This window comes from Muntiacus reevesi, chromosome 1, assembly GCF_963930625.1.
Source record: "Muntiacus reevesi chromosome 1, mMunRee1.1, whole genome shotgun sequence".
Lineage (NCBI taxonomy): Eukaryota > Metazoa > Chordata > Mammalia > Artiodactyla > Cervidae > Muntiacus > Muntiacus reevesi.
Genome location: NC_089249.1, coordinates 215,886,856 through 216,026,629, shown reverse-complemented (window position 1 = coordinate 216,026,629; position 139,774 = coordinate 215,886,856). Strand labels below are relative to the sequence as shown.

The 139,774-nt window shown below is 52.0% G+C and overlaps 6 protein-coding genes across 13 annotated transcripts; 3 read left to right on the top strand and 3 right to left on the bottom strand.

The window, feature by feature from the left end:
• Positions 1-3,114: 3,114 nt before the first annotated feature.
• Positions 3,115-13,584, bottom strand: TSPAN17 (tetraspanin 17). The gene is made up of 9 exons (XM_065918245.1): positions 13,308-13,584; positions 10,034-10,084; positions 9,797-9,943; positions 8,664-8,834; positions 6,472-6,597; positions 5,853-5,900; positions 5,256-5,372; positions 5,106-5,167; positions 3,115-4,658 (listed from the first exon to the last, which is right to left on the bottom strand). Exons 1-9 carry the CDS (start codon positions 13,392-13,394, stop codon positions 4,622-4,624), a joined length of 846 nt encoding a protein of 281 aa, XP_065774317.1. The 5' UTR covers positions 13,395-13,584; the 3' UTR covers positions 3,115-4,621.
• A 1,805-nt stretch (positions 13,585-15,389) lies between these two features.
• EIF4E1B (eukaryotic translation initiation factor 4E family member 1B) lies at positions 15,390-18,306 on the bottom strand. The gene is made up of 6 exons (XM_065919206.1): positions 18,005-18,306; positions 17,592-17,687; positions 16,919-16,982; positions 16,145-16,258; positions 15,860-15,999; positions 15,390-15,504 (listed from the first exon to the last, which is right to left on the bottom strand). The coding sequence occupies exons 1-6, from the start codon at positions 18,304-18,306 to the stop codon at positions 15,390-15,392; spliced, it is 831 nt and encodes a 276-aa protein (XP_065775278.1).
• Positions 18,307-30,814: 12,508 nt separating this feature from the next.
• SNCB (synuclein beta) lies at positions 30,815-38,373 on the top strand. Of its 3 annotated transcripts, XM_065934637.1 has the most exons (5): positions 30,815-30,935; positions 33,734-33,775; positions 33,990-34,108; positions 37,920-38,009; positions 38,341-38,373. In XM_065934637.1, exons 1-5 carry the CDS (start codon positions 30,815-30,817, stop codon positions 38,371-38,373), a joined length of 405 nt encoding a protein of 134 aa, XP_065790709.1. The 3 variants fall into 3 exon arrangements, with proteins under 3 accessions (XP_065790709.1, XP_065790710.1, XP_065790715.1); XM_065934638.1 differs by lacking the exon at positions 33,734-33,775; XM_065934643.1 differs by lacking the exon at positions 37,920-38,009.
• Positions 38,374-50,075: 11,702 nt separating this feature from the next.
• Positions 50,076-60,302, top strand: GPRIN1 (G protein regulated inducer of neurite outgrowth 1). The gene is made up of 3 exons (XM_065919203.1): positions 50,076-50,254; positions 50,327-50,418; positions 57,409-60,302. The coding sequence occupies exons 1-3, from the start codon at positions 50,076-50,078 to the stop codon at positions 60,300-60,302; spliced, it is 3,165 nt and encodes a 1,054-aa protein (XP_065775275.1).
• Positions 60,303-61,201: 899 nt separating this feature from the next.
• On the bottom strand, positions 61,202-105,655 carry CDHR2 (cadherin related family member 2). The gene is made up of 32 exons (XM_065934623.1): positions 105,575-105,655; positions 92,988-93,054; positions 92,644-92,715; positions 87,287-87,426; positions 87,125-87,178; positions 85,721-85,810; positions 83,139-83,228; positions 82,613-82,738; positions 82,390-82,536; positions 82,232-82,307; positions 82,014-82,132; positions 81,638-81,871; positions 80,616-80,771; positions 80,371-80,532; positions 80,027-80,088; positions 79,519-79,762; positions 77,005-77,244; positions 75,228-75,297; positions 74,492-75,097; positions 73,280-73,351; positions 72,806-72,855; positions 71,124-71,275; positions 70,866-70,974; positions 70,687-70,775; positions 70,155-70,223; positions 69,976-70,053; positions 69,821-69,881; positions 69,606-69,730; positions 65,175-65,288; positions 65,014-65,094; positions 64,754-64,811; positions 61,202-61,505 (listed from the first exon to the last, which is right to left on the bottom strand). The coding sequence occupies exons 2-32, from the start codon at positions 93,037-93,039 to the stop codon at positions 61,389-61,391; spliced, it is 3,915 nt and encodes a 1,304-aa protein (XP_065790695.1). The 5' UTR covers positions 93,040-93,054; positions 105,575-105,655; the 3' UTR covers positions 61,202-61,388.
• A 7,999-nt stretch (positions 105,656-113,654) lies between these two features.
• RNF44 (ring finger protein 44) lies at positions 113,655-130,249 on the top strand. Of its 6 annotated transcripts, none has more exons than XM_065918241.1 (11): positions 113,655-113,886; positions 124,658-124,809; positions 125,017-125,206; positions 125,599-125,766; positions 126,177-126,353; positions 126,465-126,620; positions 126,703-126,827; positions 127,119-127,206; positions 127,295-127,416; positions 127,573-127,672; positions 127,858-130,249. In XM_065918241.1, exons 2-11 carry the CDS (start codon positions 124,703-124,705, stop codon positions 127,918-127,920), a joined length of 1,296 nt encoding a protein of 431 aa, XP_065774313.1. In that variant the 5' UTR covers positions 113,655-113,886; positions 124,658-124,702; the 3' UTR covers positions 127,921-130,249. The 6 variants fall into 6 exon arrangements, with proteins under 6 accessions (XP_065774313.1, XP_065774315.1, XP_065774314.1 ...); XM_065918243.1 differs by lacking the exon at positions 113,655-113,886 and adding an exon at positions 116,346-119,399; XM_065918242.1 differs by lacking the exon at positions 113,655-113,886 and adding an exon at positions 119,431-120,197.
• Positions 130,250-139,774: the final 9,525 nt, after the last annotated feature.

Below are 139,774 nucleotides of genomic sequence, written 5' to 3'. Positions count from 1 at the left end.
TTCTGTAATCAGACCTGACTTAGAGCCACCCTCTGCTGCTGCCCTCATCCTCCTGTTTATCGAATGGCAGCTACTCCAGCTGGAAACTCAGGAGAGAGGGCCTGGCCGCCAGAGCCTCAAGGTGCAAAGCGCCCCAGAGCAGGAAAAGCTTGACTATCCACTATCCACTATCCGTGGACAGTCAAGGAAAGGGAGGGAGAGGTAAAACATGACTTATTACTGCAGGGGACGTCCCTGCAGTCGAGAAAGGTAGCAGCTTTACATGCACAAAATGTGACTCTGTGTTCAAAACACATAATGGTGGGGGCAGGGGTGGGGGTGGAGGTAGCCCAGCAAGATGGGGACAGTATCCTGCCACTTACACACACTCACAACCATGCTGAACATTTTCTACAAATGCATAACATGAGGACAAAATTTTTAAAATGCAAGTGATCCAGAGAGAGATCTAGAGCTCACAGCTTCAGTGTCACTGGAAGAGGAGTGGGGGGAACAAATGGGGCACTAAGAAGACCTTAGTGTTATCCACATTTTAAGTAGTTGTTTGTCACTCAATCGTGTCCGACTCTTTGCGACCCCATGGACTGCAGCACGCCAGGCTTCCCTGTGCTTCACCATCTCCCGGAGTTTCCTCAAACTCATGTCAACCATCTCATTCTCTGTTGTCCCCTTCTCCTCCTGCCTTCAATCTTTCCCGGCATCAGTGTCTTCTCTAATGAGTTTTAAGTAGAATGGGTTCCTAATTTACCTGTTCTAATGAGTTTTAAGTAGAATGGGTTCCTAATTTACCTGTCCTATCAAAATGATTTAAAAGTAATATAAAAAGTCATTGCTCCAACTTCCTGTCTCATTGAGGCTCCCTCTGACCATCCCATTTATTGCCGAGTCCTGACCCACCCCACACTTTCAGCACCCCTTGCTCACTCATATTTCCAACAACACTCACATCCTCTCCTGGGTGAGGGACTCACCACCAGGCTCATGCTCCGTGGTCTTCTCTCTTCCCGGGTGGGGTCGCCCTTCCTGGGCAGGCTCTCCTTGGGGGCAGGGACACACCAGCCTGTGTGTGTGGCCAATCCAGTTCACTGCCTGTTTTTACATAACTCCAGAGCTGTATATAAAAGAATGGTTTTATGCTTTTTAATTGTTGAAAATCAAAAGAGGGATAGTATTTTGTGACATATGAAAATTATATGAAATTCAAATTTCAGTGTCCAAAAAATGTTATTTGAACATGGCCACGCTCATTTGTTTGTCTTGGCAAGAGCTGCTTTCTGCTCTAAAGGCAGAGTTGAGTGGTTGTATGACCTGAAAACCTAAAATATTTACCATTTGGCCCTTCGCAGACAAGCGCTGTTGATCCCAAGGTGCACCCACCACAGCGTCTGGCACACAGTAGGTGCTCAGTAAATCTGGCTGAATGAATAATGGAGGTGTATGTATTGGAGCATGTCACTTCGACGTCCTGGAGAAAGTGACCCTCTCTCCCAGACCTGCCTAGCGGACATCGCCGCCTGTGGAGACATAGGAAGGTGGGCTAAGGTCTCCCTGAGCGACCACTACACTGCGAGAGGCATCTGTGGAGAAGGAGGGTGGCAAAGTCCGGATTTGGCACCTACAGGGTGGGCTGCCGGGTGTCTGGAACGGGTCTTGGCTTTGCTTAGCCACGCGTTCCTCCCTCTGGTGACCCGCAGCAGACACGGCTGCCCGCGTGGGTTGCACTTTGGCGCCCTCTGGTGGCAGCCGGGAGTGTGTCCTTCCAAAGCAAGCGCCGGCCGCCCTCTGGAAGGCCTCTGTTCCCTGACTGTTCCCATCTGACCTCCTTGTCCAGATTCAAGGTCTCATTGGTCCGGGCTCGATCTGTCCCTTCCAGTACTCCCTCTTCCTCCACAGACGAGGTAGCCTGATGTCACAGGACGTCCTCCTGCTGAGTTGCTGGGTGAGCTGCTGGCAGCCTCTCCTCTGGTTAGTTAGACCAGGCAGGCCAAGGGCTCCTGAGTGACTCCTAGGTTGCCAGTCAACGCCCAACCCTGTCACCACATGTGTCCTGATAGACGGTGAGAGGGTGACCTGGGTCATGGCCCAGGGACCCATCTAGAGTGATGGAAAGTGGGGTGCTTATAAAGCTTCCTTGTGTTTTCTACACACCAAGAGATGTCCCATCTGGGTAAGGGCTCCTTAGTACAAGGAAAAGAACTGTTCCAAGTTCTACTTTGGGGACAGGAAATTTGTGTCTCGCCCGCCTGAAATGCCACGTGGAGTGATCCTCACGTGCTCTTTACCACATACATGTTACACCACTAGCAACTGTTCCATGTCCGTGCCAAGAGACCACGGGCTCCAGGAGGGTAAGGGCAAGATGCTCCAGTGCCCCCGGCCTCCAGCCTGAGTGGATGGATGTCCTGTAGCAGAACTGAGCTTTGGGGAACTCTGGGTCCCCAGCCAAGGTCACGCCCACCCCTTCTAGTCATTCCTATGCATCTCATTGGTCCTATTTCCAAATATATCCTGGTTCTACCACTTCCCCCTGACCTTCACCCACACTCACCTCTCCAGCACACCAAGCTCCCTTATGCCAAACCCACCAGCTTCAGGGCCCCTAGGGCAACTGTTCCCCTTGAGCTTCCCAGAGATGGTACCCTTCTACCACCTCATCAGAAGGTCCCTTCTCCCAGGCACTCTAGCTACTCCTGTCTGACCATCACTCTTATTTTCTTCACAGCTTGCATTACTAACAAAAATGCATACTTATTTGTGTCTCCCCCACAAGAATGCAGCCCAAGGGCTAGGACTTCGCCCTTCTTTCTCCTCTGCATCCCCAGCACCTGCATGGAAGCTCAACTCAAGCTTGGGGAATGATACCTTGCTGCCCCTACAAGTGCAGGCATCACTCGTGTGCATCAGAAAGGCAGGACAGGTCTAGTGCAGACCTCCAGTGAGAGGGCTCAGAGCTGGGTGCCTCCTCCAGCTGTGTGCTGGGCAACTTCCCCCACCCAGCCCGAGTTCCTTCATCAGGAAAAGAATCTCTACCTCACAAGGGGCGCTGTTGAGGTTTAAAGGGAAAATGAAAACTGAAAGCTTTTGAAATAAAAAAAAAAAGCAAGACACGCACAATACTGTGAGTTGCATTTATTGCGGTACACGGGCACCTGTCAGGGACCCTGGACACTGTCTAGCTGGCATCTGGGAGCCAGGATGCTGGGTGCACACCCGACACCCTGCCCTCCCAGCAGCAGCTCTCAGCATCCCTGGATGGCAGAGCAGCCAGGACTCCAGCGGATGACTGTCCCAGAGGGATCTGCAGTGTCACAGGGGCCAACACCTTTCATTGGGCTTGCAGCATTTAAATTTTTTTCATTAGTTAGCAACTTAAAAATAGGTCTATTTCACATAAAATCCTGAATTCCTGGCTTCTCTGGATTTCTGACATTAGACCTGCATTCCCACTTTATAGCAATTAGCCACAACTCAATGACAGTCACCAAGTTCAGGTGGGGATCTATGCTGTCAGTCCCCACCATACTCTGTTGTATGTCAAGGTACATCATCAACGCAATGGCCCAAATATTTCTCTGGTCACAAAGCAATGTCTCTCTGTGTGGTCTTCAGGGACAGTAGGAAAATCAGTTGCACTACAAAGGCCTCACAAGTCAAAGGCCTACTTCATTCATTTATATGACCTACGTGACCTTAAGAGCATCCGAGCTGGAGATCTATGAACTACCCCAAATCCCTTTGATCCACAAAGAGCACCCCCGGGATGGATGGGTGCAGCACTTACGCTTCACACACCCCTTCATGCAGCTAAGAGGCAGAGCTGAGAGCAACAGTCAGACTTCCCAAGTCTGAACTCTTCTCAAAGATCTCAAGTTCCCTGAATCGGAAGCACTGGTAAGCAGGGTGGACACACCAGCCACTTGGCTGTACCAGAGGTTGCCGTGGAAGTCGCCAGACCCAAGCAAAGCTGTGCTGGAGCGCCCTCTGGTGGTCATGAGGCAGCTCTGCAGGCCACCATTGGATTCCAAGTGAGACCCAGCATCAACCACCATGGGCCCCAAAGCAGGCTCCCCACCAATGCTATGGGTGCCAAGTTTTTGACTTCCAATTATTTCCTTCCCCAAACCTTCCTGATCTCCATTCCACACCTCAGCCATTCTCCTGGGCACCCATCTCAGTCTCCAGGGGGGTTGGACCCCACCCAAGTTCTGTGGCCTCCATTTTTCACATCCTTGTGCCTGGCTCCAGGCTTGGCCCATGGCAGCCTCGAGGTGTTTTCAGGGGAAAACCCTACACCAGAGGGGAGGTCAACCCCAGCCTACAGGGTGAGCAGCACCGGCCAGGTGGGTCTCTCAGAGAACAGGAAGCAGGCGGGGGATGATGACGTCCCAAGAGCCGCAGGGGCCGGATGGCCAATCTTCACGAGAAGCTTGGGATCTGGACTTTTACATGAAGTACACCACGTTTTAAAGGTTGGCTCAAATGTATATACTACCCAGACCAAGAAAATGCACTGGCGGAGTGGGTCTGGGCCAGGGCCCAAAGTGGAGAGCTCTGCCGAGGCCCTGCAGCTGACAGAACCTTCAGGACGCTGAGCGGAAGCCACTGGTTTTCAAGGATTTGTTTATTTGAGTAGTTTGTAGCCGTCATCATATTTGATCCTGAGAGGCAAGCAAGGGAGAGAAGATTCTTGGACCCATTTCAGAGTCTGAGACATTGAGGCTGAAGTGGTCTCCTGGATGGGTCACTAGTGAAGAGAACTCTGAGATATGTGAGGCTGAGTTGCAGGCAACAGCAGTCCCCAAGCCCACCCCACCTGGCCTGCCCCCTCCTAGCTGAGCCCTTCCTAGTCCCCTGGAGAGCCAACCACCCAACAGCAGCCCAGACAGTGGCTCCTTGCGCACCCACCCTCCGTACACACAGCTCCAGGACAGGCAGCTGGGCAGAGCCATGCGGCTCTCCCTGCGTGCACAGTGCAGCGGCCCACGAGCCCCATGTGGGCTTCAGCTCCAAACAGAAACACCTCCTGCAGCCTTGCCCATTATGGGCAGAGTGGAGGGTCCCTGGGCTGGCCAGGCAAGTGGCCATGGCCAGCGTGGCAGCCTCACCAGTTGGCCTTCACTGCTTTGATGTCGCTGATGAGGTTCTGGGCCAGGCAGATGCCAAAGATCTGGAAGACAGAGGGCAGGTGAGGGAGGGGCCGACAGGAGGGCAGACTGCCCGGGACAGAGTGAGGTTGTGCAGGGCCACGGTGGTACCTGGAGAAGGGCGATGCCCACGAAGACCCCTGCCACAACAATCAGGTTGTCCTGTAGCCACTTCTCAAACTGGCCCACGCAGCCTTTGGTGTGAATGAAGCCCTGCTGCTCCAGCTCCTGGGGACAAACAAGCACCAGGCTCGGCTCGGCCCACCCACAGCCACCAGGGGCCTCACCTCAGTCCAGTGTGCCAAGCTCAGCCTGGCCCAGGGCCTTATACCTTAGCGCCTGCCACTTGGAGCCCCACCGAAGGGCCTTCTCCTCCTTGAGGGTCTCAGCAGAGACAGCTTCTCCTCTAAGAGGTCCTCCCTGACTGCCCTGCCCCAACCCCATTATCTCCCTCCTTTTCGCTTCTTCCTAGTACTTAGCTGAAATTGTCACACTGCTGTTCATATTTCCTTATCCCTGGCTTCCTGTTTTCCTCCTCTATAGGAGTCCACTGCCTTGTTCCACAGTATCAAGACCTCTGTGCCTCCTGGGACTCGGCACTCCCTTCGCCCGCCCCCGGAATCCTTAAGGCCTTTTGGCACATATGAGGGCCCCCCTCCTTATCCTAGTTTCCCCAGTTGCCCCCAGCCCTGTCCCCACCCCTCTCACCAGTTTGAGCCGGACGTCGTAGCCACACTGAGTGTTGAGGACATCTTCCTGAGGAGAAACACGCCAGGGAGCGACTCGGTAGGGGCACCCATGAGGCCTCAGGGGAAGCGGATGGAACCGAGGATTCCTCCGCGGCCGCCGCTCCTTAAGGGAAGCTGGCTAGGACCCGAGCGCCTCTCCCCATCGCCAAGGCGCACGGCCGCAACGCCAGCTTGAACGGCTTCCTTTTAGGAGCCCTGCCTGCCCGTGTGTTGTAAGAATGGGAAGAAACCTGGCCCTCATTGTCCCTGTGCCCTGGGGCTGGAGGGATGTCACTGCAAGAAGCTTCTGCTCTTAAAGAAAACCATGAAAGTTTCAGAACTTTTCACCGCTGCCACCCCAGCATGGTGGGCCAAGAGAAGCAGCCCCCACCCAGCAGACCTCAACGCCACCCACCGACACAAACGCCCCACTCCCCAGCCCAGCAGGGCTACTACTATACATAAGACGGCTTCCCACATCGGTGGCCCCCAGAGCAGGGCTGAGGCGAGGCGGGTGGTGGACTCCTTCCAGACTGCGCCTGCGCGCTGAGGCCCCGCCCCTCCGCACGGGGCCCCGCCCCTCGCCAAGGCGCACTCACCGCTGGGTCCCTGACGCAGCAGGAGAAGGGCACTCCGCAGCGCTCCCGGCTGGGGTTCAGGTCAGTGCAGTTGAAGTAGATATTGAGGTTCCAGTCGTTGGGCCCTCGGGCTCCGCAGCAAGACCACTAGGGGGTGGGAGGGGAGCCCGGGTGAGCCAGGCCCGCCCCAGGAGCCCCATCCTGTTTGGGGACAGGCCCAGGCTGGCTGGCAGTGGCCTGGAGACAGCCAGTCAGGTGGGAACCTCCCCACCGACAGGTCGAGCCTGGGCCCAGGGCCATCGGAGCAGCTCGAGGCTCCTGACCAGGTTGATGGGGGCTGGGGGTAGTGGGAAGGGGCTCCTGAGCTTGTCCCCCTAGCCCAAGAGAGGCTGAGAAGAGGGAGTGGGCGAGGACGGTGGCCCAAGGACTGTGGCTTCCTCTAGGCCACCTTGAGGGTTGGGAGTTTCAATAAACCCTGCAGAGAGGCTGAAGGCCCCTATCTGTGCCTGGTCTTCCTACGCTTGTCTCACAATTTTTACAAAAGACCTTATTTTTTCTTCTCTCCAGGGACAGGAGAGCAGTCCTGCCACCCTCATGACCATCCCCCATCCCACTTCATAGATGCTGCTGTGGGCACCTGTATCCCCATGACCCCTACCCAGGACAATGGGCTGCTTCCTTAGGTGGGGCTGCAATGAAGCAAGCAGCTCACATCTAGTGGGGAGACAGGCAGCCTTAACTCACTGGCACAGCACAGGCTGCCAAACAGCTGGCCCTCGAGAGACCAGCTCAGTGGCAGACACAGGTAGGCCCTGTGGACTGAACAGGGAGGCACAGCCATGCAACTCTGCCTGCCTCCTCTCTGCTCAGCACCCCTGCTCCCGCTGGAGAGCACTGGCTCCTCTCATCACATCCCTGCTCCTTCTCCTCCCCCAAGGCCAGCCCCTAGAGGCCTTCTCCTTCGCCATACTTCCCCATTTCAGCCTCTGCCACAATTTATAATGCTACACACACGTTTGTTTCTTTTGCTTGTTTATCATCTGTCTCTTCCCCCAAATCACCATCTGCACAAAGACAGGTCCTAGCTCTTTTTCCGGAGAAGGCAATGGCAACCCACTCCAGTACTCTTGCCTGGATAATCCCATGGACGGAGGAGCCTGGTAGGCTGCAGTCCATGGGGTCTCAAAGAGTCGGACACAACTGAGTGACTTCACTTTCACTTTTCACTTTCATGCATTGGAGAAGGAAATGGCAACCCACTCCAGTGCTCTTGCCCAGAGAATCCCAGGGATGGCGGAGCCTGGTAGGCTGCCGTCTGTGAGGTCACACAGAGTCAGACACAACTAAAGCGACTTAGCAGCAGCAGCAGCTCTTTTTCACCCCTGAATCCCCAGCACCTAGCTCAGGACCCAGCACATAGTTGGTCCATCACAATTCTGCATTAAATGAACAAATAAATCACATCCTAACCACTTGGCTCTTCATTTACTTCTGCCCTGGGTTGACAGCTCCTCAAAACAGGCACCAGCTCTGGTTCACCTCTGGATCCCAGAGCAGTTCTTGGGGCGGATGGCATCAAAAGAGCATGGCTGTTTAAGTGGGTGCGACTATGAGTGTGTGTGACTAAGTGTGTAAGTGGGTGAGAACATGCAGGCGGAAGGTGTGTCAGAGTTCTTGAACTGTTCACTGACTGCTTCTTCTCAGGGGTTGGGTTTGCAAGCTTAAGGGCAGAGCTTCTGGGAGGTGGGGCGGGTCTCAAACCTGACTAAGAGGCCAAACAAATAATATAAATGAGAGAAGAGGGCCAACAGGTATACTAAAATAGGGTGACAAAGGGATGGTGGCAGAGAGCCTCTCTACCAGCAAAGGGGCAGTGGCAATGTAGCCCCGGCTGATACTGTTGGCCCAGCTTAGTAGAAGAAGAAATCAATATTTTCATGCCACAATTCCTCCTTTAAGTGTGTCCTAAGCCTGTCCTAGGAGCTGCCAGTTTGCAGCCTCTGGCCTCTGCTCCGTGTCCATGCAGGGTTAGGCACATGGAGATCACCAAGGGCTGGCTTCCTTTCAGACAGGGGGACACCTGGCTCTCTTCCTTGGGGCTTGCCTGGTCTGGTAGGCAAGAGAATGGTCCCAGCACACAGGGAACTTGCTCCTTCATTCATCTGCCTGGCAGCTGCCTCCTGTATGTAGCTGGAGCTGGATGCCGGACTTACGTATTCCTGAGCAAAGTCAATGAGGTTCTGGAGGTCAATGTCGTCCCGATAGGCCTTGACATTGTTGTTGATGAAGAGGTTGAGCTGGTCCCGAATCCAGTCCTTGAAGACGAAGGCCAGGATCCCTGTTGCCAGCTCCAGGAAGAAGATGAGGCCAAGGAACACGGAGAACTGGCGTGGGGGGCAGACCGACAGTGGGGGTCAGAGATACAGGGCCTGGGGTTGCCACTGAGTGGGGTTTCAACCTCCCTCATCCTGACTCAAGGCAGCCCAGAGTCTCCACCTTCTACCATATTAGTATTGATTTATGATGGAAAGATAGCACTGTTCTTACCTACTCTACTGTCTTTGAGAAGCCACCCGCCACACACAACTCCAGTTTCTCTGGTTCCGGAGGAGCCACTTCCATATAGACGACTAGGCTCGCATCAAGAGTCCACCAATCAAAGCACTACCTCCCCTGGGCCACAGGGATTGGTCCAGAGGTGGCCAATCAGGATTAAGGAGATGCAATTAAAGAACTTTGGCAGAAAGTTCTGGGAAAGGAGAGACTCACTCAGCCTCCAGCAGAGCTCCTGGGAGGGTGGCTTGAAGCCAGTACCCCACCGCCCCCTCACCCCACCCGATTCTTGGATATCTGGGTCTGGAGCCAACCCAGAGGCACAGAGCTGAGAAACAGAGAGGCTAGGCCAAGTGGCACTGTGGTGGCCCCTGGATCCAGTGGCCCTGGCAGCTTAGGGCCCAGGCCACTAGGTTTCGGTCACTTAAAACAGCTGCTGCTGCTGCTTAGTCGCTTCAGTCGTGTTCGACTCTGTGACCCTTAGGGACTGTAGCCTTCCAGGCTTCTCTGTCCATGGGATTCTCCAGGCAAGAATACTGGAGTGGGTTGCCATGCCCTCCTCCAGGGGATCTTCCCTACCCAGGGATTGAACCCGGGGCTTCTTTACTGCTGAACCACCAGGGAAGCCGCACTTGCAACAGAGGATCCTATAAATGTATTAATAATACAAATCTGGTGACCACTGTTAAAATTACACAATAATAAAACTACCATTATTAAGCATGAACTATATGAAAGAAGTGGGTCGGAGGAGGTTGGGGTCCCCAGTGAATCTAGGTGGGAGGGCACTCACAAACTTGAGCAGGAAGGTGTTCTCCCGGAGGGCCCCAATGCAGCCGGCAAAGCCCAGCACGGACATGACGCCTCCAACCACCACGAACAGCCACACCGGGTCAAGGCCTCCCAGATCTGTCAGTGCCGAGATGTTGGAGAGAACGCCCTGTGCAGGGGGAGCAGAGGCAGGTGGGGGGGACTGGCCCTCCCACCATCTCAGCCCATAGCAGCCCTGCACCATATCCCACTGCCTTACCTTCTCACTCCAGGCCCAGAGACCAATGGCCAGGAACAGGGCCCCCAGCACCTGCAAGGATAGCGGCAAAGAGCTGAGCCACGGCACCAGCATTCTTTCCCGTCCCCGGCAGAGCCCCCTCCCCACTGGTGTCAGGCTCTTCAGGAAGCCACGGGGAAGGGCTGTAAATGGGGTCCAGGGTCTTTTCCATCTTTCTAAGACTGCATCTCAGTGTTTCTTCCCACAGGGCACAGCTTGGAACACTGAACCCTCCCCAGCCCTAAGAAGGGATCCCTTCTTGGAACTTTAGAATTGGAGCAGAGGAGGGCCAAACAGTCCCACCAAGCAGCAGTGACTGGTTCCTGAGCCTCTTCCCTCACCTCAGGCCTATGGTAGGGTTCCCGGCTCCTGGCATCCTCTCCAATGTCCTCCCAAGTCTGGTCCTCCTGCTTCCCTGCAATTCTGTGACTGCCACCCTACTCCCATCCCACCCTTCCAACCTCCATCTGCCAGAGTACATCTTGGCGGCTCACAGTCAAAGACCCCTGAATGACCAGGAATCCCAGTGAAGAGCTAGATCAGCAGAGGGGCCCTAGGCTAGGCCTTCTAAACACCACCCACCATCCCACCTCATCTCTGTGCTAGGACGAGCCCTGGATATTCAGGGCAGCTGCCTGAACCCGAGCAGGACATCTAGTCTCAGAGGGAGAGCGCGCCTCCTGCCCAAGCCCGAGGCCATGACCCTACCTCTTCAGATCTCCATCTCCCACCTGCTTTCTCTACAGGCTCCCTCCCTGCCTCAGCTCATAGCCTCAGTCAACTCCACCCCTGGCCAGCCACCTTTAGCACCCACCCCTTTCTGACCCCAGGCTCCTCTCACTGCTGTACTCTTTTTGTAGAAATATTTTTCTTTCCCTCCCCCACACTAGATCTGGGATGTGAAACCAAACCTCACTTCTCCTGCCTCATCTCATCTGACCCGCCCATGGCCTTTAGACAGGTGAATGATTACTACTTTCTCTTTTTCGAACCTCCCCATGGTTAATGCAATGCCATTCCTCCTCCAGCCCCTTCTCAGCCTCCCTCCTACAAGGCTCTGCTTCACTGGTGCCATGCACAAGGCCACCCCCTCCTCCACCAGGTTCCAACCTCAACCTCCCACCTACCCTTCTTCTTCTCAAACTCATCTTTCACCTCATCATGACACTGGCAATCTCCCAATCTCCACCCAAACCTCTTGCTGGCTCTAGAGCCTTTAGTCCATCTGCCTGCTGCAAAAGCCTCCGCGTCCCAGGCTCCATTTCATGCACTGAAAACACATCAGTGAAAAGGGCACATGAGCTCTCAGCCTTCATGGAGTTTACACTCCAGTGGGGGAAACCCACAGTGAGCAAACAAGGTAGTTTCAGATACCAACAGAGCCTTTAAAGAAAATCAAAAAAGGGTGATGTGATGGGAAGTGATAGGGTGGTGGTGGGGGGGGAGCATGTTTCAGTTAGGGAGCATGGTGACATTTTAGCTGAGGCCTGAATGATGAAAAGGGGCATTGAAGAGAAAAGAATTCCAGGTAGTACTGAATTCCAGGTGGAAGTACTGAATTCCAGGCAGAAGAACTGAATTTCAGGCGGAAGTACTGACAAAGGCCCAGAGGTAAGATCATGGATGGTGGTGCAAGGGACAAACTGAAGACATCAAGCCAGACACCACAGGGTGCTCTGGGCCAGTCCTGTCAATTCAGCCTGATAACTTCCCCTGAAACCTTCCTCAGCTTGTCCACCTGCCATCACCCCTCCTTTGCCCTAGCCTGCCTCCCTGGTCTCCTTGCCCATGGCAGTCAGGCAGATCTGCCTCTAATACAGAAGCTAAAACAAATCCATCCCCACTGCCCTCAACGTGAAACTCAAACTCTGCCCCAGCCCTGGGGCCTTTCACACTTGGGAGTCCCATCCTGGGGAAGCCTGGAACAAGCCTGGGTCTCTCATGCCTCTCCCGCGCTGACATTTGGCGGCCCCCTCTGCTCAGCGCTCTGCCTCACCTCCACCTACTGCCCACTGAGCTGTCCCCTTGGCCTTGCACTTACTGGCTGTGTGACTCTGGGTTAAGTGACTTAACCTCTCTGTGCCTGTTCCTTTACCTATAAAATGCAGATTATAATTAAAGTAACTGTGAGAATACAGTAGGTTATAATCCATGTCATCTGCCTAACAGCCCTGAGAAGCAGGCTTCATCATCCCCCACTCCCTGTCAGGGAAGCTGAGGCCCAGAGAGAAGTGACTTGCCCACTGTCTCACAGCTAGGCCTGAGACAACCAGAGCCCCAGACTTTCCCACCAGACGAGCCCCCGGCACATGGCCCACACTCTCGAGGCTGTGGCACTGCAGGGGCCAAAGGACACCCACACTGCCTGAGCAGCTTGTGGGCAGAGGGCAGTGCCACTGATTCCTGCTAAACAAAACTGAGTGGGCCTGACATTCTGACCCAAGGCGTCAGGAGTAGAGACTGAAGAGTCAGCAAGTAGCCTTGGAGAGATGGGATGGGGGAGGGAGAAGGGAAAGATGACTTGGCAGCCCCAGGGGTACGGATTCCGCCCTGGGAGGGGCACCAGCAGTTCCCTTCTCCAGACAGGGACAGCCTGGCCCTGACACCTCGATTTGCTCAGCTGTGGAATGTTGAATTCTGTTCCCCAAGGCCAGCTCTCCCGGCCTTTCATTTGGGAATATCCCCCTGTCCTCGGCCGAGAACTAGGGCGACTAGCCCTCCTTGCCTGCAAGCCTCTTAGTTTGGGGATGGGAGTTTGACCTATTCCCGCCCCTCCCCCCGCCTCTTTGTAGGAGCTTAGGTCAAAGCGGTAGGCCCAGGTACTGGAGCGGTAAAAGGGTTGGAGAGGGAATCCAGCCCTTCGCGGAGGCTTTCCTCCCTACCGGCAAAACCAGAGGTGGGGCTCCGCGGACCCCTTACACCTCATGGTAAGCGAGGGAGAGGGGGCGACCCGCACCAGGCAGGGCCGCGGAGTCTTCACCCAAACACCTCCCATTTCTCCGCTGAGCCCTGAAAAGACCCCGGAAGACTACCCCTCCCCACCCTACCACCGCAGTGGCTGGGACCCGCCCCCTGCAATCCAGGCCTCTAATTCCCTCAGGTGCTCCAGAGGGTGGGCGTGGAGGTGGGAAGGGGAGGAAGAAGTTGGGGGACGGTTCCAAGGCCTTGTGGCAAAGAGTGTCTCCCCATAGTAGGGGACTGAGCCTTCTCCTTCCGCCACCCCCAGCACAGGGCCCAGAACCCACCCCGCGCTCACCCAGAAGACGATGTTGAAGCCAAACAGGAAGTATTTCCCGCAGCAGCCGACCTCGGGTTCCTGGAAGTGCTGGTGCTTGCCGGGCATGGTGAGTGGCCGCACGCCGGCCCGGCAACCGGGCCCGGAGGCTGGGCCCAGCCCTCCGCGGGCCGCCCTGGGCTAGAGCCGCCCGGGGCCTAGCCCGGCGGCTGCGGCTTCATGGCCGCGGCCACACAGAGAGCCCGTCGGGCCCCGCCCGCCCCGCAGGGACCGCCCCCGGCGCCCGAACAGCCCCGGCTCGGTCCACTCAGAGCCCCTCCTCTATGCCTGATTCCGCCCCGCCCTAGGCTCCGCCCCTAGCCCCCCTCAGTCCCCTTTGGAGCCCCGCCTCTGGGTCTGGCTCCGCCCCCCCGTTCCCCTCCGGGCCCCGCCCCCACACAGGCACACCACCCCAAGTCCAGGCCCCTCCCCACAGCCCGACTTAGCCCCCTCGGAGCCGCCTCTAGGCCTGACTCCGCCCTTTACACTGGCTGCTGCAGCGTCCTTCAAGCCCACCTCAGATGCTTGCTGAAAGCTCCGCAAGTCGCAGGCACGAAAGACCCCCAGTTCCCCCGACAGCACAAGGATCAGTACCAGCGCCACCCCAATCCCCGGCCTTGCGGTCAGTGCCCATCCCTGAAGAGTAGTAACGACCGCGTTGGTGAGCGAACAGAAAATAGTTATATGGATGGTGTTTTTTAGCACACGTGCAGGACGTTTTATTACAGGGGAGTCGAATCAGAAGTGATTCTCACTCGGAAATTCAGTTCTGTCTCTGCTGGTTCAAACTCAGACGGGATGACACCTGGGTCTTGTGAGGGCTGCGCCTGCTGCTCCCTGCCCCTTCAGTTTTTCCGGGGGGCATAGATCGCAGCCCCCAGTTCAAACCCCTTTGGTGGTTGAAGCACTGCCCCGCACCGTCTAACCCCTCTTCCCCATACCAGCGGCTACCTTGATCTGGCTCCTTGCTACCTAAGGGGTCTCACATGAACCCTCTCAAGGCAGGACTGGAGCAGACCAAAGTGTAGGGGGTGAATTTTAGAGTCCTCTTTAAAAATAATTCCAATTTTGGGCTTCCCTGCTGGTTCAGTGATAAAGAATCCTCCTGCCAATGCAGGAGACCCAGGTTCGAGCCCTGATCTGGGAAGATCCTACATACCACGGAGCAACTAAGTTCGTGCACCACAACTATTGAGCCTGTGCTCTAGAGCCCCAGAGCTGCAACCACTGAGGCTGGCGCGCCCTGGAGCCCATACTCCACAAGGAAGCCACCACAGTGAGAAGCCTGTGGCCTGCAACCGGAGAGTAGCCCCCGCTCTCTACAACTAGAGAAAAACCCACTCAGCAACAAGGATGCAGCACAGCCAAAATAAATAAATTACTTTAAAAAAAGATTTTTCAAAAATTCCAGTCTTGTTTAAAGTATTTATTTATAAGAGGAACAGAAAGGGGCTTAAGCTTCACCTTCCGGTTAATTCACTTCTGGCAGAGCCACAGTAAGGCCTGATCACCTCTCCTGGGCCAGGCCCTCATCAACCCCACCCCCTACTCTAGGGAACCACACACAGCTGGCTGAGAGAAGGTGTGGGATAAAGCATAGGCTCCAAGGCTAACAAATCTGATGAGAGGCAACCCATAAAAGTTTTAAAAGCAGAGTGATCACTCGGAGTCCCCACTCCTGTCCCTGAGCTCCAGCTCTGTCAGTGGCCTTGAACCCCCCCCTCCCCCAAATGGAAGAGACTGGCCTTCAGAACACCTAACTTCTTTCCCCAAGGTGGGGGGCATGGAGTTAGTCCTGAATCCTAGGATTCTCTCCTGTTCTCTTCCTGCTTGCCGTCCCACCTCCTCTACCAATGCCTCACCTCACCACACTACCCAACCCAACCCCCCAGAGTTAAAAAGCCCAGGGTTTTCTCCACCTTTCCACTGCCCTAGGTCCTCAAGTTGGCTACTCACCCCGAGGCCTGAGCCCCAGGATAGGGGAGAAACATGGCATCTGCCCTCAGCCCAGCCCAGCCCTCTTGAGAAATAAATACACACAGCAATGGGAGGCTCAGGGTCCTCTCACACCACAAATTTGTTCTTGGCTAAGGAGTTGCTCTTGGTGGCTGTGTCTGCGTGGGCCTGGTACCCAATGATGGTCTTTGTGGAGAGGCCCAGGCACTCTTTGTAGACACGCCTGGGAGGTAAGTGGGAGAGGAAAGGAGACAGGCAGTCAGCAGCGGGTCCTGCAGTTAACCTGGGACCATGGGTCCTATGCCCAGAGCCCCTACCCTGGTTCCAGCCACAGTAACTCCTGTTGTGTGCGTCTTACCCCTGTGGAAACCTGAAATGTGACTAATGCAAAAGAAAAGAGGTCTGCAAGAAACAGCTGGAAATCTAGACTCTACGCCCTTTGCACAAGTTGCAGAAGAAAGAAGGGAGAGACAGCATGGAGTATTCTGGAGGTCTCCCTTGCAGGCCAAGCCATTCCCCGTCCACCTTCTCTGCTAGAGGAGGCCCAGCTCCCACTCTGTGCCAGAGATACCCCTCACCCAATGTGCAGCACGCCCTCCTGGTTCTCTGCCTCCCGTGTCCACACAGCAATCTTGTCCCCCTTGGCGCGGATGTTGATGACGGCCCCACACACTTCCCGGCTGTGCTCCCCAAAGCTCTCCCCGATGAGACACAGCAGCTGGACCCGAAAAGGAGGAGGATGAGGCCTCCTGGTGGGCACAGAGGCTGCCCTCGCCATCCTTGAGACCACTGCCACCACACCAGCCCAGCTTCTTCCCTTGGGAACCCTGCCCACCCAGCCTCCCGCCCAGCCCCCCACTCACTGTCTCCAGCCACAGGTGGTCCAGCTCAGGGTGACGCTGCTGCCTGGTGAGGCTGACCAGCCAGCGGCCACCCCGCTTATTCCTGCTGTCTTCCCACATGGGCTTAATGCCATCCTGGGAGGCAGGTATGAGAATCAGCCACCTCCCTTTGTTCGAAGAGAAGTGAGTGCCTGGCCACCTCCCCAGGTCCTGCTCCAGCCCCTCCACAGACTAGATCTTCTGTCTTCACCCTTCAGTACAAGCAGGATCAGCCCTGCAGACCCTCCTGTGAGCTCCCATGGGCCCTAAGCCTCAATATAGGTCACCTCACGTAGCCCTGCATAGATGTGTGTCTCCTTTGCTGAGCCAAGATCATTGAGATGAGAGTTCAGATGGGGGTGATTAAAGGAAGCATCTGGGGCAACCCCAGTGTGGCCAGGGACAGACATCCCAGGCTTGCTGGGTACAAGTCACTTAGGGAAATCTGCAAACATGGACGTCAGGGCCCCACTGCCCAGCCCCTCCAAGGACAAGCCTGGACCTGACGAGTGTCCTCAGGCACTCCTGATGCGTTCCCAAGTTTAAAAGCCAGGCCAGAAAACTAGACCCCTTCGTTGCTCCCCCTTGCCCCCTCCCCTGTTCAAGATGGGGCTCAGGTCTGACACTCTGCCCCAGCTTTACTTGGCTCCAAGGAAGGCTGTCCTCAGTACCCCACTGTCAAACTTCCTGTGAGGGAGGAAGCTTGGAAGAAATCAGCCCCACTGTGTCCCAGGGAGTGGGGGAAGCCGAGCTTACCTTGAACAGGGCGTAGTCACAGCCGGAAGAGAGCTTACTGGCCAGCTGGATATTATTATATATCCTGGAGAGAGACCCCCACCCCAGGCTGAAAGTCCAAGCTTTTTAGGGCCTGGTTTCAACTGGCCTCAGATCCCTCAACTTCTTACCCCACTGCTTTCCACCCACCTTCCAGCCTCCAAGCCTTAGCTCATACTGATGCCCCCTGCCAAAAAATTCCGTCCGCATCTACCCAGACCCTCAAATCCCACCTTCTCATCCACCTCTAGGGTTTGTGAAGCACCTTGCAGATCCCCTCACGGGATCACCACAGACACTGAAACAGCTTGAAACTCACTCAGTGGCTGAGACAAGCTCAGAGGGGGAAGGAACTCACCCAGGGTCACAAGGCACAGAACAGCAGAGTCACGGTCCACTCCTCGCTTCTCCCACTTCCCAGGCTTTCTCCCTAAGTCCCAGCAAGGCTTGGGGGCAAACTCCCCAAGTCCCAGCCCAAACTCCCCGTCACTTCCCTAGAGCCCACCAAGCCCCAGCCCCCAGGAGATGCTGCAAGACCCCAGGAAGGGCTAGGAAAGCAGCGTAGGCAGCAGCTCCCTGGAGGCGTGGGGTCTGGGAAAGATCCCCAGCTAAGGTCCCCTGACCTCAGCCCCCTCCATGAGGGACAGACACTCACGCCCAGAAGTCCTCCACGGTGTTGAACTTGGTGACCCGATGCAGGTTGTTCTGCCAGGCTCGGCTGCGGTCGTTCTTGAAGAACCACAGAGCCCACCTGGGGGGTGGGGGAGGGGCAGGAGGAAGCAGAGTGCACCCACCTGCCCGCCCCGCCCCGCCCCACCTCCACAGCAGTAGGTCGGCCCGGAAGTCCTGCTCCTTCCCGAGCCAACGGGGAGGTAGGGTTTGTAGCACCGACCCCACGAGGTGATGGGGACAGTGATCCTGAGAGGCTGGGGGACCAGTGAGGGCCTTTAACCCGGAATCTCAGCTGGATTGAAGCTGAAAGGGCCAGCAGGGCCCAAGTCTTAGGGCAGCTCCGGCCTTGCCCAGATGAGGAAGTGAGGTCAAAGCCAAGGGTAGGGCCTGCCCTACCTGCTGAGCAGCGGGTGGAAGTCCAGCCTGCCCTCCTCTGGGGCCTTCCTCAGAGCCTCCTCTCCCAGGCACAGCCCCGCGGCTGCCGCCTCCTCTTTCTCCTCCTTTTGGATTCCATCCTCAGCCTCTTCAGCCTGACCAAGGAGAGGAGTCAAGCTGGGTGGTGAGCCCCGGCCCTCACTGCCCAAGGGGGCAAGGTGGGTGGACTTACAGGGCGGGCGGCAGCCATTCTGCAGCCTGGGCTCCACGGGTACCCAGCCATCCGAGGGGGTACGCCGGCCGCCCGGCCTTAAACCCACCATCGCTCCGCCCCGCTCACCCAGGGCAGGCGACTGGGAGGAGCCAGCGTGGGTGGGGGGTGGGGTTTTCCGAGGAGGCGGGGCCTATACTACTAGTTCCATCAGGAAGCATTTAGTGAGCACCTTCTGCATGCAGCCTGGGGTCTGGGAACGCAGCTGTGACCAGGCAGACCTAGCCTTGGCTCACATGACACTGGTCATTTGGGGGCAAAGACAGGATGGCCGGGATCAGTATTAGGGGTCTGCCCCTAGTGAAACCACATCCCACCAAGGGTAGACCCTGAATTTAAAGCGGACTGACCCAGACATAGCAGAAAGTAGAGGGGAGCAGGGCGGGGCCAGGTCAGAGACAATACACGCATGGTGGTGTCTGCCTTTGGGCTCTGCTGTCATTCACCCCCTCAATTTTTGCCACCAATGTCATTTGACACAGGCATGTATCTAGTCTCTGGAAGCCTCTGTGGGTTTTCTTTTCTATGTGATTATTTAGAAACAAGAAACTTGTGTATTAGAAATCCACATTTTGAAATTTTAGGTTTGGCAACACTGGGGCCTCCTTCTCCCAATCTGTTGCAGTCAACACTGCCTTTTGGAAGAGCAAACGAGGATCCGCTTGGCCCCTGTGTCCCACTGCACTCAGGCTTCTTCCCTCCTGTCCACCTGAGCATTCTCCACCTGCCCAGGGTGCACTTGTCCACAGCCGGAGTCACGTCCTCCCTGCCCCCACCTCAGCCAAGTACCTGAACCTCATTGAGTCTTAGCCTTCCTCTCTGTAAAATTGGAATATTAATGAAACATAGTTCAGAAGCTTGCTGTATTAAGTGATATAAAACAAGTCCACAGAACAAGGCCTGCTCAGCAGTCAATAGCAGTCAGCTGAGGGCCTCCCCAGGGTGGAGGAGAGACTGGGGACATAAGGGAGGGAAAGCTGGATATCCTTTCCCCACCTTCTGAACAGCAGTCTTTTCTGCAGGGGTTGAAACCTCCCCAAGTTTCTTAAGGTTTCTCACACTCCCCTTGGCCCAGCTCTGTAAGAGACTAGTGTCTTCCCCTCTGCCACACACAGGAGAGCCATGGGTGACAGTTAATATCTGTTCAACCCGCATCTCTAAGCTCCAGGTGGTGCTGCCAGGCCTGTGGGGGGCTGGGTGCTGGGAGGCAGTGAGGAGCAGAAGATGAGTGGCCCCTGTGCTCTGGTCTATCAGGGGAGCAGACACCAGGTCATCTCACAAAGACCTGTGTCACAGCAAATGCAAGCATCTGAAGGAAACGGATTCACAGGTGGGAGAAGACCAAGTCCATGACCTGAACTGGGGTCTCTAGAGCAGCACTTCTCAAGAGCATGGATCAGAATCACCTGCAAGTCTTGCTAAATACTGACCGCTGCACTCTGCCTCTGAGGTGGCGCTAATGGTAAAGAACCCACCTGCCAACGCAGGATATGTAAGAGATGTGAGTTCGATCCCTCAGTCAGGAAGATCTCCTGGAGGAGGGCATGGCAACTCACCCCAGTATTCTTGCGTGGAGAATCGCATGGACAGAGGAGCTTGATGGGCTACAGTCCATGGGGTCGCAGAGTCAGACAGGACTGAAGTGACTTAGCACAAACAAACGAATACCTAGCTTGGGCTCGAGAACTGGCATTTCTGACAATGAGATGAGCTGATCAGGAACCTCATTTTGAGAACTACCAACTCAGAGGCAGTTCACAGAAGAGGTGATGTTTGAGCGAGAGTTAATGAGCCCGGTGGAGAAGGGTATCTCTGGAAGCGGAAGCAGCATGTGCAGAGGCTCTAGGGCAAAGGGAACATGAGGTACTGGAGGAAGAGAATAAAGACCACTGCAGCTGATGCCTAAAGGGGAAAGGATGGTGAGTCTTGATGTTAAGAGAGAGGAGAGCCATTGGTGCTTCAGGGGTTGGGGAGGTAATCAGATGGACTTTCTAGCAAGTTCTCTGGCTGCTGTGTAGGAAACAGACCCTGCTCGATTAAGAGTGAATGGAAGGAGATCTATCTGGATGCAAACATGGTTGTCCAGGTGATAAATGGGGCAGCTGGGAAGATGAGAGAATATGATGGATTTCAGAGGTATTTAGAAGGAAGACTCAGTGGTGTTTGGTGGTGGATAGGCTCAGGAGGGCCTTCCCTGGTGGCTCAGACGGTAAAGAATCTGCCTGCAGTGCAGGAGATCCAGGTTTGATCCCTGGGTAGGGAAGATCCCCTGAAGGAGGGCATGGCAACCCACTCATTTTCTTGTCTGGAGAATCCCCATGGATAGGGGAGCCTGGCAGGCTACAGTCCATGTGTCACAAAGAGTCAGACACGACAGCAACTAACACACACAAACACACAGGCTCTGGAGGTGGGCATGGAGTCCCGGCTTCCTGTTGCTGTATAATAAACCACCCCAAACCCAGTGACTTAAAACTATAATAATCACTTATTTTGCTCACAGATCTGCAATTTGGGTAGCACTTGATAGGGATGGCCCATCTCTACTCCAAAGCCCTGTCGATTGGAGTGGCTCACAGCCTGGGACTGGAGCTGTCTGCTCACTCACAGCGGAGCAGTCTTTGCTGGCTCTCAGATGGAACCTCAGCTGGGGTGTCAACTGGGTTAGCTCTTTGTGGCCTCTCCACGTGACCACTTGGCTTCCTCATGGCACAATGGCTGGGTTCCCAGGATGAGTGTCCCAAGAGATGAGAGGCAGAAGCTGCCTGTTTCTTAAAGCACCAGCCTGAAACCTGGCACAGCTTCACCACCACTGTATTCTATTAGAGTCCCAGGGTCCATGTCCAAGGCACTGTTTTAGGCACTGAGGAACACAGATGTGAACAGAGTTTCTCTTTGCCTTGGAAGTTCCCAGGACTGAGCCCTTGGACCTCAGCTCTGCTCTCTCAACACTTTCCATTTCATGATCCCATTCAGTCATGAGCATTGGATGTCACATGTGCAGAACACCTGTGGCCTGGCATGAAATCCTGAAGAGCGCATCCAACTGCCTGCTCACAGCTCCACCTGGATATCTTACATGCACCTGTCTCACACATATTGCATTCAAAGCTGAATTCCTGGCTTTCCCCTGTCCCCCGACCTGCTTCTCCCTAATCTTCGCCATCCTTCCACCTGCTCAGCCCAAAATCCTGGACTGGTCCTGACTCTTCTCTTTCTAACTCATCAGCACTTTCCATATTCAGCTCTACCTGCAAAATGTCCAGGACACAGCCACTTCTCTCCATCTCCATTGCCACACCCTAGGCCAAATGGGCTGTCATCTTCCATGTACTATGGCAATGGTATGCATACTGGCTCCAGCTTCCACCGTGGCCCAAGAACAATCTACCGTCTACACAGTTCAGTTCAGTCACTCAGTTGTGTCCGACTCTGTGACACCATGGACTACAGCATGCCAGGCCTCCCTGTCCATCCCCGGAGTTTACTCAAACTCATGTCCATTGAGTCAGTGATGCCATCCAACCGTCTCATCCTCTGTCATCCCCTTCTCCTTCTGCCTTCAATCTTTCCCAGCATCAGGTTCTTTTCCAGTGAGTCAGTTCTTCACATCAGGTGGCCAAAGTATTGGAGTTTCAGTTTCAGCATCAGTCCTTCCAATGAATATTCAAGACTGATTTCCTTTAGAATTGACTGTTTGGATCTCTTTGCTGTCCAAGGGACTCTCAAGAGTCTTCTCCAACATTACAGTTCAAAAGGATCAATTCTTCGGCACTCAGCTTTCTTTATAGTCCAACTGTCACATCCAAACATGACTACTGGAAAAACCATAGCTTTAACTAGACGGACTTTTGTCAGCAATGTCTCTGCTTTTTAATATGCTGTCTAGGTTGGTCATAGCTTTTCTTCCAAGGAGTAAGCATCTTTTAATTTCATGGCTGCAGTCACCATCTGCAGTGATTTTGGAGCCCCCCAAAATAAAGTCTCTCACTGTTTCATTGTTTTCCCATCTATTTGCCATGAAGTGATGGGACCAGATGCCATGACCTTAGTTTTCTGAATGTTGAATTTTAAGTCAGCTTCTTCACTCTCCTCTTTTACTTTCATCAAGAGGCTCTTTAGTTCTTCTTTGCTTTCTGCCATAAGGGTAATGTCATCTGCATGTCTGGGGTTACTGATATTTCTCCCAGCTTCCCTGATAGTTCAGTTGGTAAAGAATCCACCTGCAATGCAGGAGACCCCAGTTCGAGTCCTGGGTTGGTAAGATCCACTGGAGAAGGGATAGGCTACCCACTCCAGTATTCTGGCCTGGAGATGTCCATGGGGTTGCAAAGAGTCACACATGACTGAGCGACTGTCTACACAGCGAACCTTAAAAAGGAAAGTGAGATAACATCACTCCTGTGCTCACAGTCCAAGGATCTGTAAGGCCTCACCAGCTCTCAGCACCCCCTCCTCGTGACTCTCCACCCCTACAGCCACACTGGCTGCCTTGCAGGTCTTCAAATATGCCAGACCCACACCTGTCCTAGGACTTTACACTGGCTGCTTTCTCAGTTCCTACCTCAAGCCAGTCCTTCCCTGCCCACTGCATTTAACTGGTCAAGCGCTCAGACCCCACTGCAGCACTCCCATGCTCTTTCTCTTCTTTGCTTTCTCTCCAAGCACTTCCATCTCCTGACACACCCTATATTTTACTTATTTATTTTACTCATCATCTGCCTTGTGGTGCTAGAACATAAGGTCCCCAAGGCCTCTTTTTCTCACGACTCTGTTCTGCAGTTCCTAGGACAGGGCCTGGCTCATGGTAAGTACTCAGAAGTCAGAGTGACAAGGGAGAACTAACATTAGACTGATTTTGACAAAAGTAACACAGTCTAAGGGATCTTATTTGGTCACTAGTTCATTTGTTAATTATCTGCCTTCTCTTTCTTGAACAGTAAGCTCTAGAAGAGCAAGAACTTCATGCATCTTGTTTTCTGCTGAGTCTCCAGTACCTAGAACAGTACCTCGCACACAGTAGACACTCAAGAAAGACCGACTGAAAAGACTAGATGCCAAGGACCAGTTACTTTCCCTCTCTGGGTATTAGTTCTTTCATCTGTAAAGTGGGACTGTAAATGCCTGCTTTAAAGGATTGACTTTAGGACTTAGTGATAAAATGGATAGAGTGCCCAGCACACAGGTGTTCAATCAGTATTACCCACCTCCCCTGTCTGATCTTAGGCCCACACCCTGCCTTCCTCCTCATCCTGAGGCCTGGACAGCAGGAATGTTGGTAAATGTCCAGTCACAGGGTAAGGCCCCACATGCAGAGTTATAAAGGCACATCTGGATTTTTATAGAACCCAAGCAGAAACTAGGATCCTGGGACTCTCTTCAGAGAACCCCTGCTGCTCCAGTTGGGATTTTTCTGCCATCCCCTTGCCCACACTCTCCCAGGCTTCCCTCTCATCAGAAGCTTCTTAGTACATTCTTAAGAAGGGGAGAGAAAAGAGGAATAGAGGGGCCTATTTTCCAGGAGAGAGAACAAAAACAAAGAAAGGGTCCTGAGAACTCACAGGTTTAGGGTCTGGCCAGAAAGAGACCCAGGGGTCTGGACTGTGCCATCCTATGCCCTAAAGGAGGGCCAACCACGTGAGGTGGGGTAGTGAGTCCAGTGTGCTGGAAAGTGGTGACCCGGTAACCATGCCACCTTCTTCTGGAGACAGCTCCTATGCAGATGGGGAAGGAAAGATATAGCAAATGTTAACAACTGGCGAACCTAGGTGAGGATATCTGGGTATTCAGTGTGCTAATATTGTGACTTTCCTAAAAGTTTTGTTCATTGTGTTATATTTGAGTACCCTGGTGTCTCAGACGGTAAAGCATCTGCCTGCAGTGCAGGAAACCTGGGTTCGATCCCTGGTTCGGGAAGATCCCCTGGAGAAGAAAATGGCAACCCATTCCAGTATTCTTGCCTGGGAAACCCCATGGACAGAGGAGCCTGGCAGGCTACAGTCCATGGGGTCACAAAGAGTTGGACACGACTGAGCAACTTCACATTATGTTTGGAACTTTTCTCTAGGCTTGAGGTTTTTAAAAATTAAAAAAATTGGAGGCAAAAACCCTTTGCAGGGCAGAGGAGCTAGTGGCTCACTCAATAACTATTCTTCCCTTCTCATACCTTGATTCAAGGAAGTCATAAGCCCAAGAGAGATCACCAAACTTTTCTAACGTCCCTGCAGTTAGGTGTAGCCAATGACAGGTAAGCAGGAATTGTTGGCTTCCAGGAAAATTCCTTAAGAAAAAGACAGAAAGCTGGCACTGTTCTTTTTACACTACTTCCCTTCCTTCTCCTTTCTGCATGGACATGATGGATGGAGCTGCAGCAGCCATCTTAGGCCATGAAGTGGCCTTGAAAGTGGAATCCAGGTACTAAGAATAATTGAATAGGAAGTTAGGATTCTGGGTCTCTGATGATTGTGAAGTCATCACACCAACTATGGACTGCCTACTACATGACTTCTTTGAGTGAAAGAATGAATAGCTGCTTTGCTAAGCTTCTGATGAGCAACCAAATGAACTTCCTACCTGATTCAGAATTTAACGCATTTTCTATTCCCTCTACACTCTGGACTTTTCCACCTGCTGGATCCCCTGCTGGGAAAGTTCACCACCACATTGTAAGGTCCTTCTCATTTTTCAAAACCCAGCTTGAAGGTCACTTTCTCCTGGAGGTTTTCCCTGGATGCTTCCTCTCTCCTGGACTCACGAAGCCTCCTGTGGTTGTTCAGTCACTTAGTCGTGTCTGACTCTTTGTGATCCCATGGACTGCAGCACACCAGGCTTCCCTGTCCTTCACTATCTCCTGGAGTTTGCTCAAACACATGTCCACTGAGTCGGTGATACCATCCAACATGTCATGCTCGGCCATCCCCTTCTCCTCCTGCCTTCAATCTTTCCCAGAATCAGGGTCTTTTCCAATGAGTCTTTTCCGGGTGCTGCTGTTAAACTCCTCTGCAGCCCACTTGCTGCTCATCTGAGGATTATTTATTACTGTTGTTTTGGCTTCTCTTTAACATCTGTCCACTTGTCCTCTAATCCCCTTGGTTTCCCTGCCACCACACCCTCCAGCTTCTCCTCCTCTCTGTGCTGCTTCTTCTCAGCCTTTCCCTGGGCTCCTCTGCCCCTGGCCACTCAGGAAGTTTGCAGTGACTCAGCATTCTGTTCCCACCCTCCATTCTTTTCACTCTCTCTGTTCCTCTGGGCAGTTGCATGCTCTCCATGACTCCAGCCACCACCTCTATACAAATAACTCCAAATCCAATGGTGTCCTGGGCTGGCTTGGATCAGCTTGTAAAAATAAAGTTTTAGGAATTTTGTGAGCCAGACATTAAAGTAATTATTAAAAATTAAATAAACTTATGGTTATATAAATATGTTTAAAACAAAGATAATAAGCACTTAAAACATAACTTCCTAGTTATTTTACTATTATCTGTGCTTTTCAGATTATTTTATATCTATTTTACCCGAACAGTGGAAATGCTGTATAAGGGAGTGCTACCGCATGTCTCTTCCCAACTCTCTGCTCAGAGACATCACAGTGACAGCTTGAAATAAACCACAGGGGTAGAATTTACACCACGGGTATGGACAAACTCTACAAGGTGCTTCTCTGCTTGGAAAGTCATGTATTAAAGACTTCCCAGTATACCATGGCCCAAATGAATACCTGAAGCCAGCATGGAGGAGCTTCCTAAGTTCCGGGCTCAGATAACTCTTGGCTGAGCACCTTGTCCAGCTCGTCTATCAGGCATGGCACATTCGGTGTGCCCTAAACAAGCTCACCCTCCAAAGCTGCCCCAGCCCCTCAATACCTATTTCCTTTTCTGCAGCAGCATCACTCACCCCATTGTCCAAGTCAGAAACCTGGGGATCTTCCTGGATTCATTTCACTTCCTCTTCCCAACATCCAATAAGTTACATCCAAAATGATGCTCAGGTCTCCCCTCCAGTCCTGTTCCAGGCTCACTGAGGCTTCCCTCCTCTAGGCTTTTATCATTCTTCCTGTGGATTCTGCCTCAGATCCCTCATTGCTCTTGCTGCTTCTAGCAGTGTCCCCCTCCAACCCACCTCCGTTTGGCCCCCATAAAATGCAGATCTCATTTAGGTTTCTCTTGGGCTTAAAATCCTTCAGTGACTTCCCAATTCTTACAATAGGAAGACGACACCCTTCGTATGGTCTTCTTTCTCTCTTCTTCCTCTCTCCTTCCTACTGCTTGGTCCTTCCTCATCTGACATTCAGGGAATCTTAGTCAAGAGTCATAAACATCACTTCTTGGCTTATTAACCAGATACGGAGTTTATTAGCCAGTGGGCAGCTCAGAAACTTTCCTGGAAGGCCAGAGTCCCCTTGGAGACCAGGCAGCCTGGAATGATGCCCAAATCACATCATCAAGCAGTCCCAGGAAGACTCCCCAGATGCTACAGCTGAGCACAGACAGTGCAGCCTGCCCTGTTGGTGCTAGGTGCTCCCAGAAGCAGTGTCACAGCTGCCCCTGGTCCCTGGCAAGAACAGTCAACACCGCTTGTCTTTAACTAAGCAGACTCTCCTCCTTTGCTGCTGCTTCCTGGCACTAGGTTCAGGTTCCAGGTCCGGAGCTGGGATGTGTGGGGCTGAGGTCACGTGTCCTGGAAGCAAGGAAAGCTGGGAAAGCATTGTAGCTCCTAGATGGGGAGGAGGGCTCTATCTCATAAGGTGGGGAATCCCACAGACATAGGAGGGAGACAATTTCAATGCTGAGAGGCCAGCAATAACAACAGCTGTCCCCCATGCTAGCTTTTAAAATTACACAAGTAAAACACTCTTCAAGGTAAAATAGTCAAACAGCACAAGAATGAAGGTGATGAAATGTACAAGCTTCTTTCCTTGAGTTCTCTCAGTCCCATTTGCCAGGGGCAACTACTGTTAACAGTGTTTTGGAAGTTCTTATCCAAATGTCTGTATTTATCCAGATGTCTGTACTTATATTTAAGATGTCTGTATATAACTGTGTGACTGCAAATGCTTTCTTTGTGTCAAAATTGACTAGCTCCATAAGAAAAGGGAACCCTCCTATACTGTTAATGGGACTGTAAAGTGATTAAGCCAATATATAAAACAATATGGAGGATTCACAAAAAAATAAAAATAGAGTTGCCATATGATCCTACAAACCCACTCCTAGGCATATATTGAGAGAAAACTATAATTCAAAATGATACATCCACCCTAATGTTCATAGCAGCATTATTTACAATAGTCAAGGCATGGAAACAATCTAAATGTCCAGTGACAGATGAATGGACAAAGATGTTGTGGTACATATATACAATGGAATATTACTCAGCCATAAAAAAACAATGAAATAATGTTGTTTGCAGAGATATAGATGGATCAGGAGATTATCATACTAAGTGAAGTAAGTAAAAAAGAGATAGACAAATACTATATGATATCACTTAAAATATAACACAAATGAACTTATCTATGAAAGTGAAAGTGAAAGTCACTCAGTCATGTCCGACTCTTTGCAACCCAATGGACGTTATAGTCCACTCCAGGCCAGAATACTGGAGTGGGTAGCCTTTCCCTTCTCCAAGGATCTTCCCAACCCAGGGATCAAACCCATATCTCTTACATCTCCTGCATTGGCAGGTGGATTCTTTACCAGCTGAGCCACAAGGGAAACCCAAGAATACTGGAGTGGGTAGCCTATCCCTTCTCCAGCGGATCTTCCCGACCCAGGAATCAAACTAGGGTCTCCTGCATTGCAGGTGGATTCTTTACCAACTGAGCTATTAGAGAAGTCAATAAATAAAGTCACAGTCACAGAGAACAGATTTGTGGTTTCCAAGGGGGCAGGGAGTGAGGGAGGGATGGATTGGGAGTTTGGGATTAGCAGATGCAAACTATTATATATATTAAATGGATAAACAATAATGTCCTACTGTATAGAACAGGGAATTATATTCAATATCCTGTGATAAACCATAATGGAAAAGAATATAAAAAAGAATATATATATGTATAAGTGATCACTTTGCTCTACAGTAGAAATTAACATATTGTAAATCAACTATATTTCAATAAAATAATTTTTTTAAAAATTAGTTAGCTCCACACGTTACAGTTTGGTACCTTGACTTCTCTCACCTCACACCATGTCTTATACTCCTATATCAATGCACATGGGTCTAAACCATCCTTTCTAATGACAGCATTGCACTGGGTGGATGAACCATAATTAACTAGCCAGTCCTCTACAGATAGACATTTAGATTATTTTCAGTTTTTTGCTACAATAAACTATGCTGCAGTGAAAATCCTTGCACACATGTCTTTGTATGCTCGTGAGAGTAGAGATCCAAAGGATGAATTCCTGGAAGGGGAACTAACTGTTGGCTCTAAAGGAGCATGCATTTATGTCTTTGGTAAACATTGCCAAATTGTCTTCCAAAAAGCATGTGCCAGTTTGCAGCTCTACCAGCAATCTGTGAACAATTTTTTCCAGGCCCTGCATAGTCTGGCTCCTGGCTGCCCTCTCACCTCATCATCTGACACTTACACACCTTACATTTCCAACCGCAGTGCCTTTGTGGATGCTATGTCCACAACCCAAATGTCCTTCCTCCCTTGTCTGCCAGATGAAATTTCACAAGGCCCAGCTCAGATGTCACCTCCTCTGTACAGCCTTACCTGACTCTGTTGAACTGTCAGAGACCCCTTCCTCTGGTATCCCACAGCTTTCTGGGCATAATTCTGTCATACACCAACTAAGGACCTATGTGTGACTGGCACTCTGGGGCCATTTTGACAATCCAGACCATAACCACAGAAAAAAGGATCGTGTGCACCTCCTTCTCCTTCCCTATTGTTTCTTCCGCTGCATTGTGTTTTATCTGTTCCCAAGCACAGTCCTGCCTTGGGCCTTTGCACATACAGTTCCCTCTCTATGGATCTTGCCCTCAAGCATCCTGGCCTTGGTGCTTCTCTGGGATCTCTGCTCCCATTCACCTCCTCACAGAGGCCTTCCCTGACCACCAGATCTCAAGCACCCCTACTCTGGTAACTCTTGTCCATCTCCATTTTAACATCTCCATGACTCTTATCACAAGCTGAAATAACCTTTGGTTTAAGCATTGATGTTTATTTTCTGTCCTGTGTCCCATCGCTGCACACGCACAAATTCACCACTGCAAACTCCCCAAGAAGGAGGGGGTCTAGCTTTCCTTTCGTGCGGTTCCCAGTCTCAAATCTGCCTGGTACCTAAGAGCTCAGTAAACGTTCGCTGAATGAACCATCCATATTTTACAGAAGAGGAAACTGACATTCAGAATGGAGAGCTGAGTATCCCAAGGTCCCACAGCTAATGAAGACCTCCAAACCCATCTGAACACTAAAACCAGCTGCAGTATTTCTCCCGTACTCTCAGCACGCCGCATTGTGTCTCCCACCAGACTAGGTTCCTGGGGGACAGGACTTAAGTCCGATGACGCTCCGGGGTCCCCAGCGGCGCGTTCCGGGCCCGCCCCGTGAGGCTAGCGGGCTCCACGGAGATGTCACCCTCCCCGCCTCCTGTCAGTCAGGCCGAGGGGGTGGCGCGGCCGCCAGGGGGGGCGCTGAGCTCAGAGCTGCCGCAGCGCCCCAGCCGGAGCAGGAGCGCGCGAGACAGCAGGGCGCTAGGAGCGAGCGGCGGCTGGCGAAGCACTCCAGGCCCGGGCTCTACTTCACCTCGGCTCAGGGCTCGCGCCTCGTCTGCTGCAGACCAGCCTGAACGCCTGGCCACGGCCCGATCCGCCGAGCCCACCCCGGCCCAGCCCAGCCGAGCCCGTGCGTCCGCCTGCCGCAGCCTCTGCCGCAGCCGCCACTCCATCCCCAACCCGGGCCCCGCACCTAGGTGAGGCGGCCGCGCTCCAGGCGCCCCGGGTAGAGGAAAAGGGTCTGGGAATGGAGTGGAGAGAGGACGGGGTGGGATGGGGAAGGGGCTGGAGAACGTAAACAGGACGCCGGGGGGTGCTGTCCGTGTGCGATCCGGGGTATGGATCTCTCTTACTTGGTGTCTGCAACTGCCTGGATGCCGTGTGGACGTGCGCCCGCGCCCGTGTGCCCCGTGGTGTGTCCGCGTGTCCGTGCGCGTCAGAATGTCTGAGGGTCCTGTGTGTGCACGTGAGCGTGTCCAAGGAGTATGTTTGTTTGCATGGCCGTGTGTCTGTCGCGTGTGTGCAGGCAGGCCCCCGGGCTTCGCGCCGTGCCCAGCACTCCGCTTCCGCGGGGCTGCAGGTTGCAGGGCCCCGGATAACCGAGGCGGGGGGCCCCTCCTGCGTCCACGGGTTTCAAGGACGCTAGGACTCGCCGCGGCCCTGTGGCCTGGCGCTGGGGAAGGGAGTAAGGTGGGAGGAGGTTCCGGGCCCGAAGGGCGCCTTCGGTCTCAGGGGGAGGGGATGGGACACCTGCGGTCTCTGCTCAAGGGCTGGGGTGAGGATGCGGGCGAGCCCGCCGATGCCCGTGTGTTCGTCCTCCCCAGGCCGCCAGGATGGACGTGTTCATGAAGGGCCTGTCCATGGCCAAGGAGGGCGTCGTGGCCGCCGCGGAGAAAACCAAGCAGGGGGTCACCGAGGCCGCGGAGAAGACCAAGGAGGGTGTCCTCTACGTCGGTGGGCGAGGGGCGGGGCTTCCGGGGCTGCGAGGTTTGGGTGTCCTCCGAGGGGACAGAGCCGAGGTCCTTAGAGCGAGGAAGTGGGGGGTCTGGGCCGGAAAATATGAGTCAGCAGATGGGGCCGGGTTAGCAGGGGTCACTGAGGACACAGCCAGCTGATGGAAACCTGGGTCAGTGATGACACCGACGGTAGGGGGGAATGGAGGAAGGGTTGATGAGGGTGGAGTTCAGCTGAAAGTCCAGAGAAGCAAGGAAGGAGTCAAAGGAGATAGCCGTCTTCAGCTGCTTCTTCCCATTATTAATAGTTACCTGGTGTTGAACCCTTACTGTCTGCCAAGTACAGTGTGAAATACATCTGCAACATCTATTACCTCATTTAATGCTCCCTGCCCATCCACAGACCAGGGAAACCCTGGCTTCCCAGAGCTTTAATTCTCTTGCTCAAGGTCACAGCTGACTAGACCTGAAGCTGAAGTTTGAGCCAAGTTTTATGGGTTCCAAAGTGCCCCCCTCCCCTTACCACTCTGCTTCCTGTATTGTTGGGGCTCCCTCCCAGCACTGCTCTCCACCTCTGAATCTCTCCTCCCACTGGTTCCACCATTGGCACCTCTCCTCGGGGTCTACCGTCCTTGCAACTGCCAGCTGTCATCAGGAGAAGGGCCAAGTGGTTAAAATATCTCACCCTAAGTGGGAAAAAAAAGAAGAGGGAGTCTTCAGGGTCATTTGCATAAAGGGAGGCAAGAAACTCTGCATTCAGTCTGCCGATTCAGGGCTTACTTTTGTGTGATAGAATTATCTTCTATGCAGGCTGCAGAGGGTTGGCTAACCTGCCCAGGGCTGTGGCAGATTTGGAATGGTGGTAATTTGAAAAATACTTATTGATCACCTACTCTGTGCTGGTAGGTGCCAGCTCTGCTGATGGTGAGGTCAAGTATTCTAGTGTCGGGCTTTGACATCCAGTGGCTGGGGCGGGGAGCCACTTTGGTAATCAAAGAGGGTAGCATTTGAGCTGAGCCCAGAGAATAAGGAGGGTTAGGGAGGGAGGTGCAGAAAAGACAGGTGCAAAGAGTCTTGGGATGAGGTGAAAGATACTGGGTTTGAGAGCAGAGGGCAGGAAGCAAGGGTAAGAAATGAGATCAGAAACAGCCAGTTCATGAGGGGCCCTTGCAGGCAAAGCATTAGTATGACTGCCATCGCAGACTGTGAGCCAAGGACCGACATGATCTGGCTTCAATATAGAGAAGTCCCCTAGCACTCTGGGGACAGAACAAATTACAGGGAGGCCCACTGAGAGGTAACATAGCCACGAGATGAGGGTGGTTAGAGCCAGGGCAGAGGTGATGGAGACTGGGAGAAGGCTTGAGCCCACACCTTCTGGACCCTAGCTCTGGCCTCCTCCTCCCTCAGCCCTTTCACTCCTGTGGACCCCTGACATCCCTGACACTGTCTCCCTGCTAACAGACTCAACAACCACCTCCTTTTCCCCCAGGTTGGCACCTCCTGCTCCTTCCCCTGAGCAAGAACTCCTGATGGTCCCCGGCTCCTACTCGTCAAAGCTTCAGCTCCCTGTAGCCTAGCATTTAAACTGCCTCGTGGTTCCATCCTAGTCTCCATCACTCTGAGCACACAGACCATGTCAACGTGCTCCATGCAGACCCTAAAATCACACATCTCTAGGCCTCGCCTACATGATTCCCTGGCCCTAGAACTCCCTCCTCAGTCCCGTTTCTGTGTATCCACTGCTCCCCATTTGTCAAGACCTGGGAAAAGCCCCCTCCCCCATCCTGTGCCCCCAGGAGGCCCAAGCTTCCTCTCCCCACTACTTTGAAGTCCAGGGCACAAACTTTCCTCTTCTCTGTCCCTCATCTGACAGTGAGCCATCAGCCTGGGCCTTGAATCAGAGAAGGTGCCAATAAGAGTTTGTACGAGGAATAAATGGAAGTGCTTGCACCACCCCCCTTCCCCATCCACCCGTCTCTGGATGTGGCTGGCCTTAGTCCTGAGAAGCCCATCCGCCTGCACCCTCCTCCTGCCAGCTTCAGCTGGCCCACACTCCTGTTTCTGGCTCTATTAGCTATTGTCTGGGTTGCGAGATCCTCAGGATTAGAGACATCCCACTCTCCCAAGGGTTCCCACCCCCACCTCAGGACAGGCTGTCTTGCCTTTCCTAGTTGCTACCCTCCTGGGAAGACCCAGCCAATGCCGTGGCTGTCAGTCATCATCTTCATGTCATCCTTAGACCTATCCTGCATCTAAGACACTCCCTACTTTGGCCAGAAGTAGAGATTTGCACCCTATTTGAAAGAGAGTCTTAAGAAATGGAGCAGGGGATGTGGGGATGTGGGGACGTGGGGATGTGAGTGTACTGGGGCAGGATGTGGGCAGTTGTGCACTAGGGGCACCTTTCCAAAAACAGAATCTTTTCGCCCCACCCCCAGGTCCACCCCCACCCCCACCTGCTCCCATCCAGGGCAGAGGATTAAATGAACCGGCAGGCAGAGTGCTTTCCCAGTGCTGGATCGCTGGATCGTGGGCAACATCCAGAGGAGGGTGGGTGGGCCAGGGCACGTGGGGTCAGGGGAGGGGATTGGCAGGGTGGGGACAGACAATGGGGAGAACTGGATGTCCAGATGACGCAGGCATGGAAGGGGGCACTTGTGGGATCTCGGGGCCCAAGAAGGCAGGGAAAGATCAGGATGCCCATGCTGCCTGGCTCCCTCTGCCCGCTCTCTAACCACTGTGCTTGCTGGCGGCTGTTCCCTCGGCCCTTAAGTGTGCTCCGTTTTGTCTCCACAGGAAGCAAAACCCGAGAGGGGGTGGTACAAGGAGTGGCCTCAGGTACTAGCCCAACCCTGCCCAGCCTTGTTCCCTCATCCTGGTCTGGGGTCTGGCTGACATCCAGAGAGTGGGGGGAGAGGGCGGTGGAAGAGGGTACCCCCAAAGCTTTCTGGGAGGTGTAGTACTCTGTGGGAAGTCAGGCCCTGGGACACTACGGAGGAGGAAGACATCTATGTCTGCTTGACCTTTGCCCCCAACCATCTCCCTGACGCAGTGGCTGAGAAAACCAAGGAGCAGGCATCACACCTGGGAGGAGCCGTGTTCTCTGGGGCCGGGAACATTGCAGCAGCCACAGGTCTGGTGAAGAAGGAGGAGTTCCCCGCTGATCTGAAGGTGAGCTATCCTTCCAACGTGCGCACACAACACACACACACACACACACACACACACCAGGTACACCCATAAATCTGCCACCAGACTCCCTGCTCCCCCAGCCAGCCTGGGGCACAAGCCACCTTGCCTAACATTCTGCAGGGCCCAGCTAGACACAGTTCGGCATGAGTCTGCATGTAACTGTGTGCGGGCATGGCGCTCCCCGTGACTGTGACCCAGATCTGGATTGGATACGTGTATCTGCTCATGAGTATGATCTGGGCTGCTTTTGGCCTCATCCACATATGTCACTGATTGTTCGCTCATGTCTTTTCAGTCAACAAGTATTCTGCCAGGGAGGGATTGTTCTAGGGGTTACCACAGTGAATAGGTTCCTACATTCAGGGAGCTGACTCTGTAGTGGGAGAAGATACAGTAAACAGCTAACCAGTACACAAGATGATTTCAGACAGGAATATGTGCTATGAAGAAAACAAGAGCAACGGGATAGAGAGTCAAGGCATGAGGGGGCTACTTTAGTTGGGAGGGCTTCTTTGAAAAGGTGACATTAGAACTGACACCCAAGTGATGAGGCACACCATGTGGGAAGTCTATTTCAGGCAGGAGGAACAGCACATGCAGAGGCCCTGAGGCAGGCATGGGCAGAAGTGGGCCATGGGGAGGGGTGAACTGTGTCTCACACATTTGTGCAGACATGTTACCCCAGGCAAGTGATGGCAGCAACCCATGTGTGCACGAAGTCAGATACCTTCCTTAGGACATGCTTCAGGGTAAGAGCTGTGAGCTCTGGAGCCCCACAGAGCTGGATCTGAATCTCAGCTCCATTGCTTCCTGACTGTCTGGCCCTGGGCAGGTCCCTTCAAGTCTCTGAGCCTGATTCTTTGCCTCTAAGACAGGAGATGAACACAAGAGGACTTTTGTGTAGATTAGAGATAATGTAGCTTAGAGGTGTTCAAAAACCTAAGTGTGCCTCAGATCACCAGGAGGCCAGGTTGAAATACAGACTGTTGGTCCTATTCCTAGAATTTCTGATTCAGTAGGTCTGAGGTAGGGCTATAATGTGCATTTCTAAAAGGTGTCTGGGTGATGTTGATGCTGCAGGTCCAGGGATCACACCTTGAGAACCACTGATGTAAAGAGCCTGGATGGCATATAGTGAATGCTCAGTAAGAGATGATGGCCCCACGGTCACATGATCAGCCTGTGTGTGCCCCCAGGGGCTTGTGTCATGGGTGTGCTAGGACGTTGCACTCTGTGGATCTATACACCATCTGCACAGACATGCCTCCTGTGCGGTGCCCCATGTTTTCCACGTACAAATGCCGAATCTGCCTCCATGGGGGCGGGGCCTCCTTCCATGTGATCTCGGCATGAGCGGATCCATCCACTGGGCTGGGGGAGGAGACCACACAGCACCCTCCACTCTAGACATTCTGCTCAGTTGGTTCTTCCCCTCAGCTCAGAAGTTCTGGTTCAAGTCCTGTCTCTGCATTTTACCAGCTGTGTGACTTCCCATTTCTTATCCTTGTTTCCAGTGATCACTCCCATTCATTGATCTCTTGTGTGGGCAGGTGCTGTTCTAAAGATTGTACATGGAGTCACTCAATGAATCTTCATAATGTCCCTATAAAAAAGGCATCACAATTAGCACATCTTAGAGGTAAAAGAACTGAGACTCAGAGAGGTGAAGTGACTTACTCAAGATCCCAAATGCTGCCTGCCCCCCTGAGAAGGTAGTTGGGAGGTGCTAAGCTCAGGTTCATGTCATTGTAGCCCCTTGATGCCAACGTGGGACCAGGCCCAGTACTGAGAGCTAGGGTGCAGAGAAGGCAGAGCTGTCAGCTTGAGGCTTGGTGAGGGGGCCTTTGCACACAACCGTTTTTCTCAGGCTTCCTTCCTCTTACCAGCACTTGTTGACATTTCAAACCTCTTCTCTCAAGAGAACTCAAGATCATAGACTTACAATCCAAAGCCAGGCCTTTGGGACCACTGGGCCCGTGGAGAACTCATGCAAGCTAAGCGTGTGAGTTTCTGTCTCTACCTCTCAGCCTGCCAACATATAGATAGTATCGTGGAAGCCTCCCCATATGCCTACAAAGCAAAGATACCATCCTACTTCCCATCCGAGGCAGCTGAGATCAGAGGTTAAACAACTTACCTGATGCCAAAAGGTAGTGAATAGCAAGGCTGGAGTGGTTTTTAAGTGAACTTCTTACTGAAGTACATTATGCAGAAAACATTCATGCAGAAAACACACGGATCCATGGAATTTTCATAAACTCAACTCTCCCCAGGTAACCAAGCACCCAGATCAAAACACAAAACACAAGACATAGCCCCTTAGAAGCCCCCTTTACACTCCCTCCGACCCCTACTCCCAGGGCTAAGACTAGGGTGAGGGAAGTGAAGTGCCTGGGGCACAAAATTTAAGGGGGCGCTTATTCCAGGGTCTCATTTACATCCCAGGCACCTGACTCTCCTCACCTTTGTCCTGTCCCCCTCCACAGTTAATTGCATTTATCACTCAGATTATCTGAGTGTCTTTCAGCTTCATGTAAACGTTATCCTAAAGCACATGTTCTTTTGTACCCGGGTTCTTTCACTCGTCAGTAAGAAGGGGAGTCAGCCACGCCCTGGTGTGCACTGGGTTTCCCCATCCTAGACGTGCAGTACCCTCTGTGTGATAGGACCACAGTGCCCACATCCATTCTCCTGCTGTTGGATATTTGTTTCCAAACAATGTGCAGAGCTGGGATTCTTCGCATTCTGTTTCTTTCCTGGGTTCTGGTCATAGCTAGGTGACTCTGGGCAAACTAACATTTCCCCACTTCCCGGGCTGTGGTGGACTCCCTGTAATTAGGGGAAGTGAGCTCAGCCAGGAGTGTAAACTCATGTGGTCACAGGGCCCACCTAGACAGGTAATGTGAAGGAGTTGAAGCTGCCTGGATGGAGCTGGAGTAACTAGAGCGCCGAGGTGCCAGCCCTCATAGGTCCCAAGATTCTTACCTCTGCCCAGTAGGGAGGGACAGTGGTTACATGTGCAAGTGGGGGACATGGTGGGGCCCCTTGCCTACAGAGCATGAACCTCAGGTTACTGTGTGTGCCCATGTGTGCAGTCAGCTCAGTCTCGTGTTTGTGCACACATATGTGCTCGCTCACAGGGGACTGGCCATGTGTCTGGCAGCCCCCTATTTGCATGTATGCTGGCCTGCACAGGTCTGGGCAGCAGATGCTGTGGGGAGGGGAGAGTCTTAGCTCACACATCCAAGCAACACCATGAGCTGTTGCTTCCAGCTTATCTTAAAATAGCAACAGCTGAAGAAACCAGGCCACACAGGGCCCTGGGGGAGGGATGGGTGGAAAGTGGCAGGGGAATGGCTCAGAGCCCCTGCTCAGCTCTGTCCCTGAGCCTCCATCTCCCTCCAGCCCAGAGGAGCCTCCAGGGTTATCTCGGGGTCCTCACAAGCAGCCCCCACCTACAGAGCTGGCACAAAGAGGGACAAATGGATGATTACGTGTGCTATCTCCCCATCCCACCCAGTCCCATCAAGGGAAGCACAGGAGGCTGTCAGCTGCTGGGAGAGGGGTATGTGTACCCACAACCCCTGGACACCCCCAGCTTCAAGCCTTGATTGGAGGGATTTCACTGCTCCGTCCCATTTCCAAGGCACTCCAAATAAACAATTAAAAATTCTGGTTGCACTGCCAACAAAGCCCAGCCTTCCCCAGATCAGCCAAAATCTTCTCAGGGTAGGAATCTGGGGGGCATGCCCAGCTGGCCTCACAGGCCCTGTCTCTTCTCTTCGTGCAGCCAGAGGAAGTGGCCCAGGAAGCTGCTGAGGAGCCGCTGATCGAGCCCCTGATGGAGCCTGAAGGGGAGAGTTATGAGGAACAGCCCCAGGTGAGGGGTGGGGCTTTGGGCACCCCCAGCTGGGGTGGGAGGTTCCTGGCGGGATAAGTTTGGGCCATTGAGTTTTCAAGTTCCCAGACCCCAGACCCCAGAGATGGCAGCAGGGAGGGAGGACAGATGGAGCCTGTCGCTGGGTCTCAGGCACTCCTGCCCAAGAACATCCCAGCCGTCCCCAAATTCTAGGTCTCTCCCCTGCCCAGAGGGAGGGGTGTTCAGCATTCCTCTTGGTGGGCGAAGGGTCTCGGGGCGCGGCCTGGCCACTTGGTCTCCAACCCCTTCCTCATTTGCTCTTCTCCACTCTACCCCCATCCCTCTGATGCAGGAGGAGTATCAGGAGTATGAGCCAGAGGCGTAAGGGCCCAGGACGGCCCCCCACCAGCAGCACAATCCCTTCCCGGTCCCCTGCCCCGCCCCCCAGAGCCAGGGCTGTCCTTCTACCCCTTCCCCTCAAAACACGAGATCTTCCTTCGCTCCGAGGCGCCCCCTCGGAGCCCGTGTTTGGGTCTATCTGTCTGTCCTTCCCGCCCGCGTCCAACCCTGGGGCGTGGACAGGGCTGGGGCTGAGGCCGAGGCCGGGAGCCTCGCAGCACGTATGTTGCCCCTTCCGCGCCCCATCCCGTCTGGTGTCTGCGCGCGCGGTTGTAGCATGTTCTCTGTGTTTTTAAACGAACAGGAAAGCGACGGCTCCCTCCACCCCCCGATAGAGGCTCTCTGAAGCGCCTCCGGGCACCCCCGCCAAAGCCCTCCAGAGCACTCCCACATCGACCCCAAGAACCTTTTTTTTCTTTTAAACCAAACCAGGAGCCAGGCTGTGCCATGACCCCTCCCCTAGCCGACCCAGTCCGAGCGCGGGCGTCGTGTGTCGTGATTGTAGCATGGAGGTCCCCCACCCTCGTGTGAGCGTGTTCCGGGAGGGCGGGTCCGGCCGCCCCCCTCCCCGCGTGTCCATGAATAAAGCCAATCTGTCTGTAGCAGGCGCCGCACGGGCAGGGTAGGGCAGGGCTGGGCTGGGCGCTGGATGGGGACGGCCGACAGACTTCCAGGTTACAGCCTGCCTCACTCCACTCTTTGGGGCCCGGTACACTCTGCCCAGGTGTAAGACTGACCACCTCGGGCCTCAGCTCCTACCCTCCCCCATGAACGACCTGGATGGACGCAGTGCCCCACCACCCCTCGCCCCCAGGCTGGGACAGGCTGCTGGCAACGAGGCGGCCTCGGGCGCCACCTACTGGACCATAAAGCACCTACTGGGCGTGCTGGGCGGAAGGAAGCCCAGTGCAGCCGAGACGCAGGGCCCACAGGTTCACACCTCAAGTCACAGGTAGCGCAGGAGCATCGATGGCTACGCGCGCGCGGACTTGTGTGTACTTATGCTGGTCCTTGCGCGCCAACCCAAGTGTACGCACCGGACAGGCGCACACCTGCACTGACGCGCGCAGCACGCTGGCCGACAAGTGCAGAACCGGGCGCGTACTCAGAGTTGCACGCGCACCGCGAAGCTCTGGGAAAACAGCAGAGTGATCACTGGAAGAAGCTGCTACCCTAAACTTCCCCCCACTCCCAAGAACACTGACATGCACACACCCCTGCGCATACCGGCCCGCTGCAGAAAAACTCATCCCGGGGGAAAAGAAATGGACAGTTGTCCCCCCCCAAAAAAGGCAGAGTTCGGGCAACCAGTGCTCCACCCTTCCCAGAAAAGCCTCGGAAAGTTTGCGACCTCGGCTGAGGTGAGCTAGGGTCTGCAGAAATCTGGAAAGCTGGCCCGGAACCTTGCGCAGATCGGTATCTGCACTGCTGCTGCTGCTAAGTCGCTTCAATCGTGTCCGACTCTGTGCGACCCCATAGACGGCTGCCCACCAGGCTCCTCTATCCCTGGGATTCTCTAGACAAGAATACTGGAGTGGGTTGCCATTTCCTTCTCCAGGTATCTGCACTAGAGGGCCCCCAACACCGATTCAGTGCTGGGAAGTAGGGGCGGAGAAGCCGCGGTGCTGCACAGAGGCCCCGCCCCCATCAGGGCGAAGGCACTGCTCTGATTGGTATAGAACACACCGCGCCCGCGTCGAGGCCCCGCCCCAGCCAGGGGTAGGCCCCGCCCCCGCCGATGCGGCGCTCTTGCTCTCTTTCGCCGCAGCAGTAGCTTAACCTGGCTCAGACCCAGGCCACCACCCCTGCCCATGCGGAAGCCCAGCACCGCCTTGCCACGGTAGCCCCTAAACCTCGCCTGATCAAGACACCATCCTTTCTCTGCCAAGTCCGACCTCCTTTCCGACTCAAACCTTGCTTCGCCCTTGCAGACCTAGGGGCTAGAAGAAGCTTGCTCTATTTATTCAACCCCCAAGTGTTTAGTGCCCCCTCCTTCCCTGAGTTGTTGGGGGCAGTAGGGTGCAGAAGGCCTTGAACGCTGGGGGTCACCAGGATCACTTGAGTCACTTTGGACTGCAGTGAAGGAGCCTTTACTTCCAGAAGTGCGAGGCTGCTGGCAGACGTGTGTGTAGGGAGAACAAACGGGGGTGGGACGTGGGGGGTGGGGCCGTGGGGGGTCTCTAATTCCCTGACTCAACGTGCGGGTACTAGGATGTCCGGATCATCTTTGTCTGAATTAAGACATTATTTGCAACCCATAGTCTGCAGGGACTGCAGACTCGTGGTCCTTAGGTTGAATTTGGCCTGTAGAGATGTTTAATTTGCTAGCGCAAGGTTTAAATATTTCTCATTTGATTCCAGTTGGCGACAGTCCCTTTTCCTCCCTGTTGTGTTCCTCCCATCCACTTCACTCATTTTCATGAGCTGCTTCGCCTCTGAGGAATTTGAGTTTGTCACCTCCTCGCCAGCTACCAGCACCTGATCCCCATTTTTAGATGCCAAAACCAGGTTCACCATCTGCTTGTGAAGAGCTTTATTCCTCCTTCCTGGGTGCCAAGCCACGCACCTGGTTTACTGAGCTCGATTTTCTGCTCAGAGACCAATGTTCTCATCTGCAGGGGTCACTTTAAATGCATTCCAGGCACAAGCCCAGAAGCATCAGCGGAAGATGCCAGCCCCGTGTCAGACCCAAGTCCTGACTGTGAGTGCTTGTGTGGGAACACACAGTTAGCTCCTGGGTGCCTCCCTCGTGACAGGGACAGAGCCATTTCCCCAGTGCCCAGCATTTCCCAGGCATCCAGCACTTGCCTCCATTCATTTCACTTGAAACCATCCTCAAGGATTCCTTGTTATTTGCCCTAATTTACAGTTGAGAGAATGGAGGCCAGAGAGGCAAAGTTATCCGCCCTAGGTCACATCACGGGGAAGTGGCAAAGGCCACATTCAGCCCCAAGCCTGACTCCGAAGCCCTGTTTCTTTGGAATTTTCCAAAAAGCACTTGCTCTGAGGGGAGACTAACAAAAACCACCACCAACAGGAAAATGTGAAGCAGCAGAGTGGAGATAACAGATGCTCGTGCAGTTTCAGGGAGGCTGCAAGTGAGTGTGTGTGTGGTGGGGTTGAGCCGTGTATGCACACTTACATATAGATGCAGGTATATTTCTGTTCACATGTGAAAAAGGAGGTTGTCCACGTGTTGGGTGCCTTTAGTCATTCAACAGTGTGTGATACTCACCTGCTCTGGTCCTAGAAGTAAGGGGCTACAGGGAACAGCCCTGAGGTCTCTTCAGCCCCCAGAAGAACTCATGTCCATGGATCAGTGAATACACAGATCGAGACAATTTGGGGTTTTATGAACAACATAAAGCAGAGCCATGTGATAGACTGACACAGTAAGGGTAGTGACCAACATTCAATTGGGTGGATCAGCTCAAGTGTCTGAGAAGCTAAAACCTGAATGAAAAGGATGTGCCTGGGAAATCTGGGGAGGGCCAGCATTGCGGCACAGGAAGAGCCCACCTGTGTTTGCATGGATATGGGGTGTGAGGTCAGGGAGAATGAGCTCAGCCAGGCCTTCGAGATCTGCGAGTCCGGCCCCACCCTGCCTGACCCACACCTTCCAGTCCTTTGCTGGCTCTTCTCCTTCACCTGGACATCTGCCTGGCACTCTGCCTGTTGAAATCCTTCCTGTCACTGAGCTTCCCCTATTCCTCCAGCCATAATTGACTTCTCCTTGTCACCCCCATCTGGCTCAGCTATGCACACGAAGACCCCCTCCTCACCTGTGTCAGCACTCTGCGGACCACTGCCAGCTGGCTAACCTGAGACTACCGTCTCCCCTGATGAAGGGACAGCGGCTGTTTCTCTGTGCCCCACCCTTCACCCATTTCCCTCCCCATCTCCCCACCCCCACCTCTAGTAATACAGCTCCACTGCTTTCTCTGGAACTTTATTTTTGTTTTCTCCCTTCCCTATTTATAGCTCTCTCCCCTCCGAACCATCCCTGCATCCATCCTGTTGCCTAGAAACAGGCTCTGGGCTGAGGGTGGGGGAAGGCCAGGCTGAGACCAGGCTGGGGGAAGGAAGAGCTGTCACCCACTCCCCCTCTCAGCGCCGCCCACAGGTTCCCAGAAGCCCACCCACCTCTCTGCCCAGCACTCACAGACGTTTTTAAAAGATAAAGCAAAATGTGAAAAACATCAGCCTTTGTGAAGTCCTTCATGGCTTCTAAAGGGCATGATGCACATGACTGCACGCATGCCTCCCAACACCCTACTGCACTGGAGGCCCAGACCCATCATTTCAGATGAGCAAAATAAGGCTTTGGAAAGCAAAGGTCCTATAGGTCAAGTCTTCTCAGCAGAAACTCCATGGCTCTGCACTTGTCATTGTTCAGTTGCTCAGTCGTGTCTGACTCTTTGCGACCCCATGAACTGCAGCACGCCAGGCTTCCCTGTCCTTCACTATCTTCCGGAGTTTGCTCAAACTTGTGTCCATTGAGTTGGTGATGAACCTGTTAAGCTTAGGATATTGGCCTGAAACATGGAAAAGAAGATTTTAAAGCATAAATGATTCCATAATCTATTAATTGCAGAAGGGTAAAGAGAATAATCTTGTCATGATCCGTACACACCAAGCCACCAGGCATGCCTCCTCCATACACTCCACGTACCCCCTATCTTGCCACACCCCTATGCTATTTCTGATGCCCCAGCCATGACCCCACCATGGCCTGCCATGCCCCACATACTCATGCCCCCTCACCACACCCAACTGCAGCTCAACTCCAGCCTTAATGCTTACTTTTCACAGGTTGGACCAAGAAGCCTAAAGTTTGGTTCCTGGCTCTGTCATTTTACCCACTGGGTGACCTTAGAGAGTTCGCATAACCTCTCTGAGCTTCAGTCTCCTTAGCTCAAAACTAAGGATACTAATTTCCACTCCTAAGGAGGCTATTAGTCCACTCTAGAACTAATAAGAGAATTAAATGCACTACTGATGAGAAAGTGCTTTGAAAACTGTAGAATACTGTAACACGTGAGTAATCCATTAGAATAGTAAATATTGTTATCGTTGTTATTAAAGCCAAAAAGTGGGACAAGGGAGCCAAATTGGGTCCTGGAATCAGAGAGAGAGACCCATGCTCATGTCCAGGCAAACAGGTCCTCTCTCTGGGAGAATGAGGGGTATGGGCGGGGGCTGCCTGAGCGCCCGCAGACCACTGAGGATTAGAAGTGGGCACAGAGGCCTTCTTGTGCCTGAGTCCTCCTTCTCAAGTGCCCATGCTTCCTATCTTCCACCCAAGGCCCATCTCTGCCTTCAAAATAGGCTCTCTGGGCAGGGTGGGGGAGAGGGCTGCCAAGGAGCAGCTGGGCCATGATTCAGCCTGAGTCACCCAGCCTAATCCCGGGGCCGCCCCCAGTGGGGCCGGGGCCTACAGCTGCTGGGGGGAGGAGGCCTTTGTGGGCAGCAAACTGTTCTCATAGGTGTCTGGGCCAGGGGCGCTCATGAATATCAGGGCAGTGCTGTAAGGGGTTGGGAGTGATGCACATGAGGAGGTCAGAGAGAGGAAGAGGAAGATGACCTCATGTGCATCAGTTCCCTGCACTAACTAAGGAAGCAGGCTTTGTGTGTGTGTGTGTGTGCACGCGCACACACACACACCTGTGCACACGTGCGTGTTGCATGTTTATCTGACTGAATGAAGAAAGTCTCATAGTGTGGGCAGGATTTTGGTTCCTAACTTTGTCACTTTCTAACTTTGTAACCCTGGCGAGTTACCTAACCTCTCTGAACTTATGTTTCCTCAGCTATGAGATGGGAATAGCAATAATATCAATCTCAGATGGTTTTTCTTAAGGCTTAAATATAAGGAGATGATGACTGTAAAACACTTAGGCAGTCAGTAAATTGTACACCACCACCATCATCACCTGTAGGATTCTGGGTTAATTCCCCTGCATATATAAGGGCCGATACATATGTGAATGTTTGTACCCAGTGTTGTGTCCATACAAGCCTGGAGGAGGGTGGCTAGGTGAGTGTTCCTTGAAGGAGCAGGTGCATGTCTGTTGAGTGTGCATCTCTGAAGCAAATAGAAGAACTTTCTAGGAAGTTGGGTTTATATAGTATTGCCTGCCGTGTGATCCTCTCCCCCTCCCCCACCTCTCTCCTCCTCCATCTCTCTCTGTTTCCATCTCCCCCCCCCACCCCCACCACACACACACTTCCCTAGAGGCTATGATTTGCTAAAACTTGGTCTACGTCAGGACCAGTGTCCAGAAGGGGGTGAGGAACCGTGGGTGCTATTGTATTAGAAATCTCAGATCTTCTCAAAAGCCTTTGAAAGTGAAGTTGCTCAGTCGTGTCCGACTCTTTGCAATCCCATGGACTGTAGCCTAACAGGCTCCTCTGTCCATGGGATTTTCCAGGCAAGAATACTGGAGTGGGTTGCCATTTCCTTCTCCAAAAGCCTTTAGCCTTTAGCAAAACTGAAATGGGGGCAGATCCCAAGGGTGGTGTGCCTGGGTGTGGAAGCAGGACTGTGCGTGATGGAGTGGATACAAACATGATCTGAACATGGGAGGTGCTTGTGTATGTGCATGTGTGTGTGCACAGGGGTGGTATCAGGGGGGTGGCTGCTGCCCGTGCTCTGTACAGTCTGCTTGTCTCCATGGCGCCTGTTGCCACACACGCTTGCTTTTCAGAAAGTCACTAGGATTGTTTATTCCACCCCCGGCCTGGGCGCCAGCCAAAGAACTGCAGGCACTTGTTTATCTTCTGGTGTGCACGAGTGTGTGTGGCTTCCCAGAGGCAGACCAACCCAAGAGTCACATACACACACACTCACATGGGTGTGGGTGACCATGCTGGTTGTCACAGGATGAACCTGAACCCCAAGACAAGCCACATTCCGGGCCCAGGCAGATTCTCCACATGGGGACAGAGACGACCCTCAGTAGCTGCAGGCAGACACACCACCTATTTAGCAACCCCTAAAGCTCCAGGGACGTGGGAGACTGGTTGCCCTGGCTATGAGCCTCTGCTCTGCCTCCATCCATGGAACTAATCACCACACACTGATTGGCCAGGACGGGGTCACTGCCCACCCCTAAAGATGGCAGTGGGGCCCATCCCACTCCACTGCATGGACTGCAGTGAGGAGGTGGGTCCCCAAGGGAAACAGAGGTGCTGTGGTCAATAAGGGTACAGAGTGCTGGGCTTGCCATACCCTGGCATCCACCAGGAATGTTACACTATGCTTGGTGATTGAGGAACTTTTCCTGCCTTCATCCTCCTGAGAGCTCTGAGAAGTAAGAATTACAAATGATGAAGCTGAGGCCTAGAGAGATCTCAGTCAGGCCACACAGCTAGTAACTGGCAAAGTCAGGATCCGAATCTACACTGCTTACGTCCATGTCCTTTTTGACCTTCCACTCTACCCTGGCAAGTGTTTTGTTCTGTTGTCTGGAAATTTTGATTTTTAAACATGTATTTATCAACAAGTCCTCATGGAACAAGAGTTGTTGGAGAGTGGCAAAGGGCACAGATGGAAAGAGGCCCTGGACTGTGCCCATGTAGCAGACATGGCCGGAGCTCTGTCCACATCTCCTCTGGTGATTTTACTATCTCTGTGCCCACCAGTCAGACTCCCAACAGCCAGGTTATTGTTCAGTCACTAAATTGTGTCTGACTCTTTGTAACCCCATGGACTTCAGCTTGCTAGGCTTCCCTGACCTTCACTATCTCCCAGAGTTTGCTCAAATTTATGTGCACTGAATTGTTGATGCTATCTAACCATCTCATCCTCTGTTGCCCCCTTCTTTTGCCTTCTGATGCTTTCGCAGCATCAGACTCTTTTCCAGTAAGCTGGTTCTTTGCATCAGGTGGCCAAAGTATTGGAGCTTCAGCTTCTGCATTAGTCCTTTCAATGAATAGTCAGGATTGATTTCCTTTAGGATTGACTGGTTTGATCTCCTTGCAGTCCAAGGGACTCTGAAGAGTCTTCCCCAGTACCACAATTCGAAAGCATCAATTCTTTGGCATTCAGCCTTCTTTATGGTCCAACTCTCACATCCATACATGACTACTGAAAAAATAATAGCTTTGACTATATGGACCTTTGTCAGCAAAGTTATGTCTCTGTTTTTTAATACACTATCTAGTTTTTTCATAGCTTTCCTTCCAAGAAGCAAGCATCTTTTAATTTCATGGCTGCAGTCACTTTCCGCAGTGATTTTGTAACCCAAGAAAATAAAATCTGCCACTGTTTCCATTGTTTCCCCATCTATTTGCCATGAAGTGATGGGACCAGATATCATGATCATAGTTTTTTGAATGTTGAGTTTTAAGTCAGCTTTTTCACTCTTCTTTTTCACTCTCTTCAAGAGCCTCTTTAGTTCCTCTTCACTTTCTGCCATTAGAATGGCATCTGAAATTATTGATATTTCTCCTGGCAATCTTGATTCCAGCTTGTGATTCATCCAACCCAGCAGTTCACATGATGTACTCTGCATATAAATTAAATAAGCAGGGTGACAATATACAGCCTTGATGTACTCCTTTCCCAATTTGAAACCAGTCCATTGTTCTATGTCTGGTTCTAACAGTTGCTTCTTGACCTGCATACAGGTTTCTCAGGAGGCAGGTAAGGTGGTCTGGTATTCCTATCTCTTTAAGAATTTTCCACAGTTTATTGTGATCCACACAGTCAAAGGCTCTAGTGTTTAAAAAAAAAAAAAAAGGCTCTAGCGTAATCAACAAAGCAGAAGTAGATGTTTTTCTGCCTCTTTGTCAAAGAACTGTATCAGTCTGTGGAAACCACTTTGTCTACCTGCACTGTGGGCTAGAAGTGCCTGGGACTTAACACACAGCCCATGGGCCGGCTCTTCCCCAATGTCTGCCAGATACTGGGATATAAATACACAAGCTCCCTTGCTCTTGACCAGAGGAATTCTAGATGTGCATTTACCCCATTTCTCAAGACTTCCTGCAGGATTAAGCCTCAATCGCCCACCGTGGTAGCTGGCTTGATAACCACCTCTCATTGGATGCCTTCTCTGCCTGGGTCACCTTCCCACTCACCTGCTGGTGTCCCTGCACTTGCCAAATAAACCACATTTCCTCAAGCTTCATTTCAGGGTCTGTGAGCCGCCCCAGGGTGCTGGATCCCATCCTATCCTTCCACACTGAGCATCTGGACCCAGCCATTATGATCTCCTTTCTTGGCATCTCCCTTTCCCTCCTTACTGCCCCCCTCCCCATCAGGACTTAAATACCTCCAGTGCCCTGGAGAGACTATCAAATCTTCTTTCTGGCTCTAAACCCAAACTTTGGAGAGTCATCTACTTGTCCTCTCCACTTCCTTGGTTCCATTAATTCATCAGTTCCTGCCCCGCCTCCCCAGTCTGGCTTCCACCCCCACCACTCCACTGACTGTGCTTTCATCAAATTTCCATTGTCTTTTTTTCAAGCCCAGAGGATATCTCTCAGGCTGTATCTTGTCTTCCTGATGCAGTTGACCCTGACATCCTTCTAGAATGTTCTCTCCCCTTGGCTTCTGAGACATCACACTCTCCTGGGTTTCTTCTGGGTTTTCTCATACTAGTCTCTCTCATTCTTTGCAGCCTCCTTTCCCCTTAATGTTGGTGTTCCTCGGAGTGGGCCTAGGGTAACTTGTCTCACCCTATTTGGTCTATACTTTCCCCTGGTGTCCCAACACCTCTCATGACTTCCAACACCAGTTCCCTGCCCTGTTTCCAGCCTTGGCTACTTCTGAGCTCAGTTTTGGACTCAGATGTCTCAGTGGAGCTGTTTCACAAGCCCCTTCTTTCCCCAGGGTTCATCAGATTCTCCATCCATTTGGCTCCCCAAGGCAAGCCCTCAGAGAGGCAGTAGAATCCTCTCACACTCACATTCACCACATGACCAAGACCTGTTGACTTTATCCCTAAATAATTATCAAATCTGGCCCCTACTCTCCATTCCAGTGGTTCAGGCATCATTACCTCTCACCTGCTACGGCCTCCTCACTCATGCCCTGATCCTGCTCTCATCCACTCTCGCCCTGTCCCCTCCCTTCCCCCCCCCCCGGGGGGGGGGGGGGCGGTGGGAGTGCTTTTTAGATCACAGCCACGTTCCTGATACTGCTTATGTCTTGTGAACCTACCCAAAGCTTGGTGTCTTCATGTATACCATGAGGCCAACGATGTATACCTTGAAGGGCTGCAGGGAAAATAAAATGAAACGATGAGTGTAGAATAAAGTTTGTAAACTGTGAATCAAAATGCTTTTGTGGTAAATCAGCAATTTTCAGGGCTAAAGACGCTGGTTCCTTGGTGCGCTCCTTGGTGCTGTCCGTGGTCCTGAAAGTTGGTTGGGCACTCAATTTTCTGCTTCCCTGGGGTGCTGGCTGAAGACGTCAGTCCGATAGGTTTTTGTTTTGTTTTGTATGTGTGTCATCCAGATTTTTTTTTAATTCTTTTTTTAACGATCACAGTGACTTGTGGCTCACCACGTAAGTCAGAGGAATAGAAAGTAAAGGTGAAGCCTGAAGTTTCAGGAGTTAGCTTCATTACTAACAAGCAAGTGACCTAGCACCAGTGTCTGTTTTCTTATCTGATAAACGGGATATAATACATTCACATGAACTTGCTTATAAGTGACTGGAAATGGAAATTAGATGAAATCTGAAAACAAGGTAACGTTACTGGTTACTTTAACTTGCAGGCTTTACCATAAAAACACTGCCCCCAAATAAGCTTATTAACGTTAGTTGCTACCACTTTTAGTAGGTGGTTTTACAGTACACGTGGAGGATTTTTATCACCTTTTGGTAATTACAGACTTATTTTTCCCCTTCTGGGAAATCAAAGGGGAGGGGACTATTTCTCTGCTGAGAAACGTCGAGGAGGGGTGGGCAGCAAGTCCTCCTGTCCTTGGCAATTCAAATTCAGCTAAAAGCCTCTGAACACCTACTTCAGGCTCCTTCATCCTTCCAAGACTACTCACTGTAAGGTGATTCATGTTAGTCCCATCTTACAGATGGAGAAATTGAGACTCTGAAAGGTGAAATGATTTGCTGGAGGGTGGAGGAAAACCCGGCTTGCACAGACTAGGTGGGCGGGCACCCTGGCTAGGGAGGACGGTAGCGGGGAAATCGAAGGCTCTCTCCCTCCTCCCGCAACTACGCAGGTCCCTCCACTCCGGAGAGCGTGGGTGGCGGCGAGACAAAGGGGACGGGGGCGGGGCGAGGTGGGGGTGTGAGAGAAGGCCGGAAGTGCGGCCAGGGCGGAGGCGGGAAATTCCGCGCAGGGGCAGCTCGGCCATGGCGCAGACCAGGGTCTCTATTCAGAGGCCGAGTATCCTTGGACAAGTGGCCTCCCCGTTCTGGGCCCCAGTTTTCTCCTCGGTGAAACAAGCAGAGGGCGTTCGCGGGGCTGGATTGAGTGAGATCTGAGTGACAGCGTGCCCCGCCCTCAGCAGGCGCGCAGCAAATAGGCAGCCTCTCCGCCCCTCGGTCTCCAGTCTGTGAAACGCTAACCGGGTCGAGGAGGGCGGGGGACCTAGGAGCCTAGCGGTCGCAGTGAGGGGCTGCGGACGAGGGGCGCCCCTCCCTCCTTTGGGCCCCTGCTTCCCTGCCGGCACCGCCCCCTCCCGGGTTCTGAGGCCGCCAGTCAGCTAGCGCGCATGCCCGAGGCGGGGCGCGGGGTGGGAGCGCGGAGCTGGCGCGGGGGACGGCTGCGCCGAGTCCGCGGGTCCGCCCGCCAGCCCGGCCGGAGGCAGCCGAGGCAGCTCGGGCAGCGGCGGTGGCGGTGGCGGGAGCCGGAGCGCAGCGCGCCGAGGAGACGGAACGGCGACAGAGCCCGGTAAGCGTCGCTCCTGCCTCTGCTGCTCGCTCCAAACGGGCGGTGTCGACCCCCTTCTGCCGCTCGCGGCAGCCCCAGAGCCGCTGTCCAGGGTCCTCGAACCGCCTGGGTGGCGGGGTTTGGGCACAGCGCGCGGCGTGTGTCTGGCGTGCGCCTGGGTGAAGGTACGCGCGCTACTGGGGCGGCGGGTGTCCATTTCCAGGTTCCTCTCTGGGGCGGGGCGGGGCGGGGGCGGGTCCGCAGTCCTGGCCGAGCACCCGAGGGGCCCTGCGGGCCAGCCCGCCCTGTGTGTAAGACCCCGGCCCCGCGCCTGGCCTCGCCTCTGACTGCTGCTTTGTTTGGCACCGTGGTACGGGAGGGGGCGCTTCCCGCCACCGCGGGGAAGGGGTCCGCCCGCGTTGATTCATTTTCCCCATGGAGCGAGCTCGGCGATCGAGTGGCTCTATTGGCACCATCGAGCACACTCGCTGTCGCACGCCCGGTGTGGCACACACTCTGGGGGTCCACCACATATACTGTCACACACTCACCACTCGAGGCCACAGGTCTACACACACTATGGTCCTTGTCATTCCATCAGACTCATACACATGGCCACCTGTGCACCCACCCAGTACATCTTTGCGTACACACCCAGGCATTGCTACGCACTCACATCAGCCATCGCCTATCATAGCACACACTCAACTCAGCAATAGCCCCCATCACAACGCACTCGCAGCCACCCTGCTCTGGCCTGCTTGCGCCTGTTCACACCTGCACATCATGGTGTCCCTCACGTTGCCCCAGACCCTGGAGTAGGTGTGTCACACACTCCATCACACACTTTTAACTTGCTCTCCACCCCTCAACTCCTGCATGTCCACTCTTGCCCTCCTGTGAGTGGATGGACAGCTGCCCTGAAGGCTGTTTCTGGAAGGAAGACTGGATATCACCCTTTGCTAGACTCCTTTTCCCATCCAGCTCCAGGCAGGACGCTTTACTGCTCCGAGGGTTGTAGAAGACAAGGGGATGAGAGGGTGAGGTACGGCACACCTAGACTGTCACACATACACACACACACCTGCTGAAGTACCACAAGCCTTTGTCAATCTTATCACCATGGGAAGAGGTGACTGCAGGTTCCTGGCAGTCCTGGCTCCAATTCTGGAAGAAATCCTAAAGGGGAAATAACAGGCTGGCCAGGTCTCTGGGCCTAAGTGAGCATTCACAGGGGCCTCTCTGCCTGGGAGCAGGGCACAACAACGCTTGTGCACATACCAGCCAGCTCTCATGAATGAGGCTCTGAGGCCAGGTGGCCATGAATGTGTATACCTACAGGGTCCAAATGGCCACCAGGAGACACAAATACATAGGGCATTCTGCACATACCGACTGCACATGTGCACACTGACTTCTTGAGCAAAACGCAGGAGCCAGACTCCGGCTCCCCAGGCTGGCCTAAGCTGGCGCAGATGTCGACAAGCCATCTACGTGCTCCGCTGCACGCTGGGTGAGCCAGCCCACACAACTGGGGGTCATTTCAACCTTTCACCTCCATCGGGAGGCAGAAGTGTGCAGGATCGTCTGCCCAAAGGGTGTGCCCACAAGTGGGTTCACACAGAAGACACTCTTGCTTCCTCTCCTAGACACCTCCTGGTGCTGTTGCCTGTTAGATCCAAGGGACTGGGAGGACCCTTGAAATGACCCTGAAGAGCATAAAAGGGATTTTAAGAGCCATCCATCAGTGTCCAAGATCTTGGCTGATACGAGTAGGAAGAACCAGGGTTTGGATTCAGGCAAAATAGGCTTTGAATCAGAGCCCCACCCTCTCCCAATGTGCCCTTGGTCAAGTCTTTTCTGCCTCTGACCTCAGCATCCTCATCTGTGAAATGGGATGATAATGCCCCCCTTCATGAGACTGTTGTGGAGTCCAGATGCAAAAACAAGCCTGAGAATGCTGGCCCCAGGGCTGAGCACACAGTGGGAGAATGATAGAGCTGGGTCCAGTGGGGGATGGAGGTGAGAATATGAGACCCCAGGTGTGGGTTGCCTTTTGGAGAAGTGACTTGAGAATACCACGGCTTTCTTGAGAGCTGGGTAAAGCCTAGCACAACTGCAAGCCATAGAGCCTCTAGGAATGGTATCCTAGCAGATTGTAAACCCAGGCCTCAGCCAGTTCTACTAGTGTAACTACATCCTCTCCCCATTTGTGGCTTCCCAGGTGATGCTAGTGGTAAAGAACCCACTTGCTAATGCAGGAAACGTAAGAGACGTGGGTTCAATTCCTGGGTCAGGAAGATCCCCTGGAGAAGGGCATGGCAACCAATTCCAGCATTCTTGCCTGGAGAATGCCACTGACAGAGGAGCCTGGCAGTCTATAGTCCATAGGATTGCAAAGAGTCAGACATGACTGAAGCGACTTAGCATGCATGCATCTCCCCCATTGGAAAGATTGGGAAACTGAGGTTCAGAGTGTGGAAAAACTCACCCAGAGTCATGTAACAAGTCAATGACTAGGCTGGGGCTTGACCCCACATCTTTCTAACTACATGGCCAGGCTCTTTGTCCCAACTTGGACCTTATCCCACATCAGAGAATTGGGGGCTGAGAACTAAGAAGGTAGCCTCTTATGGAACTTTCAGAAAAGGCACATTGCCAGCTTGGCCATGCCTGCCTCTTCGAACCTCAGTTTCCTTCTCTGGAAAAAAAGACCAGAGCATCTGCCCAGAAAGTGTACAGGATTTGCACATAATAGGTTTTGTAAGAACTTCATGTGTGCAAGGTCACCTCCCACCTTCTTGGCATCTAGATCAAGAATCAGAACTCAGGTGGCTACAGACCAGGTGGATAACACCCATAAGGGGCTGCTATAAGAAAAATGGTGGTGCAAATCAGTGATCAGTGGCAGCAGGCAGTCAACCTCAGTGCCCAGGACACCACTGGGAGGGGTAGAGATGGTGGCTGATTGGATCCATCTAAGGATGCTACTGCTGCTATGAAGGAAGCACACTCAGACTGCCAAATCTTAGTTTTCCAAGAGGAGCTGGAAATCTGATTCTCACATGAACTCTTCTAATTTTTAAATGTTGATCAGTAACTTAAAAAAAAATTTTTAAGCACTCCAAGTTAATCAGGCATGTCCAAGGGCGAGGTTTTGCCAGTTTGTGCCTGTGTTGCTGGCCCTCCCTCCCCTGCCTCCTCCTGGGAGCACAGCTGGGCTCTGACAGACTGAGTAGATAAAAACAGGCCTCGCATGTACACAGCCCAGCCCTAAAGTAGCAGGGACGTGCACACCCTTCATCTTCTTTAATTCTCCCTGCAGCCCTGGGGGAGCAGGGAGTAGGTTTGTTAGGGTCCCCAGTGAGGAGAAGGGACTTGCCTAAGGTCATGGAGCTGGTTAAAAAATCAGGAAGCTGGTAAGTTGGGGAACTGTCCTGACTTCTGGCCCATGCCTCACCTGGAGCAGGGAGCCTGATGGAGGGGCTGGTGTGAGAGGACCCTGGGGCTGGGCTACCAGGGATGAAAAGAAGGTTGGTGAGGACTCAGAGCACACCTCCTATAGCCCTTGGCAACTCCTTCCAGTTCCAGCCCAAGCTCCCTATTTTGTTGTGGTGTTTAGTCACTAAGTCATTTTCGACTCTTTTGGGACCCCATAGACTATAGCCCACCAGGCTTCTCTGACAATGAGATTTCCCAGGCAAGAATTCTGGAGTGGGTTGCCATTTCCTTCTCCAGGGGATCTTCCCTGGGATTCAACCCAGGGATCAAACCACTTCTCCTGCATTGGCAGGCAGATTCTTTACCACTGAGCCACCTGGGAAGCCCCAAGCTCCCCATACATCTGTTTTTATGCTGATGAAAAGCAGATCCAAAGAATTGCAGCTGACCTCTCCTGTATTTCAAACGTGTCTCCCAGAAGCCTCCTGGATATCTCCCCTATAAGGCCCACAGACACCCCAGTTAAATTTCCCAAAACCCAGTCCCCCACCATCCTCTGCAAGACTGCTTCTCCTCCCATCCCCCCATTTTGGTGAAATCCTCACCCCCAAGTCCCATAAGCCCAAAGCTTGGGGGACTCAGTGGTGAACAATAGCAGCTGAATCCCCATCCAGGCACCTGAGGGCTAGGTGGGGACCCAGAGGTGTAAAGGGCTATAGGCAGAATGACAAGAGCCCGGTTAGGAGTAGAACAAGAGGCCACGGGAACCCGGAGGAAGGTGGTAGGCAAAGAAGGGTCATTGTAGGAGGCGGCGTTTAAACTGAGAACTGATGGTTTACTAAAAGCCAAGCAGGAAAGTTGTAGAGGCCAAGATGAGGGAGAATGTGAACCCCTGGTTGAACCCAAAGCAGTTTTTGAGAGTGTGTGTGGGTACACATGCTGTGGGGGATGGAGTGCATAATTAAAGATAAAGCCCACCAACTGAGTAAATACACAGGGACTTAGAAGCACATTAAAGAGTTGGACGCGACCCTAAAGATTTTAAAGAAGTCATTAAAAGTTTCTTTTCCCCTGTTTTTGTTTTTAAATAATACATGCACACATAATCAAAATTCAACCATTGCAAAGCAGCATTAATAAAACAGTTTCTTCTACCTCCAGATATCTCTGGTGTCACTTCCCAAAGGCAATCACTGCTAAAAGTTTCATGGGTTTCCTTCCAGAAATTTTCTCTTTATAAATAAACCTACAGATGTGTACCTATCCTTTCCCTTGCCTACACTCACAGGAACCCACTCACCATGCTGTCCCCTGGTTTTTTCCCTTAACTTACCTTGAGCATCTTTCCTCATCACTCCACCCTTTCTGACAGCTGTGGAGGGTGGAGGGTTTCCCATATGTTTGTCCCACATTTTACAAACCCACTTCCTGGTTTTCTTCTCATTACCAGCCATGTTCTCATGCACCATTAGTCTGATACTGATAAATGTCCTTCCAAAAAGATTGCAACCAATTTATTTCCCCTAAAAGAGCAAGGAGGGCTTTGAGCCAAGAGTGGCATGGTGGGACCAATGTCACAGAAAGGGTATTCAGTCATTTATTTAACAAACATGTATTGGAAACCGCTTGCTTACCATGTGCCAGTCATTGTGCTCAACCCTGAGACTACATCAGTTAACATGGCAAAGCCCCCACACTCCTGGAGCGGACATTCTCATGGAGAGACAGATCATGAGCAATAAACAAGCATATGCAATTTGAGGATGAAGACAGGTAGCAGAAAGAAAAACAGACCAAGGCAAGGGGGAAGGAGAGCATCAGCCAGTGTCGGGAAGGAGGCTACTTTATCCTGGATGTGTCAGGGAAAGCTTCAGGGAGATGCAGATGTTGGGAGCGAAAGCATTTCAGGCAGAGAGGAGACAGCCAGTGCAAAGGCCCCACGGTAGTGGGTTCAGGGACCAACAGGGCAGACGGGTCGCTGAAGTGGGGTAATCAGGGGAGAGCCGTAGGAGACAAGACCAAGAGCTGTGACAGGGCCAGAAAATGCAGGAACTTGTGAGCTATGGTGAGGAGTTTCCCTGGTGACACAGATGGTAAAGAATCTGCCTGCAATTTGGGAGATCCAGATTCGATCCCTGGGTCGGGAAGATCCCCTGGAGAAGAGAATGGCTACCCACTCCCGTATTCTTGCCTGGAGAATTCCATGGACAGAAGAGCCTGGCAGGCTACAGTCTGTGGGGTCGCAGAGTTGGACACAGCTGAGTGACTAACACTTTTACATTGCATGAAATGGAGAGACACTATGTGGTTCTGGGCAAAGGAGGTCTGCCTTGAATTTTACTAAGATCCCTCTGGCTGCTGTGCTGAGAATAAACAAATAGAGTGAAGGATAAAGCAAGGATAATTCCAGTCAGAGATGGTGTGGGTTTGGCTCAGGATAGTTGCCAAATTCTGGATTTCTTTTGAAGGTAGATCCATTATGTTTTGCTTGGATGTTGGGCTGGAGGGTTTGAGAAGAGGTCGAGGGATCTTGGCCTGAGCACTACAACGTGACTTTGGTGATGTGGGGAGCAAGAGGTCTGGGGGAATCAGAGCGCTGCTTGCCTTGGCTTCTGAGCTGCATGCTGATCCAGCCACCTGCCAGATCCTTTCCCTGGGTGTACCCCAGGTACCACACACTCAGTTTGTCCAAAATGCAATTCTCCCTTTCCCCATATGTCTTGCCCAGCACCTCCCAACCCCAGCCAGAATCCTGCAGACCACCCCCACGATCACCTCTTACATCCAGTTGGTTCCTGTCAGTTTCCCTTGGACCTCTCAAAGTTGCCAGCTCTTCATCCCCACCACCTTCGCTGTACTGTCTCTTATCTAGACCATCACAGAGAAAGGGCTGGGTAAATGAATGAAGAGCAGGATGCATGAAAGGTTGAATAAATGATTGGCCAACCCCTCCTCTCCAACCTCCACACCATCCCTAAGCAATCTTTGAAAACACACATTTCAGACTATGCTCTTTCCTCAACCGTAAAGCATTCCCATCTCCCCAGGGCCTACACAGATATAAACTGGTGATCCACAGACATACTTTGGCCCACATACCATATTTTTTAAACCTTGAATTAATTGGGATATTTTACATTAAACTTCTATATTTCCCACTTCTGACTGATACTACCAAGATGCATTTCTCCAGGACAGTACTTGGCTAATGGAGTATGGTCCGCTCTTTAGACAGGGCATGTGCTCTCCAGTTTGCCTTAGTCCTGAACACTCCCTACTGTTTAGGATCCAGTCTGCTTCCTTCAATTAGATTACCTACCTGGCCCCTATGGCATCAGAATTTGTGACCCATGGCCTAAAGAAAAACAGCATAACTTCTAGATAGCATGTTGCATGGGAGGGGGGCTGAAAAAGGAGGGGTGAAAAGTTAGATTGTGGCCAAGTTGTGAAGGGCCTTGAATGCCCTTTTAGGAAGCCTGGCCTTTATCCAGAGGGCCAGTGGGAGCAGTGAAACAGGGAAATGGTATGGTTTGGTTCATTTATTAGCCCAGACCCTATGGACAGGAGGGGATCAGACAAAGTTAGAGAATGTGAAGAAGGCCCGGCTGTTAGGAACAGTGAGAGGGAAGGTGCCTGGATAGAGGCTTCTCCCACCGGGTCTCCTCTGAGCCTAAGTCTGCTCTTTCTGTGTTTCAGAACAAGACAGACACCTGGGGCCCAAGCATGGTCTTGAGGGCAATTGGGCAGTGCTGAAGACCCAGCCTGGCTCCAGCTGCTTCGAAAGGAATCCAGCCCCCCAGGACCCCAGCCCACAGCCTTCTGCTACCCACAGGATGGGAGCCTGGGGGCTGGGAGCCAGGCCATGAGGGACTGCTGGCCCTCCCAGCAAAAGGCCATCCCTACACACCCAAGGCACACCCCTGCCCAAAGCCCAAGCATGGACTCCAGACACAGCAGCCCCAGTGGGGCTGGGGAAGCGGCGTCCTGCTCTGCGGACCCTGGCAGGAGTTTGGCCTACCCCTCCAAGACCCACATCCCTTCCCAGGAGGCAGCCGCCAAGGAGACATTAGGGACACAAGGAGCCTTGATCTCAGGAACACCAGAAACCACCTTCTCTGGGAGGCCAGAGCCTGTGTCCTCAGTGAAAACTGATCCTTCACCCTCAGAGAACAGAAACCCAATATTCTTAGAGAATATGGATTCCAAGTCTTCAAAACAGCTAGATTCCATTTCCATAGGAAAGGAAGATGCTGGGTCCTTGAGGATGGCAGATCCTATGTTTACAGGAAAGACAGAGCCTGCAATCATAGGGGAAGTGGATTCTGTGGCTTCTGGAAGTAAGGATCCCGTGACCCTAGGAAAAGAGGATCCTGGATCCTTGGGAAAGGTAGATCCTCAGTGCTCCAGCGAGATGGATGCAGTGTCCCTAAGGAAGGAGGAGCCTGGATCCTTGGGCAAAGTGGATCCTGTGTTCCCAAGAAAGGAGGAGCCCAGGTATTCAGGAAAAGACCTTCGAGTGTCCTCAGAAGAGGTGGGGTCTGCATTTACAGAAAAGACAGATCTTGTAGCCTTGGGAAAGAGAGATCTCGAGTTCTCAGCAAACGCGGATCCTGTGTCCTTGGAAGCGCTGACTCCAGGGTCACCAGGCAAAATCATGCCAGGAACAGTGGCTCTGGGGCCATCAGGAAGGGCAGATCCTACTCACTTGGGGATGACAGATCCTGCATCTATAGTAAATGCAGAAATTATGTCCTCCACAAAAGAGGACCCTCAGTTCCTAGGAAAGATGGACCCTGCCTCCTCAGAAAAGCAAGGCTCCATGTCTGTGGGAATGACAAAAACCATGTCTGCTGGACAGGTGGAGCCCACGTCTTTGAAAAATATGGACCCCGTGTCTGTAGAAGTGGGTTCGGTTTCTTTGGCAAAAGTGGATCCTGTGTCCTCAGGAAAGCCAGAGCCTTTGTCTCCCATGCAGGCAGAACTGATGTCAGTGGGAAAGACAGAAACCACATTCTCAAGAAAGGAGGACCCAGTGTCCTCCAGAAAGGGGGATCCCATTTCTGTGGGAAATACAAAAACATCACCTCCTGGAAAAGTGAATCCTGAATCATCAGGAGAGATTGACTCTGCGTCCTCTGGTCCCGTGGGTCCTCCTTCCTCTGAAAAAGCTGAGGCAGTGACTAGGGGGAAAGCAGACCCATTGTCCGTGGAAAAGTCAGGTCCCCTGGCCCCTGGAAAGGTGGGTCCCCCAGCCTTGGGGAAGGCTGAGCCCCCCATCTCGGGGAAAGTGAACCCTGTGAGCAAGGGAAAGCCGGAAGCTGTCCTCCCCGGAGACATGGACTCCGAGTCCGCAGGAAGGGTAGCCCCCACGAGCCTAGGAAAAACAGTCCGGGCATCCTCGGGAAAGGCAGAAGCTGTCCCGGAGGGAACGGTGGATGCTCTGCCCCTCGAGAAGGGCAATCCTATGAACTCCACGAAGGTGGATCCCAGGGCCTCCAGGAAAGCAGAATCCAAGTCCGAGGGCAAAGCGGAAACCACACCCTGTGGGCAGGAGGGCACCGCCTCACCAGGGAAAGCAGAGGCTAAATCTTCGCCGACCGAGAAGCCACTGGCCCCGGAAAAGCCGGATCCTGGACCCTCAGAATCAGCAGGCTCTATTGCCTCTGGGAAGGTGGCGCCTGTAGGCCTGGACAAGACTGACTCTGTGCCTCCGAGAAAGGGGGAGCTCTCATCCTCGGGGAAGGGGGACAGCCTGACTCTGGAGAAGGCCTCCAGGCAGGCAGATGGCAAACCCTGTGACTCCGCTCCTTCTCCCGCAGACGGCGGGGGCCGCGTGGAGCCAGCGTCACTGCCCAGCTCCGAGGCCTCCAGCCTCGCCCGGAAGGACCCGGCGGCTACTAAGGCCGAGAGGAGCCCCGGCCTGGAGGCGGTCGCGCCGCCGCCGCCCGGGCCGCGGACTCGCGACAACTTCACCAAGGCGCCGTCGTGGGAGGCGAACGCCCCGCCGCCACGCGAGGACGCGGGCACGCAGGCGGGCTCGCAGGCCTGCGTGTCGGTGGCCGTGAGCCCCATGTCTCCGCAGGACGGCGCGGGCGGCCCGGCCTTCAGCTTCCAAGGGGCGCCGCGCGCGCCCAGCCCCGCGCCCGGGCCGCCCTCTCGCCGGGACGCGGGCCTGCAGGTGTCGCTGGGCGCCGCCGAGACGCGCTCCGTGGCCACCGGGCCCATGACGCCGCAGGCCGCCGCGCCGCCCGCCTTCCCCGAAGTGCGGGTGCGGCCGGGCTCCGCGCTGGCGGCCGCCTCGGCGCCCCCCGAGGCGGTCGAGCCGGTGCGCGACGTGAGCTGGGACGAAAAGGGCATGACGTGGGAGGTGTACGGCGCGGCCATGGAGGTGGAGGTGCTGGGCATGGCCATCCAGAAGCATCTGGAGCGACAGATCGAGGAGCACGGTCGCCAGGGGGCGCCCGCGCCGCCACCTCCCGCTGCGCGCCCGGGCCCGGGCCGCGCGGGCTCCGTCCGCACCGCGCCCTCGGAGGGAGCCGCCAAGCGCCCGCCGGGCCTCTTTCGCGCGCTGCTGCAGAGTGTGCGGCGCCCGCGATGCTGCTCGCGAGCCGGGCCCACAGCCGAGTGATCGGCTCCCCTTTTGTACGCCCGGGTTTCCAACCTTCTCAGGCTCCCTTCTCGATCCCAGGCCCCTAGAAGGGATCCCCTCGACGCGCGACAGGCCTCCAAGGGGCGGGCAGCATCTAGGGTCTTCTCATCCTGTCTTTCCAGCCCCCTTCCTCTCCTGAACACACCAATGAATGTCCTCTACCCAGCTCCTTCGTGGTCAGGAGCCCACGAACCCAGCCCCGACACCCCACCATCCCCTCATAGCCCTCAGCACTACCCTCTCCCGGCCACACTGGGCCACCTCTGGGGACCTGCTCAGAGTCCCTCTGGGGACCTAGCCTTGAGAGCTAGGGCAGGCTCCTGAGATGTCCAGACAGGTGCGCTGTGGTCTCCAGAGGCAGCCAGGTCCCCAGAACGGGAGAAACTGTACAAAAGCCCCAAGTATGTGAGGATTGGCATGTGAGACCCCCGATGTGCAAGCCCGGGGTGTATGCGAGTGCGTGTCCACGCGGCGGGCTGGCCCCATGGCCTGGGCATCTCTTGCATGCTGGTAGTTGTCCCCAGTTCCTGTCTCCCCCTCACCTGGCCCTATCCCCACCCTCACTGGACACCGCTCCACAATTCCCAGACAGGCCAAAGGCAGCTGCAGGAGTGCCCTGTGGGCGCAGCTGCAAGAGTCACAGAAACGCCGGAGGGTCATGGTCAGAGGCCCACAGCCTGGTGACAGCTGGCCTTGGGCGCTGGGGACACGACGGAGAGCTCACTCTACAACCACCGTAGTCCCAAAAGACCACCCTCTCGGGTCCCTCGTCCCCCAGTGCCGTGAGCCCCACAAGCCCCTTGTGACCACTCAGTACCCCTGTCCCCCAACCCTCCAGCCACGGTTTTTGGCTACAAACTGTCACAATACATTGGTAATAAAATACTCCCCCAACCCTTGTCAGCTGTGATTGGCTACAAGCAGACGGGGGTGGAGCAGCTTATCTTATTATGATCAGGGAAGGGTAGGTGTAATTTGGGCGTAACAAAGCCCCTTTGGAGGTGGATCAGAAGAGTGGGGGCCCGTGTGGAGCTCTGTGGCCAGAGTCCGGTGGCTACACCCCCATCACAGGTCTGTGGTGTCCAGGCCAAGGTTGGTGAAGCCCAGCTCCTCCTTCCTGCCGAAGAGGTCACTGTCCCAGGGCTCTGGATCTGGCCCCATGGGACCATGCAGGGGCTCCTTCTGTGGAAAGAGGGAGGGGAGGGGTCAGTCCAGGGTCAAGACGGAGTGATCTCCCCAGTCCTTAGGAGAAGGAGTGGGCCTTCAAGCTCACGACCAGATGGTTCCTTGGCTGGGGTCTCAGTTCCTGACTCTGTCCCAGAGGCGGCCATGACTACTGGTGGTGCAGACGGGTTCAGGTGATGGGGCGGGCCTCAGGGGTCTACTCCAGCCTTTGTCTCGCCCACGGATGTGGCGGCATTTTGCTCTCCTGCCAGGTCCTGAGTAATGTCAGGCCCTGTGTCCTATCCAGAGAGCCAGTCCAGCCACAGTCCTTGCCACCTGTACCTCATGGCATGCACGGTGGGTGCTGGGCACAGCCATCCACGACCTGAGGTACTCACAGGACTCCCTGAGGGAGGGATCATGTCCCCCAGTTTACAGATGAAGAAACTGAGGCTTGGAAGGCTCTCTGGCCCAGAAGGGGCAGAGCAAGGTTTGGACCACTGGTCTTGCTGACTCTAAAGCCTGTCCATGGCTCCACGCTGCCCCTGGCTGAATCTGGCAGGTCCTTCTGCCATCCCAGAGGGATACATCACACCCAGGTCCTGCCTGCCGGCCATCACAGCATACACTCACTGGTCTCCTGCCCTCCCTCTTCCCCCTCACCATGTGACATGTCACACTCACACCTTCACAAGAATCCCTCCTGTGGCCCAGCCAGGCCCCCAGGCTCAGTTACCCCACCATGAAGACACCCATGGGAGCAAAGCCCCAACCGCCGCCACCACCTTCACCCTCACTAAGGGCTTTTTCCAGACTGGGGTTGTTCTGGTCCCTGGGAAACAGTGGAATATCTGAGGGGGTCCCAGGAGGAACTAAACAGTCTGCCATGCTCCCCAGAGCCCTCCACACAGACCCCCATTGGGAAGAGTTGGCACAGTGCAACCCAGGAAACAGCCTGGCCTAGGAGGTAGGAGACCTGGGTTCTGGGCGGCCCTGGCCTCCCAAGCTTTTTGATCTTGGGCAGTTCAGCACCCCTCCCTGGCCTTGTTTGCTTGAAAAACTCAGACTGGATGAGCCCTCAGGTTTTTCAGACCTTCCACACAAACCATTTATGGAAGGCTTAGGTGAGTCGGCCCCAAGGGGTCTCTGGAAAAAGGCCCCACCTGCATTCCGCACTTGGAGACCTCAAGGCCCACCTTCCGCTGCAGGATCTCGGAAACAACCCCAGCCCTTGCCTTCGCAGGATTGGCTCTTTCCCGACCTGAAGACGCTCAGTGCTCTGGCCCTCCTCCCTCTCCAGACTCTCTGGGAGTTCCCTGGCCCTCCCCAACCCACAGGTCCAGCCCCACTGCCGGGGTCTCTGACTCCACTCCCCTCCCCACTCCATTCTCCTCCACTAGGGTCAACCTTAGCCTCTGTTAGGAACCACCTGCCCAGTCGCCGGCTCCAACCCACAAGACTGTTTCCCTCCACCTAAGTTGGAGTTTTTGCTCCAAACCATCTCGAACCCAGAGATGAGCCATCCATCCAGAGGCCTCCAGCACTGCCTGGCAGCCTGAACCCCCATCCACCACCTTCATCCTTGGGGGCCCATTTGGAAGCCTTCAAGTGACAGCCAGGTCCCTGGGCAGCATTCTGATATTTTAACACCTGTAAGAGGCTTTGGTTGACCAAATCTTTTCAAGTAAGGGATCCTCAAGGGAAAATAAGGCCTGAAGCATGAGGCTTCCCTGGTAGTCCAGTGATTAAGAAGAAAAGAAGAGAAGTCGCTCAGTCGTGTCTGACTCTTTGCGACCCCATGGACTGTGGCCCACCAGGCTCCTCAGTCCATGGGATTTTCCAGGCATGAATACTGGAGTGGGTTGCCATTGCCTTCTCCAGGAGATCTTCCCGACCCAGGGATCGAACCCGGGTCTCCCTCATTGTAGACAGACGCTTTACCGTCCAAGCTACCAGGGAAGCCCAATCTGCCTGCCAATGCAGGGAAATCAGGTTTGATCTCTGCTCCAGGAACATCCCATGTGTCTCAAGGCAACTAAGCCCCCACACCACGATTACTGAGCCGGTGCTCTGGATCCCGCAAACTGCAGCTATGGAGTCTGTGTGCTGCAACTACTGAAGCCTGCTTGCCCTAGAGCCTGTGCTTTACAACAAGAGAAGCTACAACAATGATAAGCCCATGCACCACAACTAGAGAAAGCCCTCACACAGCAATAAAGACCCAGCACAGCCTGGATTCTTTACCAGCTATCAGGGAAGCCCCAGCACAGCCAATAATAAATAAATAAATATTTTTTAAAAGTAAAAGTCCTGAAGCATGAAGGGTGGCTATGGATCCCCTGGAGGGCAGGGCTAGGCTGAGGGTAAGACCCAAAGTAGGGTGGATAAGGTGAATGGCGGGTGGATACCCATCCCTACACACACACACACACACACACACACACACACACACACACACACACACACACACACACACACACACACACACACACACACACACACACACACACACACACAACCTATCAAATGTCAGTGGACCTTAGAGCTTCTACTCCAGTAGTGGTTTTCAAAGTGGGAAGGAGAGGATAGCTGCTCCTGGTTCTGGCGCTCCATCACCCACCCAGCCCTCTAATCTACTTTCCCAGTTGCCTGGTTCTCATTCACCTGCACATTAGAATCCTGGGAGCTTTAGCAGCACCTTGCTTCCCAGGCCCACCCTAGCTGATCAGAATCTCTGGGCTGTGACCTGATATACTCACATCTAAAGAGCTCCCCATGTCAGCAGCCCAGGTTATGCAAATGCTTGATCTAACTGAACCAACTAGCATACTGAACAAACAACAGCGCTGCTGTTCACTCGAGCCTACCTTTGCTCTTCAGTTGGATTATGTTCATCTCCGGATCTCCTCTTCCCACCCCACCAGCTTTTATATAAAGGATATAAAGGGAAGGAACCAGATTTCTGAACACTTGCTTTGTGCCAGATGGTTTTTATACCCACTCTTATTTCATCCTCACAACAGTTTTGAATAGTTGGTGTTCTGATCCCCATTTATAGATGAGAAAACTGAGAACCAGAGGGAAGATGTCACCCACCTGGGGTCACAGTGAATGAGTAGAGGAATAAGGGTTAGGTCCCCTTCCAAAGCCATGGGATTTCCCACCCATGTCAGCAGCAGGTCCCTCGAGCTCTGTCCTGAACCCCAGCTCTTCAGAGAAGAGCCCTAAATCAGAAGCCCCAGGTACCAACTCATCCCCACTCTTGCCTTGATTTCCTGCCTGCTGTTTTCCAGATCCACAGAATTGTCATCCAGGGAGTTGACGCTGTAGGGGAGATAATGGAGCTCAGATGACTGGCAGGCCCAATCCAGCCTGTCTCTGGCCAACAACTTCCACTACCACCGTTACCACCATATCCATCACCACCATCACCACACCATCACCACCACCATCACTGTCACTATCACCCTTTCCAACACCATGACTATTACCACCAACCAGCCTGACTGTCAGGGGCACTACTCACCTGATGTGGTCCAAGTCACTGGAGGAAGATTGGGACTCAAAGCCCAGGTCCTTGGCGGGGAGGTTCAGCATGGGATTAGCCCTGGAGAGAAGGCCCAGTCCAGTAACCATGGGCTTAACCACCCCATGGGGCCTCTTACCCACCCTTTGATCCCCACTTACCTCTCAGTGTTGTACACGTTAGTCCCAGGGATGGCAGAGCCTGGGGGCATCATCCCCACCGCTGTCTTCCGGGCCTCCTTGGCAGCTTTCATAGCCCGAAGCTTCCGCTGGTAGCTATGGGGAACCCGGAAGGGGAGGTCACTACTTTCCCTGTTCACCTACTGTGTGCCCAGTACAGGCCCTGAGAGTGTGATTTCACCACAACCTGGCTGGTGGAGTGTTAGCTCCATCTTACAGAGAGTAAGAACCACAGAAGGGAAATCACTGCTGAAGACCACACAGCTGATCAGTGACAAAGCCTAGAATCACACCCAGATATGGCTACTGCCTCCATATGTATTAGAAAGGGTGAAAGAAGCAACATTTATTAAATGCACAGCATGTGCCAGTGCCCCTGTCCCCAAGTCAGGTCACTGCCAACCCACTGCCACCCTCAGGCACTGGCAGCAGCAATCCTAGGAGGGGTATGTTGGCATAAGTCCTTCTGCAGTTTGCTTTTAGCCTTGCCTTAGAGTTCCCTTGTGGTTCAGATGGTAGAGCGTCTGCCTACAATTCGGGAGACCCAGGTTCAATCCCTGGGTCGGGAAGATCTCCTGGAGAAGGAAATGGTAACCCACTCCAGTATTCTTGCCTGGAAAATCCCATGGATGGAGAAGCCTGGTAGGCTACAGGCCATGGGGTTGCAAAGAGTCGAACACAACTGAGCGACTTCACTTTCACTTTAGAGCCTGTAGACTCCAGGACTGGGCCACCTCAGAACAAAAAACTAACAGGAAGGGAGCACCCCACCCATCAGCAGAAAATTAGATTAAGGATTTACTGAGCATGGCCCTGCCCAATAGAGGAGACCCAGTTTTTCCCACAGCCAGTCCCTCCCATCAGAAAGTTTGCACAAGCCTCTTACCTTCTTCCATCAGAGAGCAGACAGAAAAAGCAAGAACTACAGTCCCACAGCCTCCAGAATGAAAGCCATAATCACAGAAAGCTAACCAAAATGATCACATGGATCACAGCCTCGTGTAACTCAGTGAAACTATGAGCCATGCTGTGCAGAGCCACCCAAGACGGACGGGTCATGGTGGAAAGTTCTGACAAAACATGGCTCACTGGAGAAGGGAATGGCAAACCACTCCAATATTCTTGCCTTGAGAACCCCATGAACAGTATGAAAAGACAAAAAGATATGAATAACACTGGAAGATGAGCCCCAGCAGATTGGTAGGTGTCCAGAAAACTACCAGGGAAAAGTGAAGAAATAGCTCCAGAAAGAATGAAGAGGCTGGGCCAGAGCACAACTGGCCCTCAGCTGTGGATGTGTCTGGTGGTGAAAGTAAACTCCAATGCTGTAAAGAACAATATTGCATGGGAACCTGGAGTGTTAGGTCCATGACCATGGATGTGGTCAAGCAGAAGATGGCAAGAGTGAACATCGACATTTTAGGAATCAGTGAACTAAAATGGATAGGAATGGTCATATATAAGGGCAAGAATCCCTTAGAAGAAATGCAATAGCCCTCATAGTCAACAAAAGAGTTCAAAATGCGGTACTTGCATGAAATCTAAAAAAAACAAAACAACAGAATGATCTTGGTTTGTTTCCAAAGCAAACTATTCAACATCACAGTAATCCAAGTCTATACCACAACCACTAATGCCACAGAAGCTGAAGTTGACCAGTTCTATAAAGACCTACAAGACCTTCTAGAACTAACAAAAAAGGGTGTCCCTTTCATCATAGGGGACTAGAATGCAAAAGTATGAAGTCAAGAGATACCTGGAGAAACAAGCAAGTTTGGCCTTGGAGTACAAAATGAAGCAGGGCAAAGGCTAACAGAGTTTTGCCAAGAGAACACACCAGTCATAGCAAACACCCTTTTCCAACAACCCAAGAGTCATCCAAGAGATGACTCTACACATGGACATCACCAGATGGTCAATACCAAAATCAGATTGATTATGTTCTTTGCAGCCAGAGGTGGAGAAGCTCTCTACAGTCAGCAAAAACAAGATCTGGAGCTGTGGCTCAGATCATAGGCTCCTTATTGCAAAATTCAGGCTTAACTTGAAGAAAGTAGGGAAAACCACTAGACCATTCAGATATGACCTAAATCAAATCACTTATGATGATACAGTGGAGGTGATGAGTAGATTCAAGGGATTAGATCTGGTAGACAGAGTGCCTGAAGAACTAAGGATGGAGATTTGTAACACTGTACAGGAGGAAGTGACCAAAACCATTCCCAAGAAAGAGAAATGCAAGAAGGCAAAGTTAAAAATAAAAAAATAAAAAGAAGGCAAAGTTATTGACAGGAGGCCTAACAAATAGCTGAAGAAAAAAGAGAAGCTAAAGGCAAAGGAGAAAAGGAAGGATATACCCATCTGAATGCAGAGTTCCAGAGAATAGCAAGGAGAGATAAGAAAGTCTTCCTAAGTGAACAACACAAAGAAATAGAGGAAAACAGTAGAATGGCAAAGATTAGAGATCTTTTCAAGAAAATTAGAGATACCAAGGGAACATTCCATGCAAAGATGGGCAAAATAAAGGACAGAAATGTCAAGGACCTAAAAGAAACACAATAGTTTAAGAAGAGGTGGCAAGAATACACAGAACTCTACAAAATGGTCTCAATGACCTGGATAAGCACGATGATGAGATCACTCACCTAGAGCCAGACATCCTGGAGTGTGATGTCAATTGGGCCTTAGGAAGCATTACTATGAACAAAGCTAATGGAGGTGATGGAATTCCAGCTGAGGTATTTCAAATCCTAAAAGATGATGCTGTTCAAGTACCGCACTCAATATGTCAGCAAATTTGGAAAACTCAGCCACAAGTGGCCACAATACTGGAAAAGGTCAGTTTTCATTCCAATCCCAAAGCAAGGCAATAGCAAAGAATGTTCAAACTACTGTACAATTGTGCTCATTTCACACACTAGCAAGGTAATGCTCAAAATCCTTCAAACTAGGCTTCAAAAGCATATGAACCAAGAACTTCCAAATGTACAAGCTGGTTTTAGAAAAGGCAGAGGAACCAGATACCAAATTGCCAACATCCATTGGATCATAGAGAAAGCAAGGAAATTCCAGAAAAACATCTACTTCTGCCCCATTGACTAGGTTAAAGCCTTTGACTATGGATCACAACAAATTGTAGAAAATTCTTAAAGAGATGGGAATACCAGACCACCTTACCTGCCTCCTAAGAAACCTATATGCAGGTCAAGAAACAACAGTTAGAACAGTTAGAACAATGGACTGGTTCAAAACTTGGAAAGGAGTACATCAAGACTGTATATTGTCACTCTGCTTATTTAACTTATATGCAGAGTACATCACGTGAAATGCCAGGCTGGATGATTCACAAGCTGGAGTCAAGATTGCTGGGAGAAATATCAACAACTTCAGATATGCAGATGATACCACTCTAATGACAGAAATCGAAGAGGAACTAAAGAGCCTCTTGATAAAGGTAAAAAGAGGAGAGTGAAAGAAAGCTAGCTTAAAACTCAGTGTTCAAAGAATGAAGATCAAGGCATCCAGTCCCATCACTTCATGGCAAATAGATGGGGAAAAAGTGGAAACAGTGACAGATTTTATTTTCCTGGGATCCCAAATCACTGTGGACAGTGACTACAGCCATGAAATTAAAAGATGCTTGCTCCTTGGAAGAAAAGCTATGACCAATCTAGACAGCATATTAAAAAGCAGAGACATCACTTTACTGACAAAAGTCTGTGTAGTCAAAACTATGGTTTTTCCAGTAGTCATGTATGGATGTGAGAGTTGGACCATAAAGAAGGCTGAGCACCAAAGAATTGATGCTTTTGAACTGTGATTCTGGGGAAGACTCTTGGGAGTCTTGAAATCCAAGAAGATCAAATCAGTCAATCCTAAGGAAAATCAACCCTGAATACTCTGGAAGGACTGATGTTGGAGCTCCAATACTTTGGCCACCTGATGCAAAGAACTGACTCATTGGAAAAGACCCTGATGCTGGGAAAGATTGAAGGCAGGAGGAGGAGGCAACAGAGGATGAGATGGTTGGATGGCATCACCGACTCAGTGGACATGAGTTTGAACAAACTCTGGGAGATAGTGAAGGACAAGGAAGCCTGGGGTGCTGCAGTCCATGGGGTGTCAGAGAATCAGACAAGACTGAGTGACTAAACAACATGTGCCAGATATCTGCTGGTATGAGATGCACATGGATCCCTGAAATGCTTTGGGGAATCTAGCATCAAGCCTATTCTGCAAATGAGGAAACTGAGGCTTGGGGAGGGGAGATGACCTACCCAAGGGATCATAAGGAGTCACTGGGGATTGAATACAGATGTACCTGACACCTAAGCCCCAGGTCTTTCTACCCCTAGATATCTTGGGTGGTGAGGGAGGGGAGGTTGGAGACACAGAGGGTGATGCGAGCAGCACCTCTTCTGGGTACACACGATGATCGTGCAAAAGATCACGATGACCAGCAGCAAAGCCACTCCCAGTCCTATGGTGATGTTGCGGAATGTGTCCGGTGACTCCGACTCTAGGCTGTCCTGGGCGCCCTGGAGAAGAAGGAGTGTGATGGGAGGAGGCTGTGGGGTCAGTCTCCTGCCTCCCTGCTCCCCCATTACCTCTGTCCCACCAACACTCACCAGTACCACCAGCCCCAGCTGCAGCAGCTGCGTCAGGGAGTCCTGGTCATTCCGGATCATCCTGGCCACAAAGATCCACTCAGGCCCAAGGGACATTGGCATCCCCCAGGCCTCTTGCTTACCCTCTAGCCCACCCCAAGGGCAAACCCACTCACACACTCAGCTGGTCAAGGGTCAAGGCCGACCCATTTGAGAAGACAAAATAGGCATCGAGGTAGGAACGTCCTCGGGCCCTGGAATGGGGCAGAGGTGAAGCTCGCAGCCCGGGACCACCCGGCCGCACCCCTGCTGCTGATCCTCTCTTCCTTGCCCCATCCACCGAGTGGGCACTCACCGAACCGGGGAGTCTATGTCCTGAATGTTCACAATGTAGACAGTGGTCCTGGTTGCCTGAGCAAGAGCCCTGCAAAGGAGGCAGATGTCACGGAGGGCTGGGGTAGGGACCTTAGCCCAGACCTGTGGCCTGGGCTCTGCCAGTGAAATTACGGATTGTGTGAGGGTCACCTCCTCTGGACAGCTCCACTGGCTAAGCAAGTAGCACTCTTGCACAAATTAGACAAGGAAGCCCCTTCCTTTGGGGCCGGGTTTATAGTTTAGCAAGCAGAGTGCCCTTGTGCAGTGCACTGCCTTTGCAACTGGATGTGGCAGGCCTCCTTAGGCCTGTCTCTGCCCAGCCAACCATAGGCTTCTGGGGGCATGCAGAAGGGAAGTGCAGGTACAGGTATAGGGTCAAAGACAAGGACCAGATCAAATGTGGGTCACGGACAGCGTTGAGAGATATTCCATTAAGATTTCTGTCAGGGACTAGGCTCCCAAGCCCTGTTCTTCCCCACAGGCCACCCACCCCCCTGGCTCCCCAGACCTACGCCTTAATGTCGTCCGCTTTGGTGCCCACTTCCTCCTTGCTCAGTGAGAACTGCAGCCTCACGCGGTAACTCTGGTCCACGGTGAAGAGCTGTGGGAGGGGGGCATGGGGAAGATGAGACGCAAGGGACCCCGGGGCTGGCAGAGGGCACTGGGAACCGGGTCAGAACCGAACACTCACATTTAGGGTGATTCTGGCTTCCTGGGCAAGACCCTCAGAAGGCTTGTCTTGGGCCTTGACCGTCACTTGGTAGATGCCTTGGAGAGTGGAATCAAGGCTGGTGACCAGGCTATGGAAGGTAGGAGGGCATCACTCAGTTCTGAAACCCAAGCTGGAGTCCTCTCGGAACCCCCTCGGACCCCTCCTAGGATGGGGAACTCCCTGCCCCAGGGCCCCGCTTGGCTCCCCCACCCCTGCCCGGGAGCTGCCCGCAGTTACTCAATGTTGCCAGTGAACACGTTGGCCTCCGAGGAAGTGGAGATCCGGAAGAAGCTCTGGAAAGGGATCACGTCCCCATCCTTAGCGATGAAATCCACTTGGAGGATGGAGAACAGGATGGCCCCGTTGTTCCCTGAGTCGTCATCTCTGGCCTGGGAGCAAGACAGAGTAAACAAACTCTGGGGGCTGGGCCAGGCCAGGCACCTCTCCAGTCCCAGCAGGAATCTGAAGCTAGGCTCGCCTGGGAGCCTGGCCCCGCCGTGACCTCTATTGGCCTTCCCCAGGCCACTGACCAAATGCTTTAAACAAACAGGGTTTGAACATGTCCCTGCTTCAACTCAACAGGTCACTGCCCAGGTCCCTCCCAGGTGGAAGGTCCCCCCCTCACTGCCAACACGCACAAACCTAGGGACCCCCAGTTGTCCTGAGCACCTACTGTCTTCCAAGCACCTTCCCCCAGAGCCCTCCTTTCAGCACTCGCTAACCGGAGTATGAATTCCCCCAGCGGACCGTGAAATGAGGCATCTTTATTCACTCTAGTGCCTTTCGGAGAAGAATACGACCAACACACAGAGCTGTGAGGCCGCTGATGTCACTGTTCGGGATGAGGCCAGAGCTGGTGTTGACGTTTCAAAAGGGAGTTAATTTAAAGAAAATTGTTTAAAGCCAGGGCCACACTCCTGACGTTGGAATGAATGTCTTCAGCCAGGGCTGAAGATTGGAAAACTGACCGTTTGAGCCTAGAAAGAACCTAGAGAGGGAGAATTGCATGCATGCGTGTATGCTAAGTGGCTTCAGCTGTGTCCAACTCTCTGTGACCCCATGGACCGTAGCCCGCCAGGCTCCTCTGTCCATGGAACTGTCCAGTGGGTTGCCAATTCCTCCTCCAGGGGATCTTCCCAACCCAGGGATCAAACCCACATCTTTATGTCTCCTGCATTGGCAGGTGGGTTCTTTACCACTAGCGCCACCTGGGAAGCCCCAGAAAGGGAGAATTACTATTCCGCTTTTATGGGAGGACACTGGGGTTCTGAGAGAGACCCGTCCTCCCCAGGGCACATTCGGCTGTAAGTGGGAAGGGCCAGACCCATCCATCTCCACACCCATGCCCTTTCCATAACTCAAGGAGGGCCACCCACATACAAAATGCCTGAACCCTAAGGAGTTACTGCCAAGTTACAGCTTCTTGTCTGGATGGGAAAATGAGCTCCAAAAAGGCATAGCAGCTCCCCAGCTCAGTTAAAAGACCCGGCCAGGCCCAGGCCCCAGGACTGTGGGGGAGGCCTCAGCCCCCACCCACTGCGGGCACAGCCACCACCCTCTAATAAACACATCCACTGCCATAAAAATTAAAAACATTTTTGCAGCTTGCTCTGGAAATTATTTAATATGAGGAACTTGTTTAATTTACAGTTATTGTGATTTCTCTGTAATAGTCCAGAATTCTGAAGAAAAGCACTGCAAGTGGTTTTTAGGGTCATGAATTTTTTATGAATACCACATTTAACAATTAATGGAGTTTAATGATATCAATTAAGCAGGTGATTCATTTCCATTCCGGAGAGTTAATACATTTTCTTTACAATGTTAAAACATTTGAAGAATGGCTGAAAGACCTAAAGGCCTAGCCCCGTGTCTGCTGGGGCTAATGTGACTGACAAAGGCTGGAGCCAAGGACTTACCTGGACAGACGCCACCTGCTGGTTGGGCATTACGAGTTCCGGGATAATCACTGCAAGTGTGGACAGGAAGAGGTCAGTGGCATCAGGGCCAGTGCCCACTTGGCCAAGTGCTGACCATAAGCCCAGCTCGGGGCTCATCCCTCCAAACCTGCCCTTAAGCTCTCTACTCCCAGATCCCCATTACAGCTACCCCTGAGCCGCTAGTTAGCAGGTCCTCCACCTCCCATTGTGCAGATGGGGAAACTGAGGCCCAGAGAAGGAAGGTCGGGCCCAGGGTCACATGTGAGTTGGGACAGAGACAGAGTGAAACCTCAGGTCTCTCCTCCTGTTGAATCCCTGAGAGAGAGGCAGGGCTGGAGGCCTTCCTGCCTATCCAGGGCCACACCTGGGGTCTGAGCAGCATCTGTGGGAGTTGCCCAAAGGTAGCTCTGGCAGAGTACAGTGTGGGTGGGGAGGGAGGGGCTTGCAGCTTACCGAAAGTCTTATCCTCAGGCAGAAAGTAAGGGGCGTTGTCATTCACATCCTCGATGGTGATGGGGAGGCTTCCTAGAGGGAAAAGATTGGCTGGCTTTGGTCTCTAAGCAAAGACTTGACCCACAAAGCCTGGTCCTCAGGCTTGTTCCCAGCAGCCTCCCTCCCATGCATCACCCACGCTCAGTCTCCTCTCCTACTAACTCAGTCTCCTCTGGCCTTTGTAGGAGGGAGCATCCTCCCCAGACCTCAGAGAGAATAAGCAAACTTGTCCAAAGTCACAGTGAGACCACTGCGCCAGGACTGAGCCCAGCCCAGGTATGTCCCACCTGGCCACAACATTATTCTGACCCTGGTTAGCTGTGTAAGCTAGATTATTGAACTGCCCACTCTGTACCTCAGTTTCCTCATCTACAAAATTGGCTAGGGATCACCTACCACATGGACTGTGTGGGAGTAAAATGGTGAAATGCTTGCAAGGTGCCTGGCATAGGCTGGGCTGTAGTAAGGATTAAACATATGCTGGCTGTTAATGTGACTGTTATTGCTACTTGGTGTCGGAGGTAGGATCTGAGCACACGACTGACTCTGAAGTGTCTCTTTACACTGCCTCTCAGCATCACAGCATTAAGTGCTAAAGTCCCTTGGACAACAAGGAGATCAAACCAGTCGATCTTAAGGAAGTCAACCCTGAGTACTCATTGGAAGGACTGATGCTGAAGCTGAAGCTCCAGTATTTTGTTCATCTGATGCAAACAGCCAACTCATTAGAAAAGACCCTGATGCTGGAAAAGATTGAAGGCAGGAGGAGAAGAGGGAGTCAGAGGATGAGATGGCTGGATGGCATCACCAATGCAATGGACATGAACTTGGGCAAATTTTGGGAGATGGTTAGGGACAGGGAGGCCTGGCGTGCTGCAGCCCATGGGGTCGCAAAGACTAAGACACGACTGAGCAACTGAACAACAACAGCATGCCAAGCACTGCACTCGATGCCTTTCATACATACTCTCATTTACTCTTCACAGCCAACCTACTACCCATCTCCACTTGACCGATGGGGCAACTAGAGCTCAGGGCAGTGTCGTGACTTTCCCAGGGGCACAGCTGGTAGGGGGTGGAGCCAGGATTTGAACCCAGACCTTACAAATTCCAGTTCTTTCCCACAGCCCCTGTGTTGTAGCCTGCTACACCCCGCAGGCCAGGCTGCCTCACCATTGTCGCTGTAGGCCTGGAAGCGGGGATCTGTTGTGACGTCATAGGCTCGCACGACCAGCGTGACCAAGTCACAGGTCTCATAGTCGATGGCCTCGCTCTGGTTGATGAACACCGAGCCGTTGGCCAGCACAGAGAACCAGCCGTGGCACAGGCTGCCCACGTCAACTCCAGCCTTGGTGCAGATGACATTCACAAGCTGTACCTCCACCTGGGACATGGTGTCCCTGTCCTGGGCCACCACGTTGACCAATATGCCATGCTGCGAGCCATTCTCGGCCACCCGGACGCCCTGGAGCGAGGCTGGGTCCAGGGTGGGGGGCACGTCATTCACATCCTCCACAGTCACAAGGACTTCTGCTGTGGCCTCACGCCCCTGGGCGTCCGTGTTCTCGGCGCTCACGATCAGACTGAAGGAGGCCTGTGTCTCGTAGTCCAGACTCACATCCGAGGGCAACGAGAGGCGGCCCACTGCCTGCCCAGACCCCAGCACCGAGCCTCGCACCATGAAATTGTTGGCGCCGCTCCCTGACAGGCTGAAGCTGATGCGGTTGTTGGCTTCTGTCTGGTCTGCATCCCAGGCCTCCACCACGCCCACCTGCACTCCTGTGGACGAGGGGCAGAGTGCAGAGGGACCCCCAGCCCAGCCACCACCGGGGGCATCCTCTGTCCTCACCCCCCTTGGGGGCCTCAGGCCTGCCCTTGACTTACCCAGGGAGCCCCAGGGAGGACTTACCTGGGTCTCTCTCCCTCACCGAGAAGGAATATCTGGACTGGTTGAAGATGGGCAGATTATCATTGATGTCCTGCAGACAGAGGCAGTTCTGAGCCCAGGGAACTCAGGCTCCTGGGTTGGGCCTCCCCAGACACAGCCTGAGAAGCCAATATTTCCCCTGACCTGCGGTCCATTCTCTCTGTCCATCTCCTCAGACAGTGCTGCCCACTTCAGAGATGATGAAACAGACTTCAAGAGGACAGAACTAGCCCAGACCCCACCCCCCGGGGGCTCCGAGGTCCATGGCGGGCCCTCTGAAGTTGGGTGCACACTTCGTTCCCCTGTCCACCACTCACAGCTGTCTTAGACCCTGCTCTCCAGAAGGATGGCTCTACATTCCCACCTGCATCCCTGCCTGGCCCAGCTTGACTCCCCATCTCTCAGATTTACTGTGTTGGTCCCAATACCACCATGATCCCACAAATACCCAAGTTTTTCCTGGTCCCCTCCTTTCTCCTGTCCCTCCTACCCTAAGTTGACCCCACAACACTCGCTCTGAGCTCAGGTGCGGAGGTGCTGGGGGTATATGCCAGGGCTTGACCTGGTCCTGCCCTCAGATACCCACTGCGTTCTGTTCTCCTCTTCCCTTTCCGGTGACCTCTCTGGTCACCCACACAGAGTGCTGTCCCTGTCACAGGATCAGGCCAACTCCACCTGCACCTCCTCCCCTGACGCTGGTGCATGCTGAGTGCTCTTGGTTCTCCTGGTCCTTCCCCTGGGCAGCCCATGGACTTTTGCTTTCGGCATTTTCTAAATAACAGTAGGACAGACATCTTTGAAAACCAGAGCCCTCTCCTTCTTAACCAGATGGAATTTCTGATGGAGATTTCCCAGAGATGGCGTCACTGCCCCAAGCCCACGGCCAGCTGCATTCTCAAGGTTGTCCTCACAGGAGGAGCTACGAGCACTGCTCCAAGTTCAGCCCAGCTCTACCTCTTCCTCATGTGTGACTCTGACCTCTCTGGGCCTCAGTGTCTTCGTCTGCAGATTGGGGGCGTCATCCCTACTCACAGGGCTCATGGGTGTGAAAGAACCCTGATGGCTCAAGAAAGGCTGTTTTGCTTTTTTTTCGTTCTTTGTGGCCTATTCTCCCCCGCCCCCAAAGACAGCTGGTAAGTCCTCACCTGGCGTCTGTTTCTCTGTCTTCCCTGCTGTCTCATTCTGATCCTTGTAGGAAAGTGTCACATCCCAGCCCAGTGGGAGACAGGGCTACTGTGTACAGTGGCACAGGCTGTGCACTCCATAACCCAAGGGGCACCAACCACACCGTGGGCATAAGGTGCTTGTGACCGGGCAGCAGCCTTAGAGCCAGACAGACTGGATTCAAAGCCCCATTCTATGACCCAGGCAAGCAACTGAAACTCTGTGCACCTTAGTTTTTTGAACAATATGATGGAGCTAACCCCCACTGCCTCGCAGGGCCCAGTGTGCCCCGAGTGTTTTCTCCAGGCCAGGCATTCTTTGCAACACTTTCCATTGATTAACTCATATTATTTTCACCCTCATTTTACAGATGAGGAACTTGAGGACACATGGAGGCTGACTGATTGCCTAAGGTTACACAACCAATGAGCCAGGACTCTAACCCATCAGCTTGGCTCCAGAACTCTTTTAGCCACCATACTGCAAGGGCAGAAATGTGATTTGAGTGGGAAGCAGGAAGAACGGGCCACCTTCTCGGGAGCCTCCCAGTATGGGGTTCATCCCAAACCCCGTCCCCGGCTGAGCCGGGCCTTACCTCCACGGTGATGGTGACACTGACAGTGGTCCAGAGCGCCGGTTCGCCAGAGTCAGACACGTTCACGGTCAGCACGATGCGGCCCCCCAGAGCAGGGTCGATGGCCTCTCGGTCCAAGGGCCCCAGGTTTCTGAGGATGCCTGTGTCGGGGTCCAGTGAGAAGTTGTGGCTGTAGGGGCCGGGCAGGAGGCTGAAGTGCAGCAGGCTGTTGTTGGTGTCTGGCTGGTCATCGTCGTGAGCCTGGGCAGGTGAGCAGGGTTGGGACGCCCGCCATCGGGTGCTTGCCCACCCATGGGCCTCCCCCTCCTAAAATCAGAGGGCGGCTCCCCAGTTCCCAGCCCCTGTCTCCCAGCTAAGAGGACAGGACCAACAAGAGCTTGCAAGAGCTTCTAAGGTCTTAAACACTGAGGTCATTCCTTCATCCCACACATGTTTACCTACCGCGTGCCCGGCCCTGTTCTAGGTACTGGGACCAGAGCTGTGATCAAGACAGTTGGAGCTGACATTCTAGCGAGGTGAGAGGGGTGGGGGCAACATACTACAGGCAGTCAAAAGTAAAAATAAACCAATGAGTGTAAAATAAACCAATGTAACCAATAACAAAAAAATAAACCAAAAAATAAAAAAAAACAAAAATAAACAAAAAAATAAAAAAAATAAACCAAAACAAACCAAAAGTAAAAATAAACCAACAGAAATGAGTGTAGGGGAATTCCCTGGTGGCCCGGCGGTTATGATTCTGGACGTTGCCTCCTGAAGCCCAGATTCAGTCTCTGGCTGGGGGGGGACTGAGATCCCACAAGCCACGTGATACAGCCAAAAAAAGGAAGTGTGAAGTCCACCAAGATTCTGATTCATCATGACTACATCGGTGCTTTATTTTTTTTAAGTAGCTGAAATTCTTCACCCAATCTGTGTGTGTGTGTATTCCTGTCCTGCCAGGGTCCTGAGCACACGCTTGGTTGCCTTTAGGGTGATGGCACAGAGAGCACAAGAGGCTCTTCCCTGCCACCAGGGCTTTGCGCGCACACACGAATGCCCTCTACACCTTGTCTGCTTGACTCCAGGTCAGGTTGGTCCCTCCGCTGGGCTTCCACCACCCCTGTGCCACCTTCCATACAGCACAAGTGACACCCTTATGTGATGGTCTGCCACCCTCCCTGGAAGCAGGAATTATGGTGAATTCATCTTGGAGGACTCAGGGCTCAGCAAAGGGCCTGTTGCATGTAAGTGCTCAGTAAATGTGGCTTTGAATCCAGAGTCGGGCTAGTCTGACTTGGACCCAATTCTTTCATCTCCTGCCTGCATACTGCCACCTTCAGCTCTTTTTGTTTCAGATCTGTCGGGATCTTGTTTAGGAAATGAAAAACTCTGGTTGTTCATCCCTCAGCGCTCTGAACTCAGGCCGGCTGATTCACCAAGAACTTCTCAGGGCTGAAACCAGGCACCGTGGTTCCAGCAGCAGATCTGAGATGCTCCTGCCCCAGAGAGCTCTCAGACCAGGGTGAGAAGCATTAAGGTGCATGAGAAAGACCCAGGTTTCAGCACTGCCACTGACCGGCTGTCCAACCACAGAAAAGTCACTTAACCTCTTTAAGCCTGTTTTCTCCTTCCGTGAAATGGGGACCATTAGAGCAGCTGCTTCACAAGGTCATCAAGAGATCAGGAAACCACAAGCCCCAGAAAGATGGGAGGGCCCTGTGGCCATGTGATTGTCACTCTGAAGACTTTGTTTCCTGCTTCTCACAAGACCTCCTTATAGATGATTCAGTGTAGGAACTTCTCCCCCACATTCCTCTGGAGCCAACAGTTGGTTCTTATCTCCTAGTCTCTGAGAACCTGGCCACTGGCCTCATTTCCATTTTTGTTCTGGCCATTATGAAGCTCAGAACTGAGTTTTCAGCCCTCTCCTAGCAATTGTATGGCTTCGGGTTTAACCCTACCTTTGTGCTTACACTGCCTGGTAGCTCAGATGGTAAAGAATCTCCCTGTGATGCCAGGAGACCTGGGTTCAATCCCTGGGTCAGGAAGATCCCATGGAGAAGGGAATGGCAACCCACTCCAGTATTCTTTCCTGGAGAATTCCATGGATAGAGGAGCCTAGCAGGCTATAGTCCATGGGGTCGCATAGAGTTGGACACGATTTGTGTTTATTTTCTCTTTTTCTTCATTTCTTTTATTATACTTTTAAATCTAAGCTACCCAAATCCTTTTTGGAGTGAGGCTGGGACCTGCATTTTAAAGAGCAGTGTGGTTTTTGAGGGCTCGCTCTGTGCTAGGCAGCACTTTATATCCTTTATGACAGCACTTTGCATCCTTTATATCCTTATGAATAAGTTCTATGATTGACCTCATTTTGCAAAGAAGAAATGGAGGCCAGAGAGACTGAGTGACTTTCTCAGGCCCACACAGCAGATCCCAGCTTCCAGCACAGGGCCAGCATGACCGCAGAGCCAGGCTTGGTGCCCTGGGTCTGTTCCCTCCACACCCCACCAGTTTCAGGCCGGCTCGCACCTGGATGGTCACGGAGACGTTTCCCTCCTCCTCCTGGACAAAGATGTTGTAGGAGCCGCTGACCACAGGACTGTTATCATTGATGTCTAGCACGTGGATCTGTAGCATGGTGGAGGACGACAGGTCCCCGCCGTCCGTGGCCTGCAGCGTGAGGTAGTACACGGCCTGCTTCTCCCGGTCCAGCAGCTCGCTGTTTCTCACCGTCACCCTCCCCGAGTTTGGATCCACGGCAAAGATGTCCGCCCTGCGGCCAGATGGAGCGAAAACAGATACAGGGTGCCCACTTCCATTTGAATTTCAGATAAACAATGACAAGTATTTTAGGACGTCCGGTGGAATATTTGCAACCTACTTATACAACAAGGAAAAAAATGAATAATTTGTTTATCTGAAATTGAAATGTAACTGGGTACCCTGTATTTTATCTGGCTGCTCTAGCCCCACTGTGAGGCAGAGAGGCAGACCTGGTCCTCCTTACCACCTGCCCCGCTCCCATCAGAGACGTTACCCATTCCCTGGAAGCAGGCTGTAGGTGATGCGGCCCCCCTCGCCTGTGTCTGGATCGGAAGCCTGTGAGGCAGAGAGACAGGTAATGGGACACTGAGCAGAAGCCATGCCCTCACTGCCGGCCGTGCAATTGATGAGGACAGGGCAGCCCTGCTTCCTGAGCTGAAGGGAGAAGCCCCTGACACACTCAGACTGACACGCTCACCCTCACACACTCACATGCACGTGCACGCTTGCTGGGATCCGATGACCCCAGATGATGCAGAGACTCTGGCAGGGACAGCCCCAGGCCTGCCCATCTCCACGTCTCTCCCAGCCCAGTCCACCCCATCCCCTCTCACTCACCTGGATGCTGTCGGTGACCACAGAGCCGACAGCGCTGTGCTCAAAGACGCTGAGGTTGTACATGCTGTGGAGGAACGTGGGCCTGTGGTCATTGGTGTCTCGAAGATGGATGGTCACCGAGGCGACAGAGGTGTTCCCGCTGACAGAGTCAGTGGCTGTGACCTAAGGACAGAGGAAGGGGCAGCGGCGTGGGGGTGGGAGCGCCCCGTGGCCGGCTCCCCCTGGCGCCGCCGAGCACCCCTCACCTGCACCAGCATCACCGACTGCCTCTCGTAGTCCACCAGCGACGGGTCCCTCACCACCACCTGCACATCCACCGAGCCCGCTGCCCGCTGCGGGGAGACGCTGAAGGCGTCGACATCCGGGCCCCCCAAGGTCAGCAGGAAGGTGCCGTTGTTGCCCTGTAGAGGTGGGCTGTAAGTAGGGACCCCACTCCTGCGTCTTCCTCCCAATCCCTGGCCACAAGCCCCGGGAGGGTGGACTGGTCACTAGTCCCTGGAGACGTGGGCTCATCAGAAGAAGACGTCCCTGAGGCACTGTGGGCCCCAGCCTGGGCTGCAGAGCCTGGACACACACCGCTCGCTCCCTCTGAGTCTTCCATACCAGCCACCCTCCACCACTCACTCCAACACCAAACCCCATCGGTGCCCAATATTGGCCCATTACCCCCACGCCCCTTCCACTCCATACCCTCTCCACTTAATGCCAACCGCAAACCACACACCACCCAGCCACCACCACCACCCAAATCATCCTCCACTCAGCATTTTGTATCAACTCATGGTCACAACCACTGTACTTATTCAGCATTCAGTACTACCCAAATCATCCACCACTCAATCCCAACCTCTCCCAAGAAGACCTTCCAATTTGACACCCATTTAGAAGCGTCTGTGCTCAACACTTCCCACATCCCCCAATATCCAGTACTAGCTACCCGCAACTTCACCATCTACCCATCACTACCCTCTGCTCAACCCCACCAAAAGTGACATTCCACTCAACGTGACCCAGCATCCTGCCTTTCTATTCCCCACCACTGAGCTCCGCCCTGAACGCAAGACCTCCCACCGGCTCAGCATCACTCAGCAGTTCCAAATGTCTCTCAAACTCTGATTGTCACCACCACTCATGGTCAGCATCACTGTTGCCCACTGCGACACTGCATACTATGGTCCATGCTCCGCTGGTCACTCGCCACCTCCCCTCCCCAGCAATCCCCTGTCATCACTTCCGCCCACCCTGCCTGTGGTCTGGGTGCGCCTGCCTTGTCTGGGTCGTAGACCACCATGGTGAGGTCCTCAATGGGGATGCGCGTGGAGGCGTGCTCATCCACGTAGCCAGTGAAGTTGACTTGAGTCTCGTTGGGAGTGAAGGCGCAGGCTTGGAGGCTGCAGTTGTAAAACTCAGGGATGTGGTCATTGACGTCTGTCACTCTCAGCGTGACCCATATGCTCGCCTTGGCCTCCTGCCCATGGATGTTGGGGTGCGTCTCGGTGGCCTGAGAGCAGAGTTGAAGCCGGAAGGCAGAGGTCAGAGAACCAGCATCCCAAAAGAGCTGAGATCAAAGGTCAAAGTGGGGGTGCAGAGAGTGGGGGTGCAGAGAGTGGAGGTGCAAAGGGGGCACTGGCCCCCTCACTCACCGTGACCTGCACTTGCACTTCCTCATCCTCCTCCAGCAGCTGCTCTCTGTCCAGGGGACTGTTGACCGTGATCACCCCATCTTGCTTGCCAATGTCAAACCAGCCAGGCCTTGTGGAATCTGGGAAGAGGCAGCAGGAGTGGCTCCTTCCGGTGGCTCTGATGGAGCCCCCACCCCTTCCCTTGCCCCAGCCCCAGCCTGGGGACACCCCATTCTCACTGGAGATGCTGTAGATCACAGGGTCATTGATGCCTCTGTCGCCATCCATGGCCTCCACCTTCAGCACCGAGGTTCCCTGCGGGGAGGCACGGTCAGCAGCCAGACCCCTTCCCTACCTCTCAGTTCCCCCCAGCCCTTCCCCCAGGTGCCCAGCATACCTGGGGTGTATCTTCAGCCACAGAGGCTGAGTAAAACTCCCTAACAAACTGGGGGTCCAGGTCTGGCTTGTCAATTACAGAGATGGACACAAAGACAGATGAGGAGCACTGGATGACCTGTTGATTGTTGTACTGGCCGCCCGAGTCCTGCCAGGAGACAGGTCTCCATGAATCTGGGCCTCGGGTCCCCATGCCCCCAGCCCCCACCAGCGCCCCCACTCACACAGGCCTTCAGCTCCAGCTGATAGAAGGAACTCTTGCTGTTATAGTTGAGGCTGCCATTGAGGATGATGGAACCATTGGGTAGGATCCTGAAGAGGTGCTCACTGCCCTCCGTGGTAGGAATGACCTGAGGCACAGTACAGTCAGGCCAGGCTGCCCCAGGATGGCTCTGCCCCTGGGACCTGCTCTCAGAGGCCTGGGGTCGAATCCTGGCTCTGCTCTTGACCTCACCAGGTCACATAACTTCTCTGATTCTCAGTTTCTACCTCTGGGAAATGGGCGAGATACAGCCTCAGCACTCCAGGTGAGAGCGGGGGAAGAAGGGTTCGGTCTGCAGCAGGTACCCTTCTTAGGCGACTGGGCTAAATGAGGCCAGAGGGGGCTAGAGGATGGTGTGGGGACCAGGGCTGGGCCATGGCAGAGCTCCAGGTCTGCAAGGGCCCTGCAGGTTGTGTGGGAGATGCTGCCCCCTGGTGGCCACGAGGAGCGGCAGCGCCCACACTCGCACGTGGACCGTACAGACTCACCTTTTCTATGTAGTATACCACGGTGCCCGCCGAGCCTGTGTCTTTGTCCTTGGCCAGCACAGATAACACCACGGAGCCCACCGGCAGGGTCTGTAACAAAAGAAAGTGAAAGTGAAGTCTCTCAGTCGTGTCTGACTCTTTGCGACCCCGTAGACTGTAGCCCACCAGGCTCCTCCTTCCATGGGATTCTCCAGGCAAGAATACTGGAGTGGGTTGCCATTTCCTTCTCCAGGGGATCTTCCCGACCCAGGGATTGAACCCAGGTCTCCCGCATTGCAGGCAGACGCTTTAACCTCTGAGCCACCAGGGAAGCCCCTCTGTAACAAAAGGTTTCATCAACTCTGAGTTCCAATCCATTTTCTTCATGCCCAAGCACATGCCCCCACCTGGAGTTCCAGGGCCCACAGCCCTACCACGGGGATAGTGACAGGCTTTCCAGAACCTGAAGCCCAGTGTTCCACAGGTGACCCCCTTTCCTTCCCCTGGGCTGGGCCTCTGGGGGCATCTGGACATCGGCAGGAAGCTGAGTTCCCCCTTCTCTCCCCGATGCAGCCCCCTTGCCACATGAACTAGCTTCTGATTTGCTGAGCCCCTCAGGGCCAGTATAAATGATCATTCCAGAACTCAGGTTTTGCCACTCCCCTGCTTAAATTTCCCTGTGGGTTCTTTGTAGCCTCCAGCCCAGGTTGCAGACAGTATGCTGCAGAGCTGAAAGTTTCTTTCAGATGCCTTTGCCCCAGGACCTGTCCACACGCTCACTAATTCCACAAGGTGGCCAGAGAGATCTCTGAAAATTCTGAAGCAGACCACATCACTCTCATGCTCAAAATCCACCCAGTGGTTTCCCCATTCCACTCAGAATATAGTCCAGACTGCCTCCATGGCCCTCTGGGGTCAGGCCCACCTCTCTGACCTCGCCTGTTCCTCACACTCCACCCTCCATCCACAGCAGCTTTCTAGCTATGCCTACAACACTCCAGGCTGATTCACACCTCAGAGCAGTTGCTATTCCCTGCCTGGAAAATCCTTTTCCTGGAGCAGCCCAAGCAGGCTCCTTGACATTTAGTTCTGTTCAGATGTCATCCACCCAGAGAAGACTTTCCTCACTGGTTCAACCTAAAAGCAGCCCCTTATGTTCTTCATTGAGCACAACACCCTCTGAAATAATCCTGTCTGTTTAATGTTTTGGTCATTAGTGTCTGTGATCTTCACTACAGTGTGAGCTACTGAGGGTGGCAACCAAGTCTATCATCTCCGGATATCTTCAGCACCAAGGACAGTGCCAGACACATAGTAGGCATTCAGTGAGAGCCTATTGAAGGTCTGTCTGGACCTCACCAGCCTCTTGTCCGGCCTGGGGGGTAGGGCACACCTCTCAGGTCTTTGAATCCACATAATAATGAAGATTCAGGAGTGGTGTGTTTCCTGCTTGCAGACCATTGGAGAATCTCCTCCCTGCCCATGCAGTTCAAGTCGGGCTGTTACCCTTGCTAAAGGGGAAGGCCCATGATGCAGACTTTGACAACTGGAGCATTCCACACCCTTCAGTTGATGGACATGTATGCATGGTAGGTCGCTTCAGCCATGTCCAACTCTTTGTGACCCCATGGACTGTAGCCCAACAGGCTCCTCTGTCCACAGGATTTTCCAGGCAAGAATTCTAGAGTGGGTTGCCATTTCATTCTCCAGGGTATCTTCCTAACCCAGAGATCAAACCTGTGTCTCTTATATCTCCTGCATTGCAGGTGGATTCTGTACCACTAGAGCCACCTGGGAAGTCCAGTAAATAATGGTGGCACATGCACGTGACCCAAAATGGGTCAATGGGAGTCAGCCTGGGGTGTTGGTTGGGGCCACTGAGAAAGAGACAGTCTGAGTTGCATTTCAAAGCTAGTGGGATGTGAGCCTGGAGCTGGGCACTTTCATCATCACCATGAGGGTGAACTTCTCCCCCAACCCAAGGATGAAGGCAACAAGAGGCACAGAGGTGCAAGGTGGAGAGAAATCTCTTCTTGATGACATGGCTTGAGTGCCTGGATCCAGCCATGTTTGAAGCTAGATATACCATTCAAGGGGCTTCCCTGGTGGCTCAGATGGTGAAGTATCTGCCTACAAGGTGGGAGACCTGAATTCGATCCCTGATGGGAAGATCCTCTGGAGAAGGAAATGGCAACCCACTCCAGTACTCCTACCTGGAAAATCCCACGGACGGAGGAGCCTGGAAGTCTACAATCCATGGGGTCGCAAAGAGTCGGACACGACTGAGTGACTAAACTTTCACTTTCTAAATTTCATACCATTCAAATGTTTAGATACATAAGAAAATCAATTTCTTCCTCTCCACCTGGGATGATCATAACTTAAAGAACTCCAATCCAGTGTGATGGATTGAAAAATGCTGCTGCAACTATTGTACATGGGGTTACACGCAACCCTCTGAATTTGGTTCTTGTGGCTGCCCTTTCTAGGAGGCACTCCTCCCAATCCTGGAGACCTGCTGACTGTCGCTGGTCCTTCCCATTCTGAGCAGATTTGTGGGATGCCTGCATTCTACACACCCACCCTGGTAAGGCAGACGTTACCTCACTGACGTTGGTGGAGAAGCTTATGCTCTGGAAAACGGGCGCATTGTCATTTCTGTCCTCTACGATCACATGCATTTCTTTCTGTACCTGCATGTGAGAAAGCCCAGGTGAGCCCAGAAAACGTGGGAGTTTGAGAAAACAAAGTCAGGAGTGCCCGGACAGGAATGCAAGCTGGCAGAGCGTCTCAGGAGAACAATCAGGCAGTGTCTGGGGTGACTCTTTATTTGATACCATTTCAAATGCCAGAAAAGTTGCAAGTACAGAACAGAGAACTCCTGATACTCTTCATGCAGATTTACCCCTTATTTAATTTCCCTCTCTCTCCACATGTTTGCTGAACCACTGGAGAGTACATTAGGTCATTGCAGAAAACTAAAACATAGCGGTCTTATTACATGAATGTTCCTTTTAGCTTTGTTAGCCACAGAATAAAGCTGTGAACAACCTAAGTGTTGAGGAGACCAGCTAAGCACCATGGTACGTCCCTACACTGGGCTATAGACATGCAGGAAATGGGAGACTTGTATGCAGACTCAGAAAGGCTCCAACGCTGATTGTTGAGTGGACAAGTTGGTTTAAGACCATACAGGCAGTAGGATTCCATTTCGGTTTAAGAAAATACACTGAAAACTACAATCTTTCTTCCATGGATGCACATATGTATGCCACTGCTTAGCAAGGGATAGACAACACAGTGAGGGTGGATACTTTAGTTGGGAGTGAGTTGGGAAGAGCAACCCAAGAGGGCTTGAGCTTTGTCTGAACTTTTAAAAATGCTTACTTTGAGAAAGTATTTATGAACATCCAAGTCATCTTTTAATGCGTAGGTTTTAAGGAATAGGTCATAAAGAGAAAACCCCCAACTTTCACAGACACAAGCTGTAACTTGTGCGTACAGCTTATGTGTACAGCTTACATGTAACTGGAGAAGCGTGTTATTGAGAAACATGAACACTGAGAACTGCCCATTAGTCAAAGGAGTTGAAAATGATGATCTCAGTGGAGAGAAGGTAGGGAGTTATTTGGTATCTGTTTTCTTATTAATATACGTATCAATATGAATTAATAATGCAATTCATGATAACAGTATATATACAAATATACAAACAGTATATCTACAAACAATAGCTATGCAAAATAGATACACCATATATATATATATATATATATAAACATATGCATATAATTAAAACAAATTAATAGTAAATACTAAAATCTTGGTAATACTGTATGATGAAAAATGGACAGGTTTAATTCTGATAAAAATAAACATTCAATTTGGTTTTTGTTCACTGAGGCTCGCTCTGCTTCTCTGAGGTCGGGACACCACTAGCCGCCGCCCCTCGGTCCCCTGTTCTCCGAGCCCAGGACCATCACCCTTCGCTCCCCCTGCTGACTCACTCGGTTGTCGTGACTGTCGCTCACGAAGATGTTGATGGTGAACCAGTCAAGTGTCTGCAGGGGGCAGAGAGACAGGGACCAAGGTGAGCCCTGTTCGGGGGTCCACCAGGGCCCTTCCCACTCCCCACCCCTCACAAGGCCTTCCCAAGTTGCTTTCTTTACCTCATAGTCCAGAAGGCTGGCCAGCTTCACTTCCCCAGTATTTGAGGTGACACTGAAGAAGTAGGCATAGGAGCCACTAATCCCGTATTTCAGCTCGTCATTTTCTCGGTCCTGAGCTACCAGCCAGAAGGCCTCGGCACCTGGAGACGGGACAGAGAATGCCCAGGGTCCACGGCCACCTAGTTCAATGCTGGCCTGTCCAAGCTGCCCATGAGGCCCGCAGGTACATTAACTTCTTTTAAAATTAGAAGGGCCAAGACATTAGTGAATGTCTATCAATGGATGAATGGATAAAGATGTGGTATATATATAAATGTGTGTGTGTGTGTGTGTGTGTGTATTTTGTACATTTTGTACAAAATGGAATATTCTCAGCCATAAAAAAAAAATGAAATCTTGACATTTGCAACAACGTGGACAAACCTAGAAGGCATTCAGCTAAGAGAAATAAGTCAGAGGAAGACAAATATTGCTTGGTGATCTCACTCACACGCGGGATCTGAAAACAGAAATCCAAGTTCACTGAGTCAGAGAACAGATTGTGGTTCCCAGACGTGGGTGAGGAGACTGAGCAAAGGGTGAAGAGGGTCACAAGGTACAAATTTTCATATAAAATAAATAAATCCTGGGGATATAATGTACAGCATGGTGACTATAATTAATAATACTGTATTGGGTATTCGAAAGTTGCTGAGAGAGTAGGTCTTAAAAGTTCTCACAGCAAGGGAAAAATATTCTGTAACTACGTGTGGTAACAGATATTAGCTAGACTTATTGGGGTAATTATTTTGAAATATATACAAATATATCAGTATGTTGAACACCTGAAGTTAATATCATGTTGTATGTCAATTATATCTTGGTCTTTTTTAATTATGAAGAGGCCCACAAAGGCAGAAGTGCTAGAATGGTGACTGATGGTGGGGTCAGTCTGCAGCCCGAGTGTCCCAGAAAACCAGCCTGCTCCCTCATGCCCACGATGGCCCTTTAGGGACAGTCTGGGCAACACACCTGGAGCCTGCTCTTCTTTGATCAGTCTTGCCTCTTCCAGAAACTCCTTGGAAAGCTCCGTCTCTCCCCACCCAGGCCCCCTCCTCCAGGAAGACCATCAGGCTAGAAAAACGTTGGTGTCTATGTTGTGTTTCCTCTGCTGTGAGACACGCTGTCAATTTAATACATGCTGGGATGAGGGTGGGCAGTCATTCTGTGTTAAGCAGCTATCTCAAACATAAGATACATCCTGACTCAGAAATGTCAAGGTGTAAACTGACATGGCTCTTATACCCAAAGAAATATGGGAGGTGAGTGGGTGTATATAAATCTTTCTCTGTACACGTGTCCATGGTCACAGAAAGATGGATCACGTGTCCATGGTCACAGAAAGATGGATCAGAGAGAAAATGCTTTTTTAAAAGTCTGTCTGACAAAGGATTAATCTCAAAAATATACAAGCAACTCCTGAAGCTCAATTCCAGAAAAATAAATGACCCAATCAAAAAATGGGCCAAAGAACTGAACAGACATTTCTCCAAAGAAGACATACAGATAGCTAACAAACACATGAAAAGATGCTCAACATCACTCATTATTAGAGAAATGCAAATCAAAACCACAATGAGGTACCATTACACGCCAGTCAGGATGGCTGCTATCCAAAAGTCTACAAGCAATAAATGCTGGAGAGGGTGTGGAGAAAAGGGAACCCTCTTACACTGTTGGTGGGAATGCAAACTAGTACAGCCACTATGGAAAACAGTGTGGAGATTTCTTAAAAAACTGGAAATAGAACTGCCATATGACCCAGCAATACCACTTCTGGGCATACACACTGAAGAAGCCAGATCTGAAAGAGACACGTGCACCCCAATGTTCATCGCAGCACTGTTTATAATAGCCAGGACATGGAAGCAACCTAGATGCCCATCAGCAGACGAATGGATAAGGAAGCTGTGGTACATATACACCATGGAATATTACTCAGCCGTTAAAAAGAATTCATTTGAATCAGTTCTAATGAGATGGACAAAACTGGAGCCAATTATACAGAGTGAAGTAAGCCAGAAAGATAAAGAACATTACAGCATACTAACACATATATATGGGATTTAGAAAGATGGTAATGATAACCCAATATGCAAAACAGAAAAAGAGACACAGAAGTACAGAACAGACTTTTGAACTCTGTGGGAGAAGGTGAGGGTGGGATGTTTCAAAAGAACAGCATGTATATTATCTATGGTGAATCAGATCACTAGCCCAGGTGAGATGCATGAGACGAGTGCTCAGGCCTGGTGCACTGGGAGGACACAGAGGAGTCGGGTGGAGAGGGAGGTGGGAGGGGGGATCGGGATGGGGAATACGTGTAACTCTATGGCTGATTCGTGTTAATGTATGACAAAAACCACTGAAATGTTGTGAAGTAATTGGCCTCCAACTAATAAAATAAAATAAAATAAAAATAAAAAAATAAAAAAAAATAAAAGTCTGTCTGAAAAAAGTCAAATGTAACAAATAATAAGAGCTATAGAAATAAAAGACATATATTAGGTCTCTGTCACTAAACTCAAATTTTATGTTTAAAATACAATGTATTTTTAAGTCTGGAAGAAAAAAGTCTGCCTGACAAAACTAAACTATTAAACAGTGTTAGTGTCAGGAAAACAGGTCTTATGCAGGATGGAGAGTGACCAGAAGGGGAGAGGGGGGTTGAGGTGTAGGTGTTCCTGGCGGTTGAAGTTAAAGTGGCTCAGTCATGTCCGACTCTTTGCAACCCCATGGACAGTAGCCCGTCAGGTCCCTCTGTCCATGGAGATTCTCCAGGCAAGAATACTGCGGGTGGTTTGCTGTTCCCTTCTTCAGGGAATCTTCCCAACACAGGGATCGAACCTAGGTCTCCCGCATTGCAGACAGATTCTTTACCATCCTAGACACCAGGGAGTTACATGTGGTAATTCAATGTACTTCCCGATACATTTACATATCCTATACTTCAAAATAAAAGGTCTAAATGACATTTTTTAAAACCTAACTGAAAATGCCTTCTCATCCCTAGAGAGCCATGGAATTCATCTCAGAAAGGAAAAAATTGCCCTTTGGTTTAAGAAAGCCCAGAGAGGGGCCCCGGGGTTACAGAAGAAAAGACGCTTGGACTTCCCTGGCGCTACAGTGGATAAGAATCTGCCTGCCAGTGCAGGGGACACGGGTTTGGTCCTTGGTCCGGGATGAGTCCGCACTCCATGGAGCAACTAAGCTTGTAAGCCACAACTGTTGAGCCAGCCTGCTGCAACTACTGCAGCCTGTGTGCCCAGAGCCTGAAGCCTGAACACCACAATGAAGGGTAGCCCCCTCTTGCCACAACTAGAGAAAGCCTGCATGCAGCTACAAAGACCCAGCATAACCAAAATATACAAATAAGTAAATTATATATTAAAAAAGACTCTCCTTTGGTCTGGCTGAGATCATACTTGATTTTAAAGGGTTACCCAAGAGAATGGAGATCACGAGGGCATTTGGATTACATGTATTTGTGACATTTGTTTGGAAGGGGGTGTGTGTGTGTGTGTGTGTGTGTGTGTTTATCTATGACTAAACAGCTATGAAAACATATGTAAAATATCATTAACATGTATATACTGCTTCTCTGTTGCATTCATAGATATCAAATAGTTTAACCTCAGCCCAGTCCTCCAGGGAGGATTATGCCATCTCGGGATGTAATAAGACTATCACCTCCCTCATCTTGAGCTCTAAATCTTTATTAATATAATTCTTATTCTGTCCTGACAACCACATGCAAACGGATGTAGCCTTTGTGGCTGCAAAGCCCATCGCCCACCCTTTCTTCATGTACCCAGACCTGGGCTTCTGGATCCCGAGGCAGACTCTGGATTTCAGCTTCCTTGATGCCATCTCTTGTGTCAAGACTAAATTGTTCCCCAGTATTCACAACCCCCTTTTTGCTCAGACTAATAGGACCCCAGATTTTGAGCTGGGCACATGGGTAACTAAAATAACAAAGCCTTCATTTCTCCAGTTGCCTCTCAGCTAGGGCATGAACCTAAGTTCTGGCCAATGAGATGTGAGCAGAAGTAATGTGTGTGAAATCTGGAGCCCTGTCCTTAGAAAGAAGTGAGCCTTCCTGGCCCTCTCCTCCCCCAAGTTCTCACTGGAATAGGGTGTGACACTAGCCATCTGGGACCCTGTGGATGAAGTCCATGCCACAGGGGAGGCAGAAGCTAGAAATGGAAGGAGGGTCCCTGACACCCAAAGCAGAGAGCAAGAACCAGCTTAATTGAACAGACCCTCCAACAGCCCTGAACTCACTGCTCTAGAAGACTATGTAAGAGAATAGTAAACCTTAACCTTGTTTATACTTCTGTTATTTGGGGTCTGTTATGTGCAGCTAGGGCTTCACTGGTGGCTCAGACAGTAAAGAATCTGCCTGCAGTGCAGGAGACCTGGGTTTGATCCCTGGATTGGGAGGGTCCCCTGGAGAAGGGAATGGCCACCCACTCCAGTATTCTTGCCTGGAGAATTCCATGGACAGAGGAGCCTGGGGGGCTGCAGTCCATGGATCACAAAGAGTCAGACACGACTGAGCGACTAACACTTTCTGCACAGCTGACCCTATATCCCAGTGAATACAGCCATCTATCATTTCAGCTTCTTCAACCCCCATCCTGCCTGCTGGGAATTTGGCATCCAGTCTCTGTGGCTTCATCCAAAACAATGGTTTGTGAATATCATTCACTCCTGTGCACTGCCAAAATCTTCACTACCAACCATGTCTCATTATTTATGACCCGCCTTTTAATTGACTTACTATTTTATGTAAATACATTTACTTTAGAAGCAAACTTTAGATTGTTATGTACATGGAAAACCTGTCTCACTCGCCACAGATGGAAGGTAACTCTACAAAGACAACAAAAGCAAAACAAAGCAAAGGTGTCAACTTCTGGTGAGATGTGTCCGTGAAAGGCTCTGAGCCTCAAGTCTGCTGTCTGTTTAAGAAAAAAAAAATAGCAAGGGATGGAGGGAGATGAGCAAGTGAGAGAGAGAGAGAGAGGAAAAATAATGGTACCAAATGGATACTTTCTCCTTGGGAAAATCAGAAAGCCTGAAAGAGATGGGAAACAGGAGGGGTGTTCTCTTGGGGTGGGTCTTAATTATTTGATGCTGTGTGAAGGTCTTTGACCAAAAAACTGAAAAGAAGAAACTTCTGGTACAATCTCCCTTCGGGTCATCTTTGCCCCATGAGGAGCTGTGGAGCTGCAGGGACGGGGAGCAAGCCCACGGGGGACCCCCGGGCCATCTTCGGGGTGAGGGTTTGGTATGATCTGGGCACAGGTACTCACCCAGTGGCAGGTCTTCGGGCAGGCTCACTGATGACATGTTGGACGCAAATATTGGGGCCGTATTGGCTGCCACTGCAGGGACACAGGGTGCGGGAACATCTGGACACTTCTGGAAAGAATGAACCCCATCTCCCGCCATGGGAGCCCACACCAGTCCCACTGGCCAGCCTTCAGCCCAGCTCACCAGTCTGGGGCTGGGTTCCTCCCCAGGCCTCCCCAGGGCAGCCAAGCATAGAGCTGGGCCATAGGAGCTAGGTTTTTGCTGATGGAGCAGCAGCCCACCCTTCAGAGGGTTCTGCTGAAGGCCCCCAGGTTAGCGCTGATGGGAGAGGGGAGGTACCTACCAGACACCCCAAGGGCAGGAAGCAAGAGGCAGGACAGCCACGGCCACCCCATCGTGTCTGGAGGGACCTGCGGGAAGAGACATCAGGAAAGGGGCCCCTGGACCCAGACCTCCCTCCTCTGGTGGAACTTTGTCTGTGGGTCCAGCCCTGGCCCACTCACCACCATCACTCAAGGCTCTCCCCCAGGCCCCTATCAAATTCTGCCCATTTGCCAGATGTGCCGGGGGGGGGGGGGGGGGGGGGACGTGGCATGGGAGGGAGGGCCAGGTAGCTGAGCCTGGTCTAGAGCTTCAGCCTGAGACTGAGCCTGAGCTTGACCCCAGAGGTCACTGCCCACTGTGGAGCAGGCGGGGCCCCAGGTGTATTGGATGCATAATCTCATTCCTACAACGACACAGTGACTACTGAAGAACCAAGTCTGAGAGAGTAGGGGGCTTGCCTGAGGCCACACAGAGTCAACGTCAAGACCATGCTCTGAACACAGGTCTCTTGGACTCCAGAATCCATTCCCTCAACCACTACGCTGCCCTGCCTAACTGAAGTGTCCGAGCTAATAGAGCCCTTCAAAATCAGGGGCCTAGAGAGGGACTGTGACTTGTCCAGGACCATCCAGAGACTCTGTGGGTGGGCAGGGTCCTTTGTCCTACTTGCTGACACAATAAATTGCTGCCTTGGCATCCTTTCTCAAAGTGTGATCCATGGAACCCCAGCCCTGGAAGATGCCCCGTAGCAGAAGGGTTCCCTGGTCAAGTCAGTATGGGAAGGACCCTGTGGTCCTCTTGCTGACTGGGAGCTGGGCAGGGACCATTGGAAGACTCTGCCTGACCCATTCTTCTTGGTCGTCTTACGTTGCAAGGTGTCCTTCATTCAGGAAGAGGGGGACTTGGATTCACTATCATCAGGAGATGCCTGAAGCACCAGGGTTCTTTCACCCCAAAAGATGATGGATACCGAAGCCAAGGGAGAGCAAGATAGTTCCACAGATGTTTCTTGCTCTCTGTCAAAAAAGTGTGCTGCATGTCTGCATCTGCGTAATTGTTCCATAAAACAGGACATTGTACTGTATAGCCTTTTACGCCTTTTGAATCTTGTGCTAAGTGAATGAGTGAACTTTTCCAAAGATGAATCAAAGCTGTAAAGTGCACAAAACTATGGCTGATTCATGCTGATGTTTGGGAGAAACCAATGCAATACTGTATAGCAATTATCCTGCAATTAAAAATGAGTGCATGCATGTGTGCTAAGTCAATTCAGTCAGTTCAGTCCTGTCTACTCTTTGTGACCCCGTGGACTGTGGCCCGCCAGTCTTCTCTGTCCATGGGGATTCTCCAGGCAAAAATGCTGGAGTGGTTTGCCGTGCCCTCCTCCAGGGGATCTTCCCAACCCAGGGGTCAAACCCACATCTCTTGCATCTCCTGCATTGTCAGGAGGGTTCTTTACTATTAGGGCCACCTGAGAAGCCCTAAAAATAAATAAATACATAAAAATAAAAGTACACAAAAGAGCACAGTCATTGTCAGGCACCCTAACTGGGACCCAGGCAGCTTCCTGTCCTGTCCCAGTGTGGCTGAGGCCAGTGGCCTGCCATTTTCCAGAGGAGCCTGGCTCCAAAGCTCTGGGAGAACCACGAGGGAGGGACTCCAACCCACAGTGGACTCATATGATGGGTCCTCCTTGAGGGGCAGAATGGTTTCCAGAGCTGAATCTTGACCAGAAACCAGAAGGCCTCTCCCTCCCACCACCGAACCCTCCTTCTGAGTTCCCACCTCAGGGACACCCACGTCCCCATCACCCTTGACGCCCCCTCTCCTGAATGCCCTGCATTCAATCCAACTTCTGCATCTCTTACATTTATTCTCCATCCTACATCAGGCTTCTTCTCTCCCCGGCTCAGCCATCCTCAAGGGCTCCTTCCCTTCCTTCTCTTTAATCCAGTCCTCTCAACCAAAATTATCCTTCCTCACTTCCTCTAATCACCTCCCTCCCCTGCTCCAAACCTTACAATGGCTCCTTTTGCCAAACTGCACAAAAAGGCTTCACAGGGACCATCTGCACCCTGACTGCCACCACGGCCCCCACCCTGCCGCCCCCAGCTTCCTCTCTCGCCACACCCTGCCTCCCTCCCTCACACCTCTCCCTGCAGAGACCACCCCACTTGCCCTCACTCTGCATATGAAGAGTCCTCTTTCTGGAATGCCCTTCCTCTCTGACTGCCTGGTCCTCCCTGGTGAGCAGTTCCAAGGTTATGTTCCCTCCCGACACTCCTGCAATGTTCCAGGGAGGAGCTGAATTCCTGTGCCAGCCCAGAGACCTCATGAGGTGCTGCTCAGATCCCAGCCTGAACCCTGTGGCTCTCAGGGCCCATTATCTTTTTGCAGATCAGCCTCTCCCTTTCAGGCCAGGAGAGATGTGAAGGCAAGGTCCAGGTCTGATTCATCTCTCTGATCCCAGGACCGAGCCGGGGATGAGCCCACAGCAAGCTCATGGGGCATTTCTGAATAGAATGAATGAGTGTGCCAGTGAATCACTGTAACCCCAGCAGCCTGACGTGGAACACACCTGAGAGAGGGGGCCAGGTGTGAGAGGTAAACATATAGGCTAGAGAGCTTGGGTGCAAATTCAATGTACTCTTGGGCAAGTAAGTTAACCTTTCTGGGCCTCAGCTCCCCCATCTGTAAACTGGGAATAATAATAGCACCTACAGTACAGGGTCTGTGGGAGGCTTCCACTGTGCCTGGCTCAAAGTAAGTGAATAAAAACATCAGCAATTTTTTTTTTTATTATTATCATGGAGGAATAAAGGCACACCCCATATTCTGCCCTGGCCAGCCTTGGTCACTTCATAAGCCCCTCTCGGTCAATAGCCCTGAGACGGCCAGAGGGACCCCGACTCCAATCTGGCTACTATCTTCTGGGCTTGGCTTGCTGCAACCTGCCATGAAGTTCCAGCCTGAGCCTTCCCCCTTTAACTCAGAGTTATGTTTGCCCCCACTTTGCCCAGACCTGCTGAGGCATCAACAGGGTTGGTAATTTTACATATCTGCTAACAGGACTTACTGAATGGTCCAGTGGTAAAGAATCCACCTGTCAATGCAGGGGACACTGGTTCAATCCCTGGTCTTGGAAGATCCCACATGTTGCAGAGCAACTGAGTCCATGTGTCAGCACTACTGAGCCTGTGCTTTAGAGCCCAAGTTCCGAAACAAGAGAAGCTACCACAATGAGAAGCCAGGGCACTGCAACAAAGATTAGCCCCCGCTCACCACAACTAGAGAAAGCCCACGCAGCAACGAAGACCCAATGCAGCCGAAAATGTGTATATATATGGAATAAAGAAGTTGTGGCATACACACACACACACACACACACACACACACACACACACACACGTATGGAATACTATTCAGCCATAAAAAATAATGAAAATTTGCCATTTGCAATAACATGGGTGGACTTGGAGGGTATTGTACTAAGTGAAATTTCAGACAGAGAAAGACAAACACTATATGATATAGAATTTATATAGAATTTTAAAAATAAAACAAGCTAGTGAATAAAACAAAAAAGAAACAGACACAGGGACCAAACTAGTGTTTACCAGTGGGGATAGGTAAGGGGAGGGGCAAGAAAAGGGTAGGGGTATAAACTACTAAGTAGAAAATAAATAAGCTAAAAGGACATATTGTACAACACAGGGAACATAGCAAATATTTTGCAATAGTTAGAAATGGAATATTACCTTTAAAGATTATGAATCACTATGTTGCATACCTGAAACATATAATATTGTACATCAACTATATCTCAATAAAAAAGTAAAAATCCTACATGGTTTATGATTAAGACATCTGGGCAGGTTCACTGACTTTTCAATAGAATATTGATTCTATTGTGCCAGTTTCCAGACCCAGGTCTCATGATATTGGGAGTTTCCCCTTCCTGCCTCTTGGAACACTCACTCTTGGGACTCAGCAGCCATGCTATACGGGATCCCAAGCAGCTCCATGAAAAGGTTCATGCGGAGAGGAACCAAAGCGCCTGGCCCACAGGCCCTTCAAGCTCCCTCTGACGGGCAAAGCCCACCTACATAAGCAAGCCATGTGTGTGAACCACCCTGAAATGGTCCCTCCTCCTCCATGAGCCATCCCTGCTGAGCCCTGTCCAAATGGAAGATTCCTCAGCATAATAAATGACTGTTGTTGCTGTTTGCCAGTGAGCCTTGGTGTGGTTTGTTTTGCAGGAGTAGATAATAGGAACACATCGGGTGGAGTCTCTGAGGAGGTGAAGAGTCAGCAGAGATCTGAGGGGTGAGAAGAGATGTTGTGTGAGGAGTGGTGGAGGGAGGCTCCTCCTAAACAGGGACAGTTCAACACTGTCCTTCCTCTTGAAACCCCATTAAAATGATGGTAAAGAGTTTAGAATTGGAATGAATTGATGAGAGACTATCAAGCTAATAACAGTTTGATAGATTGATGAGAGATTATCAAGCTAATGATGGTTCAAACCAGAGTAAGGATGGGGGTAAGCAGCACCCACAGGCAGTGAAGTGAAAGTCGCTCAGTCGTGTTTGACTCCTTTCAGCGCTATGGCCTGGAGCCCGCCAGGCTCCTCTGTCCATGGGATTCTCCAGGCAAGAATACTGGAGTAGGGTGCCATTTCCTTCTCCAGGGGATCTTCCCGACCCAGGGATTGAACCCAGGTCTCCTGCATTACAGGTGGAGTCTTTCCCGGCTGTGCCACCAGGGAAGCCCAGGAAACAAGCTCAAAACCACAACAAGCCTGCAGGATGGAAGGTTAGGACGCTCAGAAAGCAGAGGTGTGGAGTGCCCTGAAGGCAGGAAACTGGTTGCCTAAGAAGCAATTCAGATTCCGAATATTACTTCCTCATCCCCACCCTAGAGCACAAGGAGGCTGCTTCCTGGGGAGTTTGAATCAGACAGATCTGGATTCAGGGCCCCTTGGCCTGGTGGAGATGGGGGCAACAGAGCAAGACAGGGCGTTACGTGAAAGAGCACACACTCAGTGGTGACTCCCTCAGCTCCTTTCCCCCAATCAGTCCCAAGAGCACTGACCAATATGACCTCTCCCCCAACAACCAGAAATAAAAGATTAGAGAACGCTGACCCACCTAAGAGAAAATCCCTACAGATTCTGAAATGTGGGGCCTCCATTGGATCCTTCTACATCCAGGAAACAAGTCCTACCCACAGGTCCCCTGTCAACTTTGTGGAGTCTCCTTAGTTAGAGCCAGGGTGCTGTAATGAAAACTGCCATCTTTTCAGGAATTTTGCAAACTGATTGGGATTATGTTCACAGCTTGAAATCAGCAGGGATGGAAGTATTTACACCATGGAAACAAGCAAACACATCAAATCATGGAAACCCACTGAAAAGCCCAGACACTGAAAAACCCAAACCAAATCAAGCAAAAATACGAAAATAAAGCATCCCGAAATGTGAAGTCCACTGGGCCTTAGGAAGCATCACTATGAACAAATCAGTGGAGGTGATGGAATTCCAGTTGAGCTACTTCAAATTCTAAAAGATGATACTGGTAAAATGCTGCACTCAATACGCCAGCAAATCTGGAAAACTCAGCAATGAACACAGGCCTGGACAAGGTCAGTTTTCATTCCAATCCCAAAGAAAGGGAATGCCAAAGAATGTTCAAGCTACTGCACAGTTGCACTCATCTCACACGCTATCAAAGTAATGCTCAAAATTCTCCAAGTGAGGCTCCCACAGTATGTGAACTGAGAACTTTCAGATGTACAAGTTGGATTTAGAAAAGGCAGAGAAACCAGAGATCAAATTGCCAATATCCGTTGGATCATCAAAAAAGCAAGAGAGTTACAGAAAAACATCTACGTCTGCTTTATTGACTACACCAACACCTTTGACTGTGGGGATCACAACAAACTGTGGAAAATTCTTAAAGAGATGGGAATACCAGACCACCTGACTTGCCTTCTGAGAAATCTGTATGCAGGTCAGGAAGCAACAGTTAGAACCGGACATGGAACAACAGACTGGCTCCAAATTGGGAAAGGAGTACATCAGGGCTGTATATTGTCACCCTGCTTATTTAACTTATATTCAGAGTACATCATGCGAAATGCTGGGCTGGATGAAGCACAAGCTGGAATCAAGATTTCCAGGAGAAATATCAATAACCTCAGATATGCAGATGACAGCACCCTTATGGCAGAAAGTGAAGAAGAACTAAACAGTCTCTTGATGAAAGTGAAAGAGGAGAGTGAAAAAGTTGACTTAAAGCTCAACATTCAGAAAACTAAGATCATGACATCCAGTCCCATCACTTCATGGCAAATAGATGAGGAAACAATGGAAACAATGACAGACTTTATTTTCTTGGGCTCCTAAATCAGTGCAGATGGTGACTGCAGCCATGAAATTAAAAGACACTTACTCCTTGTAAGAAAATCTATGACCAACCTAGACAGCATATTAAAAAGCAGAGACATTACTTTCCCAACAAAAGTCCATCTAGTCAAAGCTATGGGTTTTCCAGTAGTCATGTATGGATGTGAAAGTTGGATTATAAAGAAAACTGAGCACCGAAGAATTGATGCTTTTGAACTGTGATGTTGGAGAAGACTCTTGAGGATCCCTTGGAATGCAAGGAAATCAAACCAGTCAATCCTAAAGGAAATCAATCCTGAATATTCATTTGCATGAAGGACTGATGCTGAAGTTGAAGCTCTAATACTTTGACCACCTGATGTGAAGAATTGACTCATTAGAAAAGACCCTGATGCTGAGAAAGATTGAAGGCAGGAGAAGAAGGGGATGACAGAGGATGAGATGGTTAGATGGCATCACCGACTTGACAGACATGAGTTTGAGTAAGCTCCAGGAGTTGGTGATGGACAGGGAAGCCTGGCGTGCTGCAATCCATGGGATGGCAAAGAGTCGGACATGACTGAGCAACTGAACTGAAAGCAACTCAGAGGCTGGTTTTTGTTCTAAACTTTGTAGTTATTTGGAATGTTTATGATAAATATTCATGTTATTTTGATAGGGAGATCACTGTTACAGGGTTCTTCCAGGTTGTATGAATGATACAAGAGATGGCCCCAGATCAGGTGAGCATGAGGTAAGTCCCAGGAATTGAAAGAGGGACTGTGAGGGTGGAACCCAGGGATGGAGGGGAGAGGGTGGGAGATGGGGTTGGAGGAGACAGGGGCCAGATCATGCTGGGCCCTGTAAGACATGCTTTGTTTTATTCTAAGGTGAACAGAAGCTTATTTCAGGGAAGCAGGGGAGTGACGGGACTCATTTACTTCTCTTAAAGATCTTTCAGCTTCTGTGCCAGTGGACTGAAATGGTGTCTCAGGGGTGGAGAGGAAAGGTGAGAGTAGAGATATATTTTGGAGACCGGATGTTAGGAAGTCACATAATTTAATCTACTTTGGCAGACAGAGAAACTGGGGCTCAGACTGATCCGCTGAGCATCTCACAGCTAAAAGTGAGTGGGATTCAAACAGAGTTCTCCAAGCTCAAGGCCCCTGTCTCTTTTATGCACAGAGGGAAGGGTGCAGTTCTCACCTTCCCCCAAGATCCCAGCACGAGAGGAAAACCCCTGTTCAGCTATGGACTCAAAATCTTTAAAACATTTGCCCTCTTACACCCAGTAATCTAACTAACCTAAAGTAAAGAAACTATCTGCAGAAAAGTTGTTCCTCACAAGCGATGATTTCTAATCTTGGAAAATGGAAGTAAATACTCAAGCAAATACTAAGAAAAATGTGGCCAGGCCCTTGGCAGAATGTTTGGCAGCCATTGGACATCACGGTGATGAACAGCAAGCGTTGCCACGAAAAGAACACCTACGATGTGCCAGACCCTGGGCTGGGTGCTATTTAATGCTCACAAGAACATTTCAGGGTAGAAACCATTACACCCACTTTACAGATGGGGAAAGAAAAGCCCAGAGGAGTGAAGAGCCTTGGTTGTGCTTGCAGAACTGAGAAGCTACACAGCTGTGCTGAGCAGTTCGCTGAGCGTCCCTGAGCTTGCTTCTTCATCTGCAGAATGGGAACGATACCTCCAATAAGTGATAATTTGGGTGGGGGCAGGCTAATGGCAGTAGAACATGCCAGCTCAGTGCCTGGCATACAGTAGGTGTTTGGCAAGTGCAAATCCTTCCTTTGGCATCTTGTGGGGCCACCTTCACCTTCTGACTGCTACTCCCCATGCAGTCACCACAGAAACTGCTCCTGTCTCTCCCTGTGCCCACCACCCTGCCCAAGCCCTGAGATTGAGTGTAGAGGTCAAGAACAGGGTGGGGCTGTTCTTGTGGATGACGCCAAGGACTATATTTCTGGGTCATTATCTGCAATGGAACTCTAGCCAGTGCCCCCGGGGAAGCCGCTGTGAAAACCCCTGGCTGGCCAAGGTCCCCAAATATGATAGCTGGGGGCAACCCACGTGCAGGACAGCAGGGTTATGCTCAGCCAGATTGGGAAATGCAGATGGACCCGGTTTCTTGGGAGGAGTTAATAAGCCCTCAGTCCTCAGACTCTTGTGTGCTGAGCCAGTCATCAGTGAGACCAAGATTATTCCATGTGAGGTGCTGGCATGATGGAGTTGGGACTCAGTTCCAGGTGGCGCTAGTGGTAACAGTGAGTAACAGTAACATGTAACAGTGAGTTAACTCGCCTGCCAGTGAATAACAGACATCCCATCCCTGGGTCAGGAAGATCCCCTGGAGGAGGGCATGGCAACCCACCCCAGTATTCTTGCCTAGAGGATCCCATGGACAGAGGAGCCTTGCGGGCTACAGTACATAGGGTCACATAGAGTCAGCCATGACTGAAATGACTGAGATTGCGCATGCACGCACATGGTGAGGAGCGGGTGACCTGGGAGCCGGTTGGGGACAGGGATGGCAGAGGGGAGAGAAGTGGCGATGGTGGTAGGGGTGAGGGGGGGATGGATTCAACAGTGACCCTTGTGGTGATGCGGGGGTGGGGGGGATGCAGTTGGAGGTGGTGGGCTGACAGAGGAGATGAAGACAGATTAGAGTTTTGGTGATGCTGACAGGTTCCCGGCATCCATCTTGTGAGCAAAATTCAGGGCACTTAACCCTGCCTGGATGAAGCTAGCCCCGGCACCCCCTTGGGGGTATGATCTTGGGCTTAACCCCCTCACCTCTTTTTCTCTCTCCATTGCCCTCCTTTAGAGGTGCACCCAGAGCCACAAGACCATTTGCCAGTAAGTGCGCACCTCACCCAAATTGAAGTGCAATTAGAAGATAAGAGACTCCTGCCCTGGGCTCCAGTCCCGAAGGGAAGGGAGCTGGCAGGGATGGCCAATGTGACTAGAACTTTTCACCCATTACCACTGGGTTCTTAGCATACCGCGATCCTAGACAGGAAGGGATGTGACTCGGTAACAGGATCAGAACCCAGAGCAGGACCTATGTGCTCTCCTCTGTGAGGCTTCTGGTTTTCCCTTCCCCTTCGGCCTCGCCCTCCCCACAGGCCTGTGCAAAGCCCCGGGGTCCAGGCAGAGGTAGAACAGCCTTAATCAGGGGCTTCACTCTGCAGGGTCCCTGAGGCCTCCACCCCCACGTCCCATTCCTACACCCAGCTCTACTCATCTTTCATCAAAACTTCTTCTGACACATCCTCACGGGCCCCGAAGAAGCCTGTGATCCATCCTCAGAGCAGTGTGACCTGTTACGTTTTGGGTAAGGCACAAAGTCTTTCCCCTGAGTTGAACCCGCCTCGTTCCCCGGGAGGGAAGAGAGGGCTGTCAAACCCTTTAGGCCTGAGTCCCAGGGAAGTTCCGGCTCCTGCTCAACACGCCACTCCACCCCTCTGCCTCCCGGGTCCAGCGCTCCTTCTCCCCGCCTTGCCGGGCCCTGGGTTTCACGCAGTCTTGCCTCCTCCTCGTCATGGGAGACACATGCTCACTATAGAAACACGCTCATCTGATCCTCATGAGGCCAAAGTTCTAACAGTCTGGATTCAGTCACCTGAGAAAAATGCACAGAGCCCGTGTGAGTTGGGAAGACACAGGCTGAACCTGCCCCAACAGGGAGCCTTCCTGCGTCACTGGCACGGCCACTCCCACGCTCAAGCCTCCGCCATGGCTCCCGCTGGCTGCAGAAGCCACTTCCTGTCTCTCCCCCAGGCACCAGGCGAGCAAGCAAGGGCCTCACAGCAGCTGGCTCCATTCTTCCGCCTCCAGACATTTGCATATACCCTCCCCTCCACCCAGAACACCTTCCCCAGTCTTCGGCATGTGTGCAAATTCTGTCTATCCTCCAAGGCCAGGTTAGGGGTGGAGCCAAGATCAGGCGTTGGGACCCCTGCACTGGCCCCGGAGCTTCTGGTAGGCCAGCAGGAGTAAGAGACAAAACAGGTACAGATGAACAAGAAGTGAGTGGAGAAAAACAGAAAACCAACGAGGACCTACTGTACAGCACAGGGAACTATACTCAGATATTCTGTAAAAGCTGTAAGGGAAAAGAATATGAAAAAAGATTATATACATGCGTGTATGCATGCATGCTCAGTCATGTCCGACTCTGCAACGCTATGGACTGTAGCCTGCCAGGCTCCTCTGTCCAGGGGCTTCTTCAGGCCAGAATACTGGAGTAGGTTGCCATTTCCTTCTCTAAGGGACCTTCCAGACCCAGGGATCGAACCCGGCGTCTCCTGCAGCTCCTATATTTGGCAGGCGGGTTCTTTACCTTTCAGCCACCAGGGAAGCCCCATATGAAGATATATGTGTATATATAACTGAATCACTTTGTATATATAGCTGAATCACCTGAAACTAATACAACATTGCAAATACTATACTTCAATTAAAAAAAAAAAAAAGAAGTGAATGGAGTCACCCACGGGTCTGACTGGGGAGGGGACCCGATAGAGTCCAGGCCAGTCCCTTCCCCAGGCCTCAGCTGTCTGTGGCAGCCCCAGGCAGAGGCCTGAGAGGGAAGGTGGCTCAGCCTTCTTCAGGGCCCAGTCCCTGTATGGCTGAGCCCAGGGCTCTGCTTTGCTCCTCTCTGCCTCTCAGTTTGCCTTCTGAAAAATGGGACTAGGTACATTCTAGAAATTACGGCTTCTCTACCCCCAACCCCTCTCCTCGACATCCCTCTACTCCTCCCCTTCCCCTACCCACAAAAGGTGCTTGAGAAGGGTTCACAGAGGACGCGGAATTAGAGTGACTCTGGCCTCCACCCCCTGAGACGGGCAGGCCCTTGGGAGTCCTGTCGGATTGGGAGAGGCGTACCCACTCCCGCGGCAAACAGCTCTCAACAGCCCGCGGCTCCAAGACATTTTAGAATTTGGAGGCACTGGGGATGGGGATCCCAGGACTACCTGGAGCCTCCAGGAGGGCCCTCCAGGAGGTGGCCCTCCTCGCCCACGGGCGTGTCCCCGCGAGCTGGCTCCACCACCAGCCGTACCACCACCTCCAACTGACCGCAGATGCCCACTTTCGCTTTCCCGCCTTCTCATTCACTTCTCATAGGTATTTCCCATCTGGAAGGAATCCACAGGGCCCAGAGAGGAAACCAAGGCCCAGAGAAGCTCAGAGAGGGATGCCCCAGAGGTTAGGCCCAGGCTGGTTCCCAAACCAGGACTCCCTGGCAAGCCTTGGTCTGGGGTCCACTTGATGCCACCAGGGCCCTCCTGCCCCAGCTCCAGGCTGCTTCCCCGGCAAACACACATGGAATCACATGGCCCTGAGTTTTGGTCGCCGCAGTTCATGGGCCCCAGGCATGCCCTCATCCTCCTGCCTCAGTCTCCTTCCTGAGAAACAGGGTTTGGACAAGAACTAGAGCCCACACAGGGTCACAGCCCGTCTCCACCATTTGGATTTCCGTGTTTTCCAGGCCCCGGCCCGGCCCAGCTCTCAGCTGAGTCTCTACCTGGTTCCCCAGGACAGAGATGTGTCAGGGCCTCGGGATGTGCCAGAGCTTGGGGGGAGGGTGCCTGCGGTGAGTAACGGCTGGACGCTTCCTAGTCCGGCTGAGGAGGCACTGAGCTTCGTTACTGACCACAGGCCAAGCTCCTTGGGGCTCTCCAGGGTCTTTCCTGCACTATAACCACCCCCATTCTACAGATGAGGAAACTGAGGCCCCAAAGAGTCACAGAGACCACTCAAAATCAGGATGGAGCTGCAACCTGAACCCAAGCAGTTGGAGTTGAAGCCCAGTCCTTCCTTGAGCGCTCGTGTTGCCTGCCTCAGCCACCTGTCTTCAACCCCTCAAGCTTCCCTTGCAAGGGGCCTGAGGCAGGTGAACTCATTTCTCTAGGGGACCTGCCTCCCTTCTATCCTGAGAAGACACCTCTTGGATCCAAATCACCTAAGGCCTTAGAAGGAAAGGGGCCCATCAGGGCCTTGGGAATAGATGTTACTAGCTCCACGCTGCAGAAGACACCGACGCCCTGTGGCCAGGCTGGGACTCATTCCAGGTCCACCCACCTGGGTCCCAGCGCTCGCTTCTGCCACCCAGCGCTCGCCATGGCCCCAGCGACCCCCCTCGGTCCATTCCTCTGGCCAGGAGACCCCGCACCCCTGCCGCAGAGAAGCTGTGCCATCCCTACCTGCGCCCCCAGGAGGGGCCCCGGAGGCAGAGGATGTGCGCTGGGGCCAGCTGGGCACCGTCTGGGGCCTGCAGTGGCACAGTTAGCAGACTTTGGCACCATCTCCGCCTCCCCTGAGAAATCATTAACCCTGAGACAGACCACACCTCCAGGGATGGGAAGGACTACTCAGGAGGCCCGGACCACAGCTGAAGAGGGGGTACAAGGGCAGGACTGAGGCGAGGACCCCCTGCTCCCAGGCCCAGAGGCCTAGGCCACGGGAGCCAGTGGCCAGCAGAGCCGAGCCCACGGGAGGTAGGAACTGGGCCCCAGCCCTGGGGCGGGTGTGTGTGGAGGGGGGTGACACCTGGGCTCGCCATCTCCTCCCTGCTACAAGATCCCTCAGTGGCAGAGGACCTGTGGCGGAGGTGAGAAAGGCAATAGGTTCTGGAAGGGAAGTAGTAAAACAGTGTGATAATCAAACATGAGGTCTTCAGAGAGCAGTGAAGGCAATCATGATGGGTGCCCTCCTTTGAGGCCCCCAGAAGGTATCCACCCTCCCCCAGGGTTCACCCACCCCCCACCCCCAGCTAACTTTAAATATTTTCCCAGCACCTGTGGTCTCCCAACAGAGGTAGAACGCTGACTCCTCCTCCAGCCTCTCAGGCTCAACCATTCCTGTGTTGACACCAGAAAAAGGGGATCTTGAGTCCTTGGGGACAGGAAGCCTAGGTAAGTGACTTCCACTCCCTGAGCCGTGCTACCTGTGTCTGGACCATGGGGTGCTGGGTCCTCCTACCCTAGGGGCGGGTGAGGGCAGCCAGGAGACACTCAGGCCAGGAGGGGCATTCAGTGAGGCCTGGAGCAACCAAAAGAGACCATGAGATGCAAATACACTCTTAGTTCCAGGAAAGTTCTGGGGGGAGAAGGTCGTGCCTCCTGAGAGGAGCTAGAATCAAACTTATTGATGCTTTATCACCAACTCAGTGGACATGAATTTGAGCAAACTCTGGGAGATGGGGACAGGGGAGGCTGGCGTGCTGCAGAAAAGGATCATGGGGCTCAGAAAGGGGAAGTGACCAGAAGCCAGGAACTGGCTCTGACGACAGCACCACGGCCTGCCTTCTATGAGGGAAGAGTTCTCCCGCCTGCCTCAGCCCTCCCATGTCTCCTCGCCCAGCAGGGCCTCCTCCACACTTCCTGACCACCCCCTGTTCTGGCCGCTCAGCAGCCCTCCCAGCTTCCCTGGTGACAAGACCCAGTTTTCCTCTGTGGAATCTCCTCACCCAACCCCTCTTACCCCCATGGAGGGCATATGATGAGGCCTGGCACAGCACCTCTCTGGCCAGAGCTTCTGGTTTGGGTTTGGGCATGTGACCAAAATTGAGTCAGATAGAACTAATGAGACTCAAAAGACTTTTGTTGGAACTGTTAAGAATAAGAACCTAATTCCTCCCCACTGGGATGTCCAAGCTCTGAGAAAGTGACTTCCAACAGCTGTCTGTCTTACTACCATGAGGGGAAAGGCTACTGAGAAATAATTCAAGACTGAGTTAAAGCAGAACTTAAAAAATGGAGACACATGAATTCCTCACGACTTATGTGGGCCCCTGGATATAGCCATGCCTGAAGCCATCACCACAAGACTCTTCAGTTACTGAATCAATACATTCCTTTTTCTGCTATGTCTGGTTGAATTAATCTGTCCTGATTATAGTGCCCTTGAGGCAGGAAGTTCCTCATCCCGACACCACCCTACCCAGATGCTAAGGAAGGAGTACAGACAGAGTTAAGGTAAGAGACAGAAGAGTTTGAACTTGGCTTGGCCAACTCCCTGTTAAGCCTCCTGGAGTTCCCACTTCTCCCCATAGCATGATATTGGACATCTGCATTCATAATTTGGAGAGAACAGTATTACTTCATAAGATTCTTGTGAGGATAAAAACAGATCACTGAAATACTGTTCCTGGCACGGGTCCCGGAACACAGCATGGACCCCACCCACCAGTTGTCTGAGCTCCCAGGGCATTGAATTCATAACTTGCTCAGCACACATGCCACTGTCTGGTCATCATCCTGGGTGGCCTTCTCCTCGTGGGCTGGAGTCACACTTGACTTACACTCAATAGATATATGTATCAGGCAGTTATGATATGACAGACACTTTAACAGAATGTTTGTTCCCCAAACCCCCATTTTAAAACAAATTATCAAAATACATATGCTGTGTGCACACCCATGTTCATAGCAGCAGTATTCACCATAACTAAACAAAACATGGAAACATTCCAAGTGTCTGTTGACAGATGGGTTTGTTGTTCAGTCGCTCAGTCGTGTCCGATTCCTTGTGACTCCACGGACTGCAGCACACCAGGCTTCCCTGTCCTTCACCATCTCCTGGAGCTTGCTCAAACTCATGTCCATTGAGTCGATGATGCCATCCAACTATCTCATCCTCTGTTGTCCCCTTCTCCTCCTGCCTTCAATCTTTCCCAGTATCAGGGTCTCTTCCAGTGAGTCATCTCTTCGCATCAGGTGGCCAAAGTATAGGATGCAGAAGCAAAATGTGGTCTATACATACATGGACTATTAGCCTTAAAATGGGAGAGAATTTCGACACATTATGATATAAATGGACCTTGTTATGCTAAGTGAAATGAGCCAGTCACATAAAGACACAAACTGATTCTACTTATCGGAGTTATTTAGAATAGTCAAAATCGCAGACAGAAAGGAGAATGGTATTTACCAGGGGCCAGAGAGGGAGGAATGGGAAGTAATTGTTTAGTGGGTATAGAGTTTCAGTTTTGTAAGGTGGAATGAGTTCTGGAGATGAATAGCAGTGACACACAGCAATATGAGTGTACTTAATACAACTGTATATTTGAAAATGGTTAAGATAGTAAATTTAATATTATTTATTTTACCATAATTTTTTAAAATTGGAAAAATATGTGCTACAACAAGCTTAAAAAGTGAAGAGACCCAAATGAAGGAAAAACCAATGAAAAAAATGAGGACAATTTAGCCCCTATAGAGTCCATAAAACATTTAAATATTTGCCTTGACGTTCCAGATAATTGTCAGAGGTGGGCCATGAATTGGGTTCTGAGCCTCCAAGCAGGCAAGGCAAAGAGGGAAACATGATCTGGGATCCATTAAGTCCAGCATCCATCCAACGTACATACATACATACATAGAGAGAAAGCTCACTGGGATCTGGGAGTTGTGGTGCAATTCCTAATACCTAATAGGTTTTACCTCTTGTGTGTCTCTAGGAAAAGGATGCTACAGAATGTTGGATGTTACTTGACATGACTATTATAATGTAGTTGCTAAGAAACCAGGTTCAGGATCAGGGGCCGAGTTTAATTGTAATGAGGTAAATTACAGAATCTCCTGAATCCTCAGTTTCCTCATCTGTAAATTATGGGGAATGTATGAAGCCTACCTCAGAAGGATGGTAAGGTGGTAAGGTGGTAAGGATGAAAATGAAGTCATGCACTTAGAGTCCCCGGTACAACGGTCAATGCAGAGAGAAGGCTCACAGAACGTTAGTTCTGTAATAGTGTGGTGAGATCACTAGGGGCCTAATTGGTAGGAGGAGAGATGGGCACCTCTGCCCAAGGCTCCAGGCCCACCCCAGACCAAGGGAGGTGGCCTGGTCTCTCTGCCTAGGACCAGGTAGGGCAAACCCCAGCCCCAGCCCCAGCCCCTGCCCTCGCTCCCTGCTCTGACCCCTGCGGCCAACAGCTCTGAGTCACTGCCCTGGCCCCTACAGGGTGTGTCCTGGCCTTCCCAGACCTTTGGTCAGCGTCTGGATGAGCCGGGTGTGGCCAGATGGTGCCTTTTCCATCTCAAGGGCACCTGTCTGCCTGCCACCAGGTGATCTGAGAAGCTCACTGGGCTCTGGGCTGTAATTGACCCAGGTCTGCGTCAGTTTCAGGAAGTGGCAAGTGGTCAGGCACAAAATAGGCCTAAGGGGTCAGAATATGAACTCAGATGACCTAGGTCCTAATCGTCTCCCCACTTCTTACTAGCTGGGGGCCTTGGGCAAGAGAGTTCATCTCCCAAACTTCAAAGTCCTCATCTGTAAAATGGGCACAACTGCAGAAGTCAACCCTTAGGTTTGTTTTAAAAAATAAGCAGGAAATGCGCTAAAGCACTGGGGCTTCCCGGGTGGTGCTAGCGATAAAGAAACTGCCTAAGCTATGCAGGAGACACAAGAGACATGGGTTTGATCCCTGCGTTGGGAAGATCCCCTGGAGGAGGGCATGGCAACCCACTCCAGTATTCTTGGCTGGAGAATCCCAAGGACTGAGGATCCTGGCCAGCGACAGTCCATGGGGTCACAAAGAGTCAGACACGACTGAAGCAAGTTAGCACACACACATGCCCTAAAACCCGAGCCCAGGGCAGTGATAGAGAGGAGGTAGCAATCTGGACACACACCAGGGTTTCTTCATAGCCACTGTCTCAGGTGCGTGGTTTTTAAAAGCTTTTTTTTTCTAATTGTTATTTTTTTTTGGCTGCCCTGGGTCTTCGCTGTGGCGCACAGGCTTTCTTTTGTCTGGGCAAGCAGAGGCCACTGTTAGTTGTGGCGCCCAGGCTTAGCTGCTCTATGGCACAGGGAATCTTCCCAGACCAGGGATCAAACCCGTGTCCCCTGCATTGCCAGGTGGATTCTTAACCACTGGACCACCAGGGAAGTCTCTCTCAAAGTTTTGATCAGAAAAACTTCTCGTTGCTTGTCTCTTCTGGCAATCTACTCTGTGCACTCACTATATGCTCAGAAATTGATCAAGTTGGGAACTCCCTGGTGGTCCAGTGGCTAAGGCTCTGCACTCCTGATACAGGGGGCCTGGGTTCGATCCCTGGTCAGGGAACTAGATCCCACATGCCACAACTAAGATTCTATGCAGCCAAATAAATAAAAATAAATGTTAAAAAAAAAAAAATTGATCAAGCTGAAATCAAGCCCTGACTTGTCCTGTGGTGTCTGGCAAGTGATTCCTCTCTGAGCTACAACTTCATCTGAAACATGGAGTGCCCCCCTCGCTCCCCCACCTCAACAGCGTATGGCTTCAGAGGTGACCTGGAGAGCCTGGGCCGAGTGTGTCTCTTTGCTGTGTGTGTGTCCAACCCCTCCTCAACTTTCCAGCTGCACACACCTTTGCAGAATACAAGTTTCCTTCATCACTCTGTCTTACAGCTGAGGAACCAGCCCAAGGTATTAATATATAAACAGCCACTTGGTGTCATATTGACGACCTCCCATCCTAGAAGGAACTTGAGGACCCATGAGACCAACTCCTCACCACCCCCAGACCTCTGAGCCCCTTCCTAGAGCACACATTCTCTCTAAAGGACCCCTTCCACAGGGCTGCTCTGCCACAATTTGCACAGCTCCAGTGATGGGGAGCTCACCTCTTCCCCTGAACTTCACTCTGTGGCCCCAACTGTATTTGTTTTTATGGAGTTGAGAGTTGCCTGAGCACTTCCACTGGGCTTGATTTCAGGGAGTAACAGGCCCCACTTCCCCTCTCTGCTCTGCAACAACGTCCCTAGAGCCTTCCCTCAGGTTCTTCTCAACACTCCTCACCACCACCATCCTGGGAAGGGGTCACAGCCAGGAAGACCTGTGTTCCCATTCCAGCTCTTCTCAGCCTCAGTTTCCACATCAGGAAAATAGGGGGAAGTAAAATAACACATGGCTGTCTCTGAGACGGAACAGGCCTCTGAGCCCTCCAGGAATGCAACCCGTGTCACATGGCCCTCCTGGGGTCCCCTGCCTCTTCTGTGTCCCTTCAACGGACAGGGACTGATTGCTCACCTTGTCCAGGCACTGTGCTTGGCGGAGGACACTGGCCGGGGGGGGACAAGCATCCCTGCCCCCACAGAGGGAGGCTCTGCGACAGCAGAGTAGGTCAGCCCACAAGGAAGGAAAGGGAAGCCCCGGCAGAGGGAACGGTGTGTCCAAAGCCTCACTAAGGAAAGAACCTGGCTCCTGGGAGAATTGAAAGATCAAGGTGGCTGGAACTCAGGGATCATTTCTTCAAAGGATTGGGTTTCAAAAATCATTGTACATTCATACAATGAGTTACTAGCCATCAAGTTAGAAAGGAAAGTAAAACAAAATAAATGAATAACAAAACCCTGCCTGTGTTCATTGCAGTATTATTCACAACAGCCAATACTTGAAAACAACCTAGGTTTCCAGTGATGGATGAATGAATAAACTGTGGTATATACATATATACATATACACACAATGGAATATTCCTCAGTCATAAAAAATAAAGAAATTCTGCCATTTGTAACTACATGGACAGACCTGAGGGGCACCATGCTAAGTGACACATGCTAAACAGGGACACATGCTAAGTGAAATAAGTCAGTCAGAGAAAGGCCAGTACTGCATGATCTCATTGATATGTAGAACTTTTTTTTTAAGTCAAATACATAGAAACAGATTGTAGAATGGAGGTTGCCAGGAGCTGTGGGGTGGGGGAAACCAGGAAGTGTTGGTCAAAAGATACAAACTTTGAGTTACATAAAATGAGTAAGTTCTGAGGATCTATTGTATAGCAAGGTGACTATAGTCAATAATACTGTATCTACCTTATACCTGAAAGTTGCTATTGAGAGTAGTGCAAAGCAAAACAACAAGACAGCAAAATGCTAACTATATAGGTGAAGGAAGTGTTAACTAACCTTATTTAGGGAAACATTCTGCAGTATATACATGTATTGGATAATACTGTACACCTTCAACTTACAAAATGTTATATGTCAACATCAATTAGATCTCAATAAAACTGGGGGCAAAAAAGAACAGACTAGTGATACCTACCGCAGGTTGGATCTCAAAAAACATGATGCAGAATGAAAGACCACAGCATTTACACAGTTATTCCATTGATATGAAGTTCTAAACACAAAAAACAAATCTATAGTGTCAGGAACCAGATCCATAGTTATGACTGCAGGAAACTGACTTGGAGGGGGTAAGAGGGAACTTTCCAAAGTGATGAAAATGTTCTAGATCTTGATTAGATTTTAGTTATACAGAGGTATACATTTATGAAGAATGTACACATAAGATTTATTTTACTGTATAGCTACGAAGTATATCCTAAATTAGGCTTTAATTTAGTTCGTATTTAAAAAGAAAAAAGCAAAACATATGTTTGCTAAAGGATGAACCAGAGTGAGGTAGAAAGCAGGTTCTGGATGCCAGGCCTGGACAGAAATCCTGAGTCTGTCACTTCCTAGCAAAAATCCCTCAGCTCGCTATACTTCAGCTTTCGAATCTATAAAACAGGGACACTAATAATATTCCCTCACTGGGTAGAACTCAACAAATGCAAGCTTTAAAAAGTAAGTCGGCCTCGAGGCAGCGGGCCCTCCCTCGGCAGAGGTGCCAAGTCCTGGGCTGAGGAAAGAGGGCAGTCTCTGAGAGTAAGGTCTGCAGAGACTACAGCTCCCAGCACGACCCTGATGGAGCGGGGCGCGATGGGAGTTGTAGTCCTAGCCGGCTAATTACACCCTAGGATGCAGTGGGCGGGGATACCCTCTGGATCCCAGGCCTGAGCAGGTATTCCCACTTTGGTCCAGGATGGCTCTAGCAATGGACAGAAGCATTCTTTTGTCACCAGAGTCTCCCTACATCCCGAAGGAGGTATCATCATTCCCATTTCACAGAAGAGGAAACTGAAGCTCAGAGAATGACCCACAGAGAGGAACCAAGATCTGCTGATCTCGGTCTTTGCTCTTTGTATGTAGATCCTTGTTACCTTCTCCCGCGCGCGCGCGCGCGCGCACACACACACACACACACACACACACACACACATTCCGAGGCTGAGGGAGGGGAACAAACTGTCCGCGAAGCAAAGGTTCTTTGAACGGCCACGGGCTCGTATTATTTTTCCTATTTAGTCATTCATCCAAGGTCACACCGGTAGCAAAGGGGGCACCTGGGGTGCCAGACCCTGTAAGCCTCGCCCTTGCGCGCCCTTTGCGGCCGTACACTGAGGGGGCGTGGCCGAGACACGCTCCGCCTCCTTCCACCCTCCGCTCCCGCGCGCTTGGTGCAGTCCAGGTACTTCCATACGTGCGCGGGAGCGAGGGTGAAGCTACGTAGCTGCTGTAGACCCCGCGCGCGCGCGCGCGCGCCCGGGTGAAGAGGTCTGTGGACCGTTCCACTGCGTCGGGCCAAAGGGGGGACCGCGGCAGGCGGCGCTCGGGCCGCAGCGGGACCAGGACCCCGGGCTGCAGCGGGAGCAACGCGCCGGCCGCCGGGTGGGGTTAGAGCCCCGCCGCGGCCCCAGGTAACGCACGGCCTGGACCCTGCGCCGTGCGCCCCAGGCGCAGGGTCAACGAGGATGGAGCGATAGGGGGCGGCAGTGGGCTAGCAGTGTAGCGCAGGGACCTCCAGCAAGGCCAGAGTCCGCCGGGCAGCGTCCGCTGGGCGGGAGCTTGCTGTCCTGGGACTCCGGGCCAGAGCTGCTCTGCCCGCTGTCTGGTGTTCCAGTACGGGGAGCCCCTGGGAACTACTAGTCCCAGAGTGCCCTGCGCTCCACGCATGCTCCGATCGCAACCCCTGGCGAGTCCCGGCTAGAGCTGGAGCCCAGGAGTCCAGGACAGACTGCAGTGCTTTGGCCTCCTTAGCGCTGTCCCAAACACTACCAGCGCTCCTTGTCCCAGCTGCTGGGGACCCAGCGCGACCCAAACCTTGCCCTGGGGCTGCCTCGGGTCGGAAGAACAGACCACTGCACGCCAGCGGCGTGGGTACTGCTTTGAGGGTAAAGACAGGCGCGGGGGCTCCAGAGGATCTGTGTCTTGCCCAAGGTCACACACTCTGTTTTCTGAGGGCTATGAAGCCCGAGTCGAGATGGGTCCAGAGCAAGAAAGACGATGTGGGTGTAGGAAGCTGGCCTTGGTTGGAGGGCAAAGGGGGGATTCAGCTGGACTCATCTCCCGGGAGTTGCCAGGCTCCCACAATCTTGCAGCGCCCGATTTTCATCTCTGGATTCTGTGGTGACCCGTACCCGCTCCTTCGTTTACCAGACCCTATGGGTTCCATGGAGGACAGCTATAACAGGGAGGGAGTCAGGAAGCGGATCCCCTCCCAGTGCCCTACCCACAGAGCTCACAGATTCAAGCACATGGTATCTTCCAGGACCGTGGAAGATGTGCACACAGTGGAAGCCACTGTTGACTCATAGTCACCCCTATTTTCACTGGACAAACTGTGAGCCTCATAGAGGTGGCAGCTTTCTCATAGTCTAGGTGGGCTGGCTTCTGAGGCACTGCACTTAACCATCAGTGTCTGCCTGCCCTCTCTGTAGCCTGTAGGAGATGAACAGCAGTGCTGCATACACAGAGTGTTCAGGAAATGGCATCTGTCACTAGTGGTGTCATCATCCTGGTTTTACAGAAGTGAGACTGAGGAAGAGAGAGGCCACATCGCTGACCAAGACTCAGAGCTGGGGCCAGAGTGCTGCAGCCTCGAACCCAGACCTGGGAACACCTTTATAGACACGCCACCCTCCCCCATATGCATAAATGGTCTCTGCTTTTTAGGGCAACCAAAGCTTAGGGCTCAGGTGTGCTCAAGCCTGCCCTAAGCAGCAAGGACTTGGCAGAGTGGGGCCTGTCAACCCCTACCCTGGAATGTGAGGCTCAAGGCTGATGCTCTGGGGTAGCTGGGAGGTCTGTGTCCTGAGCGGGCTTTACCAGGCTGTGCTGTGTGTTCCTGAACCGTCCCTCAGTCTCTGTGTTCTGCCAGCTTCACTTGGGAAGGCTGCTGGGCCCTGCATCTGGAGGAGGGCTTGAGGGGTTTTAGAAAAAAGGAGTGGAGTACTTTCTGACCCCTGATGGAGGGAAGGAGGCAGCCAGCTGTCCAGGCTCTTAGGTAGGCAGGTAGAATAGGGGAGGCCCCAGCAGGAACCATCTCCTGCAGAGTCCTGGGGTGAAAGCCGGAATGTAGGTAGCATCCAGTATTTTGCATTCAAGGGACCAGGGTTCAAATCCCTCTCTGCCATTCTTCCAGTCTGTGATCTGGAGAGGCTCTTGTGCTTTTGATTATTGGACACTTGGAGACCCTGTGTTGGCATTTGCATTGCGTGAACCAAACTTAATATTAGCTTAAAATGTGACCCCATGTTTGCCCCTTGATGACTATGTAATGGTGGATGAGTCATGTCCTCTTTTGCCTGAGCTTCCTCATCTGTATAGTGGAGCACACACTGATACCTAGGTCATTGGAAGGACCAATGAGATGATCAGGGTAGGATTTACCCAGATCATGCAGGAGACTCCAGAACTCCAGTTTCTCCACAGAACTTCATGGGAGGTGCTTGGCCAAGCGTGAGCCACTCCCACCAATCATTTCTGGAGCTCCCTGGGCCACACTTTGGGAACTGGGTCAAGGGGAGTCATTTCCTGAGCCATTTTCTTCATATGTAAGATGAAAGTAACAGAACCTGCCTTCAGAGGGGTAGGGGCGGGCTGGGGTGATGAGGGTGAGGCACACAGTAGGTATATAGGCCATGGGCCCACACTGGGGTTCCAAAGCAGAGGACTCATAAATGAGAGGAAACTCCAGATTCCTGACTTCCCTGGGAAATAGGGTAAAACTGAGCCTCCTTCCCGCTTGCTCCAGAGTGATTTTGCATGTGCCCAGGAAAGTTTTTCAGGTCAGAGGGAGACGTGTTATTGGCCTCTGGTCCTGGGGGCGGGAACCTTGAGGGCTGTGGGGATTTGCTGAGGGCATTCCGGGGACATAAACCAGAGGGTCACGTGTGAGACAAGGCAGGACGAAGATTTCCTGGCTCTGAAGCATCAGGGACAAGGAAGAGCAACCACCGTCCAGTGTGAGCCAGGCCCTGCTAGGGGTAGAAGGAGCAGCCCCATGAGATGCTTTCTGCTGTTCTGATGCAGTGTGATAACAGGCGTGCTGCATATTGTAGAAACCAGGAGACAGGTCAGGAGAGGCTCCCAGCAGGCAGCCTTTGAGCTGAGCCCCTAAGGTTGAGCAGAGTTTGGTCAGAGGTGAGTAGGGGATGTTGAGGACACTTTAGGCAGAGAGAATGACACAGTCAGAGCGCTGGTGTCTTCAAAGGAGTAAGTAGATTATGGAGTAGTAATTGGAGTCACTTCCTGTGTGGGGTGGTGTCTGACTCTTGGGACCCCATGGACTGGAGCCTGCCAGGCTCCTCTGTCCATGGGATTCTCCAGACAAGTATACTGGAGTGGGTTGCCATTTCCTTCTCCAGGGCATCTTCCCGGCCCAGATATCGAACCCAGTCTCCTGCATTGCAGGCCGATTCTTTATCAACTGACCTATGAGGGAAGCCCAGAGTATTAGTCACTCAGTTGTGTCCAACTCTTTGTGACCCCATGGACTGTAGTCCGCCTCTGTCCGTGGAATTCTACAGACAAGAGTGCTGGAGTGGGTAGCCATTCCCTTCTCCGGGGGATCTTCCCAATCCAGGGATGAACCTGGTTCTCCTGCATTGTAGGCAGATTCTTTACCATCTGAGCCTGGTAAGGATTCCCACACTGTGGCCTCAGGCAAGTCGCTTCCCTTCCTTGAGCCTTAGATCCTCACCTGTAAAATGAGATTACCTCTGTGTTGTCTCAGTGAAGGCTGAATGTCACTGCACTTAAAAATACTGAATCCTCTCAGGCAAGGAGGAGATTACTGTGTGAGACATGAAGTGATCATGACAGGGCTGTGTGCAAATCAAATGGCATGAAGTGAAGGTCAGGGTTCATCTAGGCCTGAATTCAAAGATAGGGAAGTTCACAAGCTGGAGACTTCACAGCTTCCTGTAAGAGGTGAGATGGGAGCCAAGCTTCAAGCATTGCATTCTACCAATGCATATGCATTGGTAGAAAGGAAGTGAGAGGAAGGGAAGGCCAGTGGGAGCACAGCCATGGCTGTGGGAGAGATGGTGGGGAGAAGTGAGCCTGAAGAGTTTGGTCGGGGAAGCTTGTCTTGTTAAGCACAGCCCTGAAAGCTAGGCATTAGGGAGCCATTGCAGGTTCTAGCCCTACACAGGCAAGCAGGGGTTGGTCTGTGTAAGCACTTTGAGTGTAGGAAGGATTTTCTAATTGCTTTTACAGAGTGAGAAAAATAAGATTGGAAGGGATTTAGGGGAAGGGAGAGTTGCTTTTAAGGAGATGGTTAGAGAAAGGCATCCCCATTTATTCTCATGCACCCATAGTTTAATTGTGATGGAGAGAGTTCGACATTCCAGGTAACATCTGTAGCATGCCTCCTGAATTTGATCTCTTGTCCCTACAGGTCTGCAAACAGCACCTAGACACCATTTTCAGTTTTTGTGTTATTGGCTGCACATCCCCAGTATGGTGTCAGATTGTTGTTGCACTAAACATTACTTGGATAGGCATGTCTGTTCCCCAAACTTCCTTCTGGGTTGTTTCTATTGGATGCCTCTAAAGGAACACAAGTTTTAATGACTGGAAATCCTTAAGACATACTGTTTTGCAGTAATTTTCTCTAGAATTTTCGGTAGGTTATACACTATAGGTTTGTTTGGTTTTTTTCTTAACAGCAAACATACAAAAGCATATTGAATAAAAAGTTTGTCCTTCTGGCCCAGTGCTCTCCCTTCAGTTCTCCATGAGGGCAGTTATTAATGTCTCCTGTATATCCTTCCAAAAATATTCTATTGTGATACTGAATATATTCTATTTTAAAAACCATTGATACTGTTACACTCAGTTCAGTTTCAGTTTTGAAATTTGGGATTATGAAATATACCAAAGAAGCATAGAAAATCACACACAGGTACACGCCCAGCAGCCCCACTACACGGGCTCAGCAGATGTTTTAACATTTGTGCTGGTATCTCGTGTAGGGCTGATTCGGAAGTAGGCCTGTGTCAGTGCAGCTCCATCTAGAGGAGTCTAGTTATGGATTATGTGCATACTTTCTATTCGGCCTGTTCCCAGCTCTTGAATATTTTAAATATTACTGATTTTTCTCTCCTTCCCCCCGCCCCCTGTCGATATGGAGGTAATACCTCATTTTGTATAATGTCAGGCAGACAGGGAGACAAAGGGGAACGAAGCTCGGCTTTGTCTTGGATTCAAGCGTCACCTCAGCAGTGTGACCTGGGGTGAATGACGCCCCTCTTGATGTTCTTTACCCCTTTGTAAAATGGGCAGGTTGTGGTAATCTGTCTCATAGGAATATTGTAGGAAACTAAAGACTTCGTTGGGTTTAGTTGCACTGTCCACCTAGGCAAGCAGCTCTCCCACGCCTCGCCTAGAGCAATTAGAGCGCAGGTGGCCTGGAGAATTCCATGGACCGAGGAGGCTAATGGGCTACAGTCTAGCGGTTTGCAAAGAATCGGACAGGACTGAGGGATTAACACTTCCTCTTCACGCCTCCTACTCTTAACTTCAAACTGTTCCCCGCCCCTTTCCCTGGCCACGCTAGGGGCGGGGCGGTTAAATATGTTTGTGACGTCAGCGCGCTCCGGGCCAATCCCCCTTCCCGGCAAGCGTTAGCTTATTTGCATGGATTGCCCATTATTGGTTCGTTGAGCAAGCCAGGCCCACCCAACCATTTAAAGTCACCGCGCAGTATAAACAAGGAGATGCGGGGCGGCCAGGCCATGATGTCATCGCGGCGCAGTAGCTCTCGGAGCTGACGTCATCTCCGGGGAGGTTGCCGGCCCAGGGCTGTTAGAGCCTTCCTAACCACTGAGGCTGGCTTAAGGGGCCGCTCTTGCCCCGTCGAAGGTCTGGTTCATTGCACTTCAGTGTCCCAGGCGCCGCCCCGTCCCGAGGAGGGGACCATGACACAGTAAGTCCGGGCTGCGGCTCTCCCAGCGGGACCCGTTTCTCGGGCAGGGAAACCACCTCAGAAGCATGAGTGATTCGCGAGTTTGCATAGCAAGTTAGAGTTGCAGCCAATTTGTCTTACCCACCTAGAGGGTCTTCCATCTTTAGGTCAGGCCATGTGGCCCCGCCCCTTGCTTGTGCTGGCTGCGGTCACTTTAAGTGAGGAGGTGGTGACAAGAAGGAGTTTTTAAAAAAAAAAAAAAAATCTGCCTTCAAGATGGCGACCCACTAATCACGTGCCGAGTCCCGGCGGGTGATTGGCTCTTGGCACACGAGGGGAGGGGCTCTTGACAAGGGGCGGGGCCCTTGCGGGCAGCTGCCGGCTACTGTTTGCCGGAACCTCCCGGCGCGTCCCCGCGAGTCCCCCTCCCGCCCGGCGCGCGACCCCGCCGCTTCGAATGTTGTGAATCAAATGTGGGGTTTATTACGTTCCGCTGCCGCCGCGGACAGTTCTTAAAGGGCCAGCAGCAGGCAGCTGCGCAAACCCGGCCGCGTCCTGCACTGCCTCCTGCTTCCCAAGGGCCTGCGCTGGCCACGCGTGGGCCTCTCGAGGCAGACGCTCGGCGGACGGACAACAAAGAGAGAGGGCCCCGGAAGGATCCGGACAGCCCCCGGACTAGGGGGTGGGGAAGGGAGCACATTGTTCCGCAGGGCGGGGGCTCTTAAAGGGTCCAGGCAGCATACTTCCACCCCCACCTCCGCCCCCTGCCCAGCTTGGCCGTTCTAGATCGGGAACAAAGGAGTCACCGTGAGGCCGAAGGTGAGTCGGGGACTGAGCCCCCAACTCCCGATTTCTGCATCCCTAGAACTCCTGCCCCCCTTCCCCTGGGACTGGGTATTGTGATCTAGCTGGCTCTGCAGGAGTTAATCACGGGCCGTTCGGAGTGGGGACGGCGAGGCCTCTAGAATCCGGGACCCCTCCCCACCCCCAGCGCCCCCCAGGCCAGGCCGAGTCTTCATCTCCAGAGGCTGAGCGCTGCGGTTGGAGAGGAAGGAGCCGCCCCCTCCCCCTGCCGCCGCCACTTCCTTTGTTGTTGCTTTTGTCTCACGCCGAGCACATGGTCCGGGATCCTCGGTTCTTAAAGTCACAGCGCTCTGGCCCCGACGCCGCAGTCTGGCCTCTCGTCCCCGATGTTCCTCTGAGCACAGCACAAAGGAGTGAGAAGGGGGTGAGGGAGGCCCCTCTCTGGGCGAGTATCCGTACCACGGCCCCCTCCCCCACGCCTGTCCCCTTTCCTGGGGAGGGTTGGTTGAGGAAGCTCCCCGAACCCCGCTACCTGCGTCTGGCCCACATTGAGAAGGGGCTTGCCCTTTAGGGACAGTGGTTACCTCCCCCTATAATGTGACCACCTGGTTTCTTGCGTCTTGCTTATTGTGGCTTTATTTGGGAGCTCTGGGAAGGAGAGATTTCCACCCCCATTTTACAGTTGTGCCAACTGAGTCTCAGAAGGAAAGATTTCCTTGACCAAGGTCACCCAGGGAGTCTGGGCTGGCGCACGGCTCTTAACTCGGAGCCTGGTGGTCCTGCCCTCAGCTGCCACTAGACACACAGTTGGGTAGCTCTGCTTGTCCTCCAGGCAGTGCTGGGCCCAGCCTTCCTCTTCTGGGGGGCTGGTGTGAGGGAGTAGGGAGGGATGCTTCTCAGCTTGCCTCAGTCTGCTCCTCTCTCAGGGCCTCACTTGGCTTATCTGCAAAACAGCCCCTGTTCCTGCAAACAGCCGCCAGGCCCAAATTATATGTTAGGGTCTCCCTCGACCAGGATGAGGATAGCTGCTTGGGGCACTGAAAGTGCCTGGGGGAGGAACGGGATGCAAGATGCCGTCCCTGCTTCTGGGCAAGATTGGATTTAGGGATGGGACCCTCAGGACTCTTTTTCAGAGACATCATTAAGAGCCCAGCCCAAAGGACGAGTGGTAAAAGACAGCAGTTAGGTGGTGGCTTTGCTGTTTGACCTTGAACAAGTTGCTGGCTCCAACTTTGGGCCTCACTCACTTCTCTCCACAATAGGGCTCATCAGGATGCCTGAAAGAGAAAGCTCTGCTGATCTCCTTTAGGGCCCGCAGTAGAGATTTGGCATTAGGTAGTTCTTGAGGGTACTAATGATAATGCAAGTCAGGGTTAAAGAAGCCTGGGCCTAGGTGACCAGCCAGGACTAATTCTGACCCGCTTTGGCTTTATAGTCTGGAGTGAGTTACTTCCTTTCTTTGGGTCCCAGTTTCCTCAACTGTAAAGTGGGTGAGTTCCCCCTGGGCCATCTCTGTTCCCAGTCAAGAACCAGCTGGGGTATTCCCTGCGGGATCCTGTCTGACTTTTTGATAGTGTAGAGCTCAGCCAATACCCGAGCTTTGCAGATCACTGCAGTGGACTTTGGGGAGTCCTTACCAGTCCCCTGGGAGGTGATTATTGGCCTGTTCCCATTTTACAGATGAATAAGCTGTGGCTCAGAGAGAGGAAGCAAAGTGCCCAATCCTCAACCAAGACTGCCAAGTCAGGGCGTCATGTGTTAATAAAATGCAAGGGTTGACACTGCCACTTTTGGCACCATTGGCCACAGCTCAAGGGCTTCTGTCTGGTGGCTGGATTTCCCAGCTCCTTGCCACTTCCCTTTCCTGCACTGTGGGCGTTTTTGAAGAGGCTGGCCAGAGCAGAACCCCATGGGCCTGGGCCTCTGTGGTTCTTCACCCCGAGCCTTGACATTGCCCAGCCTTCAACAAGATAGCCTAGCGTAAGAGGAGCAGTTGAGGGCACTGCTGTGTCCCTGGGCACTCAACTGTAGCTGACTGGCCTTGGGTCTCACTTCTCTCAGTGAGATCTCATCCTCAGTGTTCCTACTTCTGAGGGTTGCTACGAGGACTTAACTGGGATGGCACATGGAAAGTATTGTAGTTCTTGTTAGTAACTCCCCATCAGGAGGACTGAGGTCTCTCAGAATCTCCAAGGTCAGTTAGAACAGAGGTTCTTAAGCACTGCCTGTGCTATAGAAACTGCTGGGGAATTTGGTGGAATTCCAGGCACTTTTGTTCCCCAACCTTCCTAAGATTCTGATCCAAAAAGTGTAGGGTGGGTCAGGAGTTTGTCGTTTCAGTTATTTGGGGGTTTCCTCTGAGTCTTTCTTGGCCTATGTTTGCTCAGCTGGATCATCAGCAGGAATCGAGGCTGTGTGCGTGTGTGTGTACACATGTGTGTTAGGATGTGCACTTGGCCCACACCGGGGGTTACAACCCCAGTCACCTGTGGTGGACAGGTGGGGAATGGGTCTGGGGTGGCCTGGAGAGAAAGCTCATGCTTGGAGTGAGGGAGTCAAGCAGGAATGAGGGACCAGATTTTCTGCTTCACCACACACACACATACACACACACAGACACACATACTCACACTCACTCACTCTGAAAGGCCAGATTTTTATGTAATCTCCCAATTTTTAATCATTGGCACTAACTTCACTGCTGCCAGACTGATTACATAGACCTTAGGCCTAGGTTATCAGCTCTCCTGGGTGCATTTACCACATCAGGCCTGCCCTGTGCTGGATACAATCCACTGGGCCTTGTCCACCCTTCTGCCAATTGCTGGCTGGGAGGAGTGTGAATTCCAGCTCTTCCGTGGCCTTGGGCCCTAAGCTGTCTTAGCAGGTAGAGAAACTCCTCCCTTTCAGGCTCATTGTGAAAGTTAGGGCCCATACACTTAAAGCCCAGCTCAGAGGAGAGGAACAAGGAGCTGAGGGGACAGTGCACACATTCCTAACTGTGTGAACAGAGAGGCAGCACTTGAGGCTGTGTGTGGAGGAAGCATAGGAGTCTCGTTCTATGCAGGCGGGGTCCCAGTGGTAGGAACGGCCAAAGGCTGGTCATGTTAGACGTGCCCTTTTGCTTTGCAGGGCCTGACAGATTCCAGAACTTTCCCTGCCAGGACCTCATTCCAACCTCTGAAATTAACACCCCCGCCCCCCCGAAACTTGCCCCTCCTGGACCCCAGCTCCTGCCCCACCTCGTTCCCACTCAGCTTCCTCCCTTAGGTTTAGGTTCTTGCTTCCTCTTTTTTTTCTCAGCAAACCCTACCTCTGACTTGCGGGCTGTGTTGGGTCAGGTTTGTACCACCCCCTCCAACCCTCTCCTCCTGCCCCAGAGGGCCTGGCTTCTTGCCAGACCCACCAGTCCATCAGAGGTTGACTGCGTTTATCGCTTCATTGCGTCATGCCAAAATTCTTGGCCTGGACCCTTTCCCATTGGGCAGCAGGGTACAGCAAGAGGCTTGTAGTCAGCCCACCTCCCCGCTTTGACACTTGCTGTGGCACCTTGAGCAAGTCCTTTCTTGTCTCTGAGCCTCAGTTTTCTCTTCTGTAGCATGGAGCTAACAGTTCCTTCTTTTAAGAGTAGGTGAAGTCTCACTTGGGTGGGCACTGTGGTAACAGATTATGGAAAGGAACTATACCGTTGATCCTCTCTATCCATAGGTTCACACCCATAGATGTAACCAACTGTAGGTTGAAAATATTGGGGAAAAAAATCCATCAAGTTGCAAAAAGCAAAAGTTGAATTTGCCCTTTAGGTAGCATTTACATCATATTTACCTAGCATTTACATTGTATTAGGTGTTATAAGTAATCTAGAAATGATAGAAAGTCCAGGGGAGGATGTATATAGGTTATATGCAAATATTACACCATTTCACATAAGGGATTTAAGCATTCTCAGATTTTGGTATCATGGGAGTCCTAGAACATGTACCCTATGGATACTGAGGGATGACTCCTGACTTGTGTTGGACTGAGAACCCCGAAGGGCAGGAACCAAGTCAGAATCTCTCATATATAAGTAGTGGAAGGAATGCAATCCTTCTTGAGCCAAGCAGATAGAAGGGAGGAAGCTGGAGTCCCCTCAGAAACCCAACTACCTGTAGGTCATATTTGTAGATCCTTGCACCACGACAGGATTCCCTGAAGACCCACCTGGAGGGAGCCTTACACCAGAGCCATCTGGCCTGGAAGCATGTGAGCCAGCCCTCTGGACTCCCTGCAGGCCAAGCCTCTCTCTGGTCTGTCCACCCTGAACCCCAGTGCCAGAGTGCAGTGCTTCCAGGGGAGCACAGGGGCATGGCAGGCGGGCATGAGTGGGCTTCTGGAACCAGGGTGCAGAAGTTTGATGCTCCCTCCCTGACCCCTCGTGGAGCAAGGGACTGGACTTCTCTGTGCCTTAGTCCCTTTGTCGGTTTGCCTCCTAGGGTCGTGTGCCCTGGCCCAGCCCCTCCAGCCCTCTGCCACCCCTGATGCAACCATGGGCTCTGGCAGGGACTAGGTGGGCACCCTCTGCCCCTGGGGGTCAACGGCGATTCCCTGCAGGACCCAGCAGCAGCCCGGGCCAGTTCTGGGGAAGGTAGGAGGGAACCTCCCAGTCCTATGGGTCCTGGAGCCACTGGCATGGGGGCTGTCAGCCTGGGCTGGACACAGGGGCCGGGGGCGGTGGGCCCAGGGCCCTGAGCTGTCTTCCTTCCCCAGTGGGTAGTGGACCTTTAGCTTCTTCCATGCTCTGTGAATGAGCGGCCCTCGTCAGTGCTACTGGGGCCTCCTCTCTGTGGTGCAGCCCCAGCCGCGAGGGCCCCCTGGCCAGCCCGCCTACCCAGGATGAGCACTTCCCCTCCCAGCAGCTGCCGCCCCGACCAGCACACCTCCCCGTAGAGGAGCGCCGAGCCTCGGCTCCTGCCGGCGGGAGCCCCCGAATGCTGCACCCAGCCTCCCAGCAGAGCCCGTTCATGGTTGATCTCCACGAGCAGGTAGGCAGAACCCCCCACCCTCGCACTCCGCCTTGCCTCCCTGGCCTCTGGCAAGTCGATCCAAGAAACAGAGGAGCAATACCCTGACTTCACCTCGCTGAACTCATTGCTCTGTTTGGGGAGGCATTTTTAGCCCTGGTGTACAGGTTGGTACATTGAAGCCCAGAGAAGGGAAGGAGCTTCCCTGGGGCCACACGGTGGATGAGTGATAGAGCTAGAGAGCCCCTCCTGAGTTCCCAGAGGACTCTCTGGGGCTTGGGGCAGGAGATAGCAGCCAGGTCTACAGTGGGTAGGCCCCAGCTAGAGAAGGGAAGAGAGCTTGCCCGGTGGGACTTTCTCACCTCCGGGGCAGCCGAGTGGCCTCCCCACAGTTGTGGGTCTCTCTCCTACAGGTGCACCAGGGACCTGTCCCTCTGTCCTACACAGTCACCACGGTGACCACCCAAGGCTTCCCCTTGCCTACAGGCCAGCACATCCCTGGCTGCAGCGCTCAGCAGCTCCCAGCATGCTCCGTGATGTTCAGCGGGCAGCACTACCCGCTCTGCTGCCTCCCGCCCCCGGTGAGTGAGCGCCCGCCCAGGCCTCCTGGCCCACCTCTAGCCGAAGGCCTTGGGCTTGGACCCGTAGCAGAACTGAGCTGCACTTGACGGCCCTCACCCAGGCTGTCAGAGTTCTCTCGGCTCCAGGCCGCAGCCTTGTCCAGAAACGCGTTCGTGTATTCATGTCCAGTGGAGGAGCGTTGCAGAACTCAGGGATGGCCCTGCATCCCAGGGCCTGCTGTATGGTTTGGAGTCGTCACTGTGGGCCGTCAGAGCAAGATGTTCTGCCTGGGAGGCCTAGGCCAGGGCTAGATGGTCCAGAGGACTTCTTGCCGGGTGGAATGGGCCCCGGCCCTGGCCCTGATCCCACAAACCTAAGACCCAACCCAGAGCCCAGAAGAACGTTCTCCAGCCTCTGCCCCCTCTCTCAGCAGCTGATCCAGGCGTGCACCATGCAGCAGCTCCCGGTGCCCTACCAGGCCTACCCGCACCTCATCTCCAGTGACCACTACATCCTGCACCCCCCGCCGCCGGCCCCGCACCCCCAGCCCGCTCACATGGCGCCTCTTGGGCAGTTTGTGTCCCTGCAGACGCAGCACCCACGCATGGTGAGTCCCGGCCATGGGTCCGATGCCGCAGGGGGTGGCAGGCGGGGCAGGGGCCAGGGGACGCCCCTCGTCACTGACTGCCAACGCCCCCCCCCCCCCCCACTTCTCCAGCCCCTGCAGCGCCTCGACAATGACGTGGATCTCCGGGGGGATCAGCACCCCCTGGGGAGCTTCACCTACTCCACCTCGGCCCCCGGCCCTCCACTGTCCGTGCCCATGCACTACCTGCCCCACGACACCCTGCCCCAGGAGCTGTCCTTCGGTGTGGTGAGTGCCGCCCCTGCTCTGGCTCCAGGGTGACCAGGGAGACAGGCCCGTGGCTGACCCGCCCCTGGCCCCTCTCTCGCAGCCATATTCCCACGTGATGCCTCGGAGACTGAGCACCCAGAGATACCGCCTGCAACAGCCGCTCCCCCCGCCGCCCCCGCCACCTCCCCCACCACCGTATTACCCCAGCTTCCTGCCCTACTTCCTGTAAGTACCTGCACAGCTGCTCCAGAGCTGTGGGACTGTTCTCCTGGGGCCTTTAGTGGTTAGACCCAAACAGGGTCCCATAGAGGTCCCGGGGCTGCTTGGGCCCCAGCACCCCCACTAGACCAGCCCTGCACACTCACGCTCCCCAGTGGGGTCCCTGGTGTGAACAGTGCAGAGTTCTGGGCTTGGTTTCATGGCGGGAATCAGGGAACCCGCCCCCCCCCCCCCCCCCCCAATGCTCTCTTTGCTTACTGCCCTTGACCCTGGGCCCACGTGCTTGTCTCTCACTAGCTCGATGCTGCCGATGTCACCAACAGCAATGGGGCCCACCATCAGCCTGGATCTTGATGTGGATGACGTGGAGATGGAGAACTATGAGGTCCCGTGGAGCCCGGTCCTGGGAAGTGGGGGCCTGGGGGATCTCCAGCCCTGGCCGCCGCTGACTCTCCCCTCCTGCCCGCGTCCAGGCTCTCCTGAATCTGGCCGAGCGGCTGGGAGATGCCAAACCCCGTGGCCTCACCAAAGCGGACATCGAGCAGCTTCCATCATACCGCTTTCACCCGGACAGTCACCAGTCAGAGCAGACGCTGTGAGTGCCCTGGCCGCCTCTTACACCCCCCGCCGCCCCCAGCTTCTCTGTGAGCACAGATGGGGTTCTGATTTCCGGGGGAGGTGCTTTGTGCCCTGCCCTGAGTCTGCCCTTGCCGTCAGGGTTGGGGTGATGCTCTGTAACTCCTCCTCCCAGGTGTGTCGTCTGCTTCAGTGATTTCGAGGCTCGGCAGCTGCTCCGGGTCCTCCCCTGCAACCATGAGTTCCACACCAAATGTGTCGACAAGTGGTTGAAGGTAAGGTTCCCATGCTGGCCCCCAGGTGTGGGGAGGGAGGAGGGCTTCCCTCTGCGTCCTCTTTGGCATCCAGAAGTTTTTGGTTCCACGCAGGGAGCCAGGTCCCCACCAGGCAGCAGAAGAGTCTTAGATGGGATGGGGGTTGGGCAGGAGTGGAGTCTTGACATGCGGCTGCTTCCCCCCAGGCCAACCGGACGTGTCCCATTTGCCGGGCTGATGCTTCCGAGGTGCCCAGGGAGGCTGAGTGAGGCCCCGCAGCCGCCCCGGAGAACCCTGCCCAAAGCTCTGGAAACTCGGGGAGGGGGGGGTGCCCAGGGAGGGCGTGGTCCCGGCCTGCCCTGCCGTTCCTGCCTGCCTCTCCAGAGCTGCTGTCAGGGTCAGCCCGAGAGAAACCCCTGCAATAAGCCCCTGCATTTGCCAAGCTCCAAAGACTCCTTCCCCATCTGCCCACCCGTCTGCCCACCAGGGAGCAGCCTGAGCGTCCGTAACTCAGTCTCTCTCCTGTTTGCCCTCGGGTCTGTCTCCTTTTCCTGCCAGCACTGGGAGCCAGGGTCCATTCCCCTAGTGTGGCCGGTGGAGATCGTTGGCCCCAAGATGGGCAAAGGGGGAGCTGTCCGGGTCGTCTGGTCTCTTGCCCTGAAGTGGCATGCCCTCTGTGCAGGTGGCACAGACAGGCGTGGACAGATGGTGGCCGGAAGCCCAAGTGGGTCCTTCCACCCTGACCCTCGGCTGATTCAGGCAGCCAGGCTGCTGTGAGGGTGGGGCTGGCTCCCTAGAGGGCCCTCAGCCCAGGCACAACATTCCGGCCGCAAGCCCAGGCTGGGGAGCATCAGAGCCAGCCTCCCAAGCAGGCGGGAGGCAGGCTCTGGGCTGCGGCAGATGGGCCCTATGAGAGGGTCTGGGCCAGGCCAGGGAGAGTGACCTCCTGTGTTGCGGGTGGCTGCCCTCCCTGGCAGTGATGGTGCCCAGACCCGTGCCCAATCTCCCCTTTCTGTCGTTTTGCATGAACGTGAGGAGCAGCAGTTTTTGTTGATCATTTGGCCCCAAATCGCGTGTAGGATCTGAGGGTGTGGATTTTTAAACAATCTCTTTTCTTTTGGTTTAATGGGGGGGGTATAGGGACCAACCAGGACCAAGTGCCCAGGGGGCAGGGAATGGTCCGCGCTGTACCGCCTGGTCTGCATGCATGTGCGCGGCTGGGGCTGGGCCGGGTGGCTGGCGGTCGTGGGCGGGGTTGGGGGGTCTGTGCTCAGCTGATAACTGCCATGCACTGTACTGCACACGTCCCCAGAGCCTACCGGGACCGTACGCTTTTCAGGGCATTTCTCCCTCTCTAGCCAGGACCTGTCTCCCACCTGCCTGGGCGTGTCTCCTCCAAGGAAGTCCGGGAGGACCTGGGTCCAGGGAGGGTGTGGACCCACCTCCAGGGGCCGCCTCCCAGCTTGAGCCCTGCCCTCCAAGGTCTGGAGGAGCCCCCATAGGGTCTGGCTGAGTTCCCCACCCTCGCCCTCGTGGTCCCATTCCTTCTCTTCCTCACCCCCAGCTGGGGTTGCTGCCCTTGAACGAACCGCGTGTGGGGCCGGCACATCCTAGCAGGCAGCCCCTGGCGCCTGCTGCCTCAGGGATGCTCCAACCACCCTCGTTCTCCAGCAGCGGCCCTGGCTTCCCGCCACCCCCCAGCCTGCCATGGGGCCCCATCAGCCTGGCCCCACCCCGTGGAGAACCCAAAGTCTTACTGTATATAACTCCAGGTGACATTTCTACATTTATAGCAGTGTTGAAAACCCCACGTTTTACACAGAGAACCACCCTCTCCAACCCCCCTCCCTTCCCCATCCCCAAAAAAGGTTTTCAAAACCCTTTCCAGTTCCTGGGGCAGGCGGAAACAGGCTCACGGATTGTGTGTCGGCTGCAGCAGTGATTTCCAGCGAGCAGCTATTGGGGGGGAAACAACATTAAAAAAAAAAAAATCACTTAAAAAAAAAAGATTTATAAGACAATTATTTAGGATGTTTGTGATTTGCCGACCTTGCTATAGATGCCATGTTACCAATGATTTCCTGTGGTGGGGGCTTGTCATTGTTTACTGTTTTATTTACCAACTTCTGGCCTAGGCATGACAGTGGGCTCCATCCCCCAGCCCTGGCTGGGCCCAGCACCTGTGTTCTGTGTTAGAAAGGTCTTTTATATATATATATATAATTACATATATATATATAAACATGTAATTTGGGGGGGCCCTGTTCCTTGCACATTTTACAGTTACCTCATTTTTCCCATGTATGTATTTGAGAAAATGCTAATATATAGAGAAAAAAAATGGTTCTTAAAGCTTAAATGTGTGGTTTTTTCCATTCCATTGGATTCACATTGGTTTGTAGCATTTAACATAACTAGTATGTTGTATTATATATGTGTATACCGATTGAAATTTTTAACAGATTTGTACTTTTTTTAAAATGAAAGTTGCTAGTTCTGCTTGACCAAGTAGTGCAATCATTATTTTTTTTAATATTGTTGCTGATTTCAGAGGGATATTCACTAATAAATGTATGATGTATATCAAGTATTGCCCAAGCTGCTCTTGGCTGCCTGTGTTCTTAATGTTTTAATGGGAAGTAGGGCAGGGGGCATCAGTCTGAGAGTGGGTAGGGGCCCGGGATGAGAGGGGCAGAAAAGGTTGTTCTTTGCTTTGGAACCTTAGGGGAAATGATCTCTTGATGGAGAGGGGTCTGCAGATCCAGTTCAGTGATAACTTATTCTGAGCCAATCTGCTTCACAGGCAAACTAGGTAGGATTCTGTTGGCAACTGACAAGATTCCATCTCACCGGTTTGAGGAAGAGGGCACTACTAGTCTTGTCATTTACATTCTGGAAGTAGGTTTTGCTTCAACCTGACTAGATCCGGCTCAGTCTCGTCGTAAGGAACCAAGGTCTCACTTCATGTTACAACTTTGTTCTGCATGGTGCTTCCTGGTAGCTCTAACTTAGTTTAGTTCAGTTGCATCCGACTCTTTGCAACCCCATGAACTGCAGCACACCAGACTTCCCTGTCCATCACCAACTCCCGGAGCTTACTCAAACTCATGTCCATTGAGTCAGTGATGCTATCCAACCATCTCATCCTCTCGTCCCCTTCTCCTGCCTTCACCCTTTCCCAGCATCAGGGTCTTTTCAAATGTGTCAGTTCTTCCCATCAGGTGGCCAAAGTATTGGAGTTTCAGCTTCAGCATCAGTCTTTGCAATGAATATTGAGGACTGATTTCCTTTAGGACTGGCTGGTTTGATCTTGCAGTCCAAGGGACTCTCAAAAGTTTCCTCCAGACTCTGAAGAGTTTGCTCTAGCTCAGTGCCTCCTAATTTAGCATCATCTCCATGCAAAAACTTTTTTTTTCTTCTAATTAGAATTGTTAGTAATTCTAATAATTGTTAGTAATTCTAATAATTTCTGGTCTGGAGTCATGTTAGACCAACAGGTTGTACATGCACTCCTGGACCCTGTGCTACCATTAGGAAGCTAGAACAGCATGACTGACCCAGCTGCGTACATACATCTCCCCCATGGATTCCACCGAACCTACAAAAATTGAGCTGCTCATCCTCAAGCTTATTGGGGATGAAGAGCCTGAGAGCCCCCAAAGGGACCAGACTGATGAGGTGGAACGTTCCTCCTCTCCATGATGGTGTGTGGTGTTGCAGGGCTGCCTACTGACTTGTTAGTATGTCAGAGCAGCATGGTTGGGAGCAGGAGCGGCCAGCTGGGGACAGGAGACCTGCTGCGTCTGTGATGTCACCATCTGTGACCTTGATCAGGGCACTTGTCTTTCAGCCTTTGAATAGTTTGCAAATTAGGGGACAGACTCAGTTGAGTGGTTCCCTAAGTGTTTCAGAGAAAGTCCTATGAAACATAATAGGGTTTGTGCAAAAAATTGCCGTGTGATAAAATAAGTTGGGAAATTCCATGTTGAGAATCAGCTTATATCACAGGGCTTCTCTGCGCCTTGGCTATGCTGTTGTAAATCTATAGCAGTGGACACACTCTGGGCAGCATTTCCTGTGTTGGGCTGCTTTAGCCACATGCAGGTCCACGTTGCATTCTTGAGCACACTGGGGCATGAAGAACTAGACCAGTGGTAGAAGCTGAGTTCCCAGTCTGAGCGAATTGTCAGATGGGGAAGTCTCTAACCTCTTCTTCAGTATTTCAAAAAGCCTGTAGAAAAGAAAAAACCACAGATAATAACAATTGATGCAAAAAAAATTTTTGGACAAAATTCAACATTCGTTCTAAATAATAAAACCTGACAAGGTCATCTATACAAAACCTATAGCTAACATCACCCTTTATGATGTGAAAGACTACTTGCTTACCAATCCTGAGATCAGGACAGGCAAGGATATCTGCTTTCATCACTTCTATTCAACATCATACTGGAAGTCTGAGCCAGCAAAACAAGGCAAGAAAAAGGAAATGAAATTAGGAATGCAGAAATGGAAGAAATAAAACTAACACTATTTGTAGATGATATGATGAAGATCTATGTAGAAAATTCCAAAGAATCTACAAATACCTAGAACTAAATGAGTTTGTCAGGTTTGTCAGGCTATGAGATAAGTAAACAAAAATTGTCTTTCCATATACTAGCAGTGAACACATGGAACTCAAGAATAAAAACCTGATAATATTATTTATAATCACTTGAGAGAAAAATGAAATGTATAAATCCAACAAAACATAAGACTTGTATGTTGAAAACTACTAAACATTGATGAAACAAGGCAAAGACCTACATAAATAGAGAAACCTGTCGTATTCTTGGATTGGAAGACTCAGCATAGTGAATTGTCACTTCCTCCCAAATTGATCTCTGGGTTTAATGCAATTCCCATTAAAGTCCAGCAAAGCTTTTTTTTCTGACATACTGACATGCTTACTTTAAATTCTACATGAAAAAGTCATGAAACCAGAGTAGCTAAGGCAATTTTTAAAAAGAAAATGAGAAGAACCACTCTTCCTGATTATAAGACTTCCCTGTAGAGATACATTAATCAAGACATTTTATCAGGAGAGGGATAGCCAAATAGATTCACAGGACAGAAAAAAAGAATCTAGAAATAGACCTGCAGGTCTATACCTGCAGCATACAACCAACTGATTTTTGAACATTCAATGAATAATTTTTTTCAACAAATACTCCTGGAGTAATTTGATATCCACAAGTCAAAATCACTGTGGATGGTACCAACGTCAATTTTCTGGTTTTATACAAGATGTTATTGTTGAGGGAAAGTAAATGTACATAAGACCTTTTTGTAATGTTTTTGCAACTTCCTATAAATGTATATTTTTTGCAAAGATAAAAAAAGGGAAATTGGATAAAGATTTGACATTATGAATCAGAGTGAAATTATATTATCCTTGGGCTGCAATTCTGTCACTTAAGGTGTGGTCATTCTGGTTACCTCCTCTCTATTAAAAGCTCTGCCTGCCACCAACTACAACAATGCCTGGCCCATGGTGGTGGCCATTTGGGGAATGAATGAATCGGCAGTTGTTTTACTAACAGTTGGTATAATTGGCAGCATCTTTTCAAGGGTCGCATACTACAAGGTGGAAGGAGGAGGGTGGATCTCCCCAGGACTGGATGTTTTCTCGCCATTTGGGGGCTCAGTGTCCTTTGAGCTCAGCCTGTATGCTGACATGTAGAACCTTCAGGGCTCTTCTCTGGGCACAGGGTGTAACAGTCTAGATACTCTATAAAGGCAGTTCAGTTGCCTCTGAGTCCTCAAGGCCTGGTAGGGTTCTTGGGTTGTCATTCAGCAAAACTGGCTGCGTACTACTGCCCCGAGCCAAACGCTGTTCTAGGCCTTGGGGAGACTCCAGTGAATGAAACTTAAGTTCCTGGCACCAGGAAACAGGCATTCCAGGAGAGACAGACAATAAAACAAACAAAAGGAAAAAAACCCCCACTGTTTCAAATACAACAAGGGCAATGAAAGAGAACGGGCACCTCTATATAGGACTTTCAGGAGAGGCAGCCAATATTGAGATTAATGAGACCCGAGTGTTGAGAAGGAGCTAGTCAGGAGAAGAGCATTCTGGAGGGAAGGAACAGAATGTGCAAAGGTCCAGAGGCAGGGATGAATTTGGGCAGGATGAAGTTGGAGAGAGGAGGCAGGGGCCAGCTCCCACAGTGTTTTGTTTGTTCTTCCACACCCTGAGTTGAGGTATTTATCATCTTTGGCTTTTATTTGGAGAACCTGAAGCTCAGAGAGGACCGGGGCTAGGCCCGGGGAGAAAGTGGGAGAATCAAGATAGCCTTGTAGTCTCCACTTGTAAATTCTCCCAAGTCAGAGAATACACTTCTGAAAAGCCCAAACGGTGGCCTCTTTGGTCTCTTCTTGCCCTTCTTCCAGGCTCCAGGTGGGGCCTCTCCCACCACCACCATAAACTTCCTGGATGAACCGGGAGTGGAAGATTTCTGTCCCTAGGAGGGGTCCTTTGGGGGCTGGCAGCCACAGGAGGAGTTTTGTTTGTTTCTTTCCCAACATGCCCTGTTTTCACCCCCTTGCTGCGTGTGCTGTTCTCTCTGCTTGGAAGACCAGTCACATTCAATGAGCACCCACCACACTGTCGTTTTTCTCTCACGATCCTTCTTCTATGTTCTTGACTGTAAAACTGTTTATACCTTCCTCACTGGGGCAACTGGGGGCTGACTGAGGCTTGGATAGAGGAGCTGCCATGTGCCTCCTGCCCCCTTGGCCCCTGAATCACACTAAGATGCCTCAGGGGCTTTAAATTCTTTCCTGCTGGTACCATGCTCCCTTCCCAAAGCCCAGCTTGAATGTCCCCTCCTCAGACCCCTCCCTCAAGCCAGAGCAGGCCCCACTCGACTCTGCTTTCCCCTGCACACCACGCGAATGTCTCACCTGTTAGGAGTCCTGCTGGTTGCCCATGACTTTGCTTCACCAGACCAAGGGCTGTCATATTTGCCACATTCCCGGACCCTAACGAAAGGGCAAGGACACATTAGGCATTGGTGAGGGTTTCTGAGTGGATGACTGAATGAGTGAATACATGAGTGAGCGGCTGTTAGGAAAAACACATGGGACCCCAGTCCCAGGGCCCAGATGATTTTATACAGGCCCTGCCCTCTCCTTTTATGGTCCCAGCCACAGTGAAATTAACTGTTCTCTCTCACATTAGTTTTTGTATGATAATGTCCACTCCCTGGCCTCCACTGATGAGCTGGGACACATCGTCACCCTCCAGCGTTATTCTGAGCACAGATGAAGTTTCTGAGAAAGAAGTGCAGACTGGGAAAGCCATCTGAACAGCAGAGGCTCACGGCCAGCTGGTCAGACTCAAGGCCGCAGCAGATCGCCGGAGGGGCTGGTGCCAGGGCCCACACAGATCAGCCAGAAACTAGCCACATCTGTTGAGGATAAAAGGATTTCTTTGCAGTAAATATATAAACATTTTAGGTGATTCTAACCAAAGTATAAGCAGGAAAAAAAAACAACCCAAAAACCTGAAGCAGGTATGCCAAAATAGCAGTGTTAATTATTTTGAGTGGTAGGAATGTGAACGATGGTTATTTTCTTTACATTTTTCTGCACCATTTTAAAAGAAATGGCTCTGCCTCTGCTGTATGGGGAGCAACTAAAGACAAAAACCCCAATCTGCTTGCGTTATGCTCCAAAGGTGGGAGGATTGACATCTGAATGTGCCTTCTACCTGTGACAACCCCCATCCCACAACTGCACTCCACCCTTTCTGAAACCTGGACCCCACCCTTTCTGAGGTCTGGCTTTCCATTCTGGGACCTATCTCGTAGTCTTTCAACACATGTTTTTTCCTTAAATTAGCTACAGTCTGTTTCTTGTAGTTGTTTGCTAACTACAGACCTCTTTAAAGGGCTTCCTGGTGGCTCAGATGGTAAAGAATCTGCCTGCGACATGGGAGACCCGGGTCTGATCCCTGGGTTGGGAAGACCCCCTGGAGGAGGGCATGGAAACCCAGTCCATTATTCTTGCCTGAAGAATCCCATGGACAGAGGAGCCTGGCAGGCTACAGGTCCATAAGGTCACAAAGAGTCAGACACAACTGAAGCGACTAACTTTACTTTTTAACTACAGATCTCTTTAGAGATAGACACCAGAAGGTAAGAACTACATGAGCAAACTCAGGTGTGTGCAGTACTGTGTGTCTAAAATGGCATACTAGGCCAAATATGACTTTCATCTACTCTCCTGCCAGGACCTGGGTGATAATGAAGCCAGAGTTAAACAAGAGTCATATCAGTATGATTATGGAAGACTAGAATCATGTAGTCTAGGTACTTGCCTTCTTGGCAATCAGAGGAGTTCGAAAAATTGACAGCATGTCGTTGAAAACTTTTCTATCCTATGTGAGTTGTCTTGGTCTGACTTTAGGCAGGCAAATGCCTGGTGTGGAAACAGTCAAGAGATCTGTGTGTGTTACTTAAGTGTGATCGTATGGAGGAACAGAGAAAAGTGAAATTATGAAGTTCCACCAGGGCCCCGGAGTTGAGGCCCCAACTTCTAGGCTGGGGAGTTGAAGGTCTCTGGATGTTCCCACAGGAACTCTGTTTTCAGAAACCACTTGGCAGCAGTGAGGGAGGTAGACTAGTAAGTTTTCATGTCTATTCCCAGTGTATTCTGGTCTTAACTTCGCCTGGGCCCTCTGTTTGCTGAGACAGGCTTCTAAGTCTTCCTACACTCTGTCTTGCTCTCTAAAACAGACATTTCAAATCTCTCAGTCTAATTAGATCTCTGGCCCCATCACTTTCATCACTCCCCCCAACCTGACAGAGTGAACAGACATCATCACATGGGGACGCCTGTAACTTGTCTTCAAACCGACATTCTAGAAGTGAGAATGCACTGACTTTTGCTCCCATCCTTCCTCCTAAGGCCAATGCCTCCCACCACTCCGGTGGCATCTTTCTCTGTTGTCCCTCCTCTGTGCATTTTCAACCTCTTTCTCTAAAATCTCTGCTTTTGGCATTTAAACATAACAAAGTGTCTCCTACTTTAAATAACCCTTCCTCAGGCCTGGTTCCTATTTCCCCCCGTACTTTCACTGACAAAGTCTGTTAGAGCTGCCTACATTTGATCTTCCCACTTCACCTCTTACGCGTTACTTCTGTCTATGACACTATCTTCCCCCATTGAAATAGCACCTTTGTTCCTAAATTTAGTTTTTGGAAACCTGTAGCTCAGCTGGTAAATAATCCACCTGCAATGCAGGAGATCCTGTTTTTGATTCCTGGGTTGGGAAGATCCCCTGGAGAAGGGAAAGGCTACCCACTCCAGTATTCATGGGCCTCCCTGGTGGCTCAAATGGTAAAGAATCCGCCTGCAATGTCAGAGACCTGGGTTCAATCCCTGGGTTGGGAAGATCCCCTGGAGGAAGGCATGGCAACCCACTCTAGAATTCTTGCCTGGAGAATCCCCATGGAGAGAGGAACCTGTCAGGCTAGAGTCCATGGGGTCGCAAAGAGTTGGACATGACTGAGTGACTAAGCACACATAAGCACATTCTCAATTTTTCACTCTACTTGACCCTCCATATTTAATCAACCTCCTAGTATTGGCCACTGTTTCTCCTAAATAGTGCTCAGTACATCATTAGCCTTTCTTCATCCCTTCAGTTCAGTTCAGTCGCTCAGTCGTGTCCGACTCTTTGTGACCCCATGGACTGCAGCACGCCAGGCCTCCCTGTCCATCACCAGCTCCTGGAGCTTGTCAAACTCATGCCCATAGAGTCGGTGATGCCATCCAGCCATCTCATCCTCTGTTGCCTCCTCCTCCTGCCTTCAATCTTTCCCAGCATCAGGGTCTTTTCCAATGAGTCACTTCTTCGCATGAGGTGGCCAAAGTTTCAGCTTCATCATCAGTCCTTCCAATGAATATTCAGGACTGATTTCTTTTAGGATTAACTGGTTTATCTCCTTGCAGTCCAAGAGACTCTCAAGAGTCTTCTCCAACATCACAATTCAAAAGCATCAACTCTTTGGTTCTCACCATCCCTAGGCCGCTCCTGATACGTAACTCCATCGTGTCACTTCTTATCTTGCTCTCTCCCATCCAGTCTCCCCACAGTGAGAAAGTCAGCTTTCTAAAACCCTAATCCAACCTGCCTCCCTTGTTTAAAGCTCTCAACGACTTTCAGGATCAAGTGTGAATTCTTTAACCTCTTCACATATTCTGACACCCAACCTATGGGAATGGAAACAAGGCAACAATTACTCTGTGTCAAATATCAACTGGGCGACTTCTACTTTCCAAAAGGTCTTATAAGAGGCCAATGAAAATGGTAACTAAGAGGTCATGGGGGGACTTCCCTGCTGGTCCAGTAGCTAAGACTTCAGGCTCTCAATGCAGGGAACCTACGTTTGATTCCTGGTCGGGGACCTAGATCCCACATGCCACAACTAAGACCCAGCATGGCCAAATTAAATAAATTTTTAAAAAGAGGTCATGGGTGACTATAAGAGATGGGAAGTGGAGATGAAAGTGTAATTAACAGGAGGTTAACGAAGAAGGGGGGCTGGTTGTGCAAACTATCTTGCAAGGGAAGGAGACAGGGTGGTGATTTATGGGTAAAGCAAGGTTAAGATTTTGTAAGGGAGGAGATGCCAAACAGTTTGTGGTAGAAGATAAAGCGATCCAAGCAATTGAAAAGGGAATAGTTTTTGATAAAGATCTGGTGATTGTAACACAGATGGTGTCTGACAAGAGCATAAAATAACTTTTCTGGACTACAATTTAGAGATAACAAACATTTTAAAAAGTAAAAATTTCCATTCCTTTTTGACTCAGTAATTACACTACAGAATTCTTTTTCCTGAGAAAATAAACATGGACATGCATATTTAGCTATAGGGATGTTCATCAATTTATTATCTAGAAAAGGAAACAAAAAGTTTAACAACCTAAATGTCATAAGAGGCTTTTGATCAGTATGTGGTACATCTATTCAGGGAAATGCTGCATAGCCATTAAAAAAGATATAGAATGTGTGAAATAGAGATAATTCAATATTTATAATATCACCCCATTTCTGTATTAAAAATGCTTTTATATGCAGTGAAAAGTCTGGGAAGATACACATCACAATATTAACAATGGACATCTCTGGACAGTGTGGTTATAATAATTTTTTTTTGCTTCTTTGAACTTCCTTAAATTCCCATCATGAAAACAACTTATAAAATTATACAATCATACATGCATGCATGCTCAGTCGAGTCCGACTCTTGTGATTCCAAGGACTATAGCTCGCCAGGCTCCTCTGTCCATGGGATTTTCCCAGAAGGAATACTGGAGTGGATTGACATTTCCTCTTCCAGGGGATCTTCCCAACCTGGGGATCAAACCCGTGTCTCCTGCATCTCCTGTATTGCCAGGTGGGTTCTTTACCACTGAACCACCTGGGAAGCCCATACACACATAAAGTGAATCCATTTATACAAAGTTTAAGAACAGGCAAAACTTCTATGGTGAAAAGTTAGAACAGTTACCTCTGAGAGGCCATTGACTGAGAAGACACACAAGGGAACTTTCTGGGGGCGAGGAGGTGTTCTGCACCTTGGTTTTGGAGCACACTTGGGTAAAACTGTATCAAGCTGTGGATTTATGAGCTGGACATTTTACTGTGTTAATTATATCTCTTTTGAGAAAAAGTACACCCACAAGACAGAAGAGAAACAGGAAGCAGGTGACAAAACAGAACAATTTTGAGGTGAGAAAGGAAGATGAGGAAGTTCTGTGACAAGACCTCATTTTTCTCAGGAAGCAAGATACTGCAGTAGGCTTAAGAGTGAGTAGCATGCATGTGGGCTTGGATTTGAGAAAGGGGACACAGTGATGCAGTGCCAGTGGGGGTACAAACACGTGAATTTCCCTGAGCTGAATCAGAGGAGTGGGCACCAACCCCTAGGGCTCCTCAACTCACTGTGATACATGCTAGGATTCTGCAGCTGAAGGAGCAAGAGGAGGGAAATCAAACAGCTGAGTTAACTTTGGGAATTGTGACAGTACTGGCTTGTAGTGGAGAGATATGTGAAGCCAACCTAT

Coding starts and splice junctions, on each gene's coding strand:
- SNCB (XM_065934637.1), top strand. CDS start 30,815: ATGGACGTGTTCATGAAGGGCCTGTCCATGGCCAAGGAGGGCGTCGTG. Junction 30,936..33,733: donor GGAGGGTGTCCTCTACGTCG/GTGGGCGAGGGG, acceptor TTGTCTCCACAG/GAAGCAAAACCCGAGAGGGG. Junction 33,776..33,989: donor GGTACAAGGAGTGGCCTCAG/GTACTAGCCCAA, acceptor TCCCTGACGCAG/TGGCTGAGAAAACCAAGGAG.
- CDHR2 (XM_065934623.1), bottom strand. CDS start 93,039: ATGGGGTGGCCGTGGCTGTCCTGCCTCTTGCTTCCTGCCCTTGGGGTG. Junction 83,229..85,720: donor TCTCCACCAACGTCAGTGAG/GTAACGTCTGCC, acceptor CTTTTGTTACAG/ACCCTGCCGGTGGGCTCCGT. Junction 69,882..69,975: donor ACCCTTGACCAGCTGAGTGT/GTGAGTGGGTTT, acceptor CTTTGTGGCCAG/GATGATCCGGAATGACCAGG.
- TSPAN17 (XM_065918245.1), bottom strand. CDS start 13,394: ATGCCCGGCAAGCACCAGCACTTCCAGGAACCCGAGGTCGGCTGCTGC. Junction 9,944..10,033: donor TCTGGGCCTGGAGTGAGAAG/GTAAGGCAGTGG, acceptor CCCCCTGCACAG/GGCGTTCTCTCCAACATCTC. Junction 8,835..9,796: donor ACACCTTCCTGCTCAAGTTT/GTGAGTGCCCTC, acceptor CCCCCACGCCAG/TTCTCCGTGTTCCTTGGCCT.
- RNF44 (XM_065918239.1), top strand. CDS start 120,496: ATGGTCCGGGATCCTCGGTTCTTAAAGTCACAGCGCTCTGGCCCCGAC. Junction 126,621..126,702: donor AGGAGCTGTCCTTCGGTGTG/GTGAGTGCCGCC, acceptor CCTCTCTCGCAG/CCATATTCCCACGTGATGCC. Junction 127,673..127,857: donor GTGTCGACAAGTGGTTGAAG/GTAAGGTTCCCA, acceptor GCTTCCCCCCAG/GCCAACCGGACGTGTCCCAT.
- EIF4E1B (XM_065919206.1), bottom strand. CDS start 18,306: ATGGTGGGTTTAAGGCCGGGCGGCCGGCGTACCCCCTCGGATGGCTGG. Junction 17,688..18,004: donor TTCCACCCGCTGCTCAGCAG/GTAGGGCAGGCC, acceptor CCCACCCCCCAG/GTGGGCTCTGTGGTTCTTCA. Junction 16,000..16,144: donor ACCACCTGTGGCTGGAGACA/GTGAGTGGGGGG, acceptor TTTCGGGTCCAG/CTGCTGTGTCTCATCGGGGA.
- GPRIN1 (XM_065919203.1), top strand. CDS start 50,076: ATGCCCGAGGCGGGGCGCGGGGTGGGAGCGCGGAGCTGGCGCGGGGGA. Junction 50,255..50,326: donor CGGAACGGCGACAGAGCCCG/GTAAGCGTCGCT, acceptor CGCTCGCGGCAG/CCCCAGAGCCGCTGTCCAGG. Junction 50,419..57,408: donor TGGCGTGCGCCTGGGTGAAG/GTACGCGCGCTA, acceptor CATGGTCTTGAG/GGCAATTGGGCAGTGCTGAA.